We start from the raw sequence: 108443 nt of genomic DNA on the forward strand, positions 1-108443 counted from the left end.
CACTTGTTCCGCAGAGAAATAGAAATATAAAATAACTGTGCAGCCTTCAACAGCCCCCTCTGCTTCTGTCCCATGTGAAAAATATCAGCCTGTGTGCTCTGTCTGTGCCACATCTCCCCTGGACCTGCCACGGTCACTCAGGGCTGCCTGCTTCATCCTCCTCCTCCTCTGCTCTCCTAGGAGCGTCCACAGCTACGCTCATGGCTGACACAGCTCCACAAGGAAAATGACCAGTTTGCCTTTTTTACATTGGGAGCTCTGCCAAGAAAACACCAAAACTGAGGCTCAGCCTCGCACCCTGGACAAGAGCCACAAGCAAGATCAAAGTACAGAGAGAAGGCCCAGCTCCACATCCCTCCCCACACTGAGGCACACAGGTGACTGCTCTTACAGACTGTCTCCCTCCCAGTCAGCACTTTGTCACCAGCAGGGACAACCAAAACCTGGGCATAGGTGAGTGCTGTGCTACTGCCCAAATCTCCAGACCCAACTGTGCCTGAGGGCAGGCTGAGTCCAGAAGCTGGACTCAGCCTGTCCTGGAGCAGGAAGAGAGAGAGACAGGCAGGAACGGGAAGGTCTTCTCACCACCCTGGCATTTAGTTCCCCTCACCCAGGGGAGAGAGAAGGTCTGCAAGCAACTATGTAATACCCCAGACTTAAGGAGGTGCATGAAAACCTCCCCAAAGGTCAGGAGGAAACCAGGTTCACAACTTACCCACTAGTGAGAAATTCACACAACCTGAGAAGTGCACTAGGCAGGGGTGCTGGGAGAAAAGCCACTGGTACTTCTCAATAGGGAAAGAAGGAGCAGCAAATTTTCCTATGGCTACTAGTGGGGAGCAGATAGCATTACTGGTTTCTCATCAAGTCCTGAGGTTACAGCCTCATGAACCACAGCCCAGCTGAGGACAGAATATTTGGGCAGGCTTGGGGACTGTGCTGCTGCTCAGCTTCCAGTGACTCCTACAGGACAAGGGCCAGTGATGAGAGCAGCAGGGAATAACCCTGCTGTTAGCAGAGGGAACTACCTGGATGGTGATGGTTCCCTTTCCACTGTCTGTCTGCAGGTGGATCTCCAGCTCCGGCAACGCCTTCCCTTCCGTCATCAGCCGGTGCCGCAGCTTCTCCAGCGCATCGCTGCCGTTGGAGATCAGCTCCCGGATGAACACCTGGGGACGAGACACAGCCTGACCCTGCAGCCTGGCCCTGCACAGCCCTCCCAGACACCTGGGAGATCACTGCCTTCACAAACTAATCTCCAGCTCCCCAAACTGTGCTTCCCCATTATCTGCCAGGAGAACAGTTTGTCCAAACTCAGTGTGAAACTGCAGAGGCTCAAGGCTCAGAGTCACTCGGCTATACCTACAAATTGTTTCAAAAAGACATTTTCAAGGTGTCTTAAGAAGACATAATTCAAGAAAGCCTGACATGAAAGCTCAGGACTCATTGGGAACTGAATAACTGAGTTATTCTCCCAGCTCAACCATCTTGGATGTATCCTTTGACAGAGGCAGGGCTTTGCCAAGAGAAAATCTCCCCGCAAGTTGAGGGTGTCTTACCTCTTTTTCCGAGTACAGGGAACGGGCAACAATGTCCAGCAGTTTCTTTGTTTCAGCCTGGAACTCATGTTTAGAGGCTGCACCTGGAATAAAGGTTAGGGTTGGGGTTGTTCAGCTTGGAGAAGACAAAGCTCAGTGAGCACTTAGAGCTCCTTTGAGTGCCTAAAGGGGCTCCAGCAGAGCTGGAGAGACACTTTGGACAAAGGCCTGAAGCAACAGGACAAGGGGGAATGGCTTTACACTGCCAGAGGGCAGGGTTAGATGGGATATTGAGAAGAAATTGTTCCCTGTGAAGGTGCTGAGGCCCTGCCACAAGGTGCCCAGAGCAGCTGTGGCTGCCCCATGATCCCTGGAAGTGTCCAAGGCCAGGCTGGATGAACACATCTGTGCAGCACCCCCCTGCAGGTAGGGAACTATGTCCAGGAAGAGAAACCTCCTCAGAAAAAAACTAAAACTATAAAACATCTCAGCTGAAAGACCATCCTTGGCCTTTTAAAAATAGCAAGAGGCATTAGAGAACTCCTTTCTCCTGCAAGAGCCATTAGAAAACTCTGGGAAAACACAGGGAAAAGCCACAAGCCCCACATCACCTCTGCCATACCTTGCAGGTAAGGACATACATCCCCCAGAGATGGGGTGAAGCTGGAGTGTGGGCAGCCAGCACATCAACCCCATCAGGGACTTCACAGCCTGGCATTCTCAAAAGTACCTCCAGGAAAACCACAGAGGCACAGAGTTCAGATGTTATTTCTGTGCTGGAATAACTCATTGCTCAGACTGCTTCAGAGCACCTGTCCCCGAAGCTGTGCAAAGCGATTCATTCCAGCTAAAGGGCTGACACCAGGACTCTCATCACACCTCCACGATCCACAGCAATGACCTGGGCAGGCACAGCTTGCTTCTGGGACAGCAAAGTCTTTTCAGCCAATTCCAGTGCCTGTGGAGCCTCCACACATACACATGACCATCAACTGCCTGGCTAAGCCCATGGATGCAGTCTTGATGTCCTTGTTTCTCAGTAAAGGCCATGCTGACCTCCACACCCAGGTTTTGGGAGGTGAGGGTGCAACACAGATGGAAAGGATGCGGTGAGCAGTACCTGCACTTCCTCCAGAGGCAGCAGCACTGCTGAGGAAGGCTCACCTGCACCACACCTTGACCCAGGAGCACCCCAAGAGCGTCCCCACCAGACACGTGTGCCAGGCCCACCTTTCACATTCTCTGTGTTGCTGATGATGGTGTGCAGGGGCTCCTCCTCCTTGCTCTCTGCTGTCTGTGTGCTGTACATCCTGACAGCAGGAATGCTGGAGGCAGGAACGTTGTGCTGGAGGCTCCAGCGGTGGAGAATTTGTCTTTGCAGACATGCTGCTCCTTTTGCTAAAGACACAAATGAAGATATTTCAATACACATCACAAGTCCAGCACCAACAGGAGCACTCCTCAGAAGTCCCACCTAGGTAATCCCATGGGAGTTACACTGTCTGAACAGCTCCCTCACAATCCAACACCCACCATTCCCCTTCAGAATTGCCTTCACTGCATAAAAAGGGCAAGTTGCTACTTTGGCTCTTCTGAATTAAAATTTTATCCAGAAGATGACAATTAGCAGCTTTCCCACTGAATTAATCAGGAAGAGGCAGTCTGCAGCTTTCACTGCTGTTACCTGGCTAAGCTGAAGACAACTCTCACATCACTGCCTGTGAAAATATAAATTACCAATAAATATTTGGCCCTTCACTGCCCAAGCACAGGGATTACACCCCCCAACAAAGCTGGGTCCAGGGCAAGCAGCACATGCAGCAGCAGCAAGGCCACCAGTCACAAAATCAGTGGGGAAAATGAGACCAGTCAGGAAATGGCACGAGCCCCCCTAAGGTCAGGGATTTCCAATTCTCCTCCTTTCATTATGCCCAGGTGAACCCAAAAGTCTTCTCTCTGTTGGGAGATGAATCAAAGCCAAACCTGGTCACAAAAAGACCATTGCAGCACCACAGACCTCTGTCCAAAGCCTGTTCCTTGGAGTGATTTCTGAACTGCTAGGAGAATGCCAGAGAGGATCCCAGAGGGTGAGGACCTGACCCTGCAGCTGCCCTGGGGAAGGCAGCATCTTGGCCCCCCCAGTGCTACAATGAACATAACCAGGCTGGATGATCTGGGAAGCAGAGGAGGGACCAGGACAGCCTGGGCAGAGCCAGAACATGGATAAGCAGCACAAGTGGCTGGAAGCAGTAACAAGCTCAGGTTTTCCTTACAGCTCACTCTGTTGGTGTTCCATCCAGCAAGGGAAGGAGGCAAACCCTACACCTGACATTTTCAAGGGGTCCTTTCTTCAGATGGGTACAAAAACAGCCAAAGACTGGACCAAACCCCATTAGTATGGTGAGAGTCCCAAAGCACATCTGTGACCTCCTTGGAAACAGCTTCCAAGGCCATCCCCTGCCCTCCAGGCCAGCTGACATGCTGAGGGAGCTCAGTCCCTCCTGAACCTTCCTCCACCTTGCCACAGCCCTCGAGTGAACCCTGCATTCCAGCCTTTCACCAACATCCCTCATCCTCTAGCTCAGGCTCACTTCACAAACCTCCTGCAAACCTCCTGTCCCCCACAGCAGGTCCTACAGTCAGTGTGGTCATCAAGAACAGGTCTTGCTGCTCCAGACCATCATGCTGGGCTCTCACTTGCTCCAGACCAGGTGAACATGAACTCCTGAGCTTTAACAGCACTTCTGTCTCCTGCACCTCATCCTCAAGAGCTGACAGAGGAGGCTGTCAGTCCTCATTCTTCCTCCTCCTCATAGAAAGCTTTGAATCAAGATCCACTTCTCCAGCCAGAAGCTTGAATGACTCCCCAGTCATTCTGCCCTTAAAGAAAAGAGCCCACAAATAGTTCTAAATGCATCTGAACACCTCCCACACACATAACTGCTCTCTGCGTCACAAGCAGCTCTGCTGCATTATCACAGGACACCTTCTGGAACTTCCATTCCACTGCCTGGGCTGGGATCGCCTGGGAAAGTGGAAAACAGCCCTGGCTGAGGTGGAGAGCAGCAGAGCACTCACTGTCCAGCCCCTCCAGCTTCAGAGGGGAAGGGCCTGCAGCTCAGGGTCTATATATATTTTATTTAGGTATTTGCATTTGTACTCATTTTATTCTGGGTGCTGTAGGATACTTCACCGTATGTAAGCACACACATCTCCCAAACAGCAGAAATAAAAGAGAGAATTTTCCTTCCTCTCTGACTCCAGGATCTGAAAAAGACACAGCTCAGCAGCAGCTTAAAACCTTAAGTTCATTTCTATCATCAGATGTCCAGGCAGCAAAACCCGAGGCCCCACACAGGTCACCCCTCAGCCTATGAACACCAGCTGACTCTAGAAGCTACAGCTACTTATAATTTTATTTCTGGCTATTTATAATTGTTGATGTATTCACATTTTTTTGCCTCCCTACCTCCAAAGCACAATAATAAATCACCACCCATCAATTCGGAAGTTACTGTTGGATTTGTGCAATGTTTGGTCTTATCCTCCTTAATTAACATCCTGTCCCATGCCAGGGAGACACAGCTCATTAAATACAAGCTGCAGCACCTTCAGCCCATTTGCCTCTTGAGAGTCCTTGCCTGGAGCAAGGGAGCAGAAAAGGCTCTTGGCTATTCTGGGTGGAAAACCACAATTATCAGCACACAACAGCCACTGAGAAGCACCTGCTGAGGTAACAGGTTATGTGCTACTCATAACGAGCCTCAGAAACAAATTCCTCAGCCCCGGCAACAAAGAAGGAATGGCTCTTGCCCCAGATAAGCACTGTGATGTGTTGGGGCAAATCAGGGCTTTTGATATTGAGTTAATCAAATGTGGAGCTTCCCCACAGCCCACACCCCTTCCTGTTCCCATCACTGCACCCTGAGGGATGGAGAAACCCACATCACAGCCCAAATTCCACCTCTCTGTGATCCCAGTGTGCCCACGGCCACAGACCTGCCTCACACACTCACAGCAAAGACCAGGACCCTCAGGGGCTCCTTTCAATCCAGCACCTCAGCGATCCCCCAGCCAGCCCCCCAGGAAGCACAGCCCAGCCTCTTCTGGAAAAACCCTTGCAGTGAGCAGAGCCCAGCACAGCCAGAGAATTATGGTGGGAAACCCTGCACAAAGCAGTTTGTGGCTCAAAACAAAAGAGAAGAATTTGGGTCAGCAGGAGCCCAGGGAAGCTTGTGCAGGAAAAAGCTCCAGCAATTAACACTCCCAGCTCAGATCTCCTGACACAAGAGCGCTCCCGAGCTGGGCACTGGATCCCCGAGAATGCGGGGAGAAGAGATTCCCTGAATGACCCACTCACACCAACACATCTCCTGCAGAGCTCTGCAGCAGCTCCAGCCTCGGATGAAATGGGAGCAAACCCTGCCAGCTGGCCCGGTGAGGGAAGGGAGGGCTGTCCCTGCAGCCTGGACCCAAGCGAAAGGAGAATCCTGCCCCTCCCTCTTTATCCCCACCCCACACAGCTTCTGCTCGCTGCTTCTTCCCTGAGGGCCTGAATGACAGGTTGGGGGATAAAACTCGGGCTCTGCTGGAGTGTCTAACCCACCACGGGCAGCAGCTTTGTTCCCAGACATGGATGCTAACAAGCCTCTGGGGATTTCTGTGGAGGAAGAGCTGGATTGCCCAGAAACACCCAAGTGGCACTGTGTGACACAATAAATCTGACAACCCGACCCTGAAAGTGACCCTATTTGTCACACAATTTCCCCTGTCACATTTTCTCTCCATAACCTGCAGGAAAACCACAGACCACACCAACAATATGCAGATCTGTCAGTTAGGGGCCACACAAGAGATAAGGAAACACAGCACGGGCTGCTGGAGGAGACAGGCAGGACACTCCTCACCATGCCTCGGTTCATGGCAGCTCACAGGCACATTTCCAGCCCACGAGGGCCTTGTTAAGGGAGCGCCTCCCGTAACTGAGGCCTCAGAGTTTGGACTTTCTTAGAATTCACTCCTGTCAGCTGTCTGAGGTGAAACTTCAAGTGCACCCCTGAGAAACACAAACCCTTCAGGCTCATCTGTAAACCCCTCTGGTAGTGACATGGCCAGAGAACAGCAACGCTGCTGCCTTCTGCTCTCAGGCAGGTACTCCTCTCTGCCTTCTGCTCTCATGTAGGTACTCCTCTCTCTGCCTTCTGCTCTCAGGCAGGTACTCCTCTCTCTGCCTTCTGCTCTCAGGCAGGTACTCCTCTCTCTGCCTTCTGCTCTCAGGCAGGTACTCCTCTCTCTGCCTTCTGCTCTCAGGCAGGTACTGGGCTGTGTGCCCTGTGTGAGCTGGGACATGCACCAGGACATGACACATGATGTGAATACGCTGTGCAGCCCATATGAGCCAGCAGGTACCTCTGCATGTCCTGCACACCTTACAAAGGCCAGGAGATGGACTGGGAGTGCTGTATGACCCAGGACACAAACATGGCTATGTTATATACCCCTACACGAGCCAGGGCATTGACCTCACCATGCTACAGATCTGAGCATGCTGTACACCCTGTACGATGCAGGACACGGCCCTGGAGCGGCTGAGCGCGCTCCCGGCCCGACACGAGCCCGCGCTATTCCCTGCACAGCCCCACGAGCTTTGGGCGGTCTCGGGTCAGCTCGCCGGGCGCTGTGCGAGCTGCTCCCGCGCTGCCGGGCCGGCGCCCGTTCCGACCCTGCCGAGCGGCCGCGGCCGGCACCAGCCGAGAGCGACGGGGCGCTGCCCGTGGGACACGGACCCTCCGCACCTCCAGAGGACGCACGCGGCCGAGCGCAACTCCGGGCAGGCGCGGCCGTCCCCTCAGCCCGGGGGCCCGCGCCCCTCACGCCGCCCGTCCCCCCTCACCTGCGGGCGGGCGCAGCCGGGGCGCGGTCCCGGAGCGCCGCAGGGCCGCGAGGAGACACCGCCCGCCCCGCGCCGCCGCCATGCCCACGCTGCCCGCCCGCGGCGCGCCGTGATGACGTCACGGGGCGGGGGCGCGCGGAGTCCCCCGCGCTCGGGCGGTGCGTGACGCGCGCCCGGTGACGTCAGGCTGCCCCTCAGCCCGCGCGCGCTGCTGCCCTCAGGGCTCCTCCCGGCTCCCCTCACGGCCCCGGCCGGGCGTCTGCGGGGCCCCGGGGCTCGCTCCCCTCACGGCACGGGATCTGTCCCCTCAGGGCCCCGCCTGGGTCCCCTCACGGGAGCCTTTCCAGGGCTCTTCCTGGAGGTCGGACGTCAAGCCCAGGACTCCGTTGCCAAACCGCTCCTGTTGTGATGGTTAAAATCCCATTCGTGTTTCTGAGGACTTGTTAGGAAAGGGAGTCAGACACGGGTTACAAACGCACCCTGCTTTCCCTGTGAAGACATCCCTTCGGGTATCTCCCAGTGAAGGGCTCTCACAGGGAGCCCATTCCGCGGGACGGGCCGCGGCAGCAGCCGGGCCATGGCAGCTGGCAGAGCTCGGTGCACCGCGCCTCTCCCCGCTTCCCCACGGCGGGGCTGAGGGCCGAGGACAGGCTGCGCCGGGCTGGGAGCAGCCTCAGGAAGCCGCTGTGTGCCACGCCTTGGCCGGCACCCTGCTCGGCTCTGGGCCAACTCTTAACATCCCATTTTCCCATTTCTCTCAAACTCCTACCGGGGCTGTTTTAGCGTACATCACCGAGAATCTAAGGGGCCGAGGTACTGGACAAAGGCTTTGGATGGGGATGTGGGTGAGAGGAAATGTACCACTCTGGTGAGAGCCGAATTTGGAACATGTGTGAGAGCAGAGCCTAGCCTCGATGAACACCGCAGCCAAAAATAAAAGGCCGCGGCCCGCTCCCCTCACGGCCCCGGCCGGGCGTCTGCGGGGCCCCGGGGCTCGCTCCCCTCACGGCCCCGGCCGGGCGTCTGCGGGGCCCCGGGGCTCGCTCCCCTCACGGCACGGGATCTGTCCCCTCAGGGCCCCGCCTGGGTCCCCTCACGGGGCCCTTTCCAGGGCTCTTCCTGGAGGTCGGACGTCAAGCCCAGGACTCCGTTGCCAAACCGCTCCTGTTGTGATGGTTAAAATCCCATTCGTGTTTCTGAGGACTTGTTAGGAAAGGGAGTCAGACACGGGTTACAAACGCACCCTGCTTTCCCTGTGAAGACATCCCTTCGGGTATCTCCCAGTGAAGGGCTCTCACAGGGAGCCCATTCCGCGGGACGGGCCGCGGCAGCAGCCGGGCCATGGCAGCTGGCAGAGCTCGGTGCACCGCGCCTCTCCCCGCTTCCCCACGGCGGGGCTGAGGGCCGAGGACAGGCTGCGCCGGGCTGGGAGCAGCCTCAGGAAGCCGCTGTGTGCCACACCTTGGCCGGCACCCTGCTCGGCTCTGGGCCAACTCTTAACATCCCATTTTCCCATTTCTCTCAAACTCCTACCGGGGCTGTTTTAGCGTACATCACCGAGATCTAAGGGGCCGAGGTACTGGACAAAGGCTTTGGATAGGACGTGGGTGAGAGAGGAAATGTCACTCTGGTGAGAGCCGAATTTGGAACATGTGTGAGAGCAGAGCCTAGCCTCGATGAACACCGCAGCCAAAAATAAAAGATGGAGCAGGTCTCTTTCGGTGAGCACTAACCACTTCCAGACCGAGGAGCTTTCAGGAGGGAACCGTGCCCACTGAACAGAGCCAGCTTTGTAATCCCGGGCCCGGGGGAGCTCGCCGGAAAGCTCCGTGTGCAATTCACTCGTGCTTGCAGCTGATCTTTTGGGACTACGCCGAGCCGAGTGTTGTTTTGGAGGTTCACATCTAAGAAACACCCACACGGAGCGGGGTTGGGGGGCACTCAGTGTTATGGATTAGGTGCAACAAACCCAGCACGAGCCTTTGCATCACTCTGACACCCTTCCACTGGCTGCATTTCCACCTGGAACCAACTCCAGCCCTTCATCGAGATTCCCTGTGCTGCAGCCAAAACCAAAACGACTTCTGAGCCGGTTGCAAACGCTTCCCTCCTCTCGCTGCGCTCACTGCTACCTCCCGCTGACCCCAGGGCACTCCCGCGAGCGGCGCCGTACCAGAGCTTTGTACCTGCTGTGAAACACCTGGATCCTCCTCCTGCCTCACCCTGGCTGTGCTTTCACCATCGGCCATGAAATGTGCTCCTGCAGGGATCGCAGGGGATCTGATACAGATCCTCCCCTCTCCAGGCTCGTTTCAGTTATCCGGGGGTTGGCTCCGACTTGCTTCAATCGCTGCCCTGGCAGCGTCCTGCTCTGCATTTTAAATTCCCGACTGGGGAGAAGTGCAGGGAAGCACAGATTGCCCTGCACAGAACCTCTGCTGTGCTCCCCCAGCTCCAGGGTGGCTGCTCCATCTTCCCTATCCTGGAAGAACCATGAGCTGAAATTTGGGAGAAGCACCCGACGCACCTGCAGATCACCCTGAAAGCCATGAACGTGCTGTCACTTACTGCTGTCCACTGCCACCGGCTACAAGGGACACCATCTACGCTGCCCTTTAACAGCGACCGAGGGGGGACCGTCCCAGCCTGTTTGGCCAGAGGGCTCCTCTTCCTCCCGCTTTGCTCCAACGCATCCGGGAGGCAGACGCGCGGGGAGCCCTCACCCGTGCTGTGGGCAGATCTGTGTCCCGGTGGGACAGGGATGAGCCACGAGGGGAAGCCCAGCTGTGCGGGCAGCGGGAGGGAAAGCTCCCAGCCTGCGGCAGCAGCATTGGAGGTGGGAGGCAGGAGCCAGAGCAGAGAGGAACAGGGTGGGCAGCCCAGGAAGAGAGCAGAGAACCATCGCTGCGGCTCGATGTTCAGATTTAAGCACTTTCTTCCACTCCAGAATTCAGTGAGGGGAAGGCCTTGCCCACCCTCTTCGGTGGTAAAGCTCCTGCACCAAGCTCCAGTGCACTCTCGCCTTATAAATTCCCATGTTTCTAGGATGCTGTTCCTTACTGACCTCCCCATCAGACAGACATGGACTTGGAAAAGCCATGCCCATCCAGGCTTCAGATATGCTGGATTTCATATCAACCCTCACAGGAGACTGGAGCGAAGCCCCTCCGAGGCAGCAGGGACCGCACCCCCAGCCCCTCAGGTTTGATTTCAGCTCTTCATTTCCCTTCTTTCCCTGCTAAAACGTCTGCTCTTACCTAACACACCTGGGTATCGGATCTACATCGATCCCTTGGCACTGTGATCTTGCCACACTTCAGGTTGTACTGAAAAATTACTCCAGTATTTGCTTCCCATCGTTGGTTTTTTCCACTCTTCCCCAGGACTGGGCACCCAAGTGACCCTGGGCCACAGCAGCTCTGTGCTCCAAAGAGGACTCAGCTTATCCAAATCCGGAAGCGGCGCCGATGCCTTTCAAACGGAGGCTACTTAGAGGAATTAGTGAGATTGAGCGCAGGTATCTTAACCTCGGGCGTCAGGCTCCGCTGATCCTCGCGGCCACCAGCCAAGTGGAACCATCCTTCAATCCAAGCAGTTTTACCAGCTTTTATTAGAAACACCAGCACATTTCAAGTTTCCTCTTTTTGATCACAAATATAGTGTTTTTCCTCTTTTTAAGTACACAGCATGAGACACAGCATCAGGGCTTTCCATCTTTTTTTTTTTTTCTGTTTGTTTTTTTTTTTTTTTACAGCAATTTCTTTTGGACAAGCTTTGGGTTTAGTGTTCACTGACCTCACCCCAGCCCCAAATTTTGACATCTTGAATTGCTGAAGACAATTGTATGGGCAGATGAATCCAATGGTAGTGAAAAAGGTACAAGAGTTAAAAGTTTGCAAGTAAAAGTTGAAGCAGAGACCCTCTCCAGTTAAAAAGGATGAAGCGGCGCCGCAGCGCACAATTTCCATGGTACGGGGACAAAAGTTGAGATAAAGATTTGCTCTTTTCCCCCCGTTTTCCCCCACCAGTATCCCGATAAAAACGCTAAGGCCGGAGGAAGCGCTAAGGGGATGTGAAAAGCCACGCGTGCCCGGTGCTGCAGGACAGCGCGCTGGGCTCGCCGCACACGGAGCCCAGGGCTCCGAGGGACAGCGCTCCAGGCTCCTCGTGCTTTGAGCTCACACCTGCGCTGGGAAATCTTCCCTGGACTTTTTAACTCGGAGAAAGCAATTCACTGAGGGGAGGAGGAGTGAGTATCCCAGGGACGGGAGGGCATGGTGACAGGATATTAAAGGGAACATGTACATGATTTGTTATTTTTTATTCCACAGAAAACCCTCAAATCTAGACTCAGAGTTAACAGCAGAAAAATAGTGTTAAAGTCAATAGGTTCATATTTTACTGTAGACTAAATAAATTAGCCTAGAATTAACTCAATACTCTCTATTTTCCTTTCATTGGTGATCCTTCTCTAAATTAATGCAGTTTTTAAAAAGCAACGGCTATTAATAATTTATTCCAGTTAACCCTTATGGATGAACACCTGCGAAGAGTCGATGTCTGGGAACCATTCCCCTCTCCTCTCCCTCCCTGGAAAGGAAACAATGCTAAGGGTGCTGTAAAACAGACATGCTAGCTGCAGTATCCATGGGTCGTGCCTCGCCTACCGCTGCCTCTGGCTGCTCCGGGTCATGAGTGAATCGTCATAGCTATGTCTTACAAAGAACATGATCGAAAAAAATATATAAATAAATAAAAACCTTAAACATTCTTACATGGATTTTAAAGAACAGAATACATGTTAAAAACTTCAGTAATTTATATCAATTTTAAGCAATACTTTATATACAATGGAAAAAAGACATGCATAGTCCAAATACAATGTTGAAAACAGCATTTTCATAACAAAAAACCCAAACACTAAGTGTTAATACCATGTACATGGATTCAAGAAGGACCACCCTTTTTGTCTGTTGCACACAGTTTATTTAACAATATGATATTATAAGTAAGAAATGAGTTTTTTTTCTTTTTACCATTCTATACAGTGATTGAATCTTCTTGGATTTTCTTATTTATAGTAATTATAGCGCTTGCATGATTTACACTAGAATTGCTTTCCTCGTTTCAAGTTTCACACAGAAGAAAGAAAGAAAAGAATGTTTCTTCTCTATCCAGATCAGCACGGCCTAAGAGTGATCATCCCTATTTTCATCTAAGACCAGTTTTATCAGAGAAACAAAGCAACAATTTCTACATCTGCAAGACAAGGATTTTGGCGTTGGCCAATGTGTGCAAGAGTCAATTCCTATCTTCCCAGGGGTAATACTTCAAACGCCTGCAGAGTTCACTATAGAAAACAAAAATCTTCCCGCCACGTGTCAAAGTTACCGGGATACGCTATAATGTTGCATTATTTCAGGAAACAGTTTCTGAATATTATTTTTTTTCTTCTTTTAAACTCAAATGTTTAAAGTCTTGAAAATACAAATAAAAAATATGAATATAATGAACTTGTTTTTCCCCGTTAAAAAAAAGGTATGAGTCAACAGCAACAAAAAAATAAAAACCAAAAAAACCCACAAAAGAGACCAGATATTTTAACCGCCTGGCTTTAACAAAAAAATATATTCTTTGTATTGTTTTTTTTTTCTTTTTATTTTTAAACAGCAATTAATTCTTCCATCTGTAGGAAGCAGCAGTTCCATCTAGGATTCAAAACAACCCAGATGTCTGAATTTTTCAGTACAAAATATCCAAGAACACGAAAGGAAAGAAGAAACAAAAGTGATGCTCCCATAATGCTACAAACCCTCCACAAATTTCTCTAATGTGTCCCCGGTGGTGTCACCGACCAGAGACAATTCGTTAGACAACGCACTGCGGTTGGGGGTGTTTAGTTGGGGAAGCATTGCACTCTGTTCTGGGTTGCCCAAGTGTCCCTGATCCATGGAGCTAGCCATAGTGACTGCGAGTCCTGGGTGGGGGGAACCAGTCTGGGGAGAGACGTGGTGCGGTGACGGTTGGGGCTGTATCCTGGGTGACGGGCTGGAATGTGGTGGCTGGGACTGGGGACGGGGAGACTGAACGGGCGCTGGGGACCGCACCTGGTTGCTGAGGGAGGTGGCGATCTGCTGGCCAGGGAGATGAGACGCCTGCGGTTGTCCTGAGAGCATGTGCTGCTGTGGGCTCATGGGGTTGGGCTGCCCGGGGGACCCTATCTGCTGCTTCATCTGCTGCTGCTGCAGGATGCGCTGCTGCAGGGCCTGCTGGATGTTGGGAGCGCCGTCCGCCCCCAGGCCGGGCTGGCCCATCTGGTTCAGCTGTCCCATCTGAGCCATCTGTCCCATGGAACTCCCCTGTATGGATAGGTGCTGCTGCATCCGCTGCTGCTGCATGGCTTGGGGGTAACCTCCCGGGCCTTGGGGCTGCTGGAACTGGTTGTGAGCTGCCATCCCTCCTGCCATGCCGGCTCCTCCCTGCTGCTGCTGCTGCTGCTGTTGCTGCAGTAGCTGCCTCCTCAGGATCTCGCGGTACTGCGGGCTCATGTTGGCCATGCTGGGGTTGTGGCTGGGGTTCATGATGTTGATCGCCTGTCCCTGGGGGTTCATAGCTCCGATCCCTTGCTGCTGCGGGGGAACGCTCGGTCTCTGCACTCCGGCTTGCATCGCGTTCATGTTCTGCAGTCCCGCCTGCGCGTGCATGCCCGGCTGCTGCATGCCAGTCTGCGGCTGCTGCATCCCTGGCTGGGGCTGTATCCCTGCTTGCGGCTGCATCCCAGGCTGGTTCGCCACGTATTTGGCCGTTCTTTGCTTTATAAAAGCTGCCATAAGCTGAGGGTTGGATTTAAGGATATTAAGAACCTGCTGTTGCTGCTGCGGAGAACTCGGCGATTTCAAGGTCCTCAGCAAGTCCTGAAGTGCATTGGGGGTGATGCTCCGCGGCGGCTGCTGCACGCCCGGCATCCTGGGCCCGGCCACGGCTTGCGGCGTCGCCATCGGCATCACCGGTCTGGCCATTCCCGGCTGCATCGGCTGCTGCTGCGGCATCGGCGCTGACTGCCACTGCCCGGGCTGCATGTTGGACATCACGGGGCCGCTCACGGGGTTGGGCCGGGGTACATTCATGCTGACTTGCGGCATCTGGTTCACCGAGCCCACCGCGGGGTTCACGAGTCCCGGGCGGCCGGGAGGCAAACCATTGTTCATGTTGTTGACCCTGTAGAGCTGCTGCTGCTGCTGCTGGGCAGCCTCTCTCTCGATCTGCCGAGCCGCTTCCACGGCGGCCGGCGGCGGCTGAGCCGGAGGCGGCGGCGCGGAAACCGGGTTTGCGGGTTTTCCTGTCGAGACGGTGGTGGGGGGCTGGGTTCTGGACACGCTGGGAAAGCCGGCCGGTGACATACTTACAGGGGAGGGCTGGGGCTGGGGAGCAGGCTGCGGTGTCTGCGGTGTACTTGGCTGCTGCGTAGGGGTACCAGGCGTTGCTGAGGTAGGAGAAGGCAAACTTTGCTGAGGCACGTTTCGGGTGTTCATGGTAGCCATCCTTCTGCGCATGAGCTGAGCCTGCTGCAGGCGGTGCTGGATCTGCTGCTGTCGGAGCTTGTGTTTGATATTGAGACAGAATGGCACGGGGCATTTGTTCTCTTGGCAGTGTTTGGCATGGTAGCAGCAAAGAGCTATGAGCTGTTTGCACACCGGACAGCCACCGTTGGTCTTGCGCTTGCAGCCCTTGGTGTGCTGGACAACCCGTTTCATCTTCTGGCAGGATGGCAGAGAGCAGTTTGCGTTGCGGCACTGGCAGGCGTGGACGAGGGACTGGATGCAGCGCTGGATGCTCAGCCGTCGCGACTCCTGGGGGCTCTTGGACTGCTGCTCTCCTTGGTTGTTGCTCTCATCGTCCAGACCCAGGCCCCACTTAACCATCTTGTGGTCATGGCTCTTAGTGTTGTAGCAGTTGATGCAGAGGTCGTAGTCCTGCAAGGAAAGAAAACCCAGAGCTCAGCTGCTGACAGGGCACAGACCACACGGGCAGAGAGCAGCGTGGTGCCAGGGGAGCAGCACCAGCCCCCTGTGCAGGCACACGCTGGGTGCTTGTGGGTACAACCATGCACAGCACAAGCAGCACGACAGTCACACGCTGTCAACAGCTGCCACTTCACAGCTGTACTCAGCCAGGGAAGTGGCTGCACAGCCTGTGCAGGCAGTGGGAGTGGGCTCTGGGGCAGGGAGGGCAGCAGCCTCAGCAAGGGCAGCCTGCAATCACAGCTCTTCACTGTGGCAGGTAACAATGCAATCAGGGCTATCATTGTGTCACTTTGTTACATGAAAAAGTCCTGTCGATTTTTTTCCTCCCCTCCCCTTTTGATGACATTAATGTTTATTTTTCTGTGATGCCTACTGGGGTACCAACACGTCCGACTAGTAAGATACATCTATGGTCACTCCTAAAAAGTAGGGTCTGGTCCTCCATTTATCCATAGTGTAATTACTGACTAATAATTACTACCCTTAAAATGTCTTTTAAAAAATCTCTAAACAAGAGAAAGTTTCATGCAAAGACAGACACTTACCTGAAACCCCCCCCAGTTTTGGTGCCCTGTCCCTTTTTTGGCTGGAGGAAGGGCAGTCCCTTACACAGAGGGACCCAGAGGCAGCCTGAAGGCCTTATCTCCTTCCACCACCTAATTCCCTGTGTGCGTCCAATCCATGTCCTGCAGCCTCGCCTCAAGAAGCTCTGCTCACTGCTTTCCTCACAGGGATTAATTAGACTCTTCCCCCACAAACCTGCCAATAACTTGTTGTGTAAAAACGAGGCTGCACTTATTCAAACTTCTTTTGTTCAGCTACAGCCAGAGGTGAACACAAGTCCTCCAAGAAGCCTCAAGCATACCAGTACAGTCCCATGGAGAACCTCTCTCTAACACAGGTCCTAAAATTTGAGCAGTCTGAGCTAGTGGAAGGTGTCCCTGCCCATGGCAGAGGGGTGGAACAAGATGGTCTTTGAGGCCCCTTCCAACCTAAACCATTCTAAAATTCACAATTCTTTAAAATTAAGTTTAAAACTTATCTATGCAGAGGAGCAGTAGCAGAATAAACAATGCAGCAGGAGCCATTCCAGAGCACTGGTGTTTTCCATGTCGAGCAACTAAAGTCACTTTTTCTACAAGAAGAGGCACCCACCTCTTCTACCCACCTGGCAGTCACCTCCCCTTAAGGCTTAGCAGTCTTTTACAAGGATGAGCTTAATTTGGAGGAGCTTTGGGCAATATCCAAAAAAACCCATCAAACTCAGCTGTAGGACAAGAGAGGGCTGAGTTCTGAGGTGCCTCACACGTATGTCACAGGCAGTGCAATGCCACCATCCCTCACAGGCAGTGCAATGCCACCACCCCTCACAGGCAGAGCAATGCCACATCCCTCAGAGGCAGAGCAATGCCACCATCCCTCAGAGACAGAGCAATGCCACCGTGCCCACGTACCTCGCAGACAGTGCAATGCCACCTGGTCTCCACGTGGTGCTTGCACTCGTTGCAGGTGTAGACGAAGCGGTCCTGCCCCTGGGTGTGCAGCTCCACCAGCATGCACAGCGTGGACCACTTGGAGCGGCGCAGGGAGGAGAACTCCCAGTGCTTGTCTCTGGCCAAGGTGAGGAAGGCGTCTCGCCCGTCCATCAGGTCACAGCTCAGCAGAGGATCCGGGTCCACAATGGGGTGCAGAGTGTTAATCACAGGCCCCGCATGTAAATGAATCACAAAAAAGACCTGCAGGTAAATGGGGAAGAAATAAAAGGCAAAGAGGTCAGGCAATGTTGCAGGAAGGAGCTGGTGTTCTCTGCAGTGAGAACCTTAACTAATTAACTTAGTTTAGGCTAATCTCTTCCGATATGTTGTTATGCAACAGAAACATTCCTAGCCCAACCACAGGGTTTATTCCTCCTGATTTTTCAGTTCTGAATACCCCTGTGCCTGCATGTACAGGAATAAATCCTACTCTTTTTACAGCAGATTCCCACAGTACCTCTTTGTGCTTCTCCATGGTGGCATAGAGCTTCTGAGACAGGTCATTGGACACGTTCGGCATGCTGGGCTTCTTCTTGTTAGCTCTGCTGATGCTGCTCTTATTCTTGTTGGTTTTTTTGTTGTTCTTTTTCTTGGCGTTCTTGCTGTCACCCTGGCTCCCCTGCAATAAAGGCACGGGAAAGATGTTACACTTTGGAGAGCTCTCTCCCATTCACTGGGCTCACAGTGACACACTTCTGCTGTCAGGAATAGAACTTTGTTCCAATGCCTGTAGATCAGCCCTCCTGTGTTAAATATATCCTATCTTCCAGGAAAAATCAAAAGCCAAACTGGCAGGCAAACAAATCCAAACACTGTTTAAAAATAAACTTTCAAAGTATGTATACATTAAAAAATTCCCATTTTACACTGATTGATTGTTTTTCCTTCTCCAACATCATACTTCAGCTTCCACTGCTTTAGATCTTGCAGCTGATGATAAAATGACACAAATAATATGGACTTAAAATTCCAGGAGTGCAGTACTTTGCTTTACTCTGCATTTGGTGTGTCACATACTTGCTTGAGCTCTGATTTAATGCTTGTTTTTACTGAACAAATTTAGAGCTAGGACACAGATAAGAACATGCAGGATTTGAATTGAAACCAACAAAACACATTATTCTCCATCCTGCAGACTTCCAGCTCCACGTGCAGCTCCCAAAAAAATAATCTCCAAAACCTCCACTTGTGCCCAAGTTACAGCACAGACCACAGTGGCCATACACTGCATGTTAGATGTAAATAAAGAGTGAAAAATAGCAGATGATGCTATTTAGATGACCTGGGGAAACAGAAATAACTTCTAGAGTTCTCATGTCCTTAAAAAATCAAACTCCAAGCCCTCGGCAGGGAGGGCTCAGGAAAAACCCCTCTCCAACTTCTAGAATGTTGGTCATCATAAAATTAAAAATAAGCTACTGAAACACTTGGATATATATAAATATAAATACACACACACATACACAAGCAAGTTCCACGAACAGTATGTACAAGCAAACACAAGGTTTGTCCACAGGCATATTTATTCCAGGAAAACAAAAATATTCCAACTGCAGAAAGCAATTCTATTTGTAGCCTGCTGCCATCCTTCCATTCCATTAATTAGGCTTGGACAGGAATTCCCTGTCCACTCCTGGGTTCTCTCTAACTAATTTTGTGGATTTTCTGACCAAACCTGTTTGGAAATTAAAATGAGACACTTTTATGGGATACCAGAGAGAGCTCTAAGTGACTTGAAGGGATTCAGAAGTGAACTGTTTTATGTTCCCACCTTGACTGCCCCAAGTTTCCTTCCACTGATGGAACTGGAGCCTGCCCTCCTTTGCCTCCACATCCTAAAGCCCCAACTGAGATCTTAAACTTTAAACACCAAAAGGAAGAACAGACTAAAACTTATCAAACAAGCCAAGTCTAAGTTTTCTTTCTACTCCACCTTTAGCAAGTTTATATTTGGCAAACTGTACAAAGTATTCCAAGCTGTTTTAAGAAGTTGTAGGGCTGTGTTTGTACCATTTCATTCTGACATTCAGCCAGATCAGCCAGAGATGCTGATGGACGGTTCCTGGGGGAGCCTCACCCTTCAGAACCCTTGCCAAGAACTCTGAATATTCACCACCTCTTCACTCTCCCTTTGACTGATACCTGCAGCACACATTCACTTGCAGGAAGCTTTCTCTTCACATGCCCAAAATTTAGGAAAAGAATGCAAGACAGATTCTGTGCCATTTCAGTACCAAGGTCCATGTGGTCTTGTACCCATGGAGATCCCCACTGCTGGGCAGTTTCCTCCATGAATGACCCAGTTTAGGGTCTGCATGGAGGAAGTTCTCATGCCTTTAAATTTGCTCCTTTTCCTGAGTCAAGAGGCAAAGAGCACAGTGTGCCATGACTGGGTGACACCTCAGCAACCTGGGTGCAGTTGTGTCCCCCTGCTGCTGCCCAGGCACTCAGGGGGAGCACAGGGATGTTCCCAACCAAGGCTGCACCGTCTCCTTTCAGGCCACAACTTGTCTGAGTTCCCAGTGAGTTGTTCTGGGCTTTTTCAAGCACCTTTTACCCCCTCCTAGATGCACAGTAAATGCTCACATCACTGTTTTCCCTGATTTACTGCAAGTGATCCTGTTAGCAAGAGAGGGCTGCAGCCTAATTCTAAGCCTTGTATTCTACTTCTTTTTATAAGCAGTGCTTGCTGAAGTATCTCAACATTCAAAGTCACATTCAGAAGGAACAAAGTGAAAGCTGTTAACTTTGTGGTTCCATTAAAACATAGCCACAAACTGTATTAACTTTGAAAGAGCTGCTAAGGTTTAACAGAAGGACCTTTCTGACATCACAAAATTGATGGATTAAGGAGCATCCCTCCACACCAATCCCATGTAACACAGACTGAAAGCAAACAGTCACAGCATCTAAGCTTCAAGGGGGCTTTCCCCAGGTAAAGCTTTTGGTTCTACCTCAATCTATTAGACTTCAGATTTTCCTACAACATTTATTTTCAAAATATCTTGCTGCAAATCTCAAGTGAAAGGGACAGTATAAACGTGCTGAGAGCATTTGGTTGCACTTTCCTACAACATTTATTTTCAAAATGCTGCAAATCTCAAGTGAAAGGGACAGTATAAACGTGCTGAGAGCATTTGGTTGCAGATAAAATCAAGATGGAAATAAAAATGAATGATGACATTTTGTCCAGGGCCCTGAAAACCTTGGTTGTTGGCTTTTTGTGGGTTTTTTTTTTTTTGCTTGCTTGGTTTTTATAGTCAAAGAGAGGATGTTGGTGAAGGAACAGCACCATCAGGATCAACTTTTCCCACCAACGCAAAGCCTGCAATAAACACTTTCAAATTTCAGCCCTTTGCTGTTGCAAATGACTACAAGTACCTGTGCTTAAATAACAGCCACATTTCATTCAGCTTTGAAAAATCCAGCACCTTTCAAAATGCAAATGCTGGAGGTGCTTTGCAAAGGTGTGAACCAGAAGCTCAGCCAAATGACTGCAAGCAAATGTGGCGTGGCAAAAGCAGCTTAACACATTTCTCTGAGAAGAGAGATGCTGAACTGACATAAGTGACTTCTGAGTCTGGTAAAAAAACCCAAACCAAGGCATCAGTAGATTTGTTAACCAAGAAGAAAAACAGAAATGCAGTTAAAGGGACCCCTGATTTCATGTCTGCTGTAAATGATCTTTTCTAGTTTATCTGATGTGACCTCTCTATATTAAAGCATTAATTACCAGCTTTGTGAGCTAAGGGAGAATATGGCACATAAAGCTAACCCACCTCTGTTGTTTCACTAGCTGCAGTGCTCTCTTCCTTCTTCCTCTCCTCCTCCTCCTGCTCCAGCTCCTTAATGCTTTCCTCCAGCACATTAGGCCAGAAATCACCTTCAAAGTAAGGCAGCTCCTTGGCACTGGTCAGCCTGTCCTCAGTTGCTTGTTTGAAGATGTCCTGTTGAGCACATCACACCAGAGCAGGAATAAATAAATGAAGATCACTTAGCAGAGAGAGGGGAGAAGCAGAGACATGGCCCAGAGCTGCAGTGAGCAGCCAGGAGTGCCTCCTTTTCTGGGGCAGCTCCAGACTCAGCCTGGCAATCCTGGCACAGCCCCACTCCCTGTTCCATTGAGGATCAGTGCTGAGGCTTTCCTGACCCTGTCACGCCATCAGTTCATGCTCCTGACCTGATGGGAGATACAAAGATACCCCTGGAAAATGCAACTGCCCCCTCTCTGGTTTCAAAACCCCCTTATCAGGAGGCCCAGACTTCCCAGCTCTTTGGCACACTGATGACAAGGCTTGTTAAAGGCTGTTCATACTCCACACATTCAGAACTGTCACTTGCCATCAAAACATCAATTTTTTCCAGCACTGTCACTACCATTAAGGAATTCTTGTACATTTTAGCACGAAAGGAGTGGCAAACGCTCCCTTTGCCACCTTATACTTATTTTCTTGGTACATGTGTGATATTCTGCAGTTATGAAAATCATTCTTGTCATAAGGAGCTCTTTTATTTCACACTAGTGGGGTCCAGCATTTCACCTGCTCCTCCAGAATCACCAGAAAGAAACAGCTTCCATAAACCTTGACAAGCTCCATATTTCCTTGCCTAGAAAATGCAGTGAAAGAAAAATACACAAAGGCAGGTTCTTGCAGATTTCCCTTCATGCAGACACGAAACTTAAGGAATTTTCAGCCTGAAAGGCAGGACCTCAAGAAATTCTAAGAAAACAAAGAAATTGATTGAGAATAAACCCCTTGTACATTACTCCACTTTTCAGGTGTTATGAAACAACAGTAGCTCCCCTCAAATGAGAACACTATAAAAATTGAATCAGAAGTGAAACAGTAACAAACCTTGTAGTCGTGAATGATTCTCTCAGCAAATGCCTTGTCCAGCATCTTCTTATACCATTCTTGCAAACGTTTGGGTTTGGGTATTTTCTGGTCAGGTGGGTGGCAATGAAAGATGTAATCATCTCCTTCACTGGGGGGACAGGCCCAGATGTGCCCTGTCACATACCTGTGTCACACACAACAAACAACACCCGTGACTCCCAGCAGAAAGCTAACTCAAACCTCGTTATAAATTCAGACCTCTGGCTTTATTTTTTAAGGTTTTTTCTTTGCAGCAAAGACGCTGAGGCAATAACCCATATTTTGACAAGGGATAAAGCCAGGGCTGTAATAATGAAGCTTAAACATCAAGTGAACCTCTGACCAAATGAGGGATGTGCTGTCAGTTTAGCAATCCCAACAATAAAACCCATCAAAGTGACCAAATCCCAGTTTCTCTCTCCACTGCACAAGAGACGTTTGCTGCACGCATCTCAGAGAGGTCAAAAGGAAACAGAGACCACCCCAGGTGAAAAACCACTGCAGGGCCAGATTCCTTTCCTTGCCCAGCTCTCACTCACCCCAGCTTCTTGACGTACTCCAGGTATCCGATGAGGATCTCGTGGTACACGGCGGTGCGCAGGCAGCGCGGCCGGAAGAAGTGAATGCTGTCCAGGTAGGAGATGTACACACGCCTGCAGGGACAGAGGGACACACAGGGCTGCCTGAGCACTGCTCTGCCCACTGACAGCTGACTGCTGCACTGGACAAACATGCAGAAAGACAAATAAATGCTGATGGTGCTTTAATGCATATTCAAGGGTCTTAATGTGGTGTAAAGTCCTCAAAAGCAAAAGAGGGGCTGTATTGCTTTAGACAGCAAGAATATATATTGAGAGGCAAAATTAAAAGCAGAATGCAAAAAATGTAACATTTTTGTTTGTTATAACTGTAGATTTTGTAATTTTTTTTTTAGTTATTGTATTGGTGGATATAGGAGGCTGTGTGAGTTGCTAATTAGAATAAGTATTTATCCCAGTAAATTCCATTTTTTGATATTTGTCTTTCCCTTCAAAGTCACGTGCAGTCCTACAGCAGGACGGATTTGTGGCCCAGAACTGAAATGCACGTGCCAAGTGTCTGCAGTGCCTGTGCAGGGCGTGGAGGATGCCCAGGGGGATACCTGGTGTTGGGAGGGGGGCAGTCCGAGCCGTACTCCTGCACGTGCATCCCGAAGAAGCACACGTCCACGCCGTCGATCTCCTCGAACGCAAACAGAGCTTTGGTACGGTAAGGGAAGGATTCTGACATCTCACCAGAGTCCACAAATCTGCAGGGTAGGGCAGCAGGAGGAAAAAAAAACCAACCAAAAAAAGCCAATTATTAAAGCAGTGTCCTACCAGAACGAGGGGAATATTGTCAACCTTATTTTTAACTCCTTAGGAACATTTTTAGGCAGGAGTTAAATGGGGTCAGATCAGAGCTGTAGTAAAACAGGGAGTCCTGTTCCTGTAAATTCATGGAAAGACTGTTTCCATACAGAACACAGGGCTGAACAGGCCAGCATTGAGTGCATGAATATCCTCAGAGACCACAAGCCTTTAAATAGGCTACAGAGCACAAAATGTGATGCATTAGTATGAAGTGATGTCACATAAACACAGTTTTTATGAATTTAACCCAAAATACTTCACAGACTAAAGCTTTTAAGCTTTTCATTTGTAATGAAGCAAATTAAAAATTACTCCTGAAATCTGACGTGTTTCTAAAAACACAACAAAATGAAGGAAGAGTAAGGAACAGAATCTCAGCAACAGCTCCAAACTAAATTGTTAATTCTGTAACCAAAATGTGGTCACTCTCGAGATGTAGTGACACGAAGTCCCAGTATTATAAAGCAAGGATGTTCCCACTGCTCCCAAAACAGTCACTTCCTCTACATTTTTTAACCTTTCATAATCCTAAACATGCCCAAATTTCAAAAATGTGCAAAGGCATTAAAGTGCAAATTGGCACAATTTCACAATAACCCCCCAAGGAGGCTTCAAAATAAAATAAATAAAAAGGATTGCATTCATCATAACGAACAGGACTAACCTGGATTTCATTCCTGGTTTAACTTCTACTGTCTTATCTGAACTTGCTACCACTCTGACAAAGACCTCTCCAGCCTCAGGATGGTTCTGCCGCCGCAGGAATTTGTTCACTCTGTCTTCCAAATGGTTCCCTAAACGTGTGGTCTGCAGCCCTGCAAGGGAAGGGGGGAACACCACCATGGAAATGTTAACACTGGAGCTGCTCAGGTCAGCCTGGAGCTGTGCTCCAGAGCGCTTCCAGCTTCCTCCTCTGGAAGGAAGCAGCTTTATCCCTTTTGTTTTACCTCCACATGAAAATGGGATGGTTTGATTTATACAGTCAAAATGAAGAGATGCAAACCCAGCCCTGCTTTTCCCCAGAAGCAAACCCCCCCTGCTTTCCACACCCCGCCGTGGCAGCTGAAGCCACTGGAGTGCCACAATTACCCTGTAAGTGAACTAACAAAGGCAGCTTTACGTAGCATTTTTCAATTTCAGCCTTATTTTATGAGCCCTGCCAATGTTTTCTCCTCCCAGCCCCTCTCTGGCTGGCTGACAGAGATTACATCACTTCACAGATCTGGCTCCATGCCACACCTTTTCAAGCAAAGCAAAGCAAATCAACAGAAATGAAAAGCCTTTTGACTTCAATGGAGATTTCATTGCTTTTGCTTTTCTTTTCCAGAGAGCTTTTGGACTGCAGTTGCAGCAATCTGCACATCAAGGTTAAATAGTTCCTGCCCAGAGATGGAGGTCTGGGGGAGTTCAAGTCCACAGAATGTCCAGATGCCCTCACTCCACCTTTACATTCACAACTGGCTTTTGTGGGGAGCTGGCTTTGTGGTCTTACAGGATGTGATGGTTTTCCAACAAATCCACAACAAATGACAGAATCATGATGATTTTGGGTTAAATTAAGAAAGCAGAAGGACCCCACTGTTTTGACCTGAAGATTTATGACTATTTCTCTTATCCTGCTGTACTTATTTTACCACTCAGATTTCTACTTCACTTCATGGTCAATCTGCTATCTTTTCCAAAGTAATGGTGTAATCTACATATGATCATTTTAATAATATACATTTAATTTTTTCTCTGTGTTACTTGATTTTTCAGTTGATATTTGGCTCCTGACACAAGGCCCTTGGTTCCTCCCTGACTCTGAGCCTGCACACAGAATTCTGCAATGAAGTATCTGTGCTAAAAATTTCTTCACGCTCCAATACTGGGGAAAAAACTCACATATACTCAAAATAATATTTCACTTTCTAAGGGATTTATACACTTAAAAATTTTATTTTATAGAATCATAGAATGGTTTGGGTTGGAAGGGACCTTAAACCTCATCCAGTGCCACCCCTGTCATGGCAGGGACACCTCCCACTGTCCCAGGCTGCTCCAAGCCCTGCCCAGCCTGGCCTTGGGCACTGCCAGGGATCCAGGGGCAGCCACAGCTGCTCTGGGCACCCTGTGCCAGGGCTGTCCACCCTCACAGGGAAGGATTTCCTCCCAATATCCCATCCATCCCTGCCCTCTGGCAGTTTAATTACAATCAGTTTACAGAAACTGCCAAAGACAGCAATCTTGATTTACATCTTTTAGCTTGTCCCTTGTGAGATTCTGTGGTCTTAACCAGTCTAAATATCATTTATCTGAGAGTAATTAACAATTTGAATTAAAAAAATGAAATTTAAAGGCAGGTTGAGGTAAAAAAACCATGTCCTTTACCAATTCCAACACACTGGGCCTTTCCAGGGTCTCCCACTCCAATACACTGCATTGGCCTTTCCATATGTAACAGTAGGGAGATGACTCTAAAGGAAATCCACAAATACTTTATGAGGGAATTGTTTTGTTCTGTTGATTTCTCTGAAGACAACAAGAAGAAAGGGCTCCATTTCAGCTGATGAGTGGGAACACTTTCAGAAAGCCACTGGAGTTAACTCTACTCTCTTGTTGTGTTTGCATCTTTTCATCTTCCCAATGCTAAGCAACCAAGGGATATCTGCTTCCTTCCTTATGCTGCAATGCATTAAAGCTTGGAACCAACACACCCAAAAAGACCAGAAAAGGAGATAAAAGAAATAGGCAGCATTAAAATTACATGTGCTGTAAGCAAAGGATCTATAACTTGCATATTTTGATCTCCTAGAATATGAGTGAAAGTTGTTTTAGAAAGCAGTTGGATTTTGGTTCTTGGACAGTTCTCACACATGCACCTCTAATAAAAGCTCAAAGCTCAGTGAAAACTGCAGTGCAAACCTGGACAAAGGCATCCAAACTGCTGAGGAGAAACCTCCAGCACAGGCCTGTGACAGCAGCAACAGCCAGACCTTTGTTAGTGCTGAGAAATCGGACAGAGAGGAAGAAACTCCAGCTCCTGGCTACTGTGACTTCTTGTCAGGAAACTACTTTGGGTGACTTATTTGTCAGGATATCTTTTGTCTTTGAACTTCTCTGCACTGGCTACTGGTGAGGTAATATTTGTAGATTTTCTTAGCAAAATAAATATTTCACAAGTTCAGGGTTTTCCAGCAGAACCCAGCTGCACACTGATCGTATCTGGCAGGCTATCAGTTAAAATAACCAATTTTACTCACTGTACAATAGGAACAGGAATGTTCCATAAGAGCTGAGGGATGTGCTGTCTTGGTTATCAGCAGTTGTGCCATCATGCTTGAAAGAGTGGAGAAATATTGATGGCAACTTGGGCAGTAAAGGTTTTTTTAAGAAGACAGAACATGTTCATGTTTCAAACTTTCACTGCTTAAGCTTGTTTTCAGGTCAGCATCAGGACCAAGGTTTTGATGACAAGAACAGACTTTCCTTTCCCTTCCCTGCTCTTGCATTCCCACCAGAGCACTGTTGAAGAAAGCTGATCTCCAGAGCTGAGCCCACCAGTGGGTTACAGCTGGCAGCAGGACTCAATTTTTTTTCCTTTCCTCCCTGTCCCTCTGCTGAAGGAGGGGGACAGGGAGGAAAGGAAAAAAAGCACCATTATCTCCCTGTCCAGAACAGAATAGCTACCTTGAACTACATGGCTGGCTACTCAAACTTCAACCAGAGCCACAGAACAACTGCAGATATCCAGGGAATCACACACTTATTTTAAGGAAATTTATATGCTGGAAAGTCAGCATAGAACAGAAGAAACATGTATTTAAAATGGGTGTGTAACACTACAGTTGGATTTCATAATTTTATTAATGTTCTCCTCCAATTTTAATCTGTCTTTAATGAGACTAATTTAGGCCTCTTTAACAAAACTCTCTTGAGTGCATCAGGTTACTCCAGAGACTGTTCTGATTGCTGGAACCCACCATGCCTCACACAACATCATCATCATCTGCAAATCACCCCCTTCACATCTCCTGTTACACAATCAACCACACGTGAAGCTCTCAAGAGGTCACATTTTTAATGCAAAACCTTGCCTTTATCCCAGCTTGGAAGTCTGCAGGCACAACATCACCCAGTAATGCCCAGAACTTCTAAGGATCAAGGAAGGGATCAAGGGATCAAGGGAGGAATGAAATGTCCCTGCAAGTTCTGCTTGTTCAAGTGCCTGAATCACCCCCTGGCTGTCTACACTCACGTTATTTCTCTGCCCTCTGCACTGACTCTGCATTTCCAACACCAGCCCCTTCTCCTGCCCCACCTGGCCTGCAGGAATGAAAATGTCCCAGTTCTGCTCCCTGTGTAAGGACTCTGGAGGCTGAGCCAACCTGAGCTGGCACCTCCTGCCTCTCTCTTCAGTGCCCATTCCAGCAGACCATGGCAATGGTCACTGCCAAGAGCACCCAGTGCAACGAGGGACTCAGCTCTCACCCCACCGCTGCTCTGGAGGCAAGAAAAGCTCTTCCCACACTTTGGGGCTTGGCAGCAGCACCTGCCCTGCAGCACAACTGGTTCCTACAGGTTATGGCAAGGGCACAGAGGTGACAATCATGTCACTACAGCTCCAGCCCTACACGGAGACCTGGCTGAATGCAGCCAGTGAAGCACACACAGCCCTGTGCTCCTCCTGTTCTATTTGTCCCTTTTTGCTTTTAACCCTAAAAAACAATGACAAAGATGTCAAACATGCCAAGCAGCAACAAGACTGACCACAAACACATAAACAGCAGGGCTTTCAAATGTTGATTAAAATTCCAACAGCCTCAGGCTGTGCTGCTCCCCATTTTGCAAATGCTCCTGTGCTGTCTGTCACGACAACAAAGTCTCAATCAAAAACCCATTAGGGGTGGCAGGGAGAAGATGAAGATAAAAACAGGAATACCAAACTCACTTTTAGCACTGAATTTGTTTTCTTTGCGTGTTCTACCAGTTTTCTTCAGGCAATTATCACAGACAAACCTATTGAGGAAAAAAAAAAAAGCCAAAAATTTAGCATAAGCCCGTTATTGGTGAGCTTAAACCCGATGTTTGAACATGTAATTGAAATGTCAGAGTACAATATATTTTTCTCTGGCTTTGAACACCTTATTTCCCTCCATTTTTGAGGGATTTAGAGCTGGTTTAACTCTGCCAAGCAGTTACACCTGCATTTGTGTTCTGTGCATACAAACTCTCCTCCAGCCAGCTGCCCTTGGTTAAGAGTTAGAAAGAAACCACACAAATCTGTGTGGATGAAAATATACATCTTCATCTGAATATACTGAACTAAGACCCCAAACACACAAAAGAAGTATTTTATTTAGAATGCTTTGTCCCTTTGTACTCAGTTCTTTAAGAGGCTGTGCCCACATATTAAAGAACAAAGGCAGAAAGTCTTTAATTACATAAACTACATCAGTCTCATTATACAAGGGGTAAAAAACTAACAAACATTTCTTACCCTGAAGGCCAAATAATATCATAATGTAACACACAAATCTGGTGCATCTTCCGACCACATTCTTTGCAGTCAACAAACCTGAAGAGAAAAAATCAGCAGCAAATTACCTTTGCTGTTAGGTAAGTAATTTTCCAGAATTCAGAATGAAAGAAGGAGTTGCCAATCCTCTGCTAAGAACTCAATCAATTTCACCAGGTCCAATTTACATCTGAGTTCAAAAAAATACTCAGAATAGATTCAGATGTACATCTATCAATCCACGTGCAAGTTATACATATACATCTGCACCTATATATAAATTGCAAAATGTGCTGCTTTAAAAATCTGAAATGGGCTGTCATGCTCAACTTTTTCTGGAGCTTTTCTATCCTCTTCTAAGCAGAATCCCAGTTTCACAGAATCCTCAACAATACCTCCACAGATTTAATTCTGAATTGCTGCAACAACCACAAGCTGAATAAATGGTTACTCAATTTACTGTAAATGTAAGAACTAGTCATTCATGAACCACCCTGCCAAAAAAACATGTATTAACTTGTCTTTGCCTGCATGGCTCTGCTGTAGTCTTGTTTTTATCTTTTGTTTTCTGGTCAAAAAATTGTATGTCAGAATTCTTTTTCTGGATGGGAAAACTGTTAAAGGTTTTCCCAGTCCAGAGTGCAGTGCAGGTTAAGAAGCCAAACGCACTGGGGTCCATCTCAGTCCAGGCTTCCAGGCTGAAGAGGGGCTCTATTTAGAATTTGCAGAGATAAGCAAAGAAATCAAAATGTGTTGTGCCTCAGGCTGCCAGAGAACATGGAGCAGGATGATAAAATCCCACTGCAGGGAAAGCAACCCCGTGTTCAGCTGGGCATCCCCTGAGCCTCCCAAGGGCCACACAGGAACCTTGGCCTTTGGGTGGGCTCAGCACTCAGGGAAGAGGAAAATGTGGTTTAGAACCACAAGGGGAAAATGCAGAAGTGCCCCAAGAATGCAGAGCCTGGGGTACAAGGCTCTGGAGGAGGGAGGGCCATTCCCAGCCCTGGCAGGGCACACCCTTGGAACTACCCAAGTAACAGAACCAGGAACTGGCTGTGGAACTGGCCCCTGCGCTCCTCTGGGGCAGCAAATCAGACACCCACTCTGGGTGCTGTGCCATGAATTTTAGGAAAGGATTCTGCAGTCTGTTTGGGCAGGGAAGGGGAAACAGAAGAGTTCTTTACTCCCTGCCCCATTTCAGCCCTGCTGGCTCAAGGACAAGTGGAAGCAGAGAGATTTTGGGAAGGAAAACAACAGCCTGGTACTTACGGCTCCGGATCCAGGGTATCGTTTTTCTTCTTTTCAAACTGATCCTTAGAGATGGTTCTAGAGACAAAGAGTTAATATGAAAACTCAGTAGCACCCTCACATCAGAGGCTCTGACAATATCATGCTTTGCTGAATTGCAGCAAACCTCAAGTCTGAAGAAAGCACCTCAGTATTTATTTTCTGGTCAGAGCAAGCAATTCAGTTCATTGCATTTTAAGCTACAGAAAATATTTTTCCCATTTCACTTTCTGTGTAAATTAAAAGCAAGAGATATCCAAGTCTACACATAAAATCATAAAGAACAAGGGAAGCTACTGTCAGTAAAGCAGCCACCTTCCAAACCAAATCCTGAGCCTCAAATCTGATTTTTCTGGCCAGGTTACAGGCAAGCCTTTGGTTTTAGAAACATGAGCTGTGCTTCAAAAGGTGAGATATCAGAATTAGACGGAAGTTTTCCATTAGAAAAGGTGATGGATTAGTGACATTTATTGACACAGCTTCCACTGCTCCCCTCCAAACACATTACCCAGGGTCTGCCACCCCAGGAATGGGCAGCAGTGCTGGGCAGAGTAAGAGACCCAAGAGCTCTTAATCCTGTCCCTATAAATCTCCTGCTAGGAAGGAATAAGGCATTTCCCTCCAGACTCCACCCACAGGTTTGGGTTTTACTCCCAAACCAGGACACCCTCCCCCTGCCCCATTCCAAAATTCAGGATGCAGAGGAAAGGAAGAGACTTACGTTTGAGGCTGGGAAGGGTCATCACCCAGGGTGACATTCTCCCCCTGGATTTCAGTGAAACACTTCTCACAGAAGTGATACCTGTCAGCAAGAAGGCCATATTTGGGTGAGCTGGTCCAGCACAAACACAGCCACCCAAGCACGGAGCCACCAACCAGGGCAGGGCAGATCACCAGGAGCACGACGGAAGGGGGGACGTTGTTGGTTGATTGATGGGTCAGTGTGGACAATGAGGAGGCACAGAGGGAGGGGAGGGCAGGATTAGAGAACAGGGGAGGGAACAAACAGCACAGACGTAAGAGGTAAGACGCAAACACCAAGACAACACAGAGCAGAAAGCCAAGGCAAAGCACAGATTAGCATTCGGTCTCATTTCACACATCGTAACAAGTGCTGGGCCTCACTTCCCAAAGCTGGGCAGGATTTGTGCAGTAGCCACCAAGAGCTACGTTTGTACAGGCTTCAAATTTAAGAATTTGGATTTGATTTGCATCGCTCAGGGAAAAAAAAAATTCTCTTTGATTCCAGGCTTGAGACTGATCGAGTTTCCTTTGGGTAAAAAGGAGCCTGTCAACAAGCTTTAAGGACACTTTTATTACAGATTTAAGTACTTAGGAAATATGCTGAAAGCATTTACTGATTGTGAGACAAAACTGCAAAAGCAGAAACACTTGACATTGAAAAAAAATCCATAAAAACAATAAATTCAAAATTTGACTGTAAGATTAAATGTGACCAATTGCTCAGCTAACATTCTTTCATATAAATGAAACCAAATCCATACTCTAGACAAACATTTAACAGAAATGCAATTATGGGTCAGAGTTTCCAGCCATTTATATATATAAATACAATATATGTATATATGTGAACAACATGAAATATTGTACATACATACAATATATTTATCAGGTACATTAAAGATGTGGAATTAATTAAGCTTTACAAATTGAACATAAGGCTAGGTACAATTTTTGGTCACCAGACCAAGAGCCAATCCAAGTCATACTCAGCAAAAACAATTCTGCAGTTTACTAAACCAAGCTGAGTAAATTGGAATACAACTCTGTGAAAATACAATCTGCATTTGAAAAAATAAAATAACATCAAAGTTACATGGATTTTGAGGGAGGGGGGTGTGTTTGGTGGGGTTTTCATTTTGTTTTGGGTTTTTTTTGGTTGTTTGTTTCAGATGAACTGGAACCAAAGTTGTCAGGGTCACTAAAATAAAAAAAAATAAAAAAAGGAGGCTAAATGTTTGGAAAGGATATGAATTCACACATGAACAAAGGTAACAGAGAGGCCACAGCTGTAAAATGCAGGAAGGCCACAAAGGATCATCAAAATAAAGGAGCTTTATGGAGAGTGAGAGAGTGGAAGCAGCGATGGCAGCACAGAACGAGGCAGGTTTAGTACTCAGACACCAGAGCCGTGGGGATGGGAGTGTCAGGGGCACCAGGGGACTCAGGGTCACAATGAACCAACAACTCCAGGATGGAGCCTGAGCAATGGGGCAGCTCTGCCCCCCCAGCCCAGCCCGGACACCCCAAGTGCTGCAATGCCAGAGAGCCGCGGTGTGAGCTGGCCCGGGGGCAGCACGGGGCACGGGCAGCCCTGATGGCATGGGATGGATCAGAATTCCTGCTGGGACACACCAGGGCCATCCTGGGCAGGGGAGATGCTCCATGAGCCACCCCTGAGTGCCCTCAGCACAGCTCAGGAAGCTCCTGCAGGTGCTCCAAGGCTGCTGTGGCAGGAGGAGCCCAGCGAGCCCTGCCCTGCCCGTGGGGCTGGTCCCAGTTAACCCAACCCCACTGACACTGCCATGGAACCACCTGCCAGCACTGCCAGCCTAACCCCTCTGAACTGCAGCCAGCTCCTCCCAGGGCACTCCCCTGCCATTAAACACATTGCCCTCCCAAGGAAAACCAGGCTCTGGGAGCTGAGAATGCAACAGAGCAAGGCCAGGAGAAAAACAAATGTATTCCACTAATTTATCATTGGGCATGATAAATACATTGTGGTTATTAGAGAGGAGGGTTTCAGGAGTGGGCACAGACACAGCATATCTCATTTCCACTGATTTCCCTTGCTCCTCACACCCCATCCCTAAACTGATAAAATAGTACCAAATAATTGTTTTTAAAATCCAAACATAAGAGGTTCGGAAGTTTATATCCTTTCACGCATTGTTCATTTCTCTTCTTCCTATAATGTGCTTCTTTAAATTTTTCTTACATTAAAAACCACCAAGTCAGATTGGGAAGGACTGAAAATCAGGAGGACCCAAATACAGGATAGCGAAGCCAGAAAAATCCATGGCCAAGGCTCCTATTAATAATTTGCTACATTTAAACAGTCCCAGAAAAGGTTAATTCTGATCCATTTTCAGAATAAATTAGGGGCTTTCAAAGCACTCTAAGCTTTAATCCATGATATTACAATGAGGAAATAAAAACTGAAGTACAGTGAAAATGAATCACCTAAAGATCATGAACATTTGTCCATAAAATAATCAAGGTGAAGCAATAGCTGTAACTTATTATGGATGTGGACCCTCAGAAACAGAGACCTGCCTTTTGCACGTCATCACAAATATTCAGCAAAACCCATAAAAAACATACAATATTGCAGTTACAGCAGCTACAAAAACCCCAAAGAATGTACTTATTGCAACACATCAAACATGAAAAGCTTTTCAAATGCAGACTGTTCAGGGGACTCCTGTTTATTAAAGAGCAACATTATGGTTTAACACCAAAGTCCAGAAAATGCTCAATCTCAGCATGAACAGCTGAATTCCCAACTGCAATCAAGTGCAAAGGCAATTCTAAATTCATAACTGGATGGCAGTACTGACCTGAGACACCACTTGTTTTTCTCAACTGGATATTCACACATGCAGCACATTTTCTGAACACTTCAACCTGAATTTCTGCCTTATTATGGAATCTGAACGGTTCTATACCAAATAATTACCTTAATGATTGAACTGTAGTGCCTGAGCTCATTTATTCAATGGTGTCTAAATATTCTCAGTTGTAGTTTAGTCATGTGATACTCTGGACTTTAAGTGTATACAATTTTGCCTGTTCTGTACGTGGAAAATTCAAGAACATTTGACCTATTAAAGATCTGCTGGAAGCATGGAATTTGTTTTTCACTTGATTACTTGTTTAAGAACATCTAAGATTTGAAGATCATTGTCCCAGGAAATGTGAGTGGTTTAGAGCTGACAAACAGGGGCTTTCTATGCAAAATGGACTATTCTTTAACAATATGGTGATTAATCTCCAGAAATACCTTTTTGAAAGCCCCAGTCATTTATCACTGCACTTAGTGGGCCTGAAACAGAAAACCTCACACTCCTCCTGAACTCAGCTCTACCCCAAAACACAAATCCTTACCCCCTTCTCAAGGCAACTGGATGAGCAGAAAAATATGACTTAAATGGACTTTCATGTTTATAATGGGCAGAAAAGTGGAATATTACAGCCCCCAGTGCAGAGGAACCTCTGCTCCACTCACCCTGGACTTCTTGCTAGTGACCAACATTGCCTTCCATGGAATAATCCAAATGATTTAACACCAACTTAAACTGGGAAGGCAGTTTTGAAAGAAGAATGAGTCCTTCTTCAATTCAATCTGAAGTTACTATTTTTTCCAAATACAGAATGCATAACATGGAAAGTATTTCAAATTTTACCAGCATTTAAGGGTATGGGTTCTTTTTCTCCAATGCCAGTACTGAAGAATCTCTTTAAATACATTTTAATTGCTTTATTTCTCTTCAGCCTGACTTTTCAGAGTCCACAGTGGCTGTATAAAACCATTTATGGGGGCTCATGAATTTATTCCTGCCTGTCAATGCTTTCTGCCTCTCAGAGGCCACCCAGGGTCCCCCACACAAGGTAGGATGACACATTTTCCTCTCTCACCTTGTGCTGCTCCAGTGTGGGGCTCAACAGGCTGAGAGCTTCCCAAGAGCACGTTTGGAGAGAAGGGATGGCCCAAAAAGATGAAATACAAGTGCTGGAAGTCTGAATTTGTGCTGTAACTTCACAGCTGGCAAGGCTTAGAGGCTGCCAAGCCTCTGGAAAGCAATTCATAACTTCCTTTTCCCTATTTAAAACAAAGCTTTTGTCTCTGTCCATTTGTATTGTGTATTTTATTTGGGGGGTGGGGGGAAGACACACATCATCTAAGAAATCAAAACTAAAGCCAAGTTTTGAGTTTGCTTTGTTATTTTAACACTGGTGATTTAAGCATTGCATGGAAAATTAATCTAAAAATTGTTTATTAATAGTAATAGAAACACCAAGTCCTAATATTAATTAAAAAATGAGAGAAACTTTAATTTTCACAGCTTCTCATGGAGTCTCTGGGTAGTTTTTAATGCTATTTCCAAGCTAATTTAAATATAATGAAGCACTGGCTAGGAAAGGGAAACATAAGTCTTGCAATCAATCACTGTACCCTTTACTTGGCAAATTCTGGCACTAACTTGTAAAGAAACCTGCATATTTTCACAGTTCTCCTAGAACAAGGTAACAGGATTTCCCAGTGCCTTTTTGCAGTCCTGCCCTTCTCCCTGCAGCAAGCCCCGCTCCCATTTTATGGAAAACATGGACAACTTGACCTGCACTGAAGCACTGCATGGGGCAGCCTGGCTAAAAGCAAGCACTGAGGAACAGAGTGCCTCACACTGCAGCACAGAAAAACAGAGTCACCTGCAAAAGGACAGCGTGGAAAGATAAAAAAAGAACTTCTCCCTGACTTGGCTGACAGAGGAAAGTAGAAGTTAGAAATCCTCCTCTTCCTCTGTATGTGCAGAGAACTCAAAAGAGATCTCACTTCTTGAATAAGGGAAAATCCTGGATTCAAGGACTTACCTGTTCTGGTAGCTGTAGTAGGCAGCATCCCGGGGAATAGTACACAGCTGCTTGCCATAGCAGCACAAGGTCTGGGGAGAGAACTCATACTGCAAAACAAGGGAGAAAAGCAGCTTTACAATGGGGGATTTTGCTCAGCAGGGGGCTATAAAGCAAAGCTTGTGGGTGTCAGAGGACCCTGCCATGGCCATCACACTTTTCCAGCTACTGTGAATGTACCAGCACTGCCCTCTCAATCTGGTGACAATCATTAACTCTAAAAGCAGCTGGCCCTTTGACCTCTGCTTTATGGATATGGGAAACCAGGGAAGGATTTTAATGTTACTTATAACTAAAGAAGGTGTCCCCTGAGGGAGAAAAACACAACAAGAACAACAGAAGGGCAGAGCTGCTGTCGACCTTTTTAGCTCTGAACATATTTATAAGAAAACCAAACTTTCTGCAGCCCTTCCATTCGGTATTTCTATTTCAAAAACCAAGTCCCCCAAGCTGCAGCTTTGTGTGCTGATGCAGCTGGGCTGCTGGGAAGAACATCCCTGGGACACTGGGACACCCACCTTGCGCCCACAGCAGTAGCCCAGGGACTGCATGACTGGGTCAATCTCCTGCTCAAACACCTCTGCCAGCTTAGTGCAAAACTTGTAGACCCGGGAAGTCTTGCGGTTGTAGAGCCAGGCGTTGTTGAACATCAGCCACACGTCATCCACGTACTGCCAGGGCTCCTGGTACTGCCCCGTGTCCAGCTTGCGCTTGATGGTCGAGAGATCCATGGGATTCTTCACAATGTCAAAATAATCCTGTAAAAACACCAAAAAACCTGAATTTTTAGCAGGTTTTTCAAGATGTTGAAAAAAGGTGAAATGTTTACCTGAGCAAAGATAATTTAGGAGAATATTTTAAAATAAATAAATAAATATTTTAAAACAAAATAAATGAAATAGAATATTTTATAGGGTTTTTTTTTTTAATGCCAACTCACCGGAATCCCTAGAAGCTGGGGATCCACAGGCTGTCTGAAAGGAAGGGACTCTGGGTCCTGCCGGTACAAAGCTTCCAGGGTGGGCATGAGAGCCTGGCGCAGCTCCTCGGGCTTGAAAACTGGAAATAGAAGTCAGAAAGGTTAGAAAATTGCCCTCCTTGTTGTCTAATCTCTTGATTCCCCTAAAAAAACCCCGAAGAAATACGTTAACTAAAACTCTGCCACGGGTTTTCTGATCAGAGGCAAAGCTTCACTTACAGGAGGCAAACACAGCCTTGTATTCAGTCAGATCACAGCAGGTGATATTTCCAAAATAGGGATATGGGAACAACTCTAGCCCATGATGATACATATTCTGGAGCATGAAAAACCCCTCTAAACTTATAGAGAATCAAATTAAATCAATTGTTTCAACACGAATGAACCTTTTCTCCTCAAAGGAGAGACTGAGCATAATTTTGCCTCCCTCCCTTCTAACCTTGCTCGCTATTTCCAAGCCAAGATTCCTCCAGCAAAACCCACTGCAGTGGGCAGGGGTGAGGAGCCAGCTCTACAGAGAGTGACCAGATGTCCTGAGAGCTGGCACAGGAATTTTCCTGACCATGGTGTGCAAACAGTCCTGGTCTGATGGATCGTCAATTGATTTTGAAAGTGTTAATACTTCCAGATTTCTATGCCACCACTTGGCAACAGTGGCATGGCAACAGCCATGATTCTTTCAGGAGTGGCTGACAAGGACAAAAAAAGGCAATACATTTTCTGAAAAATAATGATAACTTGGAGAGCTCTTTGAACATCTCAGCAGTGTAATTACATTTATTTCCTTAGGAACAGTGTCTTTAAATAGGGAAGAATGCCTATCATTGAGAAAAAAAGGCAACTAAGGAAAGCAGGATGGCATCTCATATTTATCTACCTGGATGAAATGAGAACAATACCAACAAAATGGAGCAATTAATTCTGCTAAAAGCACTTGAATCAACAGGGCTCAGTGACCCCTTTGAGGCTGATCATTGCTTTTCTCAGTCAAATGGTATTTTGGTATGATATAAACTGTTTTTTGGGACATCGAGATCAAAATCTATGATTTTAAAGAGTACACACTAAAAAAGGGGAAGACAAATTAAGCTGACACTATCCCATTGGTTGTATGATCACTTCAGCTGTTGCCACAATCTCACTCCCAACAAAATGGCAATTCCCTTCCATATTTATCAATACCACACATGCAAGCACTTTTCCCTACTATAGACTTCCAAAGTTTTATAAACAACTCTTGCACATTTATGGGATCCTCAAGAACATAAATAAATATTAAATTCTATTAATGAGGAACAGTATTCTCTACTGCTCTGATTCAGATAGTTCATAATGTAATAATTTGAATTAGTTCATTTAATGAAATGTAAAGGTCAAAAAGTACCTTCTAATAATCTATTCTGACTACCTGCTTGACACTGCTTTTAGAATTTTCTCCTATAATAACATACCACTAAGCTACAGTATCCTTCAAAGTAAATCCAATCTTATTTTAAACTCAAACTACAGAGATCCAGCGTGACTTTTGCCAAGTTCCTTAAAGCCTAATTATCTTTGTTGATAAATTTTATAACTCACTTTCATTTTGAAGTTTGAAAAAAAATCAAAATGAAAATCCAGTTGTTATTTCAATTTATTACTTTACCTAAAACCATAAAGCAACGTTGCCTTCATGTTCAGCTGCTCTGCCTCTAAGGACTATGACTAACACCAGCACATCTGATCATAGCATCTCCCTGTACATGGATTTTACAAGGAAGTTTTGTTTTTCCCACTCTCCTTTTTCCAAAATTAAATGCTCTCAGTTCTTCTCCAGTAGCTTGAAGACCTTTGCAAGGAGCTGGCATCCAGTTATCCCATTTTGTCTTGGATGTGTGGGTGGTAAAAAGAAAATGGGATCTTTGCCTGACTCATGATGACGTATAACCTACCAAAGAAGAGTACAATGCTACCTTTTAAATTTTTTTGCTTTTTTCAAACAAAGGCAAGTCTGCTTATGATTACTAAGGAGAAAATTCATAAAGGAAGAAAAGACATTTTCAAAATTACAAGGACAGCACACACAAATACACTTCAAACCCAAGCTCCTGCAAGTTTTCCTCTATGTCTTACAAAGAAATGAAGAAACCAGTAAAACTCATCTTCAAGGTCAAACTAAAGCTACCACCTACAAGCAGACAGAAGCTGCCCAAATGAGTATTATAGTGGGTTTTTGAGAGTGAAAGGCAAGGAACCATGACCTCCATTTCTTGCTCACATTAGATTTGCAAGAAAAGTCTCTGCTTGCTAAGTTACAGCACACAGTCCACGGCACTTCCCCTCAGTGCCTGCTGTGTCCCAGCTTACTGTGGGATGGTCCTCAGGAATCTGCATGGGAAGGAGGAAGAATTCCCAATACTTCTGCAACCCATGCAAAACTCCTCATCAGTCTCTTCAGTAGTTTTAAAATACCACCTATCCCTTCAGCACACTTGGCAGTAATTACTCTCCAATACCTCTTGGTTTATTCAGAATGTTAATATCAAAGCTCAATTAACATTGAACAAACTCCTTGGTGAGAAAATGCCACCCTTTAAACTCATGTCTGTGGTTGTACCTGCCCACACAGCACGTGCTTTCCACTACACAGTTACTGGGTGACAAAGCTTCCAAGATAAAATTGTGTCACCAAAGGAGGAATTGGAATACGTGGTGACCCAGCCTGAACTGACTCTGCAAGAACCTTCCCTGTGCAAGCACATTCCTAGCAGGCAGCAGTGATTCCTTCCACTGGGAATATCACTGGCTCAGAAATGCTAATAAGCTTTTTTTTTCCACTCCCTGTGTTACATTTGGGTTGGAAAAGGCTCTGCCAGTTGGTCCTGCAGCAGGCTCTCCTTTGGGTGCCCCACTCTGCTGCCAGCTGAAAACATCAATCTGCAGGGAAATGTGTTTTATAGTGATTTATTACAAAAAGATTATGCTTAGTAACAAAATGCAACCCAAAGCACATCAAGATGGATTTTTTAGACATTTGCAGCATGTTGAAAGCTTCCCTTTGGTTGAAAACTAAAAACTAACCACAGAAAACATCACCTCAATAAAGCAGAAGCCAAAAAACAGAGGTCTCAAAACTGCTAAGGTTTTCGAGTCTGAAAACTTATCTTGCAGCCTGCCACAAAGCCTGCACTGCAAGCAGAGAAATGTATTTCTGCTTTAATAATCTTATTTATGTCTTACTAACACAAGGCATCCAAACATTTATATAACCTGCAGCACCATGAAGTTCCCTTGAGTACAGATGCAGTCACACCTCAATCTGTGCTGACACTGCAGCTTAATTTAAGAGACTGCTGAGTAAATGAACACTACACTGAAAACTTTCAAGTCCTGAAAACACAGGACTCTAAAATAAATGTTAAGCCTCTTGCAGCAGTCCAGCCTAGGAGGAACAAAGGTTCAGGAGAGTTCAAGTGCCTGATTCTCAGAAAAGTGACTGACAAAACTCAGGATATAAAGGTGGTGTGTGCAGCCTCTTAACAGGAGAAGAAAAGCAATGGATATCCTTGGTTACTGAAAGCACTCTTATCTACACTGAGCTCTCCTCAAAGAGCACCAAGATGTACAGGGAGGGATTTATGTATTTAGTTTCTCCAGCAATCACTGCCTCACTGCCTTGGCCCTTCTGGGCAGGCACTGCTGAGATCAAGGGCACAGCGACTTGCTTTTCTCACCTGATTCATGTAACATTAAAGGAATGCTACTTTCAAAATTAAGTTACAGAGTATTGAATTCCCAGAGCTCCACGTGCTGGAAACACAAGTGTAAAACAAACCTCCCAGCAGGAGATGAGACTGTGGAAAACAAACGTTAGTGAAAGCAAAGCACACAAGGGAACTCAGTGCTCACACACGTACTTTTCTTGCGGGGCTGAGATGGTGATGTGGATTGTGAAGTGGTGCCATTAGTGCCACTCTCCTCTTCCTCTTTAGCCTCTGTTTTTATTTCAGGCTTCTTTTCTTCAATCTCCATTGGCTCCTGCTTCAGTTCTGTTCCATCTGTTTCTTCTTTTATTTGTGAAGTTCCTTGTAAATCCTCCTCCACCTTAAGAAAGGATGCAACAAGAGGTACTGTTACATCTACAACCCAATCTTCAGCCATCAAAATATTAGTTTGAGACTGTTGAAGCACTTTCCATCCATGGCTTTCCTCAGGAGTTACTTTGCAGTAACGACCCTCCTCTCGCCCCTTAGCTCACCGAGTCAGACACGTCATTAAGTGCTTTTATATCTATCACTGCTTTCAGTTAAGCTGTAGAGAATCTCATTTACCTCAGTCTTAGCTTCCACTTGTGTCTCACTAGTCTCTGGCTCAGTTTCTTCAGTTTTAACTTCTGATTTGCTTTCTAGCATTGGTGCATCTGGTCCTAGTTGCTGGGAATTCGTATCAGCACTAGCAACTGAGGCAGGGGTGGGGACCCTGTTATCAATACTAGCTGCTGCCTGGGATAGCTGTTGTAAAAACAGTACAAAAGAAAGACACTGCATATATAGAAATATTTTCCTTTACTAAAAATGAACAGCACAAAAGAGACATGAGATGATATTCTACAACAGTGCAGAACATGGATACAGGTCACTGTAGCCAAGTTTGATAGTACACATTTAATAACTCTGCTTTACAGAGGAGAAGCCAAGGAAAAATTCTGCCCCAAAGAGGCTTCTTTTACAGAGAAAACACCTGCCCAGTAAAACACTGTACATTCCTTGAAACGTGCATTTGCCCTGGCTGTATCTTAAAAGGAAAGAAAAAAACTATGCAAATCTCAGGATCAGAAAAGATTCTGATTATGGCCAAATAGGGCATTAGGCCTGTTACACCTCATCTTTCTGCACACTGCTGCCAATTTTACTTTGAGCAGTCTGGCCATTCAACCCCCCCTCCTTTACACAATGCTGAGAACATCTGAACACACACACACACACACATTTTACACATCTCTAAGCAACCCCCTGGTCTGAAGCAGAAGCTGCTGGGGACAGCTATGGGCTCTATACATTCAGGACATGGTGCTACAGACAGGGACACTCGTGGGATGTCACGACACAAGGCAAGGGGACTGGCTGGTACTTACTGGAGTGCCGGGTGCCTGTGCCTGCACAGATGTTGGCTGCTGCTGGGCTGGCTGTGGGGTTGGCACAGACTGGGGCTGGGCAGGGGTCTGTGGCTGCGGTGTCACCTGGGCCTGGGCCGCAGTCTGCCCCGTGGGGGTGCTCTGGGTCTGCGTGGCCGTGGGAACAGAGCCCGGCGTCGGGGTCGGAGTTTGTCCCGAGGATGAGACCGGTGTCGATGGCTGGGTGGGTGCTGCTGGCTGGGGAGGAGTCATTCCCGGGGGGGTTGGGTGCTGCATTGGTGGCATCCCGGCAGCAGAGGACACGGGAGGCGTGGTCTGGTGCAGGGGGGGCTGGGTCACCGGGGGACACGGCAGCTGCCCGCTCTGCGGTCCCAGCATGTTCATGGAGTTGGGAAGAGCAGCACTGGGAACCTGCCCCTGCTGGGGAGAGAGAGTCTGTCAGAGCCTGGAATCCAACTTATCCCTTCAATCACAGCCCTGAAGCCTTCTCTGACGGGATACTGTCAGTGCAAGCAGATCAGCCTCAAATGCTGCTGCTGCTGCGAGTGACTGCTCCGATTTCTGTCACCGCTGCCATCAGCTCTCAAGGACCTTGCTCCCAGATCTAGTTGTGTCATGCACATCCTGCATTAATTCCACTGCCACAGAGAGGGAATCCTCCCAGTGCCAGTAACACAGAAACCCACAGGCAGCCTCTAAATGGTGCCATTAGCTGGGCAAAGGTCAGGCTTTGACACAAAATGGTTTTGAGCAAATACCCATTTTTAGGCCAGGACTCTGAGGCAGCTCTGCTTTAGAGGGCAGGTCAACACATTTAATGCTGGTGTTGCACAGAGAAAGACTTAAGAAGAGTCTTTTTGTTTTCTCTTTAATTCTAATGAAACTGCTCAAGATGCTTCAGAAAACCTGGGATTTGTTTTTCAGAGCAGCAACAATAAAGTACTCTGGATCTACTCAAACCTTTAAGTGATACATTTTACTGAAGATTGCATCGGATGACTGGTGATAAAAAAGAATATTCTATCCTCAAATGTAACTGTTACTCTTAGAAATACAAATCAGTTAATTTCCTGCAGATGAGGTTTCAAATTTAAAACACACTTCTATATTGTCTTTACAGAGGCAGTTTTATGGAACTAAATGCATTGGGAAAAAATGTTCACCACAAAGGCAGTCAAACAACTGAGCCAGGGCCCATGAAACTGTAGATATTCCATCCTGAACAAATTCCAAACTTGACTCAACAGAGCCCTTCATACCCCGATCTAAGTAATCTCCCAGAATTTTGGAGGTTTTAACTAGCCTAAATTACTTGGGCTCTGAGTTAAACAACAAGCCTTTCCCTCTGGAAAAGCAGATACTTTGGCATCATAAGCACAGCTGCTACTTCACTGACCACTACTGCAACAGAAAAATGTTACAGGAAAAGCCCAATAATTTTCTCTCCCCAGAAGCAAAGAAGTTAAAACAAATTTTAGAAGATCTTGCCCAAGCACTTTATTATAATCCTAGATTTAAAGTTAGCTACTCCGGTCCACACAGAGACAAAACATATGTTCATAGGCATCCCATAAACTGATTTCTGATATTTCCCCTAAAAATCTCCTCAGCATGCATTTTTAAGGGATTTAAATCAGGACTTGCAGGGCGTTGCGCCCCCATTAACAGATGTCGATAAGTTATGTAAGAGCTTCTGAAGAAGGCAGATGTAACCCAGGATCCCCCAAAGTTGGGTGACTACATCAAACACAGGATATAGAAATACAAATAAACAAGTAAGTACAGCAAATAAATCAGAGCAAAATAATGAAGAGAAAATAAATCTTAGAGAATCCATCTCACCTGTGCCACCCCGGCCTGGGCTGTTGACTGACCCATGCCCACATTGTTCACATTCATAGCTCCAGTGGATGCTGGGAACTGGTTTTGGGGCAGGAATTGGTTCTGGGTAGGAGCCTGACCCATCATGTTGTTGGAATGAGCTCCCATCATGTTCTGTGGCTGAGGCATTCGGGAAGGAGACATCGCCATCTGAAAATTAACACCCAGATTAACTAATTACCATTTAGTACTATGGACCAGGACAAAGCAAAATACACTGAAAATAATCAAAAGACAGGACCAAAAAATAAAAGGAAAATTGGCTTAATTACACTAACTGGAAGTGGGCATATGCCCATAACTTCAGCATTTGCTCCACAGCATGCATTATTTTTAACAGGTAATATTCAGAGTGTTAACTCTGTTTTGTTCCCTGGGTCGACAGACAGAAGCCAGGGAAACTAAAAATATTTTTGTTTTTCTAAAGAATAAAAATATGTTTTCATGTAGGAACAAAGAAGGTTTATATACTGCAGAGACAGTAGATGCTCTTCCACAGATTGCTGGGGATTACTGCACCTGTGGCACGTGCCCCCCTTAAGGTCTGCTCGGTGTTTTTGGAACAGGTAAATATTGCAAACAAACACCTCGATAAAAGCCTGTCACACTTGCTGCATTCCCATGAAATTATCCCACAGTTTGCAGCAGTGCTGTGTGGCTTGGCCTGGGCAGGGGTGGGGGTACGAACCGCGGGCACGGCGCCCATGTTGTTCATCTGCACCGGGTGGTTCATCGGAGACGCCGCCCGCGGTCCCAGCGGTGCTTGGGGCATCTGTACATTCCCTATGGACATGGGGTTAAACTGATTCATTCCTGCAAATGCACCCCCAAAACAACTCATTAGGAACAAGTCAGCAGAACTGATGGATCTATAGTCTACTAGAAAATTAACAGTTATTATGACTGCAATTCGACCGCCCTGCGCTTTATCTTTTAGTTACTTGACTTAACAGACAAGTCAGGATGCAAGAAGTGTTCAGAACAATGCTAGTTAGGGTGAAATACAATTTTTGGTGTCTTAAAAAAAAATTAAACGCAAAAGATGAAGAGTAGATGCTGGATGATATGCAGAGACAGGATGCTATTTATAAATAATACCTTAGGATGGTTTCTTAAAATCAGGCATTTGTTTTGAAACAGCAATGTCTTATTCAGGGCTCACTGAAATGGTTGAAGTAAATATGATAAAAATACCTATGGGATGTATGAAGGCAATTCCAAGCCTCAAATCACAGACAAAAGCTGGCAAAATGCTTTAACAGGGGTTGTGCTTTTCATACAAAACATTGAATCCCTCCAGAAAACTTGTCTAAAGCTGTAATTATGGAGCTATACTTGTTATCAACTTGTTCTTCTATTCAAATGAATTTTAAAAGTATTTTATTTCCCAAGGACACTTCTACACAAATTTTGACTTAGTACTAACTCTGAACCAAGAAATAAAATAGCTGAGGACACTTTTTTGAAAGAAGTTGAAGCACCTAAAAGACATGTGTTTGTTTTTTTAGAAAAAAAACACCCATGAGCTCACAGCAGCCTCAGTGAGTAAGGACAAGTGCTGTGAACAAGCTCCAAGGTTTTTTTACATGCACTTTCCATCAGAAACCAAGAAAGGCTATCATTAGTTACACAGATTTTAGGACTAATGTGCTGTGTTTCCAGCTACAGGTGTATTTTTGGCTAATTAACTGATGAAAACATGCCAGCATCCTTCTCCCTTTACAGTGTTTTAAATGAGATTGTCCACAGTATTCTTGCTTGAGCTGTCCTGTCTTTGGAAGCACTGAATTAATTCCCAATCCCCAGCAAAGTGCTGGATCCATATTGTTAACACTGCGCTGACACACAGAGCACCACCAAAGAATGGTGCTGATAAAAAGGCAGCCCCTGTAGCTCCTCCCTCCCAACACCAAAAAACCCCAACATAAGATCACCTCTCCCCTCCAACAATTATTTTGAACCCACAAATTGCAATTAGAGAGGAAAAGATACCTTGAGAAACCTGCATACGACTGATAGGCACGGTTGGCATGGACATAGGCCCATCTGCAACACAACACAAGAAAGGTCAGCAAAACCAGTTTTAAACACAGCCTCAGGATTAACTGGAGTCCAAAGACTCCTGAGAAGCAGAGGCAGCTCCAGCAGCACTTACTGGGTGGCCTGACGGGCTGTGCCTGGCCCATGGCAGCAGCCACCTGGGGAATCCCTGGGGGCTGGGGCCCGGGGGTCTGTAAGGCTGCTTGGTTCCCCAGCATCCCTTGTTTATGGAGACGAGACCTCCTCTTCTCTTCCAGCTCCTTTTGGATCTTATAGATTTTCTCTGCTAATAAATGATAGTATTCATCCTAAAAGGGAAAAATAAAGAGTAATCAGCAGCAGCAAAACTCATTCAGTCTACCTAAATACCATCATCTGGTTTTGGGTTGGGTTTGTTTTGTTTTTTAATGTATACACCTGCCTAATTGAAAAAGAAATATTTATTTTCAGAATTCTGTAAATTAAGACAGCCTTTTCTGCTTCAATGCAGAAAAGGGAAAAAAAAGCTTCCAGAAATTACACTTGTTTATGGCTACCCTGCATACCTATACTCTGAGTAAATTAACAGACAAAGGAGAAGGCTGGAGGTTCTCTGTTACTTCAGCAAAACCCAGGAAGCTGTGATTTAGTTTCTAGGTGTTAATGATTTTTCAGTGTTATTTTCATAATGAACATTTCCACTAATCCACAGACAAAAGAAAAAGATATTCCCGGCACAGTGTTACACTGAATAAACTTTCAGGAGACAGATGTAAAGGACAGATCAATTTTTACATAAAGAAAGGAACTGCTCTTTTCCTAAGAGTCTATCAACAATCATGGCAAGGGATAAACAAAACCAGACAAAACCTCCAAGGAATGGAGAAAATTCAGAGAAAAATAGTCCACAGGCAGAGACAAGTAAACACTACAGCTGTACAAGATGAAAAATCCATTTAACTCAACCCACACTGACAACAGATCCAATAAGACAATCACAGTGCACACCACATAGACAATTTTGCTTGTCAGGAATTGCTGGACACACATCTGCCAAGTGATTATGCACCTGTTAAAGGCAAAAAAATGCCACAAACCCTCAAGGCTACATTTTATTTGTGAGGCCACCACGCTCTTAGAACCCAGGGTTACATGGAGCACAGATTGAGTGCCCATGAATTGTTTTGTTTTCATTCAATATTCATCAAAACCAGAATTAGTTATTACAGCAGGATTTAAATCATTTCCAAAAACTTAATATGAGATATTTATTCCTCAGCAGCCTTGGTAAGGAAGTCCAGTCATGCAATATAAAGCTTTGTTTTTCAGGTCACTTCTCTCCTCAGAGTTTCTCAAAAATCAGTGCAGACACTTTCTGCTGTCCAGTTTAAAAGCTTCACAGCCCCTCCCCTCCTCAAGCCACTTCAGTTGTAAGCTCCTATTTGTAAATTTAATATTGTGCTGCTTTCCCACTGCAAAGATCCCTGCAAAAACCGTGTTCACAAGGAGCACACACTGCTAGAACAGCATTAAACTCCTTACAATGATGCCTTTTACTAATATGTTTTTCAGTGTCGAAGTAGAACGGGAGCTCCTCAAAAAGAAGGATGTAATTCCTCATGGCATCGTTAACACATTCTGAATTACTCCCTTCTTCCAAGTTTGCTGCTTGGAGCCAAATACATTAGATGAATTCCAATAACAGAAACTTCTGGCCAGGAGGCTCTGACAGCTGTTTTGAGGGATGAGGAGAAGATACTTCTGGGTGTTTGTCTGTCAGAAGGCATTTAATTTTACAATCAGGAGTTTGCTATGCTCATCCTTGCTGAGAAGGTATTTAGACAGCCAGGTGTGACCATGAAATCCTCCTTCTACCTAAAATTGGTCTCCAAAGCTGCCAGGGTAACCACAGCTGAGCACACCCAAGTCTTCCTTGCAAACAACCTTTTGGTAGCTACAAGGAGGATACAATGTGGTTACTGATCAGCACTGACACAGCAGCACTGCGAGAATGGCCACTGCCTATCTGCTCCTAGGAAATAAAACCTACATTTCCACCTCCAGCTCTCCTGGCAGGTGGGCTGAGAGAGGCAGAAGTGCCTGACTGGATCATCTGATGATCACCTGAAATGCCACTAACTGCTCTCTTTAGATGCTCCTCCCTTGTTTAAGAAAGGATCTCAAGCTTCTGATCAGGAAGGATCTTGCTGGCTGTTACTACCGGCACTAATATTGTTGTCTTTTCCCAATGAAAACTTGCAGGGAGTAGTTCCTTTAGGGTAGAATTAACACCATGTCATATCTTCAGCCTGTCAGTCAACAGGGGTTCGCTCCCTTCAAGTAAGAGAGATTTGAGCTGACATCTCTGTGCAGACAGAGCAAAAATGGTGAACTACAACAGGAATTCTGTTTTTTATCCCATCCACAAAGAAGCTAAACTGACTTCTTATGTCTTAGCCCAACCACTCCTGGTGCTGCAGAGTAGAGGAGAATTATTTCCATCAGTACAGGTGGAAGGTAAGCACTGGAAGAGCACTGGGTCCTAGAGAAAGCCTCCAGTGGTAAAGAGGCATTAAGAAAAATTTAAAACTACTGCTTGCACAGACTTGCAAAAAGGGAGGCAGTCAGAAAGGGAAGCATCAAGAACTGCAAGCTGTGCTCCAAGCTTGTTGCACTTCAGGAGGATGCAAGTAGGGATGGAGGTGGTGTCTAGAGCTGAGAGGTGAATTAGCTTGGAGTGACATGAATCACATGGCTTGGGACTACACAAACACAGTCACAGACTGAAAGCACGGCCTTCCTCATGAAAAGGGCAGTGAAATGATTCTCTGGGGCTTTCTTTACACTTGTAAGGTTTGTGATACTACTGTTCTTTCACAAGCTGGATGGAAGCAACATACCCTACTATTAGCAGATTCATACATATCTCCTTCCACTTTCCTGGCATAAGCCACCAAGTTCTCCATGCGGCGATCCTTCAGTGCTGCTGGATCAGGAGTGGGGAAGATGGCTTGGACACTGCAAGGACAGAGCAACAATAATAGAAAAAGATCTTCAGAAAAAAACCCCAAAATCAGTATACAGCTTTATGATAATCACCCTGGATCTTTCCTTACACACCAGATATGTAAAAACATATCAAAATGGTTAAAAAAATAGTATTTTACTATTTCTCACAGGATTAAAACAAATCAAATGATGAAAATAAAGTGAGGTTTAACAATCTGAAGTCTAAATAACTGTTCACCACAGCAGAGCAAAATTTACTAGCAAATTTACTAATTCCATGCCCACTCCCTAATGAGCACGAAGAACAAACTGAAGGAGGAGGATTAAAGGTAACAACCCATCCTGAGTGGCCCAGCACCTGAGAACCACTACTGTTAACTTTCTTTTCAGCTCAATAGCAGAACTACTGTATTGAAATTCTTTAAAAACATTGAGGAAAAAGGCAGCCTTGGTGAATACTTACAGTTTATGCACTAAATGATTGCGCAGGTCCTGAGTGACATGTTCATGCCATGCTTTCCTTACCCCGGTACTCGAAGGAGGTGCAGCCGTTGGCATTGAGCTGAGGTTTCCAACATTGCCAGAGTTTGTGCCATCATTCATTAGTGGGCTAAAATGAAAAGGGACTGTTAGAGTACCAGAATGCAGAGTTTTGTTATAGGTTTGATGCCTGAAGTAATTTTTGAGTTGTTGCTTTCATCACTTTTAGCTATTGCATCAAACATTCTCTTAAATGAAATTCTGGCATCAACAAACTGCAACCCCTGAAGCAGCAAAGCTCCGGAGTTTACAAGACACATTCACAGTGTGAATGGCAAAGAATCACAACTATAAACTTAAAAATACAAAATAATCTTCCTTTGGGACTTCATTTAAAAGCAGTAAATATTGTGGGGCTCTCAGGAGGCACAAAGTGGCAGCTCTGGAACTGAAAGAGGAGAGAGAGCAGAGCTGGACACGTCCATCTCCATGCCAATACAATCAGTTTTAAAAGTATGCTCTTATTTACGTTCACAAGCATGGAAATAAATGTTTAATTGAGCAAGAATGAAAATGTGTGCATTACTTATTTGTCCCAAGGGATGTTGGAAGAGCAGTTTCAGAAATTAGACCCGGTTGCTGGTCTGTTGCTATTCCTCCTGTGGGAAGGTTCATCTGGTTGGCTCCTTTGGGACAAAATTAAACATCATTGGTATACAGTTCACAATTTTGACAATAATATGACAAAACTGCACTTTACTGACCCACATGGCTAACAAAAGAAGCAATTTATCAGGTGAAGTATTTTTATAACAATACCTGCTGTGCTGCACATACAAGGCTATTTATGGAACCAAGTTCCTTTCAGTCTGAACTACAAAAATGAGTCCATTAAAATTTTAAATTCATAAACTCTTAAGATGAGATCAATAAGCTATAAAGAAGGTAATAGTAGCAATTAAGATGCAAAAAAACCCAAAAGTATTTGAGACAGAATTGTCTGTTAGAACAGGGAACAATTGTTAAACCAAAATCCTGCAGAAATTCTGTCTCATCACCTCAGAGAATGAGCTATGGGCTATATCTTAACAGAAACTAAAACTCCTGCTATTTGTCAAAAGCGCTACATTCAAAACTTTCTAAAATTCAAATGTAAATGAATAGTAGTGGATATAAAGAGCGTATTTTTAACTTACTAAACAACATGAACAGACAGTCACTACTGTGACCAAACAAAATACCAGACTGTCCTAAAAATTCAAGATCAGTTATTTTAACTCTTTTTTGACTTGGTCTTTTCTCCACCTACCCAGTGCATTAATGGTCCTCATTTGCTGGTGAGCCTGAGGCTGTGCTGGCTGCTGGCCTTGGACCTGGGGCTGCAGCTGTGTTTGAGGCTGGTTGCCATATGGCAGCCCCAGGGCAGCGTAGGCTCGTTGCATGGAGCTGGGGTCAATTGGGTTGGGATTACTTAGTGCTGGAGTGTTCTGCTGGCCCGTGCCAACAGAACCGATGGAATTCTGGATCCCACCAGCTGGAGACCCTAAAAGGGCTACAGAGGAGAGAAAGGATAAGAGAAAATTAAAACTCAATGGGATAAGGAGTAAAACCAGTCATGCCAAGAGTCACCAGAACATGCACATATTCTATGATACAGATCTTTTTCTGCCAGAGGACAGAACAACACCCGAGATGCCAAGTGGGAAAACTCAGCCTTTGATTCTACAGGACAGAACCCACCCTGGCTATTAATCCATGCAGTCTAAAGAGAAGTGCTGTAAATTTCAGGCAGATAAACCCATAATTACTTGTAATAGATATATAGTACAGGCTCCTATACAAGGCTAAATAGGATTTTCATGCTTGGGGACAGTAAACTAAGGGGGAAAAAATTTAATTCCTCTACTTCCCTCTTTCCCATCAATACCATTTTAGGTCAAAATATTTGGCTCCAGAACAGAGATCCTGAGTTCAGCAGAAACACTGTGTCCTTGGACACAAAGGTAATACTGAAGATCTGTTGGTAGAAATTTTCATTGCGAGCAGTCACCAGATGAATCCTCTGAAGGCCAAATTACCTTAAATCCCAAGTTACTCAGAGATATGAAAAGCCCTGAGGAGTCTTAGATTGTACTGGCTAAATCTAAAATAAGTTGTAGAGTCAGTAAGGGGTTGAACCCTGGTAAATAATTTAGATGATATTTAGGTATTCATTAACCTATATGGCTACCACAACCAACCAACCTTTCCAACCATACAGATGTGTGGAAGAGTCATTTTCATTGTAGACAGAAAATGGAAACAACAGGGAAAAGCAGTATTTACTTGATCCAGAAGAGAGCAAAATTTTGCATTCTGGTTCTCATTTTAGCTGCCATTCTAAGTAATTCCATGTTCCCTAGTGAGTGACCCATGGAGTACAACCCTCAGCACAGAGACACTGCATTTTGATAATCAGGACTCTGGTAGAAGTAACACTTCCTTCACATTTTCCCCCCTCAAGTAATTAAATAAGTAATGTGCATTACAAATGTGTGAACTAAACTTAGCAACAGTAATGGCTCTTAATATAGGCAACAATAACTGTTTTATTGAAATATTAGTAAGGGCACGTGGTTAGATAAAAAAGTCATGAAAACAAGCCTTCTGAGACATTAACAGCATTATCCAGGCTTTCTTAAATCCTTACCCACTGTGGAAACTGAATCACTGAAAGAGATACACAGGCTTCCAGCTTCCACCCAAGAGAAAACACACACATTGCAGAGTCCAGACTTTTCCCTCTCCAGATGAGAAATCAATTTGATCTCATTTGCCAAAGAACTACAAATAAATAAACTCAGATATCTCCCTCTCCTGAATAAGCAGCCCTACAAAAAACATCCTTTTTCCCCCCAAAGGACAATCCACAGTATTTTAAATGCTGGGATTACCACGGAAATTAAGGCTTATGTATATTTACACTCTGTGGACACACTCACAATAACTTTTGAACTCACTGATCACATCCAAGAGAATTTAAAAACAAAGGCAGAAGCTGATTAAGATCCTATCAGCTTAATTAAAAAAAAAAGACATATTAAAGAGCAACTCTATGAATTCCTCACTGGACTTGCATGTAGTACTCTGGAATCACACAGTCAGGAGAAAGATGCCTTACACCACTGCAAGCCAAGGAATAGGAAGGATAAATAGCACAAAAGTTGTGGCACCCTGGAATTCAAAAGGCTTCAGAGGCTGCTGTCACAGCACAGATTGATTCAGGAGCTAATAAGAATTCCAGCTTGTTAGAGGATGATAGCCCACCAGAAAAATTAGGACAACCCAACCCCACCCCCCCCCGTCCCCAATCTGCTTTCAGTGCTGGAAGTGTGGAGATGGCAGAATGCCCACAGGTGGTGCCAGTGTTTGGGAAGCATGGAAAGGCTTCTGGCCACCCCACTGAGGAGAGCCCAGCCTTCCACACCCCTCACATTCTCCTGGGGAAAACCCACTGATTGTCTGAGACAAGCTTGGCTTGGAGCTCGCTTGGACAGGTTCAGCACCTCCAGGCACGGCTCTGGGCTGAGCTTTGGCAGCAGCATCAGTCACTACAAAGTTCAGCCCTTGTGTTAGAACAGTTTTAGACTCTTTGGCCTCAGCTTTTCTACAATTCACAACTCAGCAAGATCCTGTTCTGAGTATTTCCCAAGATCAGGAATCTGGTTTTGAAGGAGTTTTTTTTATCTGCTTGTTCACTGGTTTTATATGAAGGCATGACATTATCTGTCAAACAAGAAAATGGAGGCATTAAATTTCCACTCTGGAGAGACCCAAGTGCAAATGCTGTCCCTTCCGTGGCAGATACTGCAGGAAATAAAGTCAACTAAAATAAATACAGCCCTGGAACAAACACATTAGGCCACTGCTATGTGAAGCAATGTTACTGCAATTTACTTTTCTTAACTGGTGCTTCAGACTTTGAGGAGCCCATGACAGAAGTTACAAGAGTGAAGTGAGCTCTGTAATTCACTCTCTAAATGCTGTAAAGACAACTGGCTCTGTGTGCCCCAGTGTCACTGCTGTTTATGTACCTGAGGAGGGAAGGTTCAAACAAGCACACGTTAAGCAGCCCCAGAACTTCCTGAGCACCCCAGTGACATCCCAATGACCCAGAAGGCACCAAAACCATCAAAGAGCAGCTCACCTGCAGGATTCCTGTCTCAAGTAGTGCTGTTTAATGACACTGCACTCATGTCTTCTAGAGGGGAGCCCCTCCAGCTAATTAAATTTATTTTAAGCAGAGATCCCTAGTGCTATTTTAAGTATGAATGCCCAGCACTCCTCTAACAGTCCAGTGAACATGTTAAACCATTTCTGAGGATTTTAAATTCCTAAACTCTAAAGATTAGATCAATAAGCTAGAAAGAAGATAATACTAATAATTAAGATGCAAAAAGAAAGTAGCATTTGAGACAGAATTGTCTGTTAGAAACAGCTGGCAATTGTTCAACCAAAATCCTTCAGCAACTCTGTCTCATCACCTCAGACAACAAGCCATGAGCTGATTTAAATTTAGCCACACTGGTTTAAATGTTTGAATTTGCTTTTGAATTCTTTAATTGAGACTTGTCCTGTCCTGTTCCTCACTCTGCATGTCCCACAGTGGCTGGAGCACAATTTGTGCTGGTGCCCTTGACTCACCTCAGCACAAGCCTGTCCTGCCCTCAGAATCAGGCAGGTATACGAAGTTAAACGCACACAATCATTTAATTAAAGGCTGTATCTTAAATCAAATCATGGGGTAAAGATTTTATGAGGAACTCGAAGCAGGAAGTGTCAGTTTCAAACTTCACTGCCAATGTCATTTTAATTTTTATTTAAGTTAAGCCTTCGGTACAGCACTGGATCAGTCATCAGTGAACTCCTTAGTCCATGGACTATTATCCACCATGTGGCTCCATGGGATAACTGATGGGTCACCATTATATGATTTCCAGCAATTGAAAAAACAAGAGACATGTTTTGTTTGTAGATCTTACAGTCACTGACAGTAAGACTTGAACAAGCTGGATTTCATTTTGTTTTCACAGGAAAAAGACTCCACTGAAGAAGTTGCTCCTCCTCCTGGACACATTTCCCTGTGCATGGATGCAGTCACTCCTTCCTCCTCTGCAAAGGATTGGCTCCCAAATGCTCCACATCCAGGTTCTCCTCCATGTTCTGCCTGTTCTCAAAACCTGCTACATCAGCCAGCTAGATCATGGTCCCTGCTTCCATTTCCCTCATCTGATTCCTGCTCCTTCATCCCTGACTTGACATATACCAGAATTTATGGTGTTTTCTCTAAAATCATACTTTTAGGTGAAGATTAGTTATCTTGAGTTTCATCTTTCTTAATCCAGCTCTCTCCTTGCTGCATTTTATTTAAAATTTTCCTACAAGGAAAGTTGCAGAGAAGATCAGCTCCAAGTTCACAACTCCCCTTTCCAGTCTCACACATCTGAGTGTGGATCCCAGGGGTTTTCCAGGGTCCCTTGATCCTGGAATGATGCACATCAAGTGCTGCACGGGGATGGCCCAGGACACTTCAAATGGGAGCAGATCCAGGAGCTGTGGCAAAACACACCTGCCCAGGCTAGGAATGGAAGAATTAAGGAGCTCAAGCAAGTGGATGACAAGATGGATCTTAAAAAAAATAACTGACAAAGCTACAAAACTAGGAAATATATCAACAACTGTTTGCAAAAGTTTGTAACTCATATTGTGTTGGGCCCAGCAGGGAGCAAGAAGAACTTCCTAACAAAAAAAAGCTTTCAACCCCAAAATACTTCAACCAAATTTCAAGCCATTACTTCAAAACACAGGATTCACCTGCTTATTCAAAAGAAAAGCTAAATGTTTTACCATGTGCAAAATAGTATTTGTTTTCCAGTTTCCCCTGCCCCCTCAGAGGTACATGGGACACACTAAGAACCATATGGAACAGAAAGAATTTTAAATTTGTCCCAATATGTCCTATTAACAAGTCAGGTCACTATCAATCATTATAGTAAAATATAGTTCAAGAGAGCTTTAAAATAAATAAAAAAGATAATACAAAGGAAACCTGGTACAATGTTCTTTGCAAAAAATCCCAACACTAAAAGACCTGCACAGAAACAGCTCCATGGCATTAACCTAAACCCCAGGACTTTCCAGGACTTACAGATCCCCAAGGAGTAGGAACAGAAAGCTACAAAAGCACAGGAATGACTGTGCATGGAAATGAGGGATCACTTTGCAATGGCTCAGCAGTGCTCAACTGCAGAACGTTCTAAAAGGTGGGCACCCTTTGCAGCAGCTTCTTGAAAGCCCAGCATGGCCACACCAGGACTGAAATAACAACAGGAAAACAGGGATGGGCCCAGGAAGGAGGGCTCTGGGCTCTATGTAGGGAAGGCAGCCTCACAATAGGAGGAGGATCATTACACTCCTCATTCCTTTTTCCCTTTCTGAACGTTCCCTGTATTCTGCCAAACACAGACTCCCTCCCCCTCCCTCCTTAGTAGAAGCTACTATGATTTACTCTTAAGAGACAACATTTTCTTCCAGTCTAAAACTAACCCAACTTTGGTTAGTATTCACCTGATCAGGCACAACATTTAAAAATGCACATACCAATGTAAATCATTTCACAAACCTTTCTGAATGCACAAAAAGGGGTACCTTTTATGATACAGCTAAACAAGTACTTTTAGTGTTCCTCTTTCACCTCCCAACAAACCATGAGGTGTTATGTGTATGACTCAGAGACATAATCCAGAACAAAGAACCCTGCACCACTGGATTATTGATTAACTGAATAGGAGAAGGAGATTTCATATTTATCTCCCTCCATATGCAACAAGAGAGACAAATTCTACACTTACCCACTATAATTCTGTTAGAGTGAGACAATGCCATATTTGATCCCATAGCAAAATTATTTTTAAGGCTTGTTTATGTTCCAGTTTTTGTTCTCTTATGATCAGCTGTATGAGCAACCAAACAAATAGTGCACAAACTACTTTTTGCCAGCAGCTTGTATTGAAAAATACAATTCTGTTCTGGTAGATGTTGTTAGCACTTTGATAACAACTGTGTAATAAGGATGTTAAGCACAAATGGACCATGTCATATTAAAAACCAAAGCTTTCAACACATTTTTCGAGGGTCAAACAAGTAATCACTTGCAACAAATTACTACTTCCAAATCACAAGATTTATCTTGTTTACCATGGAGAAGTTTGGTAAAATGGAAACAAAATCCTCACCTCCAAGTAGCTATAGTTTAATTTTTTTCAGTTTTGGAGGAGAAAAACCTCTCCTTAAACCATAAAGAGAACACGCTCAATGGATAATTTTAGCAATGGGTAGTTTTAGCAGCTACTCTCCCCCCTGCCTTAATCCCACCTAACCTAGGAGCAGTTCTCCATCCTCCAAGGTTGACTGGTGCTCCACACTGCAGTCTCAGCTTAGCTGGAAATTAGCAGAATGCTTCCAATCCAATTCCAGTGCACAAGCTTTGCAAGTTCTGCAGCTATTTTCCACTTCTTAGCCTTTATTTAAATATACTTAGGCATAACATTACTTAAGACTTCTAGAACTTTACATCGATGCTGTAAAATGTTCCACCCTGGCATCTTTTCAAAGGACTTGATGAGAATCAAACCTACCAATATAAGTTCAGAATTTTATTTTTCAGAGCAAGAGGGAAGAAGAAATAAACTACAAATGGACTGGCCCCAAGGATCAGTAACAGCTCAGCTATTATAAAAACCAGGCATGATTTGCGGAACTACAGCTAATCTATACCAGTGCTAAATACACTTAATGATTAAGACACCCAGACCTTTTTACATGAGAGAATTATTTTTCCAAACATTTTTGATTATTTTAAATCATTAGCCTTTTGATTTAAGTTATTTTTAGCAGCAATATGTGCTCTCCAAGCCCCCACCTACATCCAAAACTGCTTCATAACTGGAATCTATTGACCTGCCTCACAACGGAACACCAGTTAGAAGTTGCCACACCCTTTAGAAAAATGTGTGCTTGAGCTCAGACTTCCCAGTTATTTTGTATTTAAGTCCATTTATGTATTTAAGTATTACTGTATTTAAGTAATAAATTGCATTCAATGATCAGAAATGGAAATTCACTGGTATATTTATCCTTGTACAAGATTGTTAACAGCTACTAAGTTTGTTAGGACACTGTCAAGAGTTTATTCCTCCATTGCACACATGATCAACTTTAGTTTAACAGTTTTAATGGTGACAGCAGTAAGAGAAATACTCACGTTGTTGGTTTCTTTTGTCACTGGCATTTTTCAGAGGAAGGCACACGGGACAGTCGTGCCGAGTACAATTCTTCCAGTGGGAGATGATTTGTCTCGAAGATGCACAATGAGCAACTGCAGCAAGGGAAAGCAAGAGTTAAAAGTCACTCCTTGGTTAAATGGTTTTGAATTATTTCATTTTTTAGAGCAATTCTATTCTTCAACTGGCTTTGAACCATTTTATTTTTAGAGTAGCTCTACTCTTTCTCCTTCACGAGCAATACTAAAACCACAAACAAGTAAATTTTTTTGTGATCCACCAGCAAATGAAGGAAACTAGTCCTACAATTTAAGAGAAAGTCATGGTGGACACTACACCCTCCTTATACAACAGAGATGAAAAGGATGATGGCAAGGCTACACTGCTACCATCCTACTTCCAAAAGGCAAATATTGCAATACTGTACATATAACTAAACAGGACTGAAATGTCTTGCGATCCAAGTGCAAATGAAGGGAACTAGTACTGAAATTTAAGACAACGACACAGAGGATTTCACTCTTACTACAACAGAGGAGATGAAGAAAATGCTTGCAAGGCTGTACTGGTACCACCCTACTTGAGGCGAGCAAACGTTGCATTCTGTTTTCTAAACGGGCAGAGCTGGGAGCAGCTTAACCACAGAGCCAGTGCTGACACTCCTTTGTGCCAGGCACAGGAGACCCTCTGGCTGAGAAGAGCAAGGCTGGGGACAGGGAGGGCTCACCTTGGCAGGCCTTGCCAGCCTGGCAGTGCGTCATGTGGTTGAGGACGTTCTTCATGGTGCGGCAGTGCGGCAGGGCGCAGGCGCGCACCTCGCCGTTGGCCTGCTCGCGCCGCTGACACTTGTGAGCGTGGAGCAGCAAGACCAGCTGCTGCTGGATCAGCTTGCGCTTCTCGGGGTCTGCCGTGGGCCCGGTGGCCATGGCCTGCGTGGGGACAATTCCCACTTGCTGGACTTGGGTTTGCATCTGGGACTGAGACAAAAAAGGAGAGTTCAGCGTTGTGCCGGCGAGCCATCTTCATCTGGTACAAGGATTTGAGTATCACAAGAGTTCACTGAGCTACAAGGGTTATTGCACCACTCCCTGTAGTGTTCTCGGACATTTCTAATGCTCAAACATCAGTGTACTGAGAGTTAAACGCTCTGTTAAAACACTTACACAAACAAGAGTTTAAATAACGAGCCATTCAAAATACTGTTTATTAGAGAGACCGTAATTCCAACAGCAATGAGCTCTTATCTCATGAGCTCAGAGGTGGAACTCTTTAAGGACCCTTCCAACCCACACCATTCTATGATTCTATGAATTCAAGCTTGTTTACTACTACATTTTCATACTATAGGTCAGATTTTCATACCATACACTTGATATATTATATTATTTATCATACATATCAATCCTAGCTCTTTGTCCCTAACAAAAAGAGAAGTCCAATGGGAGAGACAGTGAAAATTCTATGACTGTCTCCATGTATTACAGCAAAAGGCAGAGCTGATTTTCCAAACCTAAGTTAATCCTTTTTGTCTCCAAGTGGTATTCCTTCCACAGAGAAAACTCCCAGGGCAAGCTGTATATAGTTTTCTCCTAGTAAGGGCCACCTAAATCTGGGTTGCATTATGGCTGCTGAAGAGAACTAGAGCTACCACAGGGTGACACTGGGTTCTATCAGCTTTAAAACCCAGTGTTTTACTTCCAGCACCCATTCTTTATGGACACACATCTGCACCAAGGCCTGAGCTCTGCCTGACAGCTGCAAACCCACAGAGCTCTTCAGTTTAAGGCACAGCTCGTAACGCTGCAGAAGAGAAACAGCCTCTTTAACATGTCAATTATTCAGCACAGATCAGGCAGCTTTTCTATCTTCCCGGACAAATGTAGAAACTTGACTTTCAAAATTAAACATATCCACAGCCTGCAATGACTCCCCTAGCAGGAACAGATATGGGACTGTAAAAGTGCTGCAATCCCTGTGATTTGCAGCCCGAATTAATCTTATGGACAAACAAGCAACTGTCCCAAGAATCAATTTGATCATGCACTGTGAGAACAGGTTACCACAGGAAAGCTCACCTAATTCCAAGCTACCTAAGGAAAACCAGACCTGAAAAACACTTTTAAATAGAATATAGGAACATTAGGGTTATGCTGGGGAGGTAACAGAGGAAATAGTTCACTACTGCCTGTAGAACTACTAACCTACAGCCTACTACAGCCTGCGTACCACATTTAAAGAAAATCAGGTTTAAGTGTCAGCATACACCATTTCTAGCTCATTCTACTTCTGACCTTTGAGGATTCCCCAGGAAATTCCACAGTCTACAAAATCCTAATTTTCTTAGATCAACACAAAGTTCCCTGCACAAGTTCTTTCTACTCCAGCAGCAAGCTTTGCCCCTGCACATCAGGTTTTGGAGCTTGCTTTTCTTCTGGGGAATGAAGCACACAAGATCAAGTAGAAAACACCATGTCTGGTATTTGATGGAAGGAGTGGAGACTCTGCCACTTGATAGTGATTACAATAAATCTTAGACAAAGAGGAATTGCTGAATCTGTTTGTCTTGAACTTTCAAGAGAAAGAACAATGAAAGGAATAAGGGGGTGAATGAAGGAAACCCATGAACATCTGCTCCCACTGCATGCAGCTGAAATTCAGTCTTCCATTTCTCCTGTGAGCAAATCCATACAGCAGAGAGGTTTTGCTGAAACAATTCTTAGGTCACAAATAGGAAACAATTAGTTCAGCTAATCTGCAGAAAAATACAAGGATCATGCCAAAGAAAATCTTGTTGGACGCGATGCTTTCATCCCAGTCAAAGAATTGTTTCCCAAGCCAAGTCCTCCTTTTGTTACTACCCTTCCAGTTAACAGACACAACTGCAGCTGTATCAGCACAGATGCCCTGAGCCAGGAGGGTTACTTGAAGATTGAGTAATGAAAAAAAGCAGAATTGCAGAGTATCAGTGGTTTGAAGAACAAAGCAGTCTCACTCCAGAGCAGTCTCACTCCAGATCAGCGTGTTGCTGGTAGGCACAAAAACCCCTCAGAATATAAAGCTTCTTCAGCTTGCTTCTCCTGACTGACTGACAATGTTCTTGCTGAAGCAGGAAGTTCAGGCACTTCTGTACCCACAATTAAAATCAATGATTCAATAGTCAGATAAGGCAAAAAAGATAATTTTGCTTCTTTTGTCACTTGCTCCACCATCAACAGAGCAAATGGATCAGGGGTTGGAAATCTGCTAAAACCTCTGACAGAGATGGGAAAGTCAATAATCAGTTTTCTAGAAGCTGAGTTATACATACTTCTATAGGGTAAGGCAGCTATTAATACCCTTTAAAATTATGGAAACTCATTCACAGAGGAAGATGGTTCTGCCCTGTCCCTATCCTGAAGGGCAAAAGCTTCCTGCACGTCTGGGCAGCACAGATGCACAAGTATCTCGTTCTTGTGGACTTGGATGGACTCAAAGTTCCCTGGTGGTTTTACTTTACTGAAGTGACCAGCAATTCTCCATGTTTTTATGTATTTATAGTCAAAAACACTCAACATTGTTGAGATGGAACACTATGTACCTTTTCTTAGAAAAGTAGGCAGCAATCTCAGCATCAGTGGCAATCTTACAGCAGGTAAACAATGCAATACAGAACTCTGCCTCATCTCCACTCTACAGAACATTATGGTTTTAAAACACTTCTGTAATTTCTGCTTATTTCCATGTTTTTTCCTTCTCCCTGATAGAAGAATGTGACTTTCAGTGTATGAGGACAAATCCTGCATTTAAAAAATGCCTTTTAGTTCTAGAAGAGAGGTTTGTAATCAACAGCAGACCTTAGTGAGGTTAAGAATCCACTGCCATGAATCCCACACATGGGTACATTAAGGTGAAACACCCCCAAACTTCTTCAGTTCCCTTCCAACCACAGGCTTAAAAGTGTGATCCTGAAGGCTCCTTCCAGAGAAGGAATACCAAGCACAAAGTGGATACAGACATGAACTGCAAATGCTTCAATTAGCCATATATATATATATAAATAGAACTTTCAATTAGCAATATTTCTATCTGAATTAAGTCTTCACAGTGTGAGCAACTCCAATAATGAGTATCCCAATACTTTTCTAGTAAGAAACATCTTTCCAAGGAAAAACAGGAAAACATCTTTCCTGCCCACAGGGTTTGCAGGAATGCTTTAGTAAGTGCTGAACCAGCTCTGTAGAGCCCAGGGAGCATCATTCTGTCCCAAAACTGAAGGAGAGCTCAGGCAGCAGCTACTGGGGGCATCAAGGCCAAAGACATTCCCCACTGCAGTCACCTGATGACCAGAGCTTCGCCGGGAAAGTGACACAGAACCTGTTTACACTTTTTGCAGTTCATATGGATGATGGTTTCCACGAGTCACTCTCAGCATGGAATGAGCAGCCTGGTCCTATCCAAACAGGAAGGATCCTTGTGACACCAGGAACACCAGGCTCTGCTTTGGCCCCAGAGGTTGGAGGCTCACACGTGCACAAATGGCCCGAGATGAGCACTGCATGCACAAACATTTGCATTTGTGCCTCAAAACCCAGCAGTGCTGCATTTCCTCACCCAAGGAGCAGGAGGAATCAGAATCTGAGTCTGAATGGTGGGCAGAAGGCTCCACAGGAGAGGAAAAGATGCTTCCTGAACTGGACACAGCCTCAGAAGGCCAACCTGCTGTCTGGAGGGAGATAAGTGATGTCAGCCTATAGCACCAACCCCAGCACCGGCAGTGCTCTAGGAAATGAGGAGAGGCAGGAAGATATCCAGCTCCTGAACACAAAGCCAACAGAATCCAAGCATCCCAGAACCATTTAGGTTGGAAGAGCCCTCTGAGATAATCAAAGCAAACCTGTGCCCAATCCCCAATTTATCAACAGCCCAGAACACTGAGTGCCACCTCCAGGCCTCCCTTGAACACCTCCAGGGATGGGGACTCCACCACCTCCCTGGGCAGCCAATTCCAGTGCCTGACAGACCTCTCTGGGAAGAAATCCTTCCTGACATCCGACCTGAACCTCCCCTGGAGCAGCTTGGGGCTGTGGTCTTAACATGAAGAAAGTGTTTAGAGCTCAGGATTTATCTCAGAGCTTTGGCACTGACATGGATAAAGGCAGAGTTTGCATGTCAAGGGTAAACAGGAACATTTTGAACTTTCACCTTCCACATCCGAAGGTGGCAAATGAACCTGCAACCCCATGGCAATGTCAAAGGTGGGAAGACTCCTATGGTCAGGCCACAGAAAGAACCTGAAGAGCTGGTCAGCGCACTTCACTTTTAATTGCTAATGGAATTTTGTTTTAAAACCAGCAAAGGTCTCAATTCTATGCCATTGAATCTGCTAGGCATCAAGGCTGGATAAGCATCTTTCTTAAGGATACACTTGTGGACTTTTATCTCATCTTTCTGGTTTGCAGGACCAGCAAATGCAAAGAAACATACACTGAAGAAGTGTTTCAAAGTAGAAAAAAGGGACAAAATACAGGAAGGTGTAGACAGATGCCAGCTCTCACATATAGGAAATTGCCTGAGCAAAATATTGAGGGGTTATATACCCTACATAAACCTCGTTATTTTAATGGGGGACAAAACAGCCTGAGGAATGAGGAACATTAAAAACCCCTGACAGCAAATCCTGAATAGAAAAAAGAATAAAGCACAAATGAGAAGTTTGTAAGGGAAGGAAAGCCATGCTGTTGGAGTGCTGCCTATGGAGCACCTCAGCTGCTGGAATAAGGTAGGACACAGCAATGGATACTCTCCACTGCTCATATTTGCATATGGGGGAGGGGAGAGTGGAATACAGGCCAGAGCACTGGGAAAAGATTAATTCCTCTTTGTCAGTTTTTGCCAGCCTGGCACTGTATTTACAGATGATGCAAAAGCTAAAATATTCCACCATTCAAAGCAATCCACATCCCCAGGATGAACTCCTGCACTAGGGCAAGACAGAGATGCTCTGCTCCCAACAAAACAACGTCCTTTCCCTGGCACTGAACACCATCTGCTGGATTTGTTTCCAGGTTATTAAGATCTTCTCCTTTAGACCTAAGTAGAGCCTTTTCCCAGCTGTCCACTGTTGTAAATCAGGTGGGATTTTCTTGAGGAAGGGAAGGAGTGAGCTTTGCCTGTGATACAGAAACTGAATTTCAGAGTGGAGGTCAGGGCAGGCACAGGGAAGGTGAGCACAGCTGACAGCAAGCCCAGCAGAGACTGGGAGAATGCTGAAGAGAGCAGCAAGCAGACACTCAGCATGCTGCCAGTGCAAGAGCCACAGACCTTTCCACAGGGATAGAGGAGAGTGGCTGTGCTGCAAGAGAGGAAAAATCACAGAAAGGGTCAGAACACAGGCCTTCCCCCCTGGAAGGGCACCAGAGTTAAGTGATTCTTCATAAAGCCTTTTCTTTCTGGTCTCTAGAATAAAACACCAGTTGTCTATTTTAAGTACCTACAGTTCTACTTGCTCTAATTAAACCTGGCCTCCCAGTTTAAAAGCTTTCTTCCTCTCCCTCAGAGGTCTGCAGCAAGGCACACCTGAGACATCCTCACCCCCCAGTCACTTCTTCTGTCTTCTGATCAAAATCTGTTATTACAGAAATCCATAGGACTTAAAAAGAAACAAAGAAGAACACAACAGAGAGCAGTTTAGCAAGAGATGAGCAGGGAGAAAAAGCACAGGAGAAGATATGCTGCTCCAATTCTAAGTCAAGAATTGAAGAAAAATTATTTCCTTCACTCCCAAAAAGCAATATTCTCTCAACTCCATCTGCTGGTCATAGGGATAACTGTGAAACCATTCTGGTGTCTGGAAGCCAAACTTCCCCCATTGTGCTCCTAACCCATGCAGAAATACCAGATTTACTGGTATGCCCACGAAGGAACCATCCACCACCACCCTTGGAACGGGCAGCACTGCAGGGAGCACAAAGCTTCAGCAGCCTTGATGGAAAAGCCTCACAGGGCTCCCCCCAGCAGCTCCTCCCAGAGCCTGCACACATCAAAACCAGAGGCTGCTGGCTCCCAAACTGGCTGCTGGCTCCCAAACTGGCTGCACACCATGCTGAGAGTCTGAGAGCAGAGCGTGGCTGGCGTCCACAGCCCAGGGATTGTGCATGATCTCACCAGCACAGCACTGCCAGTCCTGCAGCAGAACCATTTCAGCAGCACTGAGGCTCAGCAATGTGTCACTAAAACTTCCAACATCAGAAGCAACATTTTTCTTTTGAAAAGAAGCCTTTCACTTAAGTTTTCAAGCTGCCCATTCTGCCCATCACCATTAAAACAAAACAAACAAACAAAATCAATCCATCCTGCTGGCACTGAAAATTAATACCTTAATGCTGACCTCTTAATCATTTTAATAGCATAAGGTTTGTTCTTCTTTTCTAATTAAAGAGATTAATCCAAACGTGCTTCTCAGGGTGTAGTGTAAGGTCATGCCTGGAACATGGGCTGCAGTGAATTAACACTTCAGAGACCCACTTTGCTGGGCAGGCAGGGGGAACGGGAGAGTGCTGCTCTCGGGAGAGTGGTAGCCTGAATCTGGATCAGAAATCCAAATCCACAGCTGCAGCACATTTTTCCTGGCAGCAAGGGTTATGCCTGGCAGTGGGAAAAGTCCTGGTTACTGCTGGGGACAGGGGTGTCACACAGTAATTATTAGAATAATGTGGGTTAAGAAACTTAATAATCTTTTACTTTTGCAGCACACATATAATGTGTAAGGCTAAAGACTGAAAAGAGTATTTAAAAATATTTTGGTTTTCAGGACTTAGGAGTCCTCAGACAATGGCTGCACTTCTCTGCTTCCTCTTCTCTTGTTTAAATATCCCCTGTGGTAACCACAGTGTTCAGTGCCATGCTGCAATCTGGTTTCCTGCCTCACACAGGCCACACACCACCACTGTTGTCATTCACGTGGGTCTGTCTCTCACATGGAATAGTACTTTGGGGGCCCTTTAAGATAAGGGTAGTATAGAGGGCTGGTTTAGCAAGATATGTGGTTGCACTCATCCCACAAAGGACCCTGTATGGGTTTTTTTTGATTTTTTTAAATGTGCAGTTGTCTTTCACTTGCTGTAGTGGATGAAGTCTGAACTGACCCTCCTACAAGTTCATTTTTGATGGATGTTAACATAACACAATAGCCTTTTCCACATCACTGCTGCCTCCCTCAGGGAGCAGGACAGGCCGTGTCTCCAGGCCAAGCACATTAAATAAACCATCATCTCCAGGGACTAAAGCAACCCAGGACACAGAAATGGCAAAGGGATTGCAGCAAGAACACACGGCAGGATTGCAGCTCTGCTCTGGGGACCTGCCTCTGTCACCAGCGGCTTTTCACAGGAGCCACTTGGGTCACATTTTGGTTGCCCAATGTGAGTGACAGATGTCACTTAGATGTGTGTTTCTGTAACTCATGGAACTGCTGTGGATGTTATTTTACCCTTAGGTAATGCCTTATGTATCAAATAAGGTTTAGCAAGCCAGAGCCTACAAACCTCAAGTTCTGAGTCAGCAGATTCTGCCAGTCTTACTCTCCTTGTGCCTCTGTGCTTAAAACTGGGGCAACACATCTTTATCTGAGAGAGGTGCTGTGAAAATGAACTAATCCAAAGCATAAACCCTCTCCAGTGCTGACTGTCACAGGAAAGAGCATTTGGAACGACCAAGTGAGATATATTACAACATTCAGCCAGCAATGCCCACAGCTACACACCGAGCTGCAAAAATAGAACTGAATGTTGACTGTGTGCTCTTTCCAGGGGCTCTGTTCATATTGTTCACTGAATAAAGCAAAGTCCCTGTGGAAGGAATAACATATGGCCATGGATGTGCTATTACCAAATAATTACACTGCCTTACCCACTGCTGCCAAACAAAGGTTAAATTCTAACAAGTGTGACATTTCTTTTTAAGTTCTTGACTTTGCAGTAAAAATGTTTAGGTGGAAATTCAGTTTTTGAAGTTACACCCCTGTCAGGACCACCATGCCTCTAACCCCCACGTGAGCTGAGACCTTTGGGCTCCACAGTGCCAATGTCTGTTGGCTGAAATGCCCATTACTCTCTGTGGTGGTGTGAGGGAAAAGAAGATATATTGGACATGCAAAGCTTTTGACACCTGAGAAACAAAGACAGACGGTTCTGATTGTTCTCTCAGTTGGTATTTTTGACATTTTGAAACTGCAATTGATACTACAGGGAAAGTTTCCTTTACTTTCCTCTTTCTCTTCGAAAAGATGGGAGAAAGAAAATAGTTTTTGATTTTATTTCTCTCCCATCACCTGACAAGCCTTGATGGCAAATGCCTTTTTTATTCCAGTTGAATATGGACCACTACATCCTATACTGATAAGTGAGTATATTAAGACTTAGATTTTCCCAAACCTGACTTTTAAATGAGCACAAAATTAGGCTTTAAGATCACCCAGCCCCTGAGATGAATACAGCATTTTGGGGAGATCTGCAGGTTTTCTGCACCATCAGGACAATAACTCACTTGCTTTACACCTGATCCAAACACTTAACACAATAAGGGTAGTCATGCAGCAAATTGTCTTTTACAAACATTCTGCATGAGTGCCAGTGGTGTTCTGAACATGGTGCTAATCCAGTCATAAGCGCCCTTCCATACTCATAAACAGTAAATGACAGATGATATTAAAGATTTCACAGCATAACTGGAGGAAAATTAGGAAGTGATTCTCTAAAATAAGGAGAAAAGAGGAAGTTTATTGCATCCTCTTGCCTCTCATACAGAGCTTATTAGTGACAGGCAGGTAGCAAATACAGTGATGGAACAGCAAGCATTGGTTGTGCCAAAAAATAGCAATTTTTGATTTAAATTAAAAAATAAGCAATTTGCAGGTCTTACAAGTTTCTATAGTAACTGCTATCATGTATAAGAATATAAAATGCAACAATCTGGAGTTTCCATAGAAACAACACAAGCAGTTTGATTAATACGCAACATCCTGAGACAAATGGGAATATTTAATTTAACTTTATAAAGAGAACTCTGGTAAACATCATACTATAAACTTGCAAGGTGTCCTAGTAAGAACTGTTCTTGCAAGTTTGTGACATGCAAGTCAGGCACAATATAAAGTGAGAAGGATCTGGGGTGTTTACCACATCAGTTTCAAAGGATATGAGGTACTATTTAGTTTCAGGAAGGTGGTGATGTACCCAACACATTCTAATTGACACACAGAACCTGTGTATCAATTAGGAGTCCTGGTTTAAAATCTGGTTTAAAACTAAATATACCAGCCAAAATGAAAGGAAGCAATACATTTTTTATAATTGTGATCCTTGAGAAAGCATAACCACTGCATAAAAATGGACAGAAGTTTTATATACACACTGCAGAGCAGAAATGAGGAACCACGGGACAACTCTGATGCTTAAATGACCATGGAGAAGTAATTTGAAAGTGTTGCAGGAGGTGGGTCACCCAAGAACTTAGAAAGCACTAGGAAGAGGTAAAGAATGCTGGAGCAGCAGGAACAACTCACCATGTTTGGCACACTGGTGACGGGAGTACTCTTGATGTCGGCAGGGAAGGGAGACAGACTATTGGCCATGCCTGGCTTGTTCGGCAACTGAGGATTCACTCCTGCAGCTCCCATCTGCTGCCCTCCAGTTTGACTGAAAGGTTGCCCAAAGGGAGTAGTGTTACCTGTCATTCCCAGCTGGAAAAGAATGAATGAATGAAATTATTAGAATTTTTGTGATTCCAAAGGGAGATTAAAAAAATCCAAACATACGTCAAATATCCGTCTTTGCATTCGCAGGGACCAAATTCCAGTGTAAGTTTCTCAATATTAAATTCTCAGTATTAAATTCACAATTTCACAACTTTTACCAAGTTAAAATATATCCTAAAAATATGTTTTACAAATACACACTGCTGTGTGGGGCTGAAGTCTTGCAATTCAACTTACAAAATCAAAGGAAAACACAAGATCATCCTTCTCAATCCACATGAATAGAAATGACTTTTTCCAATGCTACGGGAACTTCAGAAGAGCAAACAAACTTCAAATCCTGTGATACTTTGTGCATTCTGAGCACAAAGCATGACTTTGCACACAGACAGATGGGAAGGGAGGGGAATATATAGAGGCATCGAGCAAACGGTTATCAACTCATGTTTTGGTACTCGAGGAGAAGTGTCTGAGCAAAAAGACATCTAAGACTGACAAACTTGATAAATGACACCCCAAGAACTCCTCAAGACTAGAAAACAGAGACTCAACTCCCCCTGAATGACTGGAGAGAACATTGTACACCCAAAGAGCCACTTGGCCTGCAGGAGTCTCCCCCATGGTAAAATCTCCTCCACTGGAACCACAGAACCACTGAGGTTGGAAAAGACCTCCAGGACCACTGAGTCCAACCTGGGACCCATCACACCTTGCCACCCAGCCCAGAGCCCTGTGTGCCATGTCCAGGCTTTCCTTGGACTCCTCCAGGGATGAGGATTCCACCACCCCCCTAGGCAGCCCCTTACAATGCCTGACCACCCTTTCTGGGAAGAAATTCCTCCTGATGTCCAACCTGGACCTCCCCTGGCACAGCTTGAGGCCGTTCCCTCTCATCCTGTCCCTTGTTCTGTGGGAGCAGAGCCTGAGCCCTGCCAGCTGCCTCCTCCTGTCAGGGAGTTGTGGAGAGTCAGAAGGTCACACCTGAGACCCTTCTCTTCTCCAGGCTGAGCCCCCTCAGTCCCTCCCATAGGACCTACTCAATAGATCACATTGCTCACCTTCCTGCTTCACACTGGGAGGATTTCTAGGTGACTTTATGACCTGGTCCTAAATATGAATCCAACCACTGAGAAAAGTCTTTATTTGAAATAGTAAATCCTATTTTATTTTCCTCTTCCCTTTACCTCTCCAGCCTTTTCTTCCTCAACACAAAAATGGACAGAACGGTGTTCTACGGTCCTGGTCTCTTCCCCTCCCTTGCCAGCAGGGACTTGGGGACTATTTCCATAGCTGGAGGAAGGGCTGCTCACATCAGCTTATCACTGGAACAGCCTCATAATGAGGGATTATTCAGGGGTTGCTTTTTATGCTTACAGGAATCGGGCCGAACGAGCTGTTGAGGAAGCACCAGTTACGAGCAGCAAATTACACTGGGGCAGAGTCCAATAAACACAGTTTGACTGGGCCTTGTCCTCTTTGTCCCTGTACTTTGTACCCTCTGGTTTCAGACAGCTGGCCCTGCCACTCTCCAAGCAGCTTTCTGTTAGGAAATGCTCCCTTTCCCTGCATCCTGCCCAGTGACTGTTGCCAGATTTGGGCCTTTCTTCACTGTACAAGACGTTCTATCTTTACACATTTAAAAAATCCCAAAAGCTGTTACTTTGCAATATATGAGGTTATCAAATCTGTGCTGTGTCCCAGAGTATAGCTGAATAATTCAAATAGCAAGTAAGACCAAAAATTAGCATCTAAAGTTTAGTCCCAAGACTGCCTTTAAAGAGAAGTGGTGTTAGCTGCTACCACATTGCACAAATATCAAGAATATAATTTTCCGTATTTCTGTGTTTGTTTTGCAGACTGCATGTTCAGAGAAATTATTTTAATTATTATTTATTACACCACAGATTTTGGCAGCTTTCTCTGAAGAATTAATAGCAAAGCATTTAATAAAATTACCCACTCAACCCACTATTTCAGACAAGGTATGAGAAAGTGTCATCTGATAATGACAGCTGTTCATTAATGCTGTAGGGGTCTATCAGATCAACAGTGAAGAAAATTTCTGAAACTAACAGATTCTGAGAAAGCTTAGGAGAACTACTGAAACCTTTCAGAAGCCAGAAATAGGAACATTAACTCTGGGGCTGTTAGTCAGTCCCCTCATGTCTAATTCCTAACTACAAACTTCGTTGTTGGAAGGACTTTGCCCTTCCAGTCTTCTTTGAACTTCCTTGAAAGTTTGGAGGAGTTCTTTGAATGGAACAATACAGAGATTTTTCTGGCAACCACCAGTACACGTCCTGCAGACCTTTACAGTCACCCCAGCACTGGGACAGCTGTGGGGAGCCCAAAGTGGGAGACAGGAATGCTGCTCAAACCTCTGCCCATGGCTCCGTGGGCCAGCCCATGGCAAGCAGAGCCCTCCCTGGGCTGGCAGCTCATGGATGGAGCAGCCTCAGGCACCAGGGAGGAGATGGAAAAGGCTCAGGGCAGGCAATGAATGCCCAATGGATGTGCTGAGCTTGGAAGCCTGTGTTAAAGGTTTCTGGCACAATCTTACACAGCTGCATTTTCAAAGAGCAGAAGAGAGATTTTCTTTGGGCAGTGAGAATGCTGAGCAAATTTACCTCAAATTTAAGTTCTTGTTCCAAAAAGAAACAGAGAGGTGTTCTCATCTCATTATCAAGGAATATTAATGCTGTTTAATTGAAGAAAGAATGTTTGAAAACAGGTTTTTAGAAAAAATATTAGAAATATTTTGGTCTTGAAAGACAGTTTTAAAGTTTGTTAAAACTCTAAATGGCTTGAAGATCCCCAAAGCACTGAGGCTCTGCAATGCTAACAAGTACCACCACATGATTGTTTCATTTTATTTTATCATTTCCTTTTCAATAGATCTTGTTATTAGACAGATCACAACTCTGTACAACAACAAAGCAACCTTTCAAATCTTCCAAGCTGACTGCTTAATAGGATGAGGATAATTTTTCCTACTCTAGGTGGTCATTAAGTAATAAATGATTGAAATTTTAAGAAATGCTTTGTGGCTCTTTGAAATCGAGCTGGAAGCAGAGTAGCTTCCATTTGAAACCTTGTATTTTATAACCAGCTCTCCGCCACATTGTATTTCAGTGTCCAAAGCTGTGCCTTCATAAGGGAAAGGAACCTAAAGCTAAAGTATTATACCAGTCTGTAACTTTCAAAAACTAGCAACATTTGATAACATTGTCAAACATCAGACTTGCCTTTTAACCTACACTTCACTTCCGTAAATTACTGACAATGAAACAAAGTGCTAAAGACTTGTTTTTTGTTTGAAGTTCATCTCTTTTTTTAAAAAATAGTCTGAATAAGTGGAAAAACCTTTCTTAGGTGGGAATCACTGAAGTAAATATGGAGACAAAAATTAGGAGGAATCATCCACAAGATGAGTTTATTAAAACTGATAAATGTTCGTGGTTTCGGGGGAGGGGGGTTTAAACTCACTTTCTCCTGGGAAGAATTCAAAATAACAGGACTGTGATTTCCAGAATCACAACATAATGTGAGACCTGTTCGAACAAACTCTTATCCATTTTTAACAGCTTCCAACCAAGTCTGGGATCAGCCAGGAGTTTCAGTGGCAGAACAACCTGCTGACAAACAGCAGTGGGATCCAGAGCTGTTACTGGTACCCTGAGGAGCAGCTGGGAATTGATTCCAAACACAGCCAGGCAGGGACTCCAGCAAAGCAAACCACTGTCAGCTCCTCCCTGGTGGGAAGGCAGCAAACAGGAGGGGGAAGGAAAGGAAGAATCAGGCAGATCCCTGAGTGTCACACACTGAAAGACACAGGCACAATTCCTGGTTAATTATCTGAATGCTGAGCCCAGTGACTTCTGTGGAACTTTAAACCATGGCTGACTGAAATCTCAAAAAACAACTGGTAAATATATGCAGAAGACTGAACCTACACATTGTAAAGAGTTGATTCTGCTTGTTTATTCTGCAAATGGAAACTGGCAGCTCCAAGCAAAGGACTCGGAAAGCTCAAACACCCCAACTCCTGCCTCTGCTCCCAGGGGATTTTCCAGGCAGGTAAGGGAAAGCAGATACTCAGAAGACCTTTGTTTTTTTATTTCTGAAAAGAACTCTGATCTCAAAATAGTTCAGGGGAAGATTACCAGGTAATTAAAAGTCACCAAAGAAGATAAACCAGCAAGAACACTGAAGTTTACAACATGGTAAGAATGGTCATTTTCATGGGGAACTCTGAGCCATCACAAAGATTTGTATTTCGCTTAAAGTTTGTTAAATTTACTTTTCTAAAAGGAAGAGAAGCAAAGAGTAATCCAGTGTGAGCTGTTTCTTTTTCCATCTGCATGGAGCAGGCAAGGATGTGCATCACAGGGCTACTCCACCTTCCATCCAGTGCACCTCCATGCCACCAAAAGCTGAAAGCTTCTCTCTGACAGTTTGGGTTACGCTGTTCACTCCCATTTTGTTCTAAGCTCATGGATGCTCCCTGCAGGTTGCCTTTGCTCCCCTCCGTCATTTCATCTCCTCTCTCTTCCTGCCACCATTTTCAGCCCTGTTCCCTGCACTCCATCCCATGGTGGCTCCTTTCATCCCACCTCATCCTCTGCAATTCATGTCTTATACTTCTGTTTCTATGCTGCAATTTTGGGAAAATCTTGCTTCTTTTGCCCAGCTCTTTGTGGTCACAGCTGCATGAATTCTGATGGGGTAGAGCAGACTTTCCCAAGAAAGGTGTTGTTCTGTTCCACCAGCTGCAGTGGGGGAGATAAAGGGGTGTATCCCAAATGCAAGTTAAGGCTAGGGGTGCCTCAAGAAGGAACACGATTAATGCAGGACACCACCTTAAACACATTATTTCTGCTCTAAAACAGTTCTCAGAAATATGATAATGACACTCTCCTTTAATGGAAAAGAGGCATTTAATTTAATAATTCTGCTATCCCAGGAAGACAAGTAGATTCTGTTCCCTTTTTTATCACTATGGCAACTCTCTAAGATACTGGAATCTATTATCGAGTGTGGATAGGAAATAGGCTATTTCACCGTACTCTCATAAGCCAAGGAATGTACAAACTTCCAAGCTGAAAACCCCCCCAGCACTTCAAACCTTTGTTCAGCTGCCTTGGACTATAGGAGCCATCACACTGCAGTGCTCTGAGCAGCAGCTGTGGGAGGTGCTTCTCCTGTTTTACTCATTCTCTTCAAAGCAGAAAAGCAATTCCATTTCCTCTAGTTCCTGGAGTTTCAGAGATTTTATCAAGGAAGCCTGTGACCAAACCTACAAACTTCACCTGAGGGTGCAGCTCAGAGGTGATGTGACAAGTGAGAAGCTCACCAATCTAATCCTGAAGACACCTTTCAGAGCAGACTGCATCTCCACACTGTGTTGTTCCTCCTGCTTTTAAAGCTTCCTTTTCCCCTCCCTTCTTTAGCAACCCTGACACACCACAGTACTTCCTCCTCCAGCCCAGCATCAAGGGGATGGGTTATGCTCCCTCTTGTACACCAAGTGTTCAGACTGTAAATAAACTCTACCCTTCCCTCCTCCTTTAAGTTTTTATCAACTGTCCCCTCACCTCCAGCACCACAGCTCTCACTCCTGCAGTCCAGGGTACTCCACCACCACTTTCCTCCAGGGCTCCCAGGACATGCAACCAACACAAACCCCACTCCCTGTTACAAGCACATCATTTCCTACTCCCTTTTTAGCTTCCTCTCCAAGACATTGTCAGAAACTGCACAACTGCATGCAGCTATGCTCCTTGCAATCCCTTTTCCTTTGGGAAATTCTGCTCTCCTCTGTTGCTCCAGCCCACTTTTCACTCCAGGGTTTCTAAATTTAATAAAAGGTCCGGCAGGACAGACTGAGTTCAGCCTCAATTTTCCTGTGAGAGAGAACGCACCTGCACTTGCAGGCATGTGCCAAGGAGCAGCACACACCTCTGGTAATGCTCCTGGTTTGTATCTTATACCACCACTACCTTCCTAAAGTTAATACCATAATTCACTTTTTTAAAAATTAGCTGGTCCAGACAGATTAGTCAAAAAAACCCCAAACACTACCCAAAACAAACACCCAAAGCAACAAACTTATATCCAAGTTAAATGCTAATTTTAATTAAATTTTGAAGCGCTGACTCTGTACCAAAACGGAAGGAGGTTATTCTGGCCAAGTATTTAAAACCAAAACAATACCATGAGATTTGGACTGAGAAAAAATACCAAAAGGTTGATATGAGAATCAGAGAACTCAAAGCAGCATGGGCTCAGTGGAAAATAAACCTGGCTGAAGTAATCTGATTATGATCCAATCCTATAAAATAAAAATAGTTATCATTAATATTCAGTTCAGTATCTGCTGGATTTTTTTACTAGAAAACAGCCTGGAAAGAAAGGAAGCAAATGAGACAAGCTTGGCCAGACTTTGAAAGCCATGAATCTGCAAAATGCTTGAAGAAGAACAAATGTGAGCTCTCAACATGCCAACAGGAGGAATGAAAAGACAATTGGATAAGGGGAAAGTGCCACCATTATGTGTCTGGAGTGATGGGAATGCTGCTGCAACAATGACCAACACGCTGTAGTAGCTCAGGAATGACAGGTAAAAATGACAGAATCCAGAGAGGCCTCAAGCAGTGTTCAAAGGACTAATGGGCATGGGCAAAGACAGGCTAATTGCAATCTAATAGCCTAATTAATTTAGCTTACTATTTAAGCTTATTAATTTCCTTATGTTATTGAGGCAAGGGCTGATGTGATTCTAAAGTACTGATTTTGAGAATAAAAAGGTGATAACACAAATATTTTCTGTTTAGCAAAGATCAACAGATCTGAGAGCTGAAGCTCTGTAGCTTCAGAGCCAAAATTAGAAAAAAATTGAAGTGACTACACTGAAATAATTAAGATTATATTAATGTTTTATTTAAATAGTGTGTGCTTCTACTCATCAACAGGAGTTAGTTCACAAAAATCATAAGGCCTCTAATCAGAGATATCCTGTCTTTGTACCACTGCCACTTCCATATGCCCCAGTCTTCATAAAATGGAACCTTATAATAGAAAGATAATTACAAATTCTCTTCTGCTTGTCCAGAGACAACACCAAAAGACGAGAAGAAAAAATTATCTCTGGAAGCAAAAATAATCTGAGATTCTGACTAGAATCCATTAACCAAACTAAGGGAACAAAGTCCAGGAACACATAGGTGTAGAACAGAAGCCAAAAAATGAATTAAACTATTGCACCCTCATGTGTACCCCAGAACTGTGTTACTGAGTGCAGCTCCAGATGATGGCTCTTGTAAAGACATGAGATCATACAGGATGGACTGCAGCACAGAATTCCATCCACTCACTCAATCCTGCAGCAATTAAGTCACCTCTTCAGACTGACATTGATTGCAGGATCACAAACCAGTTACACTACTTGTTAGGCATCCTAGGGAAACTGCACATCTCCTCCCCCTCCCTCACATCAATTTTTCTCTAATCACTTTGGAAATCGCTGGTCAATTTGACCCGTTTTTCTTAATGGCCTCACAGATAATTAAGTTCCCAAGATTACCGAGCAGAGAGATGGACAGGTAGATTATGACACAGTCCTGGTTCTGGCCAGGACAGATTGATTTTTTGCAGTATCTGGGAGGGGGCACGTTCAGGACACAGGTTATTCTGTACCACCTCCCATCACTGCTGAGGGCAGGAGAAAGGGAGTCTCTTCCAGGGAGAAGGGGTTTTCTGAGCATTTTGCATGTGAATCATTCACCTCTCTTTGTTTTCTTACCTCACTGCTGTTTCTTGCTCTAATCTGAACCCGTGATCTTTGCCTTTTGTGCCTCTCTCCTCTCTAGCCCACCGCAGGGGGAGGGGGTCAGGGAGAGTCTCAGTTGTGAGCACGAAATTGGGGAACACCATCCTTAAACCACAACAGCTTTATCTGGCGCCCAGCGAGAGGTTCCAAGGGTTGAGATAACAACAGATCTGCCGAAGCGAGTTGGAAACAAATTTATCTGAGCATTTGCTGTATTAGGTACGGAGCTGGTCACAGCGCTGCTTTGTCTGCTCCTGTGGGTGCGGTACTTAGCCTGTTTCCCCAAGTGCCCATGACAGCGCTCTCCCTCAGAGCGGGGAGAGGCAGCAGGGTGGCTTTGTTGCTTTGTTGCTGTACTGTGGGTATCAGTTTATGGCACGGTGACATCGAGAGCAATGAGGGTCATTTGGGATGGGTGTTCAGCGCTGCTCTCCTGCCCTCACCTCGGCACTGCCTTTAGAATCCTTTAATTATCGTACACAGTCTGTGGGGGAACAGGAGAGAATGGTTTTCCCCAGTTTTCCACCCCCATTTCCTCCTTCAGGCCTGTGACAAAAGTTTTTGAGGGTTTTAGTTTCCCTCGGATGTTAAGTACACAATCCATGCAATGGAAGCTCGCATGGAGTGCGCCATGGCCATATGCCAGCTCCCTGGCAATGATGTCAGTGAAACGAGAACAGGGCTTCAGGGGACTCCTTAACTCTGCAAGATGATCTTCATCTTCTTTCCTCCCTAGCAGCCTGTGGAAGGACTGACCAAGTCAGTGTGATCTGTGGACAGGTCAGATTGTGCAAACTAGAAAGCACAAGTCCCATGTGGACACCAGTACAGACCAGAATCTCTGCTACTAGGAGCAAGGTAACTCTGGTCCTACCTGCATGCTCACAGAGAGGACATGAAGAAGTGGGATGAAAATCCCTCCTTCTGCCCTGGCAGCATGAGCATGAGTTGAGAGGAAGAACAACCACCACGGGAAATTCTTCAAGGATAAATGCCCCTCCAGTTTCCTGTGGGCATGTCCTCAGACAGAATGAAGGGCTGATATTATTTCACATTCTCTTGAAGAGACCTCTGGTTCATATGTGAATGAAGAAGAGAGAAACTTAAGTACCATGATCATAACTAGAGGGGCCCTGCTCCCCAGCCAGGTGGAGAAAAGGGACTGTTGGATCTCTTGGGCTGTGTGGATCCATGGCCTAGCACATCCGACACACAAGAATATAATGCTTAGTTGACACTGGCACACAATGTCCCCTGATCCCACTGAGATCCATAGGGACAGAATCCATCTCTGTTTCTGGGGTGGCAGGGGCATCCAACAGCTGATTGTACTGAAAGCTGAAGTGAGCTTGACTGGGAATAAATGGCAAAACACTCCATTGTGACTGGCCCAGAAGCCCTAGGTAGCCTTGGCCTGGATCAACTCAGGAGAGGTATTTCAAGGTCCCAAAAGGGAATCATAGGGCTTTTAGAAGAGCTGCTACGGAGACAGAGAGTTTGACAGCTGAATTCCTTGTCTGGTCTCTCAGAGGACCCTTATGTGAGCCTGAGGAGGGATGAAGAACAACAAGCACTGATCACTACCACAACAGTGCCCTGTTGGTCTCATGGCACCAGCTGACCCTCAGGGATGCCATCCATGGGATGGGCTGTGGGCTGGAGAGCTCAGCCAGACCTGCTCCTCCTTCAATAGCCCTACACAACCAGTGTGCCAGTCCAGTGGAAAGTGCAGACTGACAGTGGACTATGGTGGCCTGAATGAAATCACACCATTACTGGGAGATGGATGTGCCCCAGGGGTAGAAACATAGCTCCACTACTTGTCACGGACTGATCCAGACTGCACTGGAAAGGGTGAAGCTCCAGAACATTCACAGCATGTTGATGAGATCATTCTATGGGAGAACAGGGCAGAGGAAGGTTTTGATAAAGGGGAGAAGACAATCCAAATACTCCTGAAGGCTGGTTTTGCCATAAAGCAAAGGTTAAAAGGCCTGACTGTAGGTTTTTGGAGGATGCACATCCCAGAGTACAGTTATATTGTCAGCTCTCACCATCTTGTGACACAGAAGAAAAATTATTTCAAGTGGAACAATACTTGAAAGTGAACAACAACAAGCTTTGAACAGATCAAACTAAGGTTGTTCAAGCAGTAGCTCCTGGGCCAGTCAGGACAGGAAAGGATGCAAAAACCATGCTCTGCAGTCAGGGAGAATGGTCCTTCCTGGCAAGTCTGATAAAAAGTACCTGGGGAGACTTGAGGATGACCCCATGGGTTCTGGAGTAGGGAATACAAAGGATCCAAGGCCTGGTACACCCAAACTGAAAAAGAGATCCTGGCAGCCTATGAAGAGGTTCAAGCTGCTTCCAAAGTGACTGGCCCTGAAGCACAGCTTCTCCTGGAACCCTGACCACCAGTGCTGGGCTGGATGTTCAAAGGGAAAGTGCCTTTCCTACATCATGCTATGTGAGCTCCTGATGCAGTTTGCAACTGGCCAACAGCAGCCCTCCTGCCCTGGAAGACACCTAGGATTGATAAGACCCACAGCCATGGACTAAATGAACTCAACAAACATCTTGGAAGGATGGCCACTGACTAGAGAAATGGTATCTCTGCTTGTGGGAGATGAGTGTATATATATATAAATATAAATACAAATGTATGTAGCTGGTTGGAAGGTGTAGGAATTGGACACGAGTACATGGTATGGAACAAGGGGTAATGTCCTGCTTCCAGCCAGGACAGGGTTAATTTTCTGCAGTAGCCAGGACAGGGCAGGGCCAGGATACTGAGGTTATTCTGTACCACCTCATGCCATGGCCAAAAACCAGGAGTCTCTTCTGGAGAGAAGGGGTTCCTCCTGATAACCCTGTGAGCCAGCAGGAGGGAGAGGGGGTAACACTCTTCTGAGCATTTTGCATGCAAATCACTTGCCTCTCCCATATACTTTTGTTATTAATACCATTGCTGTTCCTGTTTCTTATCTCATTGCTGCTTCCAGTAAATTGTTCTTATCTCAGCCTGTGATCTCTGCCTTTTCTGCCTCCAATTCTCCCCTCCATCCCACTGCAGGGAAAGGGGGACTGAGTGAGTGGCAGCGTGGGTTGGAGAATCTCAGTGGGAGCATTAAATTCGGGAATAAACCACAACAGACCTGCAGATTGACATCTCCATGAAGGAAGGCACAGAGACCTCTGCCATCACCCTCTGCATTAGCAGCAGACGCTATCCAGGGCTCTTGAGGAGCCACCACCATTGCCAGCATTGTCCTGTCAGCACCTCAGAGATTATCTGAGGACATGGGAGGGAGCTGAAAGCTTGACAGGAAACAGCTGAAGACCCCTGTGGTGGGGGTGCTGTAAAGAACTGCAGCTTCCACAGTGGCAGTGTGAGGACACACAGCCCCAACCTACTGGGTGTGCTACTCTGATCTGTTCTGACAGTAGAAAAACAGGAAGATCAGGACCACCTTTTTTTCCTCACCAAACTCTTCCCACACCTCTGAACCTGACAAAATAACTGTAGGAGGAAGTCACAAAGTCAGCCTTTTAGTGAGCCACCACTATCACTGTATTATTCTGGACTTAGTCTACAGTATAAAAGCTAAAAACCAATTTAAGTCCCAGATTAATAAATTATTTCAGAGAACAGAACATGCCTGTCATAGTTAAAGATGAGAGAGCAGAGGCATCCTAGATCTGATCTGTTTTGATAAGAGGCCAGATCTTCACAAACTAACAGCAGTGTTGATGAGTTGCATACGTGAGAGCTTGGCTGTTCAACAGTGTAAATTGCTCTAGTAAAACACATCTGCCACTCACTACTGCTTTCTTCTAAATCCCTGGATTTGCAAGAAGGACATTCTCCCTACTTCCTCCTGCTGTATCATTGACACAACCGTGTGTGATACAAAACACTAAAGGCTGAGGAGACAGTAACTATTCTCACCCTTCCAGAGCTGCTGTAAAATAAACTCGGATGCTGTTTTCTGAATGCCTGAGCTGGAACTTCAAGGTTCCACTTCATCAATAGCCTTAAACTGAGAGCAGCTGTGCACGAACACCCCAACCCTTACAGAGCCACAGCTACTCAGCATCTCTCATGCTTCACCCAAAATCCCCATTTACATCACTGAGGTGTTGGGGACACTTCTCTCTCATTTTTATTTTAGAAAATAGAACAAGCTGGCACAAAATGGGAGTTCTGCACTTCCCACTACGACCTACACATCCAAGCAGTATCCTTTGGGTTCAGCATGAAGAGAATGACTGGGTACAAACCCAGCTACCTGCTCCTGCCTCCAGGCAGTCGCTGTCCACTTCACTACAGGATAGGGATGACTCAATTTCTGGACATGCCACCCCAAGAACCCTTTACTTCCTTCTTTTATGGGCCTCACCAAAATCAGCCACTTCATACTCCATTATTAGATTAAGCCTCTAAATCCCTTGCCATCAAATTACCACACCTACCTCAAATCTGGGCTTTCAACAGAGTTGGTTACAACACTCAGCATTTTGTTCCCTTTTTCTCTCTTCCCATCCACTGAAATGCTTTTATAAGCAGCACGCCACCTTGCTTGGCTTAAATAGTCCTAACTCTCTTCCTCTGGATGTTTATTCTCTCTCTCAAGACAAGGAAATCAAACAGTTGGGTGTCTCAGATGCTCAGAAGTTACAAACTGAAGTCTACAAAGTACTGTGAATGAAGGAGTCAGTCCTCTCCAGGTAATGGAAGACCTAAGAAATTCAGACTGACAGGCAATTCAGTTGCTTTTAATGCTGTTAGTGACAGTGAAAGAGGACAGGACTGCTTTCATAACGCTGACTCCTGCTTCCCAGAGAGGTAACACACAGAGACAGGGACCCGTGCCTTGCCATCTGCACACTTCACCACCCAGGTGAGCAGAACACACAGAGCTCCAGAGCTGCTCCGATCTGGCATCACCCTTCTGGAGTTAACCCCTCCTCAGCCCCTGGGTGCTGCTGCCCCAACTCCCAGCAGTGCTTTGCTCACAAACTCGATACCAAAGAGCAGCTTTCCACCAAGCACAGGCCGAGGACTTTGCTCTTTGGACTCTTATCTCCCTCTGGAATGAGGCCCAAGCCTCCAGCACGAAGCAAGGTCCACCTCACTGATTAGGGCTCCCAGAGAAGCACAGAAGACAGGTCCATTAGGAATTCATGCTCATTTGTGAAGGGGAAAGACAGGCTTTCTTTACTACACTGGCATCATCTTGCATCTGTTTACTGACAAAAAAAAAGTAAGTCTCTACTAATTGCTATTTCATCCTATAGTAATGTGTTCCAAAAGAAAGTCACCGTGGCGCTTGGAATGTATATGCCAGAGGGACAGATGGAGAGGCAAGGAAAAGATTAATCATTTTATGGCAGAAAGCCAGTGGTGTTACCAAAAAAAAAAAAGAAAAAAAGTGAATTCAGTCCCAGTTCAAAAATGGTGGCAATGATGTTATCTGAGCTGAGGTGAGAGCGCTCACCTAAACCAACCTGCAGGTTTGGCAGTTTGACAAAACATTCAGTTAAAAATACTCACTTTGAAGTCAGTGACAAGAAAGCCTTAAAATGTAACATTTCAAGAATCAGATTTGATAATTAAATCATGATCTGGCTATCACTGCTCAGAGGAAGCCAAGCTCCAAGTCTCCCATCACTTTAAGCTAATTGCTATAACCAAGGCCTACCACAACAGATTCATGAAGCAATTACTGTCTTGTTCTTCAGCAGTAAATTAACTTAAATTAAAATACTCAAATGTCCAGGAATAACTGTAATTTACTTCATCCTTTATTACTAAAATTTGGTAAAACTGGAAATAAAAATTTTAAAATCCCATTAAAAAGAAGCCAGGTGTTTTATTACCACTTGCATTAAGACGTGAAATTCTCTTCCAAGCATTTCACAGAGGCCAAAGAAGAACTTCAGTATTCCAAGGCCTTTAAAAAAAAATGAACCCATGTTTCCCCACAATTACTGAAATACAAAAGACAAAATTTCATGGGAAAACTTTCTTTACAAATGACTGGATATATAGAAAACAGATTCTTAATACATTTAACTAGAAATCAACTTTTCCCAGGAAAAGAAAATCAAATTTTCATATGCTTACACTGTATACATGCCTGAAGAAAGAAAATGTCTCCAAAATTCTGCACAAGCCTGAGTACAAACACAATGAAATCTACTACAATTTCTGCACTCAGTATCACTGTTGTACTTATGAAGCAAAATAAAGCTGAGAAGGTTTACTTTGTAATGAGTGTCACCTCTGCAAACAACAACTTCAAAGCTCTAATGAATAATTAGCCACAATTGATCAATGCATTCCAATTGCTTCAAGAGCTTTTATAAGTGCCAAGCAGAGCAAGTGGCTTTCTTCAGATAAACAAAAATTATTCTTAGTATACAAGCACAGATACTTAACCAGAACCACAAAATTAACTGTAGATGTTTCAAAGGTTTGTTTCATCAAGAAAATCTAGTTTGGACATGAAGAATAATTCAACAATACTTGAGAATTTTGAAAGGCTGAAATTCAGTGAAGATATGCCTCAACAGATACTCGACTATATATTGGCCAAAATTTTTATGAGTTAATGCCAGGAGAAGCTTCAGCGTGTACTAAAACACACTCATGGTCAGACCAAAACACAGTTTTCTAACACAGATTCCCAACTGAGTATTCCTGTCCTCCCCTAGTTCCTGCACTTTGACATCATTAAGCTAAATCAAAGTTTAGGAACAGTAGTGATAGGCAAGGGGCAACGTCTTCAAACTGAAAGAGGGGAAATTTACATTAGATAATTGTTCCCTGTGAGGGTGGGCAGCAAATGCAGATTTCTATATCAAATTCAACCCAAAGTCTGCACTCCTTCCTTTATTTCCTGTACTGTGGATATCAGCCTTGCAGACTGTACCCAACTGTACAGAATTGCCAGCTGTGTCTGCCAGCACCTCAGCAGCTCAGAAGTGCCTATAGCAGGCTGGAGACAGCCAAGGAAAGGAGAGCATGTCATGCTCCAAAAATTTAGTATTATAAGGAATAAGCTGTTTTGGTAAGAGAAAACAGTAGCGCTATTTAAGATGTTCTTTCCCCATTTATCTCCCAGAGACTGGCCAAGGATACATTATCAGGCAGCCCACCGAATGTGATATTCCACAGAGGTGGCAGAAAAGACAACAGTAGCTCTGAGGAAGAACAGCAACAGGAAAAGTATCTCCAAAATATAATTAAAAGAGATATTCTGTGTCCTTCCTTTACAATGTATACTCTCCTTGACAGACATGAATGCTAAAGGAAAAGGGGAAACCCTGAAGGGAGAGGCTGTGACTCTAAAAGTAACTATACTTTTCAATTGCAGACCAAGGAGAAAAATCAAATAGAGAAGAAACAAACTCACACTACAGGTTACATTAAATACATTGAAAGAAACAAAAATCAATATTGCTTACTCCAAGCAACTACTTAGCACAAATATCACAGCCTGATATTAACTATGGAGAAATGTAACTATAAATAATTTACGCTGTTAAAATAATTTTAAAATAACTTTAAGAGCCAAATATGTTTGTTTTGAAACACCACAGTGACTTCAAGAGCTACTGTGACATTTCCAGTCCTTCTATAAACCATGTTCTCCTTGAAGATTTAACAATACCCATGAAGCTATTGAGACAATCCTGAACAGGCTTTTAAACAAGGCAAGATCTGATGGTTGTCTTTAAACAGGATTAAAATTGAACAGTTTAACAAGCCAGGCGTGTACACACATTGCTCACTGACAGCAGCTGCACAGAGGATGATCCAGAAATGCTTTTTAACCCAAGATGCCCCATATCAGACTGAGGGAGCCACCACTGATTGTTCCAAGAGAGAAATCTCATCTTCAACTGGTGGTGTTCCAACACTTGTCCATTAGCAGGGTACAAAGATCCTCTCGTCCTAAAGGCAGTTATTTAATTAAGTCAATTTGCCAAAAGCTTCAAAGGGCATTTGTTTTGTTTCCAAAACTCCCCTGACAAGCAGAGCAGCCATGCAGCCAGGGCAGCTTTGTGCTGCAGTCACTCGGAGAACACAAATCCTTTCCATCCAAAACAGCAGCAGAGTGCTAAATAATCTATTTACCACTCTTCAAAAAATCTATTTCATTTCTTTTGGCAAGGATGGTCCTATATTTAACATGCTGTATTTTCATTATGATTCACTCTAAAACAAAGGCACTGTTGAACCTTTTTTAGAGCACAGAACACTGTTATTTCCCAAACCTAAATAGGATTCGTACATAGATACCAAAGAACACATCCACCACTTTGGGATTTGAGAATCTTCAGAACATGTAAACACAGACATTTCCAGGTGCTACATACAGGTAGTTTTTGTAGCATCAGGAGTCCAAAAATCATCTCAAGTCCTTATTAATCTAAATCTTAATTCTGCAAAGTATTCCTGGCCTTAGAATTGAAGCCATTGCTCAGATTACACACAAACAGTTAAATCATAAGCGAGCTTAGTGTGCCACTTCACAGTCACAGTAATTTCTGGAGTAAATAAAAATTCTATTTACTGTAATAGCAAGAAGGAGGAGGATGAGGAGGAGAAACGAGCACATACTATTTACAGTCCATGGACACACAGCAAACTGATGTCACACACAAATGGACTTCAGCTTCCAAACAAAAACCAACAGGTATTTCTTCCAAACATTCACAAGAAAAAAGGAAAATGTAATTATATTCTGCTATTCCTTATTCTCAACCCTGCACAGTAAACTAACAGTTGTGCCAGTAAGAATTCAGAATTAATTTTTTTTACATATGGAGGGAAAATGTGTATTGAAACACCTTTTGTAGTTTAAATGTTAATCAAGGTGAAGAATAATCTGCCCACTACAAAGTAGATTTGGGCATGCTTTGTGTAATCTCTTGTTTAAAAATTTTAACCCCCTATGGAAATGAGTGAATTTCACAATTCCAAAGTGCAACTTTCCAACATAATCTTATTTTTTTGCCTGATGGTTGAAGTGTCCTGTTTTCCTTCAACAAAGTGTTTTTCACTTGTGGAAGCTGCAAAAGGAGAACTGCCTCCTCTCGCTGCTCCCACTCCTGATCCATTTCTCAGGAAGGCTGACACAGTTATCAAACTCTATGTAATCCTCCAAGTTTTCTGCACTGCCTTCTTTCTAAAGAACCAGACCACCAGCATTTAGTTTCCAGACCATAGCACTTCCTGCTTTAACACATTTCTGTATGTCCTTTCAATTACAGGATTCCCAATATAATCACAGCTCACTGTCAAGCACAAATATTAAGTAAGGGCAAGATTTGAGACCTGCTAAAAGGTCTTTTCATCAGAAAGGCTCCTGTGAAATCATATCTACATGCATGATTAGAGTCTATTAAGAAAATTACTGTGACAAAGATTTCCTTCTGACTGAAGGAACCAGGCATTTCGTAACTTCTACACACCAGCGTTTCAGTTGGCAGGTTTTTCTCCCTCCCAACATCTGAGTCATTTTTTACCTGGGTATTAAAAACCCCAAACTACAAACAGCAGCAGGAAGATATGTGAAAGCAGTCTGAAAACTGGAAAGACGTCATCCCAGTTACATCTGTCATTAAGGACCTGGGAGTTTCTGTCATTTTGACTAACCTGAAACAACACTGTAAATCCTGCTTTTAATCAATGGCTTCCAAAGGAACTGGTGAATATGCTAGTTTCAGTCCCAAAACCTTCTTTCAGATAAACAACTTAGAAATAAACCCCACTCTAACAATAAAAACTGAAGAATTACAATACTCTAACCAATATAATTGATGGTTAGTAACAAAAACCTTAATGTTTGTGGTGTGTTATCACAGTAGAAGATAATGTCACAATTCTGCTCTGAAGAGATCCCATAACACTTAATTTTTGTCAGCTGGCTGATAAGCCAGTGCAAGTGCACAGAGAGGCTTTTGGGTGTGAAGCAGGAGGAAAGGAAACTGAGCTGTGGTTTGTCCCCACCAAGGCTGAGTGCTCTGTTTCTTGCAGCCCTGGAGCCAAACTGAACCTTGATACCTGCATAAGCCCCAGCCAAGTGCCTATCGCTGCAAAGATCTTCAATTACATTGCACAACTGCAAACAAGACTTAACTCATGTACTAGAAACAGGAAACAACTGAATTTCGGGTGCCAGGAGTAAGAGCTGTGGGAAGGGAGCTTTTTAAGTCACTAAATCTCTCTGACGTATCAGCAAACTCATCTGTGGAGCAGCACTTTCCACGGTCATGTTTCAAAACAAAACTGCCTCGGAGGCTTTCATTTTACTACGAGCCAGTGAGTTTTGCTATTATGTGTTTCTCTGTATTTATAGCTTTCTTCTGTTGTATTATTACAAAAACACGTATGTCTCACCTCAGTAAAAATGCTGTTTTGGTGCTCTTTATTTATCAGAGAACGGAGCAGCTACGGTCGAGTCTGTAACATTATTAGGAGTCCCGTGGAACTGGGAACCAGCCCTGTTTGGAATATGATTTGGACTGGCTACTGGTGTTTGCCAGAGGCATGGTCTGCTCCGAGACAGGCAGCTTGGCAGCCGAGCACGGACAACTCCGTGGATGAGAAGCAAATTAACTGCAAGTCATGTTAAAACAATTCAGGCAGAATTCAGACAGATTGAGAGCCACCACAGAAACAAACAGCACCAGCAGTTTGCTAAAACACACAGAGCTTCAAAGGAATGAGAACATCTTCAGCTGACTTAATTCACAATCAGCAAGCGTATCTAAATCTGGTACTCAGCAAGAGCAACTGGGGGGTCTGTTTAAATAAATAGCTGGCTTCATTTTTTCTCATCACAAATTTTCCTTACCACAGTTTCCTCACAACAATGAGACAATTAACGTAACCATATACACTGTGTAAGTCCTGCTCTTTAACATGGGTCATTATCATATTTAATTTACTCAAGATTAATTTCCAACATGAAAACACCACTCAGTGAACAGCACAGGGAGCAAAACTGTGAATGTGCTTGTCCAAGGCACAAGTATTAGACAGACACCCTGCCTGGAAACAACAACGAGAGAATTCACTCCTTTTATAGCTCAACATTAAAAAGCCCCGGGTAATTCTCTTGGTAGAAAAAAAAATGGTTTTACTGGTTTCTGAAGTTCATTTCTGGTAGGAGTTCCTCCTCCTCTTTAATCTGAACCTACTCTTACTGAAGCATACACTGCCATGCGGCCATTCTGACTGAAATAAAGTTGAAAACATGCACTGTCCAAACAAATTAGGCCAATACCATTTAGAGGAAAAAACTGTTCTGCACTCATAGGCAAAAATCCAGCAGACCAGATCTAGTTTTGCACAGTTAGTGATTGTTTTGAGCCTGTTCAGGTTTTGATGCCAATCCTACTGCTGGTACCAACTTCCAGTGGGTCTTAAAAACATAGAGGTAAGGAAAACTCATCTCTGGAACTCTGTATCTAAACTCTCTGCTACCTCCCAGAATACTACACTGGAAGGTCTGCCAGCCAGATCAGCTTTTCCATCAATTTCTCCCTGCACACAGGTTCTATTTCATGCCAATATAATTATTTTCCTTCAGTTTTCAAAATAGGTAGACTGAAGTTACTCAAAATCTTCAATCTTCAAAAAGGCGTCCCAAAAAAACCTCCAAACAACCATTAACGTTGTTTGTATAAAACCTCATAACTAGGTATGAAAATAAACAACCCTTTTCTTCTTGCCTCTTTATAGATTCAGTTCTGACCAAACAATTAAATCTTGTCCTCAGGCATACAGAGTCCAGTAATATTTGATTAAATTGTGCCTGAACTTGGGGTAGGTTTAATGGTTCTATAAAGAAAAATACTTTGAAAGAAGACCCCAGGAAGCTGTATCTTCACTTCAGGTTAACAGCAATACCTTCTGCCATGAACCACTCCAGATTTTTTCCTTAATTTCTGCTGCTGGGTACCAGAATATCCTTCTTGGAGGGACAGGACTCTGAAGTTATCAAAGAAAAGGTGATTCCTTTTATAGAATTGTATGAGGAGGCATTATAGTTTGGAAACACATGGAAAAGAAAACACTTGAGTCCTCTCATCTGAATGGGACTTTACACTTCTTAACGGAAAGAGCAGAAGCACCAGGTAGGGGAATCACAGTCCAGAACTCCTAACACAGGGCAAAAAGGAAACCTGAAAACCATACAAAATAAATGGGAACTTTCCAACAAGTTTTTTTCTAACTTTCCACAGCTTTGACAGCTGTACTAGACATGGGGAATGCATCTCAGCAAGAGACTCTCTAACAACTCACTGAAAGAAACTCAACTTCCAGCCCTTGCCAGCCACAAAGAACAGGAAGGTTTCATCTCCTTCACTTGGGAAAGATGAGCTCCCACAGCAACAGGAGAGTTAGGCACGAGCATGTCTCCAATGAAGTGCTCACTCCTATGGAAGCAATGACCATCTGCTGAGCTTTGCTACTGCTTATCACATCCAACAACCAACAATCTTAAAAAAAAACACCTCCAACAAGATGTTCTAGATGGTTTGAACACACTTTCTGGACTTAATGGACTCAACAAAAAACATGGTACAATACAAAAGGGCAATTCACTACTGTTGGAAATGACTGTGACAAGATAATCTGTTCCTCTACTCCCATCAAGTAATAATTGTTCAAAGACAAATCCTTTCCTCTTTAAAGCTGATTTCCTAAGGAACTTCAACCCAGTCCAATAAAAATTCTCCTTGTAGTGTCATCCAAGAAAAAAGGGCCACAATGCCACAATTACAGGCAAAATTGTTACAGCAAAGGAGACTGCCAGTGAAGGGAGCAGAGACAGACACAGTATCATGGAAGAGATAGTTCCTCAGAGGTTTCCAGGTATCTCAGCAAGAAAAATCACTGATTTTTGGAGTACCATGTGAAATCTTTGCTCACATCACCACAGATTGAGGAAGTACTTTATTTTAATCTCTCCTTGCCAATGGAAGAATAATTGTCTTGATATCAGCACCTTGCTGCCCTCTGACACTGGGAATTAGTTATTTTCCACTCCTGTTTGAAAAGGTTAGAGGTAAGGTTTATCTCCACCTTTGGCTCATGCAAGCACTGGAACATAAACCTCAGTGACCCTATTCAGTCCTGCCTTAAAATAGCAAGTCCAGACCAAAATTAACAATCATGGCTGCTGATGATCCAGATGAAATGAATCCTTGCAGATCAGGTGAAGGGACCAGATTCTGGATATTTTTCCTTCTTTTTCTCTTAATAGAAAGAATGCTTATATAGACACACTACAACAAATAAAACCAGAAAAATGAATGGATTGATTAGTCACACACTAAAAAAGGATTAAAACCAACCACCACAGAAACAAGGTCTTGCCTAACAAAACTGGTCCCAAACCACAAAGGGTCACGAGTTCCCCACACTGCTTATAAACACACTGAATTGAGAAAAATGGGCTACTGAGCTGTACTTCAACAAGGTTAGGCAGAGATGCACATCACCTATTTTTAATGTAATTAGAAGATCTTGCTTTAGATAGTTCTTTTAGGTATTTTCTCTGCATTTGTACTTCACAGCTCTTTTTTTCCCTTAGGACATTGCTACAGTCATCACCTAGAGAATTTCCTTCCAGCCTTGATACAGATACAGCAGGATGGCAGCTACATTTTAAGCCTTTGAGTCAAGTTGGACACCTCCACTATTAGGTAGATCAGCTGCCTCACCACTTTTATTACAGCTCTTTAAATCTTTTAAGCTGTACACATTAAGTGGTAAATACCAGGGAATCAGGAGGTGAAAAAACAAACTAATCCAAATTTTCCTTCAGCAGAAATTCCAGTTTCAGAAGAACAGACAAACTCACTGAAGTGCTTCTTTGCTTTTCTTAAAAGCTTTCCTGAAGCATCAATAAAGAAAAGCTAACAGACAATCATGGCTGATAATCCTATTAGGACAATAAACTGGGGGATGGGGAGAGACTGGAAAAGGACACCAATCCTCAAATGCCAACTAAGAAAATGGCAAAAATAGAGAACACTGCTGCTTGGCATAAGAAAACTCAGGGAACAAGTATTTGTTCCAAAATGGAAACACAAGTTTTTTGTGTAAAACACTGAGCTCACCTGCTCTCTTTACTAAGAGAAAAATAAGAAGCATATAAAGTAAAACTTCGTAAAGAAACACAATGTTTTTAGGCTTCATCTTATTCAACAAGAGATGGAGCCCTGTAAAACACCAGTTCTCCTGTTTTACTCGGCCAAGCTTTTAAAATTATTTTAAGTGCACCTTCAAAGAAGCACCATCTTATCACTTATGCTCTGTCATGAAACATTCCTTTCACTATTCTTTTCCAGTGTATTACTTGCTCAAGCCAACTTTACTTTGCTTCTTGCACATGTGTAAACTGAGGCAGTCTGGGTCCCTTTCCTGAGCTGGTAAATCCATTTGCAGCTGGCAACAGGCTAAGCCTGAAGTCCTTGAAATCTGGAATTTGTCTGAGATCTGGCCTGTCCTTTACCAGAGGTGGGTTTGTTTAAAATAAATCAAGACCTCTCAGAACCTCCCCCATCAGGCTCACAGAGACTGTCAGCAAGTCCTTTGCTTTGGGGTAATTCTACTTCAGTTGGTTCACATAGAAAAATTAGTAGTTTCACGTAAAACTGACTAGTGACTAGAAAAAAATCTATTCCCAGGAACTTAGGTATCTGTAAATTCACAGAAATAAGCCAGATAAATGGAATTCCTCACTCTTCCCACAAATTTCAAAGGAAAACAAAAGAAGGATAAGCTGACTCCCTTTCAGCGCAGACCAATCAGCTTCCACACAACAAAATTAGCTGTCTCCAGCCTCCAAAACAGTTATGTCAACTTTCAGATGCTCTGACCTTCACTAGTAACACAAGTATCTCTTCCTTAAGCAGAAGCATCTCTTCGCTGCAGAGAGAATGCTTTTATGGTTTTTATTTTCAAAAAAATTTAAATTAACTATACAGTACTCCAAAGTGATGTGAGCAACTCTTCAGAGTACAGGACACACACTTTCATGTGAGACAATGCAATTTTTTCCACAATACTAACACATCAATGAATTAACATTTACATGCTAATAAACTACTGTGACAACAGCTACTGATGTATGAATACATAAAATATCAGAGATAAAAATTGACCTTTTTTCTACATAGCAGAACACGGTGGGTTTGTCATCAAAATTTCATGAAGGAAGCGTACCAAAACAACCCAGACAAGAGATAAGGCACAGGGCAGGAGGAGCAGCAGTCAAAACACTGCTCTACGCTCACACCTGGAAAACAAAGAACTAAAAAGCAGTAACTGTATCAAACAGGGAGCCAGAGCAGTGCCCCATGACAGAAGCAGGTATTTCCAGGTATACATTCCCTACCCTGATCCGCAATGGACACCAAATTAGGCCCTTGCCCTCCCCTTTCACAGTTTGCATTAGCTTGGCAATCTACATGAAATTTGATGTTTCCAGATCAGTTCCTCCATATTTAAGAAACATTCGCTGCACGGCTGCTGACAGTGGTCCTTGACAAAAGGAGCAATTGCTACACCTCTCCCTTCAATCTCCAAGTGTTCACATTGCTTTAGAAGATGGCGTTGTCTGGCAGCTAAATTGAGATCCTGCACATGAGAAATCATCTGCTTCCTTTCTGCAGGATTATGCTACTCTTTTCTAATTCACTCTGCTAAGATACTCTCCAACTTTTGGCTTCGAGGATTTCTTTTTCAACAAGTGCTTTCATTTTTGATTACACGAGAAGAACTGCTTCAATTATCTCCTTTTCACAGTATCACTGGTGACTGAAATGGGTAACTACAGACTCAAGAATGCACATCCTTTAGTTCTGTCCCAGAAAAGGATCTACTGTGTTTCCTAAACACCTGTATGGAGAAAAACAAGTACAATAAACAGAATACAGTAAATGGCAGGTACATACTTTAGTAATTGCTCCTGTCTGTGCTGTGTTCAGCCCGGTGTGCCCAGCCATCTGTGGAGATACTTGGGTTAAAGTCTCTGCCAGCACACTGCCTGCATTCCCCTGCATGGCAGGGGCAGAATATTGCATTCCTGCTCCCCTTCCTCTTCCAGCTGCCCCAAGAGATCCATTCATTACCTGCCCTTGTCCTTGCTGAGGCTGGTTCATTAAACTGTGACCAGAATTACTGTTGAGAAGGCTCTGGTGTGTCTGACTGAAATTAGTATTCATACATATCCCAGGTCCAGTCTGTGATGTTGCAGGGCTGCTCGTCACCATTCCCACTTGTTTTTGTGCTTGAGAGTTCAGAGTTTGGGATGCAGGTGTGGTAGGTCCAGAGGTGCTGGCTGCTTGCTTGGCCAGGCCCGGAGCAGAGGAGTCTCCTGGGTTCAGCGGGCTCTTACCCATGGCGCCCAGACTGCCGATGCTGGCGCTGTTCGGCTGCCCTTGCACCTGAGCACCAACTCCCTGCTGCACGGGGCTGCTCGAGTTCACATTGCCAATTCCTGGGTTCAAGGAAGAGCTGCTGCTTCCCCTCAGAAGTTCAGAAAGTTGTTTGTGTTTGGAAGCCGCATCTGGAACGAGGTTCCCACTGCTATTTAAAAGGCCCAACTCGCCATTGGGGATCAGCTCATCAGGAAGATCATTTTCCAAGTCAAACAAAGATCCGAAATCTGCAAGTTAAAACAGAAACAGGGGTGAGAAAACATGACAAACGAGTAGCTAAAATATTTATCTTCGCTACTGTGTACTAGTGTTAACAACGACAGGCATTCGGGATGTCTTTACCCAGGACTAAGAAGCGAGTGAGGGTCCCTGTGACACAAACTCCAGAGCCTTTCAGGGCACAGCCATCACACACCGTGCACACGCAACCACGCAGGGCACAGCACTGGCCAATAAACAGGTTTTCTGTCAAGAATTTTGACAAAATGAAGCTTAAGAAAACGAAGGTGGCATGAATACAATGATCTAATATAATGCTTAAATTTCCCTTGTTTTGGCTTAAAGATGAAGGCAGAAATAACAACAGATTTTTTTCCTATTGATTTATGCTCCCAAAAGAGCAATTACATCACCTTTTCCAACCTCCTCTGTAATCCCAAGCCACCGCATTTCACCCAGCAATTCTACCCTGTCATTTATGTGTGCACATGGCCAAAGAACATCTTCCAGCACTGTTCAAAACTTCACCAAAGAACAACAATGACTTCCTCAGCAGTTTGATCGGAGTCTCACATATAAAGACATTTAAGATCAGCTTCTAGTCATTGACTTGTACCATGATCTGCTACCTCAGAAGATCCCGAAAGGGACTCAGCATTTTCTCCTTGTAATGCCTCTTGAATCGAGTCACTGCTCGATTCCTGAACAGCTCAAATAATTCAAATTGCTCTGTAAGTGCCCAACCCTCATTTATCATGCCCAATATTGACAGAGGTAATCCACACACTCTCCAGATGAGCAAAATAAATCAATCAAATCTTCATTAAGCCACTTGAAGGAACAGCTCTGCCTGGCTGCAACATCCAGACTAATAAAAAAGTGGTGGGGCTTTTTTTTTTTCCTTTAAAGCACCAACTCAGTTTCACTAAAATATTTTACTGTGCATCATAAGTAGCATCTATGTAACAAGGTTATTTTCGTATGTAACTAAAAAATATAACATTACTTCACTGTATATAGGTACTTCCATGTGAAAGTAAAAGTTACATATTTGAAGACATAAGGACAGGCACATATTTATAAACATCTAAGCAGACCAGCCTCAATACACTGAAGTAGCTGTTCAAACACGCAACACATCTTGGGAGTGTTTTCCAATCCAAGGATGTGAACTAAAACAATCACTTCTCACTGTAACATAAATGTGTGAAAACATTATTTTGACCCCCAAGCCAGCCCTGACAAACCCTAGTCCTTCACACTGAGCAACAAACCACATTTTTTCCAGGTTAGAGCAAAGAGGAGTTCTTTACTTAAGAAAGACATTCCAAAGGCTTCATTGTTTTAAAGTTTAATTCACTCTTCAACCACAAAAAGTTGGAGCAAGATCCAGGCTGCAAAAATTATGTAAGATGGTACATTGAAAAGAAACAACAAACCTCAAGCAACACAAACTGTATCACAAAGCACAGTGCATCACCAAGCCATCTCAGTACACTTTAATATCATGCACATTTTATCAGCATGTGCATTTCCAATTCAACCTCACTGAAGAAAAATTAATAAAAATGGTCAGACTTGCAATGCCTAGGGAATTACACAAACAGGCACAGCAAACAGACAAAACCATTGAATTCTGGCTGTTTTGAGGTGCTCAAAGCACCACGTCCTTCAGGGGCCCATACCCTGCCATCATCACGTACTGGAGTCAATAATCCTTCCAGGATTGCGTGGTGTCAAATACACCCTGCTCAGCACAGAGACCCTGCTCCCTTCCAAGCAGGCAAGGAACAAGCTAACGTTTCATTCAGCAAGATTCATTAAAGTATTTTTAATTTCTCTTACTTTTTGCCTTTCATTTCAGGTCTTTAGTTCATCTTTTGCTTGTCTTCTAGAAAAATTCCTGGTGTACCTTTGATTCCATGATCGCTTCATCTCTCCTCCACTTTCCCACACAACATCTCGACACTGACCAGGCTGCAGTGTGCCACTTCCAATACAGTTTGCTTGTACCTTCCCTCTTCCACTCTTCCAAGATTTCCCTATTTCAGCTGGGAATGCTGGGAGGCTCTGGGAGGCTCTGGCACTGGCGGTGGCCGCAGCTGGAGCCCGAGCAAAGCCACCTGCCCGCGCATCACCAAGGCTGGCATACGGGGCTGAGGCTTCGCCTCTCTTAAACTGCTCTCACCACCCCAGCTCTCCCCAAGTTCAAGGTTTACAGTGCTTGTTCACACAACTTCTGTAAATCCCACAAAAAGGTGTTCTTCCAAGCTTCTGCACCAAAATGGTTAATATTTCATGGACAATAGATGTGTGGGTGTGGGGATAGGAGCAGAGAAGAAGAGACAAAATGTGAAGGGGGAAGATGTTGCTGTGGCTTAAGGAGTAGTTTTTTCCAGCTGTATTTCAAAATGGGATGCTGGAGTATAAATGCTCAATTTGTTTTTTTGCTTGGCTGGCTGGACTCTCTGTCTTGCCAGAGCCAAGAACTGGAAATGTTTTTGCAGTTTACAAAAAAGAGTGAAGAAAGCATTTGGGAATATTGCCACTTAAAACCTGAAATAATCTACCACTCCTAAGCTCCTGTAAGAAGGCTGTACATTAAGGTTAGACATGGAAAATGTACTGCTCTGCCAGCAGGAAAATAAAAAGCAGGTAAACAACTTAACACAATGGTCCTGTAAAAATTCACCAAGAATTCAATTGTTCATGCAATGATTAATCATCTTCTTTTATATTTCATCAGAGTCATGCACATTAAAAACAGCAACACAAGGCACATTTTACAACGGTTATAAAATACAACAGAAAACAAAAATCTACTTGAGCATGTCTGCAACAAATCCATAAAGATAAGAGATTGTCTTGGCAGTTATAAAAAGAATAAGTATATTTACACACATATAAAAATCTGCCATAATAAGAACATGGCCCATTTCTACCGACAGAGAAATGAAAAGCAACTGCAGTCCCTCCATCCTCACAAAAAGAACAGAATTGATCCCATTCTCAATGCTTCAACTGTTTCTCAAAGGCAGCTACCAGGAGGCTCAAAACCAAGGGAAACCTTTGCCTTTACATGCAGTTACCTGAAGCAATGGTCAGAGAACACCTTTGCTGAGAAGTCCCACCGAGCTTTAACCTGCTCCATCCTCGAAGCTGCCATGCACCCAGCACAATCAGAGCAGGAAAAGTGGTCTGGATTTTAAAGGAGAACAGATTCCCCAAACCCAAAAGGCACATACCTCTAACTCAGTACTCATGAAGCAGCAGAGCTGACTAAGGCTGCGGAGATTCATCTCGTCGTGTCTTGTCTCTAACACGGCACCTCTGATCCTCAACCTCATACCTTTCATTACCTCTGTCACATAAACCCAAACGTCCTCTTAACAGCAGAGCACCAAAAAACCAGAGATTACGTTTTCTGGAAGGCATGGAAAAGCACTAGGCAAGCACCACAGCCCCACTCTTTCCAAAAGGCTCCTTTTCCAATTTGAGCATTCTGCGTTCCTCAAGCAGCTATTTTCACACGTAGAAGATAACCACACTTGAGACAGTTTCTCTCCTAATTTCAGTCTTATGAGCTTAAATGTCACATTTTTCTGCCTTCCTGGACAACACTTTCAGCAACCAGAGTTAAAAAAAACCAAACATGTTCTGTTTCCTTCTAGGCCTTCTCAGAAGAAAAAGAAACCCCAAAACTCTGCTGCATCCCGAAGGCCGAACATTCTCATCTGTACAACTGCTTGTGACTGTTACTGGGAGACTTTCCTAATACACATATTCAATCAATTAACTTGATTCAATGTTACTATTTTTTCCCCTTTACCTCAGGCTGGAGAGGTGACAAACATCCTAAGGTGTTTCATTATGTGTCTTATTATCTCAAATGTATCTCACAGCAAGCAGGAGGAGAACTACCAAATTCAGTTTCATTTTTTACAGCATAATCTTTGCTTGAGACGTGACTGGGAGTTCTCCTGTCACAAACTGACTGCTTGTGGCACAGAGCAGACACTAAGTCCAGCACACAAGCAGTATTTTCACCGGGCCTTTCTTTCATGCCAACATAGCTGTTACATTTCAGTGAGCCCAATTTTGTTTTGTAAGGCTTCTTTCAATCACGCCAGACCCCAGCAGACAAAGCCTCAACAGTTCAGAGCTCCAGCCATTCCCTAAAATTCACTGTCAGGTAGCTCCCTTCAATAGCCACACTGTGTGGCACAGTCAGCAATTACCTCGTCCATTCCAACTTCCTTTCGAGCTTTGAGGATTCTGTAATTTATTGTTTCGCAAAAGACAATTATTGCAATTAATATTTTAGAACAATTAAACAACGTGTTCATGGAAAATCTAAAATTGCCAGTAAGGAAACTTCAGATTTGTGTCTTTCCCTAACAAGACATGGAAAGCTTGGGAACTGACATGCATCTGATCTTGACTTTCAGCAGAGCAGCATCACTTCTTCTGAACCCCATGTTTAACAACCAGGTTGAGAATGATGGTGATGAGGGACCTGGCTGGGTTAAGGAAACCCTGATGGCTGGGTGGAGGGTGATGAGAAGAAATAAGAGATCCAACATCGGGGATGTGGATGAGTCTCACCAATTTATGGCTTGAATAATAAGAAATTTGTATATTTAACTAAATTTCTACCTGCCTGATCATTTAAACTACTTGCACTTGGGATGAGAAAGGAATACAGCCTGGGTCGCTCATTTCTAAGTCACTGGACAGGTCAAAACTCAAATGTGTTGATATGAACATTACCTTTTGGAATCCTTGGGATTTATCTCTAGAAAACTCACAGAATCATCATCACAGCTCTCTCTTGTTGACAGGCACAAAGTCACTCAGGTTGGAAAGGACATCAGGTCTGACTGCAGCCCAGCCCTCCACCTCCTCTCAAAGGGCACATGCTCCAGCCCCCAAACTCCTGAGCAGCCCTTCACTGAACTCACTCCAGCTCCTCCATGACCTTCCCAGTGATGGATAGGAGGCTGAACAGTCTGTAGCTGACTCTATTGTCTTTTAACCCTTTTTGAAAATGGGTTTAACACTTGCCTTCGCTTGCTTTCCTGTGGCTGGGATTTTAGAGACAGCTCCTAATATCTTCCCCAGTCCATTTTGGTAAGACTTCAGTAACTAAGTAACTTTCCAAAACTGAAGCTTGTTACACAAAGCAATCATGAAACTAATGGAAGAAAATCAGTTCTCTTCTAATCTCTACTGCAGTACTACTCTATTCCCGACTCAGCTCCTGACACCAGCTCCACCAGCAGACACACGAGCCAGGATGGGGAAAATGCACTTATCCACATCCTTTGTACCACCACTAAGGTGTGATAACAACGACTACCTGATACAGGAAAAGCCACCTGCTCTGCCTCTGTCCTCCTCCTCACCTCCATGAGAAGAGACAAGTATAAACTGAGATTCTTCCCTGGTCACACCAGGTTCAGTCCACAGCCTCTCTTTCCACTTCCAAGTTTTGTATCACAATGTCATAACCTTAAGGTTCTCTCTGCTACAAGTTCTCTTGTCCAAGTTGTCTCCACCATCTCTCTTTTGCTGTGCTCATAGTGACAACACAACCTGGGTTAAAAATCTAGAAAAACCTGAGATACTGGTTTATTTCAGAAGTAACTGCTGGGTTTAGGGATTATTCTACCCTTTCATAAAAATAAATCACAGATTACTTGAATGTTTCCCTATCAATTACAAAGTAGTATATGAGAGCACATTAAATGGCCCTTGCACCTGGCACTACGGCTTATATAAAGAAGCAAGTATGAAAAATATCCAGATAAGAAGCTAGTCTCTAATCTCTTCCCAGAGGCCAGAGAGGAATAAAGCCAAGGTAACCCCAAAATGTCTGGCAGAAGCAGCCCAACAAGAGTGTTCACTCTGGTCTGCTCTTAGAAGTGTCAGATGGCAAATGATGGATTGCCTTTGCCTTCCTCTGCCCCTCTCCAAAACCACTCTTCCTCTTAATTGCTTCCCAAGGTATCTTCACTATTTTGACACAGTTGCCATGTCTGCTCTTGTGAATAAGACTAAATCCCATCCAGCAACATCCACAAGACACACATGGCTACTGTCCCAGTGCACATGGCTACCAGGCTAACCCTCTTACAGACCAGAAGGCTTCAGTAAATTTATTTACCATAAGAAGAGAAACCCAGACAGAAGGAAGAGGAGGCAATCTGCCTATGGGCTGGGAGACACCACACTGGGAACATCAGCGTCTCATTCACAAGATCATCCTGATGAAGATTAAATACTTTAAGGTTCTTGGAGCACATTAACATTAACAGAAATGAGACTGCCTTCTCATCCTATCACAAACACACATCATGCCTCTTGCCCAAATTTAACAGCTGACAGAACATTTAAGTTCTGAATGACCCTTTTAAAAGGAATCATCTGAGAGTCTGGTAATTAATAGTGGGCACTTGCTTAAGTCAGCATGACATGCACAGTCTGTACCAAGTCCGTGTCTGCTTGTGCCTGCCTTGAGTTGGCTCCCACAGCTGCCAGACCCACAGCTTCCCTTAAGGTTGTGCCACCCTCACTGGCCACCTGGAAAGGGAATTGGCATGTAATGCACAAGGACATGAATTATCTTGACAAACAAACTTTAGCCGAGACATTCCCTGGCCAGAGATTTCTCAGTGAATACACTGCCAACACAGGTGGTTCAGGTTTTGAAGTGTTCAGCTCCTCACGCTCCCCACAGTGACTGACAGTGTCAGTGGTGAGAAGTGGAGCTCAGTTCTGGCTCAGGAGTTCCCTTCAGCTACACGAGTCCTTCTATGACAATTGCCACGTTAACACAGCTTCTCCAACAGAACCATAGAACAGGCCTGTTCTGGGAAGAGTGAAACATATAAATACGTACTTGAAGTAATACTATGAAACAAGGAAAAAAAACTAAGCAACATTACTATGCAACAGGCAAGTCTGGGGTCTCCTCTGTGATGTATAGAAGCTGTAAGAAGTACAAATTCCATTCTTTTTAATGCCACTTTTTACTCCCTATTTTTGATAACAAATTTAAGGGAACTGTCTTCTGCTTGGCAACTCAAATTCAGCTATGCAAAGACATACAATCCAAAACAAACCAAAACATACATGAGGAAGCAACAGCAGACAAGCACTTAAAACTAACAATTTCTGTATATTTATGTCTAAAAAAGTTTCCAACTGTAACTGACAATACCAAAAAAACCCCAACTCACTGATGAATCTTTTACTTTAAAGCACTGATTTCAGTGGGACGAGGCTCTTTTGAACCATTCTCATTAATACTTTCCTTTAGGGAGTTTATGAACTTAGGAAAAAACTTCACAACAATTCCAAACCAGACTCATACTCAGTATTTAACCCAAGCCACTTGGTAATTTCCCCATCTCTTCTCTCCGTGAGATGATGACACTACACAAGAGATGACACAGAAGTGATGTCATCAGCAACACCCACTAACCCGGGTATGAGATACCCGTGGTGGCAAAGCTGGGCAGAGCGAGAGAGCAGCTCGTGCTCTCCTGGTGACACACACACGGACAGGGGCTGCAATCCAATGTCCCATTTTACTTCTCACTCTGCAGCAGAAGGACTCCAGCTCTGATTACTGTGTCCACCATGTCCACCTGCAGCAGGAAAATGACATGTGCCCAGGAGATTGGGGGGACCAGGCATCCAGGGAAGAGAGACTCCTTTTCCCAATGTTGTCTTCCCAAGGAAGCTTCCACAGCACTAAATGTGACCGGCAGGGAAGCTGGGGATTATTTTACAGACTTACAGATGCATAAATAAAAATATATGCACACACAAATTGCAAACCAAAGATACTGTATTTACCCAGTGTCATAAATAACATCCTTATTACTCAGCGATGGGAAATAAGAAAGCAGGAAAGGAAGAGTGTGTTAAGAGATTTACATTAAGAGTTATAATTACCACTACTAATAGAAGTTGCAGTTTTCTTTTAATTCACACTTATGATTCTGCAAAATACTTAACAGTATTTGTTGAAGCATCTTTATTAAAGAATTTTCCAAATAAACAATTTAGGTTCTCTCTGTATCTTAGACATCTGAGAAGACAGATGGAAAACATATGTTAAAAGGAAGATTTACAAAGCAAAAATTCTTGAAAGTGCAAACCAAATTAGAGTGGAAGTGTCAGATTTCTAAGTTATCCCTCAAATTTTTTCACTGTATAAGAACAAACCCCAGAATTTTTCAAATTGTGTTTTTCAACTACCCTCTCCACCCTGATTTCACATTAACCTGCAGTACACTGTTAAGAGGGTGAGGGGTTTTTTTCATGTTCTTCTCTTAGCAGATAGCAACAGTAAGTAAAATATCTAATAAACACTAAGAATATGTGGGGGGTTTTAATGTGAAGCTGAAGGTATGATAAAAAAGCACAGCATGTTGCTGTAGAAATAATTAATGGCACTGGACAATGACTCCAAGGAATGTCCAGCCAAAATAGAAAGTGAATAATCTGCAGCAGAAAACTAAGAATCATTTCACAAGCTACCAAGAGATCTCTGGAGTACGGCAAAGACACAGCCTCTATTCCTGCCTGCTGCTGGCAAGGCTTCTCCAGGAGCTCTATAGCACAGCATTTTTCTAGTTAACTGTAGGTCACTGGAGGGGGAATACGTTTGAAGTCCCCAGTATATGAGCAATTAACAAAGTATGAATTTCAAAAAATAAAGGAATGGGCAAAATAGTAGGACTGTGGACTGTCACATATGATCAGGCTAGCAGATCATCTGCTCAACTTTTCATCCCACACAGACATGAGTGTCAAACTCCTTAGAAAAACCCGTAAGAGCCCTCAAACACTGGGAGAGTACACAATCCTCTGCTATCAGCACTGCCCCAGGAACTGGTAAGAATTAGCTGTGCTAGACTCTATAAATGAGCCCACTTCTAATCTCACAAATCTCCTGTCCCAGATCACAAACATCAAGTTATGCAGATCAGTCACTTCTGCTGAAAAAACCCCAACGGTTCGTATCAAACTTCTAGCTCAAAGTAAACACCTTGCTTGGCATCATCCTCTCCCATCCACCACCCCCCATGGTTCCATGAGTCTTAAACAATATAACCATGAAGTATTCCACAAGAAACAATATAGCCATGAAATATCCCACCTCATTTTCCTATCCCAAATAGTTAGGGCACAAGTACCACAAAACAAACAAACAAACAAAAAGGACATTCCTGTGGAACAATTAAAACTAGGCACACTCCTTCACCTACAGCTTTTCAGAAAATGACTTTCTTCCCTAAATTTTCTGCCTATAAATGAGAGTGTGTTCACTTAATGAAATTATCCTTTTCCTTGTTCCAGGGAGAGAATAAGGAAGTGAGTGTGTAACTGCAATTCTTACTGCCACACACACAACACTCGAGTTTTGCAGGTATCACACAAAACAAGAGCAGACAGATTACACAGGCTTCCATGAAGCTTTTCAGCCACGCAGGAAAGAACCCTTTAAAACATCCATACTAATACTTGCACGTGCCCAAACAAAATCTGGGTTTAGATCGCTGAGACGTCACTCCATCTGCAGTCTCTGCTAAGAATGTGAACACAAGCTTAGAAAACCTTGCTGTCCTTCCTTAAGCTACTTTGCTTTTGTCCACCTCTTTTCAAACTAAAACCTAAATCCAGTGCAATACACCTATTCGGTTTTTGGCAGGAGAGCAGGATCAAATCAGGCTGCGCATCGACAGGAACTCCCTTCTGAGAAGTTCTGTGGCTGGCTGGGAGTCAGCCAGAGATCTACTTATCTCAGCACGTAGGGAGGCACGTGCAACAGGGCCAGCCTTTCCCCAGTGTAAAATCTGGGCCCTGGATGCCAACACATGGGCCAGGAAGAGAACAGGAGTTGTCGGGGAGCTTGGCCTGCAGCTTTTGCAGCAGCAGCCATGCGGCTTAATCTGTGCAGGATCAGAAGTTCCGGAGGAAAAAAGAATTAAAAATCAACAAAACCCCCTACACAAGGAAGTGTGACGTGAAAACCTAGCTCTAATGGACTTTGGAAGCTGCTCATCTCACCTTCTTCCCAACTTCACCTACTTTAGGAATTTGTTAACTCCTGATGCCATCAGGGACACCCTCTGCTCTGGCCCAGATTACACTGTGTTGTTTCTGGAACTGGCACAGCACCGCAGCAGCAGAAGCTGCAGGGAACACAATGAACGCAGACAGAAGCATGACTTTAGTCAAACTCAGACCCTCACTGAGCTACCTGCAGAAGGGACCACAGTCCAGGGGCCCCTGAACACCTCCAGCTGTGCTGCTGCTCCATTCAGGCACATTTTTCCCAACCAGTCCGAGACCAGCTCGAGAACGCCGCCAGGTCTCTGTATATTCTGCTGAGGGACCAATGCCAGCAATGTACAAAACAATCACAACGCTCAGCATGGAAATAACACACTGCCATAAGCAAAGTTACTGTAATTCTACTTTTTGTAGGAGTCCCTTGTTTATTCTGCAGTGCTGGATGAGAACATCTCACAACAGCCACAGAGGAGACAAATGTTTAGGTATGAAAACACCTGTGTATCCAATAAAGCAGTAATTAGACAAAAGCACTACTCCTACCTGGCTAGACAAGGAAAAATCTTTCCCACAGACATTTTACCACAGGAGTCAGCTCGTTCAATACAGCACAGCGATGGCAAGCGAAGTTAACAGCCAGGAGTCTTAACCTTCCTTATTGATACAAAGAGCAGCAGGGCAACTTCGAAATGAGACTATCATGAAACTTAACGATGGTCACAGCGCCCATTTCTGTTATCCTTTCATCTCTGCACCCTTCTGCAACACCAGACACTGGATTAGCTGCTTAGGTTTAACAGAAAAGGCCATATTTTCAGAAGGTAAACAGACCAATTTCAATGGCACAAACTTTGCCCCGGTAAGCTGAGGAGCTATTTTTATCAGAAAGATTAAAGGCAGCTAAAACTTACCCTGACAAAAGGAGTTGCTTAACATCACCGCATCAAAGCATCAAGAGAAATATAAACAAGGAGGAGAGCAGTTGCTTTCTGCCCAATGTTCAGGCCTGCCATCAGAGCCTCGGGTGTGAGCATTTGCAGGCTTGAGCCAAACTGTTCAGCCGGGCCCAACGCGGCAGCTGTGAAAGCACGTTCCCCTCACGGCAGCCACAGCACCCACCCGTGTGGGACTACCACCGCAATTACAGTAATTCTGCTCAACTCACTGCTCACCCAGGGCAAAAGCCTCAGACTCATCTCCCCAAGCTCTCCCGATCACAAACGCCACTTTCTAGGTTGCGACAGAACTTTTCCATTTAAGCCCCAGCACTAGGGAGCAGCCTGGTTTAGCTCCAGGAGCAGGCATTCGACAGCAATCACTACTCAAAGTATTTGTATCGCCTGCCACAATGCACGGAAACCTTCAGCGATCCTTCAACAAGCAGCATTAACTGCTGGCAACAAACCTAGAAGTGCTTTTCCTAAAAACAACCCTCTCTTTAAGTGCACAAACATTACCCACGCCCTTGGCAGAGAGGTACTTTTGCCTATGGAACACGAGGACGATGACAGAACTCCTTGGACACATACATCCAGAATACAATTTGGGGTTTGCCATCGCAGTGCCCCCAGGCCCCCTGAGCCCCGCAGAACTTTCTGCAGATGCTGGAGTTCACACATCCAGCAGCACACAGAGCTCCCCGAGACACACGAGAACTTGCTGAACAGGACGTAATTAAGACTGAAGCATTCCAGAACAGCCCAAGTGAACTTCAAAAAAGAAAGAAGAAAGAAAAAAAAAACAAACCAAGACACGGGCTACCAGGAGAGTCTAAAATGTCTCGCTGAAGAATTAAAGAACTATAAACTGTATTTGTCCTGAGTTACAAAGAGCATTTCACAGCAACTTGTGTATCAGCCTTCCATATATTCCAGCGCTTCCACACAAGGGATTAACACGGTTCAATCACAAGACCTCACCTAGACATTCCCTGACAGTTCTTATTCGATACTGTTTCTTTCTCGCTTGTTTCATTTATTTGCAGGCTGAGAAGAAAAGGTTTCCATAAAAAACCCCTAAAGGACCGAAGCATCTGTAAAGTGTTGCCAAATGCAGATTGAGCAAGACGAAAAAACCCACAGAATTTATCAGTTCAATTATAGTAATATTTTTTTTCAGTCTATGAAAACACAGCAGGCACAGCATGATTAACTTATCACTATCCCTTCCACAAGATTCATTAATCTCTGAAAGCAGAAATTCAAGTGCAACAGACTTCGTGTTCTTCTGAAACCACTCTTTCAGGGATTGAAACAGTCGGAACACCGGGAGAGGCCGGTCTAGGCACACATGCTCTTGCGCACACACGTGTGTATTTACAACGGGCACACACTGGCTGGAAACGAGACATTTTGGTGTGTTTTATTATCTACAAACCCATCACAATTGAAGAAAAAGGCAGGCCAGAGAGACTACAAGACACAGACAAGTCGCAGTGACTGCCAGGCTGCCGGGCATTTAGGCATACGAGCAACCCCGCAACTTCAATTATTACCGGCAAGTCGTTTGGGGTTTAAAGGAAAAATGCTTGAAACAGTTTAAGTCAAATACCTTAAAACCTCGGTCACAGGTTGGGATGTAAAAAAAAGCACAAAGTATTAATTGGAGGGTACAATTAGATGGTCTTCAAGATCCTTTCCAACCCAAATCATTCTATGACTAAGAAGCTATTAAGGAGTTTTTATTCCGTAATGTGTCACACACAGGGACACAGTGAAAAAGCCTGTATAGGGCTATTAGCTGTGGGTAATCTTAAGGTTTAAGGAGTAGACAGAAACCTCAACTACCCTTCCAAGAAGGCACCTTCAGCTTTAAAGTGAAGGAGGGTAGATTTAGATTCTGTATCGGGAAGAAATTCCTTCCTTTGACGATAGCGAGGCCCTCGCACAGGCTGCCGAGAGAAGCTGCGGCTGCCCCATTCCTGGAAGTGTCCAAGGCCAGGCTGGACGGAGCTTGGAGCAACCTGGGATAGTGGAAGGTATCCCTGCCCATGGCAGGAGATGGAACAAGACGGGCTTTAAGGTCCCTTCCTACCCGAACCATTCCAAGATTGTAAAATGAGCAGGACGGTCGGTGCTTCCCATACCTGGCCCTTCTCCTTCCCTACCCGCACCCCACTCACCTGTCCACCCCATCACCCAAACCGAGGCACTAAAAACGAAGATGATAGAGGAAAAGAAGGGAAACCCGACTCAAAAAACGTCTCTTTCCAACCGCTATTTATAGCCGGGACGGTACTTGGCGTACGGGTCCCGCCCGGTAACTTCGACTGCAGGAGGCCCAACCCACCCCCGCCAGGAACCGCGGCAGGGCGGGCGGTCCCCCAGGCCCCCCCTCCGGCGGGGCGGTAGGGGCGGGGGGGTGTGGGGGGGGGGAACGCCGTAGAGCCCCACCCGAGCCACCCCCGCGGCCTTACCTGTGCTATCGCTGGCGGAGAAGCCCGGCGAGTTGAGCTTGGCTCGCTTGGGGTTGGGCGGCCCGTCGAGTAAGTTCTCCGCCATGGTGGCCGGAGCGGCGGAGCCGGTGATCGTTGTCGGGGGGTGCTCGGGGGGGGCCGAGCTCGCTGTCCCCGCTCCTCCGCCGCACGGGAACCCAACAGCGCCGCTCAGTGCCCGGCCGGCCGCCCCCGCTCCCCCATGCCGGGCCGCCGCAGGCCGCAGGGAGGAGGGCTCGGGGCGGGGAGCGAAGGGCCCAGCGCCCCCTCCCTGCCGGCCGCGCTCCTCCCGGGCGCTCCCCCCGCCGCGGTGCCCGGATGGCGGCTCAGGCCGTCACTCGGGGCGCATTCCGCCCCCCCACACGCTCCCCTCGCCTCGCCCCGTCCCCTCCCCTCCGCGGCGGCGGCTTCGCCCCGGCCCCCGCCCGCCGCCCGCCCGCGGCCGAGGTAGGGGAGGGAGGAGGGGGGGGGNATCACCAAAAAGCGGAAAAACGCGCCGACCCCCCAAAAACGCCCCAAAACAATGAGCGCGGCGCGGCGGCGGCGGCGGCTCCCGGTGGCGGCGGCGGCGGTCGGTTGGCTCCGGGCGGCTGCGCCCCGCTGGCTCGAGCCCCCTGTGCGCGTCGGCGGCGCTCCCCGGCCCGCTCCGCCCGCGCCGCGCTCCGGCTCCGCGACAAGATGGCGGCTGTTGATTCCTCAATTAAAAAAAAAAGTTTTTTTTTCTCTTCTCTTTTCCAGAGCCCTCGGGGGCGGGGCGGGGGGGGGGACTGCGCGCTGCGTCACCGCGCTCGCGGCGCGGCCCCGCCCTGCCGGAAAGGCGCGCGCGGCGCCGGAAGCGCCCGGCGCCGTCCTCAGTTGCTCCGCTGAGGGGCTCGGGGCCGGTGGGGGAGTCGGGCGGCGACTCCGCCCCACACACCGTGCCTGAAGTGCTGTGCGCTCGCTTTCCGCCGCCGTGCCCCGCCTCGGTGCGCTCCGCCACTGCCTCGGTCTGCCCTGTTTGCTTCAGTCGGGGCTCCCCCCGCAGCACCCCGTCACAGCGTCCCCTCTCCGTCTGCCCTCAGGTGCCTCCTCCCGTTGCCCCCTCATAGTCTCCCTTCAGTCCCCTCAGAGTACATTTCTCCCCCTCCCAAGTCCTCGCCACGGTCTTTCCTGTTTGCTCCTCTCGGAGCTCCTCCTCAGGACCCCAGAGCTGTCCCCTCACGGTGTTCCGGCTCCCCTCAGATGTCTGTTCCCCCTCACAGCGTCCCCCGCAGTCTCCCCTCAGTCCCACCAGAGATGTCTTAGTGCTCCCCTCACAGCGACCCCTCCAAGTCTCCCCACAGTTCCCTTTTCTCCTCAGTCCCCTCGTAGTGACCCCCATGATCTCCCCTCGCAGTCCCACCATGGATGGCTCATTGGCCCTGCAGAGTCTCCCCTCAGTCTCTCAGAGCCCTTGCTTCAGTCATTCGGCAGTCTCCCCCCACAGTCCCCTCTCTGACTCCCCTCAGATGTTGCAGTGCCCCCCTCACCATGCCCCCTCCACGTCTCCCCATGATCCCCCCTTCCCTTCTCAGTCCTTTCAGAGTCACCCCCACAATCTCCCCTTTCAGTCCCACCACGGATGGCTCAATGCCCCCTCATGGGCTTTCCTCCCTTCATACTCCTCAGAACCCCCAGCCCCATCTCTCCTCTCAATTCCACCATGGATGTCCCCTCTCAGTCTCTCCCAGTGTCATCCTCAGTTTTCCTCACAGTTACATTTCCAGTCTGCCTTGTCAGTCTCACCATGGATGTCCCCTCTCAATGCCCCCTTCACAGCCATCCCCCTCACAGTCTCCCTTCTCAGTTTCCCCTCAGTCACCTCTCAACTTCCCCTCTCAGTCCCACAGAGATGATCTCTCTCAATGTCCTCCTCAGAGTGTCCCCTCTCAATTTTTCCTCTCAGTCACCCCCTGCAGTTTCCCCTCTCAGTCCCACTGTGGACATTACTCTCAATGTCCCCCTCACAACATCCCCTCCCATGCTCCCCCTCAGTGCCCCCATTTTTTTCCCCCATGCCCTCAGAGCAGCCACACATGAGGGCAAATGTCCCATCGGAGCTGACCCATTCTCAGGCACCAACATCAAACCCAGCCTTGCTTTACAAACACTTTCTGCTCTGTCTAGACAGACTTCCCCAGCCCAAAACAGGTTTAGA

General features: G+C 45.0%; 2 protein-coding genes across 6 annotated transcripts in view; both read right to left on the minus strand.

Moving 5' to 3' along the window:
• The window catches only part of TRAP1 (TNF receptor associated protein 1), a 24192-nt gene extending 16627 nt beyond the window's left edge, over positions 1-7565 (minus strand). Inside the window, exons 1-4 of the mRNA XM_041462555.1 lie at positions 7432-7565; positions 2769-2936; positions 1560-1642; positions 1029-1169 (exon numbers count right to left, since the gene is read on the minus strand). Of these exons, the coding sequence (XP_041318489.1) occupies positions 1029-1169; positions 1560-1642; positions 2769-2936; positions 7432-7513 (474 nt within the window). The 5' untranslated portion in view covers positions 7514-7565. The remainder of the gene's footprint in view (positions 1-1028; positions 1170-1559; positions 1643-2768; positions 2937-7431) is intronic.
• Positions 7566-11737: 4172 nt separating this feature from the next.
• Positions 11738-106732, minus strand: LOC121350843 (CREB binding protein). Of its 5 annotated transcripts, XM_041462560.1 has the most exons (32): positions 106250-106732; positions 92218-92753; positions 92041-92091; positions 68037-68213; positions 58224-58473; positions 57478-57591; positions 50485-50727; positions 49762-49861; positions 49159-49305; positions 48587-48704; positions 45823-46015; positions 45660-45713; positions 44356-44480; positions 43629-43817; positions 41787-42206; positions 40984-41163; positions 40570-40756; positions 36635-36753; positions 36213-36452; positions 35656-35744; positions 30764-30844; positions 30025-30081; positions 28738-28815; positions 28189-28256; positions 23923-24073; positions 23009-23155; positions 22407-22520; positions 21847-22012; positions 20770-20937; positions 17448-17609; positions 16910-17191; positions 11738-15404 (listed from the first exon to the last, which is right to left on the minus strand). In XM_041462560.1, exons 1-32 carry the CDS (start codon positions 106332-106334, stop codon positions 13236-13238), a joined length of 7260 nt encoding a protein of 2419 aa, XP_041318494.1. In that variant the 5' UTR covers positions 106335-106732; the 3' UTR covers positions 11738-13235. The 5 variants fall into 5 exon arrangements, with proteins under 5 accessions (XP_041318494.1, XP_041318492.1, XP_041318491.1 ...); XM_041462558.1 differs by having other exon boundaries at positions 44356-44450; positions 92041-92753; XM_041462557.1 differs by having other exon boundaries at positions 41787-42203; positions 92041-92753.
• Between the last annotated feature and the right edge of the window lie 1711 nt (positions 106733-108443).

The sequence above is a fragment of the Pyrgilauda ruficollis genome, unplaced genomic scaffold (assembly GCF_017590135.1).
Source record: "Pyrgilauda ruficollis isolate IOZ18807 unplaced genomic scaffold, ASM1759013v1 scaffold16, whole genome shotgun sequence".
NCBI classification, from domain to species: domain Eukaryota; kingdom Metazoa; phylum Chordata; class Aves; order Passeriformes; family Passeridae; genus Pyrgilauda; species Pyrgilauda ruficollis.

What these genes read in the sequence shown, in the direction of transcription:
- LOC121350843 (XM_041462556.1), bottom strand. Translation starts at nt 106,334, where the DNA reads ATGGCGGAGAACTTACTCGACGGGCCGCCCAACCCCAAGCGAGCCAAG. An exon ending in TACTACAGCTACCAGAACAG is followed by an intron (nt 30,845 to 35,655) that starts GTAAGTCCTTGA and finishes TCTTGCTGACAG; the next exon opens with GTATCACTTCTGTGAGAAGT. An exon ending in CAGCTAGTGAAACAACAGAG is followed by an intron (nt 17,610 to 20,769) that starts GTGGGTTAGCTT and finishes CCTTTATTGCAG; the next exon opens with GGGAGCCAGGGTGACAGCAA.